The sequence below is a fragment of the Hypanus sabinus genome, unplaced genomic scaffold (genome assembly GCF_030144855.1).
Source record: "Hypanus sabinus isolate sHypSab1 unplaced genomic scaffold, sHypSab1.hap1 scaffold_1088, whole genome shotgun sequence".
NCBI lineage: Eukaryota > Metazoa > Chordata > Chondrichthyes > Myliobatiformes > Dasyatidae > Hypanus > Hypanus sabinus.
In genome coordinates, this window is record NW_026779145.1 from 2,381 (window position 1) to 146,559 (window position 144,179).

A 144,179-nucleotide genomic window follows, 5' to 3' on the forward strand; every position below is an offset into this window, starting at 1 on the left:
GGAAGTAAAAGAGGAACCAAAGGGATTCGATTCGCAGTGGAGAAGAGAGAAGTGAGGAGGCAGAATGGAGGAGACTGGCATGTGGGTTGATGAAAGAAAAGATGGAGGTAGTGGTTAAAGATACCGATGATCCTGCCATCAGGTTGTAAACTACCCGGATGTAATATGAGGTGTTGCTCCTCCAACCTGATAGTGCGCTCATCGTGTTAGTTAAACAATGAACCGGAAGAGAGAGTGGGTTACTAATTTTCCCCTGGGATTCCTATTAAATCAATTCCCTCTCACCTTAAGCTGGTACCCTCTGGTTGCTCTTACCACAAAGGTGGGGAAAAGGACTGCACACATTCCCCATTTCTGTACACTGATAGTTTGGAACACCTGCATAAGGTCACCTCAATCTCCTGCACTTCAAGGTGTGAAGTCCCAACCTGTCCAACCTCTCTCCAGAACTCAGTCCCTCGAGTGCCGGAACCATTCTCGTAAATCTCCCCTGCACTCATTCCAACTTGACGTCCTCTCTCCTATAGCAGACTGACCAAAACTGAATACAATAATCCAGGCGTGGATACCCTAACAATATGCGAACCCAAATGCAACTTCACTGGCCTCTTCTTCAGACCATGAGCCATGAGATATCAGACAGGGGCTGCTCAGCCAATCAAGTCTGCTCCGCCATTCCTTCGTGTCCAATTGATTATCTCTCAACCCCATTCTCCTGCCTTCTCCCCATAACCCTTGAACATCCATTTAAAATACACTCAGTGACCTGGTGTCTACTCCGACCGTGGCAATGAATTCTAAAGATTTACCACTCCCTGACTAAAGAAATTCCTCCTCATCTCTGCTCTCAGTGGGTGCTCTGTATATTGAGGCCGTGGCCTCTGGTCCCAGACTCACACAGTACAGGGTGCATCTTCTTCATGGCCACTCTGTCGAGGCCTTTCAATATTTAATAGGTTTCAATCAGATCCCCTCTCTTTCTTCCAGACCAGCGAGTACGGGGTCAAAGCTATCTATCGCTCCTCATTCGTTACTGGAATCATTCTCGCGAACCTTCTCCGGACCCCCCTCCAATACGAGCACATCTGTTTCTCAGATAGAAGGCCGGAAACTGTTCACAAAACACCAAGAGCGATCTGACCAATGCGTTTTAAAACAATAGTGTCACAACCTTGTTCTGATATGCTGACATTACAGTTGTCATCCTTCATCAACACAATCTGCAAGCGAAACTTTAGGGACTCCTGCTCAAGGATTCCCAAGCACCTATGCCTCTCCGATTTTTGAATTTACTCCCATTTAATTGTCTTACTACGCCCTTATTCCTTCTAACAAATGTACATGACCGTACACTCGCATACACTGTATTTCATCTGCTACTTCGTTGCCTGTTCTCCAAACCTACCGAAGACCTGCTGCAGACTCCTGCTTTGCTCTAAACTACCTGTCCCGTACCTATCCTTTTATCAACTGCAAAGTTCCTCACTAAGGGATCAATTCCGTCATCTCTATCATTCAGATTTAACATGAAAAGAAGCGGTCTCAATACCGACCCAGCGGAACGCCATTCGCCACCGGCAGCAAACAGAATCGGTTTGCATTGTTCTGGCCATCTCCTGCCAGTAAACCAATCTTCGACCGATGCTAGTATCTTTCCTGTAATACCATGAGGTGTGATCCTGTTCAGCAGCTTCATGTGGAAGACCTTGTCAAAGACCATCTGAAAATCCAAGCAAACAGCATCCACTGTATTTCTTTTGTCTATCCTGCCTGTTATTTCATCAAAGAACCTCTAATGAGACTCAAGTCCAACACCAAGACAGGAAGTTACAGTGGTTTATTGATTTCATCAAGACAAATGTGAATGAAACAATGTGTGAGCTGCTGACGTGCGGGAATAAATAAGCTGCTCCCGACTCACTCACAGTCACACACAATTAACTGACCGGCGACAACGAGTGACCGGTTGAATAATCAGTCCCGTTTCTCACCGTCACTCTGCATCGGGGAACCGATGATTATAAAATCACACTTCAGGACCGTGTCCGGGATCGCTGCAGATCCAGGGTCACTGCCGAGGGATTTGTCCATTTATCATCATTATATCGGCCAGGCTGCCGAATGCACCGTCCTCAGCACAGGGGGCAAAAGGATTCTCTCCCGGGACCATCCCCCCCACCCCGGGACACCGGTGTCCCAGACTGAGCCCCGGACCCCGGGCTCTTCCTGTCCGGGTAATTCCCCGGGGTGCCACGTGGGGAGTCTCCAACACGCACTTCCGGCGGAAGCTGTCCCGCCGGAAAACAGGCGGAAACACGTCACTGCGGGACCGCTGCGAGCGACGCACACAGCGCGAGGCCCGAGCCGGGTCCGTTAAAACCGTTGAAAGTTGAACCAGGCGCGCGGCCGTTAAAGGTAAGGGCGGGAGTTAAAGGGGAGGGCGGGGAGTCGGCCAAATGTCCCCATCTCGCGGGCGGGGATGTTCACACATTCAGATGTTCACAGATCCACTCTCAGTCCGGGTCTGGGTTCCTGTAGAGATCTCAGTTCCTTCATCCCGATCTCACTGAACCGATTCACCACATTCAGATGTTCACAGATCCACCATCAGTCCGGGTCTGGGTTCCTGTAGAGATCTCAGTTCCTTCATCCCGATCTCACTGAACCGATTCACCACATTCAGATGTTCACAGATCCACTCTCAGTCCGGGTCTGGGTTCCTGCAGAGATCTCAGTTCCTTCATCCCGGTCTCACTGAACCGATTCAGCACATTCAGATGTTCACAGATCCACTCTCAGTCCGGGTCTGGGTTCCTGTAGAGATCTCAGTTCCTTCATCCCGGTCTCACTGAACCGATTCACCACATTCAGATGTTCACAGATCCACCATCAGTCCGGGTCTGGGTTCCTGCAGAGATCTCAGTTCCTTCATCCCGGTCTCACTGAACCGATTCACCACATTCAGATGTTCACAGATCCACTCTCAGTCCGGGTCTGGGTTCCTGTAGAGATCTCAGTTCCTTCCTCCCGGTCTCAGTGAACCGATTGTACTCCAGCCTGAAACAGATGGGAGAATAAAGATGAAATAAACAGATCACACAACAGTGTCAGTAACGGGGGACCGGGGTTAATGTTTCAACAACACTCACAGACAAATATCACCAGAAAACCCGCGGATCCGCTGATATTTTATCACATTGAACATTAACACAAACACTCACCGGATCCGCTTCAGATTCGGGAGGGTCAATATGAGGCGGCGGAGAGTGGGGTGAGATCGGTCTGTCAGAGAGTTGTATCTCAGGTTCAGCCAAGTCAGTGATGGGTTTGTACTGACAGCGGAGACGAGATCCTCGGCACCAGAATCTGTGAGACCGACACTCCTCAGCCTGGAGATGAGAGAGAGTGAGAGTGAAGGACACAGAGAGACAGGAGACGGTACAAATCCCCAGTGTTTATCAGTAACACAATTACTGATCACATTAATGTTCAGTGTCAGACACCCAGTGACTAAACACAATCTCCCACAGTCTGGTACTTACACCAGTTTCTGTATTTTACACTTCGGTTTCCTCAGAGCCGCAGACACCAGTTTCACTCCTGAATCTCCCAGTTTATTATAACTCAGGTTCAGCTCCGTCAGAATTGGGTTTGTAATGAGAGCGGAGGCGAGATCCTCGGCACCACAATCTGTGATACCGACACTGTCCAGCCTGGAGATGAGAGAGAGTGAGGGTGAAGGACACAGAGAGACAGGAGACAGTACAAATCCCCAGTGTTTATCAGTAACACAATTGCTGATCACATTAATGTTCAGTGTCAGACACCCAGTGACTGTAACCACAATCTCCCACAGTCTGGTACTTACCCCAGTTTCTGTATTTTACACTCCGGGTTCCTCAGAGCCGCAGACACCAGTTTCACTCCTGAATCTCCCAGCTTATTATCACTCAGGTTCAGCTCTGTAAGTGTACGGTTTGCACTGAGAGTGGAGGCGAAATCCTCGGCACCAGAACCTGTGAGACCGACCTTCCTCAGCCTGGAGATGAGAGAGAGTGAGGGTGAAGGACACAGAGAGACAGGAGACGATACAAATCCCCAGTGTTTATCAGTAACACAATTACTGATCACATTAATGTTCTGTGTCAGACACCCAGTGACTGTAAACACAATCTCCCTCAGCCTGGAGATGAGAGAGAGTGAGGGTGAAGGACACAGAGAGACAGGAGACGGTACAAATCCCCAGTGTTTATCAGTAATACAATTACTGATGTTTTCTTCAGCACGACTGCGGAAGTCGGCCAGTGAGAACAGCGAGAAGAGTTTAAAAGGAAGACAGATTTACAGAGCGAGTGTCAGAGGAGCGGGAGATAGAGTAGGAAGGCTTTGGCTCAACGGGGCTTCGGCGATAAAGGGTCGAGATGAGGTAGGTTATCTGTTTACAATACAGACAGAGAGTATGTGTGTGAGGCTGGGTTTCTGTGCTCAGTGTCAGATGTGGGAGATCCTGGATACTCTCAGCCTCCCGGACGGCAACATCTGCACCCGGTGTGTCGAGCTGCAGCTCCTTACAGACCAAGTTAGGGAACTGGAGATACAGCTCGATGACCTTTGTCTGGTCAGGGAGAGCGAGGAGGTGATAGAGAGGCGTTACAGGCAGGTGGTCACATGCAGTTGATAGAGAAGGGAGGCACTCAGTCCGATGGTTTGAGATGTGTCTATTTTAATGCAAGGAGTATGATGAATAAAACGGATGAGCTTCGAGTGTGGATCAGCTCTTGGAGCTATGATCTGGTGGCCATTACAGAGACTTGGATGGCTCAGGTGCTGGAACGGCTACTTCAAGTGTCAGGATTTAATTGTTTCAGAAAGGACAGGGAAGGAGGGAGGGAAAAGAGGTGGGGACGTGGCACTGTTGATCAGAGATAGTGTCACGGCTACAGAAAAGGAGGACATTATGGAGGGGCTGTCTACGGCGTCTCTGTGGGTGGAAGTTAGGAACAGGAAGGGGTCAATAACTCTACTGGGTGTTTTGTATAGGGTACCCAACAGTAACAGGGACATCGAGGAGCAGATAGAGAGACCGATTCTGGAAAGGAGTTTTAATAACAGAGTTGTTGAGGTGTGAGATTCTAACTTCCCAAACATTGATTGACAGCTGTCTAGAGTGAGGGGTTTAGATGGGGTGGGGTTTGTTAGGTGTTTTCAGGAAGGTTCCTTGACGCAATATGTAGATAAGCCTACAAGAGGAGAGGCTGTACTTGATCTGCTATTGAGAAATGAACCTGGCCTGGTGTCAGGTCTCTCAGTGGGAGAGCATTTTGAAGATGGTGATCACAATTCTATCTCTTTTACCATTGGCTTAGAGAGGGATAGGAACAGGCAAGCTAGGGAAACCTTTAATTAGAGTAAGGGGAACTCTGAGGCAATCATACCGGAACTTGTAATCATAAATTGGAATCTGATATTCTCAGGGAAGCATACCGAAGAAATGTAGAAAATGTTCAGGGGATATTTGCGTGGGGTTCTGAGTAGGTACGTTCCAATGAGACATGGAAATGATGATAGGGTACAAGATCCGTGGTGCTCAAAGGCTGTTGTAAATCTAGTCAAGAAGAAAAGAACTTATGAAAGGTTCAAAAAATGATTATAATGCTAGCAGGAAGGAGCTTAAGAATGAAATCAGGAGAGCTAGAAGGGGTCATGAGAAGGCCTTGGCGGACAGGGTTAAGGAAAACCCCAAAGCATTCTGCAAGTATGTGAAGAGCAAGAGGATAAGATGTGAGAGAATAGGACCAAACTGGTGTGACAATGGAAAAGAGCTTATTGAACCGGAGGAAATAGCGGAGGTATTTAATAAACCATTTGCTTTGGCATTCATGATGGAAAAGGATCTTGGCAATTGTAGGGATGACTTGCGGTGGACTGAAAAGCTTGAGAATGTAGATATGAAGAAAGAGGATGTGTTGGAGCTTTTGGAAAGCATTAAGTTGGATAAGTCACCGGGACCGGAAGGTAGAGCAATGGATGTAGTGTATATGGCTTTCAGCAGGGCATTTGATAAGGTACCCCATGCAAGGCTTATTGTGAAAGTGTGGAGGCATGGGATCCAAGGGGACATTGCTTTATGGATCCAGAACTGGCTTGCCCACAGAGGACAAAGGGTGGTTGTAGACGGGTCATATTCTGCATGGAGGCTGGTGACCAGTGGTGTGCCTCAGGGATCTGTTCTGGGACCCTTACTCTTTGTGATTTTTATAAATGACCTGGATGAGGAAGTGGAGGGTAGTGTTAGTCAGTTTGCTGATGACACAAAGGTTGGAGGTGTTGTGGATAGTGTGGAGGTCTGGCTGAGGTCACAGCGGGACACCGAAAGGATGCAAAATTGGGCTGAGAAGTTGCAAATGGAGTTCAACTCAGATAAGTGTGAAGTGGTTCATTTTGGTAGGTCAAACAGGCTGGTGGAATATGGTGTTAATGGTAAGAGATTTGACAGTGCGGAGGATCAGAGGGATCTTGGGGTCCGAGTACATAAGACACTCAAAGTTTCTGTGCAGGTTGACTCTGTAGTTAAATAGGCGTATGGTGTATTGGCCTTCATCAGTCGTGGGATTGAGTTTAAGAGTCGAGAGGTAATGTTTAAGAGTTGAGAAATTATGAGGGGGATAGATCAAGTTGACATGGATAGGCTTTTCCCAATAAGAATAGTGGAGATTCAAACAAGAGGTCATGATTTGAGAGTTCGGAGGCAAAAGTTTAAGGGTAACACGAGGGGGAATTTCTTTACTCCGAGAGTAGTGGCTATGTGGAATGAGCTTCCAATAGAAGTGGTAGAGGGAGGTTCGGTATTGTCATTTAAAGTAAAATTGCATAGGAATATGGAAAGGAAAGGAATAGGGGGTTATGGGCTGAGTGCAGGCTGGTGGGACTAGGTGAGAGTAAGTGTTTGGCATGGACTACAAGGGCCAAGATGGCCTGTTTCTGTGCTGTTATGGTTATATCGTTATATGTTGCAGCTATATAGGACCCTGATCAGACCACACTTGGAGTACAGTGCTCAATTCTGGTCTTTTCACTATAGGAAGGACATGGAAACCATAGAAAGGGTGTCGAGGAGATTTACAAGGATGTTGCCTGGATTGGGGAGCATGCCTAATGAAAATAGGTTGAGAGAACTCGGCCTTTTCTCTTGGAGAGACAGTGGATGAGAGGTGGTTTGACAGAGCTGTACAAGATAATGAGAGGCATTGATCATGTGGATAGTCAGAGGCTTTTCCCCAGGGCTGAAATGGCTAGCACATTGAAAGGGCATAGTTTTAAGGTGCTTGGAAGTAGGTACAGAGGAGAGGTCAGGGGTAAGTTTTTTTACACAGAGAGTGGTGAGTGTGCTGAAAGGGCTGCTGGCGGCGGTGGTGGAGGCGGAAACGATCGGATCTTTAAACTCCAGGAAGGCAACATGGAGCTCAGAAATATAGAGGGCTATGGGTAAAACCGAGGAAATTCTAAGGTAGTGACATGTTCAGCACAGCGTTGTGGGCCGAAGGGCCTGTATTGTCCTGTATGTTTTCTATGTGTCCACTGATCACATTCATTCTCAGTGTCAGACACCCAGTGACTGTAAACACAATCTCCCACAGTCTGGTACTTACCACAGTTTCTGTATTTTACACTCCGGGTTCCTCAGAGCCGCAGACACCAGCTTCACTCCTGAATCTCCCAGTTCATTCTGCCCAAGTCTAAAAACAAACAGACAGATTCATGAACAAGGTGATTCAAACCGTGGGTCTGAGGGAATTTCTCTCACTCGGATATTCCAGGAAACATTAAACCCATCAGTAAATCACTGATTGGAGTTCCCATCACTGTCAATGTCCCTCACAGCCCAGATCCAGGGTATTCACCAAATGTCAATAATTTAGTCTGTCGGTGTGACCCTCTAAACCCCACATATTCTGTCCCATTCCCCGATGGAGAGAAAAGTGTTCCTGACCGAAATGCCGAAATGTCAATTGGACACAGTGAAATAGACCCACCTGAGCTAAAGGGATGGGGAAGAGAGATCCCACAAGAAGAGTGGGGGATGGGAACAGAGGCCCCACACGAGAAAGGGTGATGGTGAATAGAGATCTCACAGGAGGAGGGGGGATGGGGAACAGAGATCCCACAGGAGGAAGGGGGATGGGGAAGAGAGATCCCTCGGGAGGAAGGGGGATGGGGAGGAGAGATACCACAGGAGGAAGGGGGACGGGGAGGAGAGATCCCATAGGAGGAAGGGGGATGGGGAAGAGAGATCCCACAGGAGGAAGGGGGATGGGGGAGAGAGATCCCACAGGAGGAAGGGGGATGGGGAAAAGAGATCCCACAGGAGGAAGGGGGAAGGGGAAGAGAAATCATACAGGAGGATGGGTGATGAGTCGGAGAGATAACTCAGGAGGAATAGGTTTGGGAAAGAGAGATTCCACGGGTTGAGGGGGCATGAGAACAGAGGACCACAGGAGGAAGGGGGATGAGGAAGGGAAATCCCACAGGAGGATGGGAATGGGGAAGAGCGATCCCACAGGAAGTATGGGGATGGGAACAGAGGCCACACAGGAGAAAGTGGGATAGTGAATCACGTTCCCTTTCCTGGTTTTAGATCATTCGTCCATCTGAACTCCTCTTCTGGGCTCTCTCTTCACGGTCCCCCTTCCTGCTGTTGGGCCTCTGTTCCCATTCCCCTCTTCCTGTGGCATCAGTCTTTCTCATCTTCCTTCCTCCTTATTGATCTCTCTTCCCCATCCCACTTCCTCCTCAGGGATCACTTCCCCCTCCCCCATACTCCTCTGGGATCACTCTTCCCCATCCCCCTTCCTCCTCTGGGATCTCTCTTCCACATCCCCCTTCCTACTCTGGGATCTCTCTTCCACATCCCCCATCCTCCTCTGGGATCTCTCTTCCCCATCCCCCTTCCTCCTCTGGGAGCTCTCTTCCCCATCCCCCTTCCTCCTTTGGGATCTCCTGCCCCATCCTTCCTGCTGTTGGATCTCCCTTTCCCTTCCCCCTTCCTTCTGAAGAGAGACCCCACAGCATCTGGGTGTATCCGACAGGAAGTGGCGGGTATTCGAACAGAGGCCCTACAGGAGTAAGTGGATGGGAAAGAGAGATCCCGCAGGAAGAGGTGGGATGGGAAAGAGAGATCATACAGGAGGATGGGTGATGGGTCGGAGAGACACCTCAGGAGGAATGGGTTTGGGAAAGAGAGGTCACACAGCTTGAGGGGGCATGAGAACCGAGGACCCACAGGAGGAAGGGGTATGGAGAAGAGAGGCCCCACATGAGAAAGAGTGATGGTGAATAGAGATCCCACAGGAGGAAGGGGGTTGCTATGGACAGATCCAATAGTTGGAAGGAAGGGGGAGTGGGAACAGAGAGCCCAGAGGATGAAAGGGGGATGGGAAAGCGAGATCTCACAGTTGGATTGCTACCTGTGCCACGTGCTAGTGAGGCTAGAAATAGGAAGGTAATGCAGCTAAATACGTGGCTGAGGGGATGGTGCATGAGGGAGGAGTTCACGTTTCTGGACAATTGGGCTTTCTTCCAGGGGAGGTGTGACCAGTTCGAATTGGACAGTTTGCACCTGAACTGGAGGGGACTAACAGCCTTGTCGGTAGGTTAGCAAGTTCTGCTCCGGTGGTTTTAAACTAGATTGCAGGCGAAGGGGGCAGAGTGTTAGAACAGATAGTGAAGTGGAGGAGGATAAAGGACATGTCAGGACTGCTTTTATAAACAGATATCAATGGTTTGTACGTGGTGGAAATGTTCTCAGGTGCATCTATTTCAAGGAGCATTGTAGGTAAGGCAGATGAGTTTAGATCGTGGATTGGCACATGATGATATCGACATTATTGCTATTAATAAGACGGTTGCAGGAGGGGCAGGACTAATAACTATATAACCATATAACAATTACAGCACGGAAACAGGCCATCTCGGCCCTTCTAGTCCGTGCAGAACGCTTACTCTCACCTAGTCCCACTGACCCGTACTCAGCCCATAACCCTCCAATCCTATCCTGTCCATATACCTATCCAATTTTACTTCAAATGACAATACCGAACCAGCCTCTAACACTTCAACTGGAAGCTCATTCCACACAGCTACCACTATCTGTAAAGAAATTACCCCTCATATTACAATTAAACGTTTGCCCCCTAACTCTCAAATCATGTCCTCTTGTTTGAATCTATACTCAATGGAAAAAAGTATATCCGCGTCAACTCTATCTATCCCCCTCATAAGTTTAAATTTCTCTAACGTCCCCCCTCAAACGTCTATGCTTCAAAGAATAAAGACCTAACTTGTTCAATCTTTCTCTATAACTTCTGTGCTGAAACCCAGGTAACATTCCAGTAAATATCCTGTGTACTCTCTCAATTTTGTTGACACCTTTCCTATAATTTGGTGACCAGAAATGTACACAATACTCCAAATTTGGCCTCACCGATGCCTTGTACAATTTTAACATTACATCCCATCTCCTATTCTCAATGCTCTGATTTATAAAGGCCAACATACCAAAAGCTTTCTTAACCACACTATCCACATGAGATTCCACCTTCAGGGAACTATGCACCATTATTCCTCGATCACTCTATTCTACTGCATTCTTCAATTCCCTACAATTTACCATGTATGTCCTATTTGGATTATTCCTACTAAAATGTAGTACCTCACAGTTATCAGCATTAAACTCCTTCTGCCATCTTTCAGCCCACTCCTCTAACTGGTCTAAATCTCTCTGCAAACTTTTAAAACCAACTTCATTATCCACAACACCACCTACCTTAGTATCATCTGCATACTTACTAATCCAATTTACCACCCCATCATCCAGATCATTAATGTATATGACAAACAACATTGACCCAGTACAGATCCCTGAGGCACACCACTAGTCACCGGCCTCCAACCTGACAAACAGTTATCCACCACTACTCTCTGGCATCTCCCATCCAGCCACTGTTGAATCCATTTTACTACTTCAGTATTAATACCTAACGATTCAATCTTCCTAACTAACCTTCTGTACGGAACCTTGTCAAGGGCCTTAATGAAGTCCATACAGACAACATCTACTGCTTTACCCTCGTCAACTTTCCTCGTAACTTTTTCAAAAAAACTATAAGATTTGTCAAACATGTCCTTCCACGCACAAATCCAAGATGACTGTTCTTAATCAGACCCTGTCTATCCAGATAATTATATATACCATCTCTAAGAATACCCTCCATTAATTTACCCACCACTGACATCAAACTGACAGGCCGATAATTGCTAGGTTTACTCTTAGAACCTTTTTAAAATAATGGAACCACATGAGCAATACGCCAATCCTTAGGCACCATCCCCATTTCTAATGACATTTGAAATATTTCTGTCAGAGCCCCTGCTATATCTACACTAACCTCCCTCATGGTCCTACGGAATATCCTGTCAGGCTCCGGAGATTTATCCACTTTTATATTCCTTAAAACCTTCAGCTTCATATTTCGGGTTTCCGTTGATTCAGACATGAAAGAGGTGAAGGATGAAAGGGGGAGGAGTGGCATTACCATTCAGGGAGAATATTACAGCTGTGCGTAGACAGGACAGCCCAGAGGGTTTGTCTACAGAGGCCATTTGGGTGGAGCTGAGGAACGGGGAAGGGTAGTATTATAGACCGCCCAATAGGCAGAGAGAATTGGAGGAGCAAATCTGCAGAGAGGTAGCAGGCCGATGTCAGAAATAGAAAGTTGTAATCGTAGAGGATTTTAAATTTCCACATATTGACGGGGACGCCCACTCTGAGAAAGGGTTAGATGGTGTGGAGTTTGTCAAATGTGTTCAGGAAAGTTTTCTAAATCAATATATTGAGGTATCAACGAGAGAGGGTGCAGTACCTGATCTCCTATTAAGTAACCAGACAGGTCAGGTGACAGAAGTATGTGTAAGCAAACATTTTGGGTCCAGTGACCATAATGTCATTAGTTTCAAGTTAATTATGGATAAGGATAGGACTGGTCCGCCAGTTAAGGTTCTGAATTGGAGAAGGGCCAATTTTGTGGAAATGAGAGAGGATCTGGGAAGAGTGGATTGGGATAAGTTGTTTTCTGGCAAGGATGTGTTCAGTAAGTGGAACGCCTTCAAGGGTGAAATTTTGAGAGTGCAGAGTTTGCATGTTCCTGCCAGGATTAAAGGCAAAGTTAACAGGCAGAGGGAACCTTGGTTTTCAAGGGATATTGGCGATCTGCTTAAGTAGGTGTTTAGCAGCTATAGGAAACAAGGAACAAATGAGGTACTTGAAGAGTATAGAAAATGTAAGCAAATACTAAAGAAAGAAATCAGGAAGGCAAAAAGAAGACATGAGGATGCTTTGGCAGATAATGTGAAGGTAAACCCGAAGGGTTTCTACAAGTATATTAAGAGTAAAAGGATAGTAAAGGACAAAATTGGTCCCCTAGAAGTTCAGAGTGGTCGTCTCTGTGTGGAGCCTCACGAGATGGGGGAGATCTTAAACAGTTTTTTTGCGTCAGTGTTTACTCAGGAAACTGGCATAGCGGATATGGAATTAAGGGAAACAAACAGTAATGTCATGGAACATATAGAGTTTAAAGAGGAGAAGCTGCTTGCTGCCTTACAGCGAATAAAGGTAGATTAATCCCCCGGGCCTGACATGATATTCCCTCGGACCTTGTGAGAGACTTGTGTAGAAATTGCAGGGGCCTTGGCAGAAATATTTAAAATGTCCTCAGCCAGGGGTGCGGTGCCGGAGGATTGGAGAGTAGCTCATGTTGTTCTGTTGTTTGAAAAAGGCTCCAAAAGTACACCAGGTAATTACAAGCCAGTGAGCCTGACATCAGCAGTAGGTAAATTATTGGAAGGTGTTCTGAGAGATCGGATATACAAGGATTTGGACAGCCAAGGGCTGATAAAAGATAGTCAGCATGGCTTTGTCTGTGGTAGACCATGTTTAATGAATCCTGTAGTGTTTTTCGAGGAGGTTACCAAGAATACATATGAAGGAAAGGCTGTGGATGTTGTCTACATTAACTTTTGTAAGGCCTTTGACAAGGTCCCACATGAGAGGTTAGTTCTAAAGGTCCAGACACCAGGTATCCATGGAGAGGTTGTAAACTGGATTCGAATTGGCTGTGTGGGAGAAGACAGAGAGTGGTAGTGGATGATTGCTTCTCAGACTGGAGGCCTGTGACTAGTGCTGTGTCTCAGGGATCTGTGCTGGGACCATCGTTGTTTGTAGTCTGTATCAATTATCTAGATGATAATGTGATAAATTGGATCAGCAGGTTTGCGAATGACACTAAGATAGAGGTGTTGTGGACAGCGAGGAAGGCTTTCAAAGCTTGCAGAGGGATCTGGACCAACTGGAAGAATGGGCCAGAAAATGGCAGATGGAATTTAATGCAGACAAGTGTGAGGTGTTCCATTTTGGAAGGACAAATCAAGGTATGACATACACGATAAACGGTAGGGCACTGAAGAGTGCGGAGGAACAGAGGGATCTGGGGGTTCAGATGCACAACTCTCTGAAAGTGGCATCACAGGGAGACAGGGTTGTAAAGAAGGCTTTTGCCACCCTGGCATTCATAAATAAAAGTACTGAGTATAGGAGTTGGAATATTATGGTGAGGTTGTATAAGACATTGGTGAGGCCAAATTTGGAGTATTGTGTGCGGTTCTGATCACCTAACTATATCAGTACTATATACGATATCAGTAAGTTTGAAAAAGTGCAGAGAAGATTTACTAGGATGTTGCCCGGTCTTCAGGAGTTGAGTTACAGGGAAAGATTGAACAGGTTACGACTTTATTCCTTGGAGTGCAGAAGAATGAGGGGAGATTTGATAGAGGTTTACAATATTATGAGGGTATAGACGGGGTAAATGCGAATAGGCTCTTTCCACATAGATTAGGAGAGATAAATATGAGAAGACATGGCTTCATCGTGAAAGGGGAAAGGTTTAGGGGGAGCATTAGGAGGAACTTCACTCAGAGGGTGGTGAGAGTGTGGAACGAGCTGCCGTCTGATGAGGAAAATATGGACTCACTGTTAAGCTTTAAGAATAAATTGGATAGATACATGGATGGGAGAGGACCGGAGGGTTATGGACTGTGTGCAGGTCAATGGAACTAGCGGAATAAGGTTTTGGTACAGACTAGAAGGACTGAATGGCTTGTTTTCTGTGCTGTAGTGTTCTATGATTTTATGATTCTATGGGGAGGAGAGTTCCCACAAGCAAAAGGGGAATGGGGATGGGGAAGCGAGATCTCACAGGAGGTCGGGGGATGGGGAAGCGAGATCCCACAGGAGGAAGGGGGATGGGGAAGAGAGATCCCACAGGACGAAGGGGGATATAGACAGAAAATAAACAGGATGAAGGGGGAAGGGGTTAAGAAATCGGCCAGGAGGAAGAGGGATGTGGAACAGAGTTCCCACAGGAGGAAGTGGGATTGGGAAGAGAAATTCCACAGGACAATGGGGCATGCCAAAGAGAGATCCGACAGGAAGAAGTCGATGGGGGAGAGAGATCCCACAGGAGGAAAGGGTATGGGGAAGAGAGTTCCAACAGCAGGAAGGGATAGGGAAGAGAAATCCACAGGAGCAAGGGGGATGGGGAAGAGAGATCCCACAGGAGGAAGAGGGATGGGGAGGAGAGATCCCACAAAAGGAAGGGGGATAGGGAAGAGAGATCTCACAGGAAGGGTGGTGGGGTGTGTGGACAAGACATCCCACAGGAGGATGAGGAAAGAGTAATAGAGAGTCCACGGGAGGAATGGGGATGGGGGCGAGATTCCAAAGAATGGAAGGGAGATTGGGATGAGAAGTCCCACAGGAGGATTTCAAGGGTAAACGATAATCCTACAAGACGAGACGACGCAGACATTTTTTGTACGTGTGTGTTGGGTCTGAACAGAGACCCAGAGGAGATGCGCCCTCGCTCTTTGCGTATCTGGAAGTGAGCAAAGTCACACACAGGGAAGGGCAGTGGGACGACAATCTCACAATGGTATTTCTTTCCTTTCTCACTGGGACAGTCTGCTGACGGTCTCTTGTCCCTCACCGGGAAGGGGGTGTGAATCTCTGACCCACCTGCTACAGTCAGTGTCGGTCTGGGTGTCAGTCACAGTGAGAAGGAACATTGTTAATGGACGTGTCACAGGCAGCGAGAAACACGGCCATTCCTGTGATTTACTACCATTAAACCAATGGTCATTGTTCACTGATCTGATGAAGTCTCGAACATCCCTTCACAAGGAACCACAGAACCCTCCCGTCCTTGGGGAATTACTGACTGATCCCCTGGGCATTTGTCACAATTCTTCACAATCTGATTTACTACAAATTTAGCAAAATTCCTTTCCATTGAAACAACACAATGGAACAGTCTCAGAGATCAGAGTGAGAGATAAATCAAGTTACCTCAACTCCTGGCACTTGTGCAGCCCGGGTCCCAGCCGCTGGATTCCTTCACACTGAATGTGGCAGTTCCCCAGGTCGAGGTGTTTTATTGTATCACAGAGTCCGATGGCATGAGACAGGACTGCGCAGTCAATCGGGGTCAGTGTCATTCCACTGAATGAAAGTGTTTCCACAGATCCCAGTGCGGCCTGAGCCAGTCCACGATTCTGAGACTCAAACAGGTAGTGCAATGTGTTCAGGAGGCTCCTTTTACCAGCTTCAATCCCTGTGTTTCCACTCTGACGTTTAACCTCCTCCTTCACCCAGTCAATCACCCGGCAGGTTGTTTGATGAGGAAATGGACCCAGAAACTCCTCCAGGCCCCGAGCTGCCATTGGGTTGGAGAGACCAGCAACAAAACGAAGAAATACCTCAAACCGCCCATCTGTTGTGCTGTGGACTTCAGTGAGGAATTTCAGGATATTCCTGGAATGTGGATTCAGGAATTGTGCGACTGCAGCTACAAACTCTTGGATGGTGAGGTGTGGGAATGTGTACACCACGCTTCGGGCAGAATCCTCTCTCTCCAAAAGCTCCATCAGGAACCCGGACAGGAACTGGGAAGGCTGCAGATTGTACTTGATCAAATCATCATCTGTAAACACAATCTTCTTCTCGGACACTCCTCTGAAGGCCATCTGACCAACCCTGAGTAACACATCACGAGGGATCTCAATCTCACGGCCGTGGTTTTTCAGGATGTTGTAAATATAGTAGGAGTACAGTTGGGTGATGGTCTTGGGAACTCGCTGCGGGTCCCTGACTCTTTGTGTGAAGAAGGGGCCCAGTGCCAGGGCGAGGATCCAGCAGTAGGAGGGGTTGTAGCTCATAGTGTACAGGATCTCGTTCTCCTTCACGTGTTTGAAAACAGCTGCCGCCACCGTCTGATCTTCAAAATGTCTGATGAAATATTCCTTCCGTTCCTCACCTGAAAATCCCAGGATTTCAGCTTCGGTACCGATCTCAGCCTTTTCCAATAAATGTAACGCAGTGGGACGGGTGGTCACCAGCACTGAACACCCTGGGAGCAGCTTGTGCTGGATTAAACTGTACACAATGTCAGACACCTTGCACTTGTATTCAGGATCTGTGCATGTGGACCGAGTTTCCGTGTCTCTCCGACCGTCAGAAAAATTAATTTGGTCATTGAATTCATCCAAACCATCAAATATAAACAGCGATCCCTCTGGGTTCTTCCAGACTTCTCTCAGGATATTCCCAAAGTAAGGATACTGATCCAGGATCAGTTCCTTCAGATTTATTCTGCATTTATTATTTAAATCGCGGAATTTGAAACTGAAGACAAACTGGAATTGTTGGTATATTTTCCCCGTGGCCCAGTCATGAACAATCTTTTGTACCATTGTTGTTTTCCCGATCCCCGGGACTCCGGCCACTGCTGCCGAACTCCCAGATTTGGATAAACTCTGGGAAAAGCTGCTCTGGAACAACTGATCAGTCCGGATTTTTTCCAGCTTTCCACGGAGATGTTTCTCTCTCCACTCCTCGTGGTCTCTGCCTCTTGCCAGCAGCTCATGTTCCACCATTAGCCGGTCTCGAACAGTAGAAATGACCGTGAGCTCAGCGTATCGATCAACCAGCTGGAAAACCTTCACCTTCTCCCTCATCAGGATCGTGTTCACTCTCAGTGTTTCAGTTTGTGCCCGCAGAGTCTCCTTGTGTTTCTGTTGAACATCTTCCATGGGAACAGACAGTGGACAAACTGTCAGATGCCTCAGCTCAGAACTCAGTATTTAAGCACACCAGAGTTAGCTCAGAGCTGTTGCATTAATTGGATTTGTCAATGGTTGTTCGTACAGTAAAGTAAATTTGATTAACAGACCTCTGACTGGACAGAGAGGCCTGTTCCAGATAAACACCAGATCATCACATTTTCACATTAACTGTGCTGTGAAGGTGAGTATTTCCCTGGTAGTTTACTGACCCCCAACTGTTCCGTACTGGACAACATCTCACTACTGCCACAGATATCATTGCTCCTAAGGAAGTATCTTTTAATCCCTTGTGTTGATGTGGCGTATGGAGATAGAGTAGAAGGTGGTGGGCATTCTGTCAAAGGAACAGGTCGGGGAATCACAGCTCACCCTCCCCTCCCACCATCACTGAATCAAAATACAAAGCAGCAGATTTGCTGATCAGAACATGAACTGTGGGTGGGTGGGTGGGGTGCGTGGGATCTCAAAGTGTGTTCGAAACCTGTCGGGGTGTGTGGGGTTATGCACTGTGTCCGGCCTCTGCCAGGGATGTATGGGGAGAGCACAGTGTGTCAGGAACATGTCAGGTGTGTGTGGTGTCTCACAGTGTGTCAGGACCCTGTCAGGTGTGTGGGGTCTCACAGTGTGTCAGGACCCTGTCAGGGGTGTGTGGGGTCTCACAGTATGTCAGGACCCTGTCAGGGGTGTGTGGGTTCTCACAGTGTGTCAGGACCCTGTCCGGGGCATATGGGGTCCCACAGTGTATCAGGACACTGTCAAGGGCGTGTGGGATCGTAAAGGTTGTCAGCGCCCTAACCGGCATGTGTGGTGTTTCACAGTGTCAGGACCCTGTCAGAAATATGTGGAGTCTCGTAGTGTGTCAACCTGTTTAGGGGTGTGAGGGGTCTCAGCATGTGTCAGTATCGGGTTAGGAGTGTGTGGTCTCACATCCTGTCAGGACAGTGCCAGCGGTGTGTGGGGTCTCAGTGTTTCAGGACCCTGTCAGGCATGTGTGGTGTCTCACAGTTTGTCAGGATCCTGCCAGGAGTGTGGGGTCTCAGGGTTTGTCAATTGATAATAGACAATAGGTGCAGGTGCAGGCAATTCAGCCTTTTGAGCCAGCACCGCCATTCAATGTGATCATGGCTGATCAGCCACAATCAGTACTCCGTTCCTGCCTTCTCCCCATATCCCTTGACTCCGCAATCTTTAAGAGCTCTATCTAACTCTTTCTTGAAAGCATCCAGAAAATTGGCCTCCACTGCCTTCTGAGGCAGAGCATTCCATAGATCCATAACTCTCTGGGTGAAAAGTTTTTCCTGAATTCCGTTCTACATGAACTAACCCTTATTGTTAGCTGTGGCCTCTTGTTCTGGACTCCCCCAACATCAGGACCATGTTTCCTGCCTCTAGTGTGTACAATCCCTTAAAAATCTTATATATTTCAAACAGATCCCCTCACATCCTTCTAACTTCCAGAGTATCAGGACCCTATCTGGCATGTGTGGCATCTCATGGTGTATCACGAACCTGTCAAGGGAGTGTCGCTTCTGACAGTGTGCCAGGAACCTGTCAGGGGTGTGTGGGGTCTCACAGTGCGTCAGGACAATGTCAGGGGTGTGTGGGGTCTCACAATGCGTCAGGACCCTGTCAGGGGTGTGTGGGGTCTCACAGAGCGTCAGGAACCTGTCAGGCGTGTGTGGGGTCTCACAGTCTGTCAGGACCCTGTCAGGGGTGTGTGGGGTCTGACAGTGTGTCAGGATCCAGTCAGTGGTGTGTGGGTTCTCACAGTGTGTCAGGACCCTGTCAGAGAAGTGTGGGATCTCACAGTGTGTCAGGATCCTGTCAGGTGTGTATGGGGTCTCACAGTGTGTCAGGATCCTGTCAGAGGTGTGTGGGGTCTCACAGTGTGTCAGGATCCTGTCAGGGGTGTGTGGGGTCTCACAGTGTGTCAGGATTCTGTCAGGTGTGTATGGAGTCTCACAGTCTGCCAGGACCCTGTCAGGGGTGTGTGGTGTCTCACAGTGTGGCAGGACCCTGTCAGGTGTGTGTGGGGTCTCACAGTGTGCCAGGACCCTGTCAGGGGTGTGTGAGGTCTCACAGTGTGTCAGGATCCTGTCAGTGGTGCGTGAGGTCTCACAGTGTGTCAGGACCCTGTCAGGGGTGTGTGAGGTCTCACAGTGTGTCAGGATCCTGTCAGTGGTGTGTGAGGTCTCACAGTGGGTCCGGACCCTGTCAAGAGTGTGTGGGGTCTCAAAGTGTGACAGGGCCCTGTCAGTGTAGTGTTTGGTCTCACAGTGGGTCAGGACCCTGTCAGGGGTGTGTGGGGTCTCACAGTGTGTCCGGACCCTGTCAGGGGTGGGTGGGGTCTCACAGTGTGTCAGGACCCTGTCAGTGGTGTGTGAGGTCTCACAGTGTGTCAGGACCCTGTCAGGCGTGTGTGTGGTCTCACAGTGTGTCAGGACCCTGTCAGGGTTGTGTGGAGTCTCAGTGTGTGTCAGGAACCTAAAACAGGTGTGGTTGCTCACTTGTTTAGGAGTGTGAGGGGTCTTGGTGGGTGTCAGTATCCGGTTTGGAGTATGGGGTCTCACATCCTGTCAGGATCCTGCCAGGAGTGTGTGGTGTCTCACGGTTTGTCAATTGATAATAGACAGTAGGTGCAGGTGTAGGCAATTCATGGCTGATCATCCACAATCATTACCCCGCTCCTGACTTCTCCCCATATCCCTTGACTCCGCAATCTTTAACAACTCTATCTAACTCTTTCTTGAAACCATCCGGAGAATTGGTCTCCACTGCCTTCTGAAGCAGAGCATTCCATAGATCCATAACTCTCTGGGTGAAAAGTTTTTCCAGAATTCCGTTCTAAATGAACTACCCCTTATTGTTAGCTGTGGCCTCTTGTTTTGGACTCGGGAACATGTTTCCTGATCTAGCGAGTCCAATCCCTTAAAAATCTTATATATTTCAATCGGAACCGGTAGCATCCTTCTAAATCCTAGTGTATTAGGACCCTATCAGGTGGGTGTGGGATCTCGTGGTGTATCAAGAACCGATCAGGGGTGTGTGGTGTCTAACAGTGTGTCAGAATCCTGTCAGGGGTGTGTGTGGTCTCACAGTGTGTCAGGATCCTGTCAGGGGTGTGTGGGGTCTCACAATGTGTCAGGACCCTGTCAGGGGTGTGTGGGGTCTCACAGTGTGTCAGGACCCTGTCAGTGGTGTGTGAGGTCTCACAGTGTTTCAGGACCCTGTCAGGGGTGTGTGTGGTCTCACAGTGTGTCAGGACCCTGTCAGGGGTGTGTGGGGTCTCACAGAGTGTCAGGACCCTGTCAGGGGTGTGTGGGGTCTCACAGTGTGACAGGGCCCTGTCAGTGGTGTGTGTGGTCTCACTGTGGGTCAGGACCCAGTCAGAGGTGTGTGGGGTCTCACAGTGTGTCAGGACCCTGTCAGGGGTGTGTGGGGTCTCACAGTGTGAAAGGACCCTGTCAGTGGTGTGTGAGGTCTCACAGTGTTTCAGGACCCTGTCAGGGGTGTGTGGAGTCTCACAGTGTATCAGGACCCTGTCAGTGGTGTGTGGTGTCTCACACTGTGTCAGGATCCTGTCAGGGATGTGTGGGTCTCACAGTGTGTCAGGACCCTGTCAGGGATGTGTGAGGTCTCACAGTGTGTCAGGATCCTGTCAGTCGTGTGTGGGGTCTCACAGAGTGTCAGGACCCTGTCAGGGGTGTGTGGGGTCTCACAGTGTGACAGGACCCTGTCAGGGAGTGTGTGGGGTCTCACAGTGTGTCAGGACCCTGTCAGTGGTGTGTGTGGTCTCACAGTGGGTCAGGACCCTGTCAGGGGTGTGTGAGGTCTCACAGTGTGTCAGGACCCTGTCAGGGGTGTGTGGGATCTCGTGGTGTATCAAGAACCGATCAGGGGTGTGTGGTGTCTAACAGTGTGTCAGAATCCTGTCAGGGGTGTGTGGGGTCTCACAGTGTGTCAGGATCCTGTCAGGGGTGTGTGGGGTCTCACAATGTGTCAGGACCCTGTCAGGGGTGTGTGGGGTCTCACAGTGTGTCAGGACCCTGTCAGTGGTGTGTGAGGTCTCACAGTGTTTCAGGACCCTGTCAGGGGTGTGTGTGGTCTCACAGTGTGTCAGGACCCTGTCAGGGGTGTGTGGGGTCTCACAGAGTGTCAGGACCCTGTCAGGGGTGTGTGGGGTCTCACAGTGTGACAGGGCCCTGTCAGTGGTGTGTGTGGTCTCACTGTGGGTCAGGACCCAGTCAGAGGTGTGTGGGGTCTCACAGTGTGTCAGGACCCTGTCAGGGGTGTGTGGGGTCTCACAGTGTGAAAGGACCCTGTCAGTGGTGTGTGAGGTCTCACAGTGTTTCAGGACCCTGTCAGGGGTGTGTGAGGTCTCACAGTGTGTCAGGACCCTGTCAGGGGTGTGTGGAGTCTCACAGTGTATCAGGACCCTGTCAGTGGTGTGTGGTGTCTCACACTGTGTCAGGATCCTGTCAGGGATGTGTGGGTCTCACAGTGTGTCAGGACCCTGTCAGGGATGTGTGAGGTCTCACAGTGTGTCAGGATCCTGTCAGTCGTGTGTGGGGTCTCACAGAGTGTCAGGACCCTGTCAGGGGTGTGTGGGGTCTCACAGTGTGACAGGACCCTGTCAGGGAGTGTGTGGGGTCTGACAGTGTGTCAGGACCCTGTCAGTGGTGTGTGTGGTCTCACAGTAGGTCAGGACCCTGTCAGGGGTGTGTGAGGTCTCACAGTGTGTCAGGACTCTGTCAGGGGTGTGTGGGGTCTCACAGTGTGTCAGGACCCTGTCAGTGGTGTGTGTGGTCTCTCAGTGGGTCAGGAACCTGTCAGGGGTGTGTGGGGTCTCATAGTGTGACAGGGCCCTGTCAGTCGTGTGTGGGGTCTCACAGAGTGTCAGGACCCTGTCAGGGGTGTGTGGGGTCTCACAGTGTGACAGGACCCTGTCAGGGAGTGTGTGGGGTCTCACAGTGTGTCAGGACCCTGTCAGTGGTGTGTGGGGTCTCATAGTGTGACAGGGCCCTGTCAGTGGTGTGTGTGGTCTCACTGTGGGTCAGGACCCAGTCAGACGTGTGTGGGGTCTCACAGTGTGTCAGGACCCTGTCAGGAGTGTGTGGGGTCTCACAGTGTGTCAGGACCCTGTCAGTGGTGTGTGTGGTCTCACAGTGGGTCAGGACCCTTTCAGGGGTGTGTGAGGTCTCACAGTGTGTCAGGACCCTGTCAGGGCTGTGTGGGGTCTCACAGTGTGTCAGGATCCTGTCAGGGTTGTGTGGAGTCTCAGTGTGTGTCAGGAACCTAAAACAGGAGTGGCTTCTCACTTGTTTAGGAGTGTGAGGGGTCTTAGTGGGTGTCAGTATCCGGTTAGGGGTATGGGGTCTCACATCCTGTCAGGATCCTGCCAGGAGTGTGTGGTGAGTCAGGGTTTGTCAATTGATAATAGACAATAGGTGCAGGTGCAGGCAATTCATGGCTGATCAGCCACAATCATTACCCCGTTCCTGCCTTCTCCCCATATCCCTTGACTCCGCAATCTTTAACAACTCTATCTTACTCTTTCCTGAAACCATCCGGAGAATTGGTCTCCACTGCCTTCTGAAGCAGAGCATTCCATAGATCCATAACTCTGTTGGTGAAAAGTTTTTCCTGAATTCCGTTCTAAATGAACTACCCCTTATTGTTAGCTGTGGCCTCTTGTTTTGGACTCGAGAACATGTTTCCTGATCTAGCGTGTCCAATCCCTTAAAAATCTTAAATATTTCAATCAGATCCGGTCGCTTCGTTCTAAATTCTAGTGTATTAGGACCCTATCAGGTGGGTGTGGGATCTCGTGGTGTATCAAGAACCGGTCAGGGGTGTGTGGTGTCTCACAGTGTGTCAGGACCCTGTCAGGGGTGTGTGGGATCTCACAGTGTGTCAGGATCCTGTCAGGGGTGTGTGGTGTCTCACAGTTTGTCAGGACCCTGTCAGGGTTGTGTGGCATCTCACTGTGTGTCAGGACCCTGTTAGGGGACTGTGGCATCTTACAGTGTATCGTAAACCTGCCACGGGTGTGTGGCATCTCGAAGACCCTGTGAGGACCATGTGGTCTCACAGTGTGTCAGGACCCTGACAGGGGTGTGTGTGGCATCTCACAGTGTGTCAGGACCCTGTTAGGGGTGTGTGGCGTCTCACAGTCGGTCGGGACCCTGTCAGGGGCGTGTGGGGTCTCACAGTCGGTCGGGACACTGTCAGGAATGTGTGGGTTCTCACAGTATGTCAGGACCGTGTCAGTGGTGTGTGGGGTCTCACTGTGTGTCAGGAACCTAAAATGAGTTTGTGGGGCATCACAGTGTGTCAGGACCCTGTCAGGGGTGTGTGGGGTCTCACAGTGTGTCAGGACCCTGTCAGGGGAGTGTGGGGTCTCACAGTGTGTCAGGACCCTGTCAGGGGTGTGTGGGGCATCACAGTGTGTCAGGACCCTGTCAGGGGAGTGTGGGGTCTCACAGTGTGTCAGGACCCTGTCGGGTTGTGTGGTGCCCCACAGTATCTCAGGACCCTGTCAGGGGAGTGTGGAGTCTCACAGTGTGTCAGGACCCTGTCAGAGACGTAAGGGATCTCACAGTGTGTAAGTACCCTGTCAGAGACGTGTGGGATCTCACAATGTGTCAGGCTCCTGACAAGGGTGTGTGGCGTCTCACAGTGTGTCAGGAACCTAAAATGAGTTTTGGGGCATCACAGTGTGTCAGGACCCTGTCAGGGGTGTGTGGGGTCTCACAGTGCGTCAGGACCCTGTCAGGTGTGTGTGGGGTCTCACAGACGGTCGGGAACCTGTCAGCAATGTGTGGGGTCTCACAGTGTGTCAGGACCATGGCAGGTGTGTGTGGCTTCTCACTGTGTGTCAGGACCCTGTCAGGGGTGTGGGGTCTCACACTGTGTCAGGACCCTGTCAGGGGTGTGTGGGGTCTCACAGTGTGTCAGGACACTGCCAGGGCTGAATGGGATCTCACCGTGTGTCAGGACCCTGTCAAGAGTGTGTGGGGTCTCACAGTGTGTCAGGGCCCTGTCAGTGGTGTGTGGGGTCACACAGTATGTCAGGACCCTGTCAGGGGTGTGTGGGAGGTCTGACAGTGTGTCAGGACCCTGTCAGGTGTGTGTGGGAGGTCTGACAGTGTGTCAGGACCCTGTCAGCTGTGTGGGGTCTCAGAATGTGACTGTATCCTGTCTGGTGTGTCTGGGGTCTCACAGTGTATCAGGACCCTTCAGAGTTATCTGCTGTCTCACAGTGTGTCAGGACACTGTCAGGATTGTGTGGGGTCTCACAGTGTGTCAGGACCCTGTCAGGTCTGTCTGGGATCTCACAGTGTGTCAGGACCCTGTCAGTGGTGTGGGATCTCACAATGTGACTATGTCCAGTGAGGTGTGTGTGGGGTCTCACAGTGTGTCAGGACCGTGTCAGGGGTGTGTGGTGTCTCACTGTGTGTCAGGACCCTGTTAGGGGACTGTGGCATCTTACAGTGTATCGTAAACCTATCACGGGTGTGTGGCATCTCTAAGTGTGTCAGGACCCTGTCAGGTGTGTGGGGTCTCAGAATGTGACTGTATCCTGTCAGGTGAGTGTGGGGTCTCACAGTGTGTCAGGACTCTGTCAGGGGTGTGTGGTGTCTCACAGTGCATCAGGACCCTGTCAGGGATTTGTGGCATCTCAAAGTGTGTCAGGACCCTGTGAGCTGTGTGTGGTCTTACAATGTGACAGGACCCTGTCAGGATTGTGTGGGGTCTCACAGTGTGTCAGGACCCTGTCAGTGGTGTGTGAGGTCTCACAGTGTTTCAGGACCCTGTCAGGGGTGTGTGAGGTCTCACAGTGTGTCAGGACCCTGTCAGGGGTGTGTGGAGTCTCACAGTGTATCAGGACCCTGTCAGTGGTGTGTGGTGTCTCACACTGTGTCAGGATCCTGTCAGGGATGTGTGGGTCTCACAGTGTGTCAGGACCCTGTCAGGGATGTGTGAGGTCTCACAGTGTGTCAGGATCCTGTCAGTCGTGTGTGGGGTCTCACAGAGTGTCAGGACCCTGTCAGGGGTGTGTGGGGTCTCACAGTGTGACAGGACCCTGTCAGGGAGTGTGTGGGGTCTCACAGTGTGTCAGGACCCTGTCAGTGGTGTGTGTGGTCTCACAGTGGGTCAGGACCCTGTCAGGGGTGTGTGGGGTCTCACAGTGTGACAGGACCCTGTCAGGGAGTGTGTGGGGTCTCACAGTGTGTCAGGACCCTGTCTGTGGTGTGTGTGGTCTCACAGTGGGTCAGGACCCTGTCAGGGGTGTGTGAGGTCTCACAGTGTGTCAGGACCCTTCAGAGTTATCTGCTGTCTCACAGTGTGTCAGGACACTGTCAGGATTGTGTGGGGTCTTACAGTGTGTCAGGACCATGTCAGGGGTGTGTGGTGTCTCATAGTGTGTCCGGACCCTGGCAGATGTGTGTGGCTTCTCACTGTGTGTCAGGAACCTAAGATGAGTTTGTGGGGTCTCACAGTATGTCAGGACCCTGTCAGTGACGTGTGGGATCTCACAGTGTGTCACGCTCCTGATATGGGTGTGTGGGGTCTCACAGTGGGACTTGACCCTGTCAGGGGTGTGTGGGGTCTCACAGTGTGTCAGGACCCTGTCAGGGGTGTGTGGGGTCTCACAGTGTGACAGGACCCTGTCAGGGAGTGTGTGGGGTCTCACAGTGTGTCAGGACCCTGTCAGTGGTGTGTGTGGTCTCACAGTGGGTCAGGACCCTGTCAGGGGTGTGTGGGGTCTCACAGTGTGACAGGACCCTGTCAGGGAGTGTGTGGGGTCTCACAGTGTGTCAGGACCCTGTCAGTGGTGTGTGTGGTCTCACAGTGGGTCAGGACCCTGTCAGGGGTGTGTGAGGTCTCACAGTGTGTCAGGACCCTGTCTGGGGTGTGTGGGGTCTCACAGTGTGTCAGGACCCTGTCAGGGGTGTGTGGTGTCTCACAGTGCATCAGGACCCTGTCAGGGATGTGTGGCATCTCAAAGTGTGTCAGGACCCTTCAGAGTTATCTGCTGTCTCACAGTGTGTCAGGACACTGTCAGGATTGTGTGGGGTCTTACAGTGTGTCAGGACCATGTCAGGGGTGTGTGGTGTCTCATAGTGTGTCCGGACCCTGGCAGATGTGTGTGGCTTCTCACTGTGTGTCAGGAACCTAAGATGAGTTTGTGGGGTCTCACAGTATGTCAGGACCCTGTCAGTGACGTGTGGGATCTCACAGTGTGTCACGCTCCTGATATGGGTGTGTGGGGTCTCACAGTGGGACTTGACCCTGTCAGGGGTGTGTGGGGTCTCACAGTGTGTCTGGACCGTGTCAGGGGTGTGTGGTGTCTCTTGGTGTGTCAGGACCATGTAAGGGTTGTGGGGTCTCACAATCGGTCGGGACCCTGTCAGGAATGTGTGGGGTTTGACAGTGTGGCAGGAGCCTGTCAGGGGTGTGTGGGGTCTCACAGTGTGTCAGGAGCCTGTCAGGGGTGTGTGGGGTCTCACAGTGTGTCAGGACCCTTTCAAGAGTGTGTGGTGTCTCTCGGTGTGTTAGGACCATGTAAAGGGTGTGGGGTCTCACAGTCGTTCTGGACCCTGTCATTGATGTGTGGGGTCTCACAGTGTGTCAGGACCCTGTCAGGTATGTGTAGGGTCTCACAGTGCTTCTGGACCGTGTCAGGGGTGTGTGGGGTCTCACAGTGTGTCAGGACCCTGTCAGGGGTGTGTGGTGTCTCATAGTGTGTCAGGATCCTGTCAGTGATGTGTGGGGTCTCACAGTGTGTCTGGACCCTGTCAGGGGAGTGTGGGTGGTCTGACTGTTTCTGAGTATCGTCTTAGGAGGCTGTGGTGTCTCTTGGTGTGTTAGGACCCTGTCAGGTGTGTGTGGTTGCACAATGTGACAGGACCCTGACAGGGGTGTGTGGGCTCTCACAGTGAGTCAGGACCATGGTAGAGATGGGTGTTGTCCCACTGTGTGTCAGGACCCTTTCAGGTATGTGGGGTCTCAGAATGTGACTGTATTCTGTCAGGTGTGTTTGGGGTCTCACAGTGTATCAGGACCCTTCAGTGTTATGTGCTGTCTCACAGTGTGTCAGGACCCTGTCAGGGGTGTGTGGGGTCTCACAGTGCGTCAGGACCCTGTCAGGGGTGTGTTGGGTCTCACAGTGTGACAGGACCCTGTCAGGGATGTGTGAGGTCTCACAGTGTGTTAGGACCCTGTCAGGGGTGTGTGGTGTCTCAAAGTGTTTCAGGAGCCTCTCAGAGTTGTGTGTGGTCTCATGGTGTGTCAGGACACTGCCAGGCATGTCTGGGGTCTCACAGTGTATCAGGACCCTTCAGTGTTATGTGCTGTCTCACAGTGTGTCAGGACCCTGTCAGGGGTGTGTTGGGTCTCACAGTGTGTCAGGACACTGCCAGGCATGTCTGGGGTCTCACATTGTGTCAGGACACTGCCAGTGTTTTATGGTGTCTCACTGTGTGTCAGGACCCTGCCAGAGTTGTGTGGTTTCTCACGGTGCGACAGGACCCTGTCAGGAGTGTGTGGGGTGACTATTCAAAGTGTTGGGCCGTGATAGGGAGTGTAGGAAAACACTAATCCTGGATATATTCACTTTTGAGAATGTGACAGTGGCAGAAATGATGTTCTTCAATAATCAGGGACTGTATCAGTTTCATATTCAGAAATGGGTTTGGAAATTTCTCTGTCTTGTCTGTTCCCTCTGCAAACAGGATGAAGGACAATGATGATCAAGCTTGTAGCGATTTACTAAACCCGTGTTCAGGGGCACTGAGGGGTTTCATTGACCTGGTGTGGACTGGAGCAATATTTACAGAAGTCCCAGAAACGTGAGTAGTTTGTAAACTTCCTGATTCGTCTATCTCTGCTCCCATATTTAAATTATCATCTTTGGGATTTGTTGTTGTAAATGAGACAGACTGAACCCGGGTTCTGGCCAAGATTCCTTGTATTTCTGGTAAGAGCTGCTGTGTGGTTGAACAGACCAGTTGGGATGTTACCTGCTTTTCTAATTAAAGTGATGTTATTATTTCTATTCTGTGACTGGAACTTCAGTGACGCCCAACTCTAAGAAAAGATCATCTGCGGGAACTGGGGGAGTTTGGAAAATGGTTCAGGGTGAGGCTGTTCAGGAAGGGGCAGTGGTTGGCAACAGAAGGTTTTGACTTTTTGGTGTGAAGAAATATAAGATTATTTTTCCATTCTCCAGATCGCCCCTTCTCCACTCAGACTCCGGTGGGGATCTGTAGTTGCCGGACCCAGAGTGGTGTGACCACTTTCCTCAAACTCGCCAGCTCTCTGCCTCTTTCCTCCAAATGTCGTGTGAAAACTCTCCCGCTAGCAAACACGTTTCCCTGCATCTCACTGTGTTCTCTGTCACAGTGCCAACATTTACCTGGTCAGATCCTGTTGGCTCAACAACTGAACCGCCGGACGCAAATTACAACCGTTGGTGGAAACAGAGTTCAAGTTTCAACTTAATGAAATTTGCTTCAGCCTCATCTGGACCACTGCGTACCGTTCCGATCACCCCACTACCGGAGGGATGTTGAAGCTTTAGAGAGGGAGCAGAAGAGATTTACCGGGATGCTGCCTGGTTTAGAAGGCATGAGCTATCATGAGAGGCTGGATGAAATTAGGTTGTTTGCTCTGGTTCATTAGAGGCTGAGAGGAGCTCTGACACAGGTTCACAAGATTATGAAAGGCTTAGAATCAGTTTCCCGCGGTTGAAATGTCTATTACCAGAGGGAATATATTGAGGGTGAGAGGGTGTAGAATGAAGGGGGTTGTGAGGGATAGCTTATTTTTTAAATCAGAGCGTCGTGGCTGCCTGGAATGCACTGCCTGGTAAGGTGGTCGAGGCAAATTATTAGAAGCTTTTAAAGGACTTTTGGACAGGCACATGGATGTAAGGAAGATGGAAGCATGTGGACACAGTGAAGGAAGGAGAGATTAGACCAGGTTTGTTTGATTTATTTCTTAGCTGTTTTGGCACAATATTATTTGCCTAATGGCCTGTTCCTGTGTTATACTCTTCAATGTTCAATGCACGTTCACTTACCTTTCAGCTCACTGAGAACCTTTAGTAAAAGTTGAGCGGAAATTGGTTGATGGGAAGGATCACAATCTGTTTAAATATCAACAAATTGAGGGAAATCATTTTTGTAACATTTTAAAGTGTGCTGTATTCAATCCAAATTTGAATTAATCGCTGATATTATCTCACCATGTTCCTGTATTTCTTTCAGTATTTTGTCCATCTCTGGAACACCAATCCGCATTTTCACAAAGGTTTCCCACATCACCCTTCGGGCGCGGGAGCCTTTCTCCATCACCAGGCTCAGGAGGAGTTTAGAACTGTCCGCCCGCTCTCCCTTATCAGCGAGATCAGAGATTTTCTGTGAAGAGTAACGGTGAACATATTGGGGACTGACAGATTCACACAGAGAATGAGAAGTAAATGATGTGTTCTGTAACGGGATCACCCAGACGGGTGCTGATCCTGTCTGGACATGGACTGTACATTCTGAGTGCAGAGCACACGGAGGGACATTCACCGTGAACCTGGTCCACCAGTCAATGAGATCCTGGCTGGTCTGTGACCGCTTCGTTAACGTGGCTCCAAATCCAGAAATAATTCCTCATCAGATTTGACCGTGTAAAACAAAATCAGAAAATGACGATGACAGATGAGGAAAGAAGTCAGGAGGGTTTTTATAACAGAGTGAGCAGTCACAGGAGAAGTTGCAGAGAAGATGATGTGATTCATCTCCTCAGTCCGCCAGTGCCCAACATGACAGCGGATTACCGGCTGACACCTGATGCCTTTCCTTTGCCTTTTCCAGTGGAGGTTTATTTAGAGATTCCACATTACAACATGGCAGTATTCCCCGATCCACACTGTTTGCAATTACAGATTGTCACAGAATGATCTCCACCCAGAACAGAACACACTCGAGCTCCTGTGGCATCCAGTCGTAATGCCCCGGTTCTCCCTGAATCCTGCCGTCACACTGTACACTCTTCTCGGAATAAAAATTTCTACCGTATTTCCATTTAAGCTTGTTTATTGCAACATCATAGAACTGTTGCCTACTCGCCTCGCTCTGAACATTGAGCCACCAGCAGGGGTATTTACAACTTTTTCAATCATCGCTTGAGATTCACATTTTTAGGAATTATATATATTTATTTCTGATTTGTTTTTATGCTTTATTATCCAATGAGTGAGAGTTCCGACACCCATCAGTCCTGTGATGTGTGAAAATTCAAACCCATTCTCTCTCCCACTCACCCGATGTTCCTCTCCACTGAACTGATTCTCGGCCGTTAAAGCCAGGCTCACTCCGTGCACCCCTCCTTCCATCGCCTGCTCCAGCCTGTCTCGGTAGATATCCGTCAACTGCAGCAGCTGGGAATCGTCCCAGCTTGACAGGAGCTCGGTGATCACTGAGCTCGGACCTGTGGGGAAAATGGGGAGCATTAAAGAAATTTCAACACCATACTGGGTGGTAACTTTCTCTCTGGAACATAAAGACATAAAGATCACAACAAAACACAGTCCGGGGGAGGGGGGAACACGTGATGACGTAGGATCGAGACGCGGGAAACCAGCTCTCCCGTAAAAAATCAGTAAATTAATGTTTACGTGAAGAAAAGTTTGTAAATACTTTCTAAAAGTTACTTATAAACTACTTCGGATTGTTTCAAACTGTGTCTCACAAACAGAAGATGAAGAAAACTACTACCGTGAAGACAACGCAAGTTGGAACAGAATCAAGGCCCGCTGCTGCCAGAGAATCGCGGACTCAGGTACATTTTACCTGCGGTGAAACAGAACAGGAAGCTGCGGCAACATCGCCCATTTCCAAAGAAAAAGACCAACAAGAACTGGGCAAACGTGAAGGAAGGAGCATGCGCAAACGCGAGCAATTGAATTACAAATCCCAGTTACGATTGAAACCGGAAGTGAAAGTGAATCTGCGGCAGATTCAGATTCTCTGGATAAATCAGACGAAGATGGAGGTAAAAGTTTTTCTGGAAATATAGAAAAAACTTTAATGCAAGTAATGCGTAAATTAGAAAAAATAAACGCATTAAAAAAATCAAAAAAAGGTAAATATGGAGATTATGTTTGATAAAATGATAAAAAGACAGGAAAATGGAAAGAGAATTACAGACTTGGAAGCCACAACCGAAGACGTGGTTGAAAGAATGAACAAAACGGAAGATAATATCTCTGCCTGGACATCAGAAAGAAAACCATTGTTGGAAAAAGTGGATAAGCTAGAAAATTTTAGTAGACGAAACAATATTAAGATTGTTGGATTTAAAGAAGGTATAGAAGGAGATGATCCAATAGTTTTTTTTCAAAAATGGACCCCTGAAAACTTGGAAATGGAAGAAAGTCTAAATGAAATTGAAAGGACATAGAGCCTTAAGATCAAGACCTCAAGCTGATCAAAATCCGCAATCAAATTTGATAAAATGCTTAAGATACCAAGATAAAAAAAAGATCCTGAAGGCTGCCCACTGTGCCAGAAAGAGTAAAGAGACATTGATGATAGAAGGGAAAGCAGTTCTTTTCTATCCTGATATAAGTTATAACCTTTTGAAGAGAAAAAAGGAATTTAACCCAGTGAATTTTTTTTTCTTCTTAAGTATATACTTTTCTATGTCGCGGGGGAGCTGGAGGAGCTTTGGATCGATTGCTACGGGATTCACGTGTGTAATCATGGAGATTGCCACGACCCGTACAACAGATAGGGGTAATGTTGTGTTCTTTTTTATCCACAACATTTGTCGGGGGGAATTTTGTTTTTTTCTTTATATTCTATTTTTCTTCTATCTTTTTTTGCCTGGATGTTTGGTGGGGACACACATAGCAGCATGGAGAATTTTAAAAAGATTCCCCAAGGTTCCACGAAAGTTGAAAGATTAGGTATTATTATAGATTGGAGTAACCCAATTAAAAATACTGACTAATTTACAATATTTTTAATGTTTTAATGTTAATGGGCTTAATGGACCGGTGAAAAGAAAAATAATCTTAACACATTAAAAAAATGAAAATATATATAGCTTTTTTACAAGAAGCACACTTAATAGAGAAAGAACATCAGAAATTAAAAAGAGATTGGGTTGGAAATGTTATTGCAGCTTCATTTAACTCAAAGGCGAGAGGAGTTGCAATTTTGGTTAATAAAAAATTACCAATTAAAATACAAAATGTATTAATTGATTTGACGAGGAGATATGTAATTATACATTGCCAATTTTTTTTCAGAAATATGGACTCTTATGAATATTTATGCACCAAATGAAAATGATGTAAAATTTATACGAGGTCTTTTTGAATTTGGCTAACGCACATGACAAAATATTAATAGATGGAGATTTTAACTTTTGTCTAGATCCAGTTTTCGATAGATCAACAAAGGTTGTCACAAAATCAAAAGTAGCAAAATTAACTTTATCATTGATAAAAGATTGAAATATGGAGAAGTATTAGTCCAAAAGTAAGAGATTATTCATTTTATTAAAATAGACATAAAACTTATTCAAGGATAGATTTTTTCCTATTAACAACGAATAATCAAGACAGAGTGAAAAATATGGAATATAAAGCAAGAATATTGTCAGATCATTCTCCTTTGATAATGACATTGATAATGATAGATAAAGAGGAATCAATGAAGGCATATTGGAGAGATCAGATAATGTTACACTTCTAAAACTAAGAAGGAATATATGATAGAAATAGATCAATTGGAAAAAGAGATTACAAAATTAGAAAAAGAATCTCAAAGATATATGACAGAAGAAAAATGAAGACAACTTGTTAACAAGAAGTTACAATATAATACACTTCAGGCATATGGAACAGAAAACGCAATTATGAGAACTAAACAGAGATATTATGAACTAGGTGAAAGATCACATAAGTTTCTTGCTTGGCAGTTAAAAACAGACCAGACTTCTAAAATGATGAATGCAATTCGAACAAGAGTAAATGAAATTTCTTATAAACAGTTAGAAATTAATGAAACTTTTAAGAATTTTTATTTTGAGCTGTGTAAGTCAGAACCAAAACATGATAATGTCAAGATAGAAAGGTTTTTATCACAAATAACTCTTCCAAAATTGAGTTCAGAAAAACAGAAGCGATTTGATGTGCCTTTTGCATTAAAAGAGGTCGAAGAAGCTCTACGATCATTTCAAAATAATAAATCCCCAGGAAAAGATGGTTTTCCACCTCAATTTTATTAAAAATTTTAAGATTTATTAATTCCTGCTTTTATGGAGTTAATACACCAAGCGGAAAGAATGCATAAACTTCCAGAATCTTTTTCGACAGCTATTTTAATAGTACTGCCAAAAAAATATAGAGATCTTTGAAAGCCAACATCATATAGACCTATTTCTTTGTTAAACACTGACTATAAAATAATAGCAAAAATCTTAACTAACAGATTATCTAAATGCTTACCAAAATTAATACATATGGATCAAACAGGATTTGTTAAAAATAGACAATAGGCAGATAATGTAACTCAGTTATTTAGCATAATTCATTTGGCTCAAAAGAGGGAGGAAATGAGTGTGGCAGTTGCTTTAGATGCAGAGAAAGCATTTGATAGATTGGAATGGGATTTTTTATTTAAGGTATTGGAAAAATATGGATTAGGAATGTCCTTTTATAAAATGGATTAAAACCTTCAATACTAATCCCAAAGCTAAAGTAGTGACAAATGGTCAATTTTCAACACCATTTCAGTTAACAAGGTCAACGAGGCAAGGTTGTCCATTATCACCTGCTTTATTTGTGTTAGCGATAGGACCATTAGCTGAATTAATTAGAATGGGCCCAGATATTAAGGGTTTCCGAGTTAACCAGGAGGAATACAAGATTAATTTATTTGCTGATGATGTTCTGTTTTATTTAACAAACCCATTGTACTCGTTGCGTAAATTATCCTCCAGATTAGAAGAATATGGGAAAGTTTACCGACTCCGTGTCGTTATTGTAGTGCTGCGTGTAGCACACCGCTACAAGGCTACAAAATAAATTGGGATAAAAGTGAAATTTTACCTCTTACTAAAGGAAATTATAGACAATGTCGATTAATAAATCAATTTAGATGGCCGATAAATGGTATAAAATATTTAGGTGTAAGAGTTGATAATGATATAAAGAACTTATATAAATTAAATTATTTACCATTATTGATAAAAATTCAAGAAATCTTGATAAATGGATGACATTACTAATAACATTAGTAGGTAGAGTAAATACCTTAAAAATGAATATATTCCCTAGATTACAGTACTTATTCCAATCACTACCAATACAATTACCCCAGAAGTTTTTTCAAGAGTTAAATAAATATGTGAGGAGGTTCCTTTGGAAAGGTAAGATGTCAAGAATATCTTTGGAAAAATTGACATGGAAATGCGATCTAGGAGGGTTACAACTTCCAAATTTTAAGAATTATTATAAAGCAAATCAACTTAGATTTATTGCATCTTTTTTTGAGAAAGATAGACCGGCATGGATTAGAATAGAACTAGCTAAAATAGGAGCAAATACACCAGAAGATATTATATATAAATGGGAATCTAAATGGATACGGGAAAAGAAAGAATCTCCTATATGAAAACATTTGATTGATTTCTGGAATAAGATAAATGTTGATGATGAGATAAAGAAATCTTTATTAGCAAAGAGATCTTTAATTCAAAATAGACTTATTCCTTTTACAATGGATAATCAACTTTTATATAATTGTTTTCAGAAAGGGATTAGATAAATAGGAGATTGTTTGGAAGGAGGTATATTAATGTCATTTGATCAATTAAAGAATAGATATAAAATATCAAACAACACTCTTTTTTGTTACTTCCAATTAAGGGCATTTTTAAGAGAAAAATTGGGTCAGACAACGTTATTGCCGAAATCTAATGAAATAGAAACTTTAGTTCAAAAAGGAAAAACTAAAAAAAATATTTTTCGTATGTATAGTTTAATTCAAAAACAGGCAATTAAACAAGGAATCCATAAGTCAAGACAAAAATGGGAATGTGACTTGAATATTAAAATTGAAGAAACAAATTGGTCAAGACTATGTTTTGATAGAATGACAAATACAATAAATGTCTGGTTAAGATTAGTGCAATGTAATTTTTACATCAATTATATATTACACCACAAAAAAATAAATAAATTAAACCCAAATTTATCAGCTCAGTGTTTCCGATGTAACCAAGAAATTGGTACTTTTTTACATTCTACCTGGTCTTGTTCTAAAATTCAACTTTTTGGACAAATTTAAGAGTTTTACTGGAAAAAAAAAATATTGGAACACAACTTCCACATAACCCTATATTATTTTTATTCGGCGATATTGACGGGTTAAAACCAAAACCCAAATTGAATAAATATCAAGAATTCATAAAAATTGCACTGTCAGTAGCCAAAAAGGCTATTGTAGTTACTTGGAAATCGGATTCATACTTAAGTATATATCGTCGGAAGAATGAAATTTCCAGCTGTATTCCACTTGAAAAAATTACTTATAATTTAAGAGATAAATATGAAACATTTTTGAACATTTGGCGCCCTTATTTACAAAAGACAGGATTAAATATATAGGTGCTCCGAAGATAAAAAACATTGTTTATTTGGGGAAATAAATAAATATATATACTAAAGTTATTATGAACTCTGTGGAGCATGTGGGGATCTTCCGATATCCAGGCATTCTTTCTTTCTTTTTTTTCTTTTTTCTTCTTTTTCTTTTCTTTTCTTCTATAGGGATGTTAGGGGGGAGGGATTAAGGGGAGGGGGGAAAGGGTAGATTTTTTTTTCTTTCTGTAATCATTTGAAAACTCAATATTTTTTTAAAAAAAAAACAAAACACAGTCCGAGATATATATATGGGAGAGAACAGGTTTGGGCCGGAGGGTAGGGGTCGACGGGGGTGTAGGAGGTGGTATAGTTCCATCTGTTGAAGTCTGCTCTTTCGTGACCCCAGGAATATACCTCCCTGTTTTGAAAGGACTCTGCTTATTGCTGAGAATATAGTAACCCATCACCATCACTCTGCTGGTACTGCCCATCACCACCGCTTTGCTCTGGGTTACTGTCTGCCTGCCTGGTCAACCCCTTCCTCAGCAAATCTCTGGGATTTCTCACAAAATGCTGCAGGTACTCAGCAGGTCAGGCAGCGTCTATGGAGGAGAATAAACAATTAATGTTTCGGGCCAAGGCCCTTCATCGGATTGGAAATGAGGAGACAGAAATTCTAGATATTGTCACATTACTTTCTATTCCTTGTGGTCCTGATCTGAAATGTTGACCGTTTATTCCTGTCCATGGATGCTACCTAACCTGTGAATTCTGCCAATATTTTGTGTGTCTTTTTGTTGCCCAAAACTTTCAGCATCTGCAGAATGTCTTGTTTTCTGGAGTAACTCGCTATTTTAATGTGCATCACAATCTGTCAGAGGAGCAGGAGCAGACGGTAACTGTACGCCTTCCACGTGTGACTGCTTCCTCCAGAGATGTCAACTCTCTTTTTCTCTCTCTAATCCCCCTGCTCAGTTTTCACAAATATTTTGTGAATTGCCTATAATGCATTAAACTCAGACACAGCATCAGCAGAGTATTTATAAATTTAAATAATTCGCCAACATACCCGTGTCCTTTCCCGTTGTTGACGTCACTGGAGCTCCTCCACTGCTGGAACCTTGATGCATTTTGGGGACAGGTGTTATCAATTTTTACTGTTCTGTAACAAAACAAAACAACAACAGGAGGGTCAGACATTAATTAAAGGAGAACACAGTTTTGTTTTTAAACGGAGGCAAACACTTCCAAACATCTTGGGCCGATCTACTGAAGCTTTGTCATGGCCTGATCCACCTGCGCCCATTCACCCACAGTCACACAATGTCCATTTCCGATCTCTCCATGCATTGTACATTAGACCAGGATTCTCCAGGGTATCTACTCTCTGCATTGCAGGCAATTCCCTTTTTGGAACCAATCTTGTGTCCCGGACCAGGACTGTTGCTTCTACGGAATGGCAAGGCAGATTGAGCAGACAGCGCCCATTGCATTGGTCCTCCTACCACTGGTGGCGCTGTGGTGAGTAATGGACAAGTGTTACAGCAGTGTGAGCTGAAACATTTCTGCTGATGAGACGATGCTGACGATTCCTCTCGTCACTGGATTATACAGATTTCTCAGTCACTCCTGATTCTCACCGTCTCCTTTCAGTTTAACATCGCCTGGCATTGACACCTACGGCAATATAGGATTTGAGTCTATAGAGAGACACTCTGACACCCTGAACAATGCAATATCACCTATAGCATCGTGACATCTTGTCCTGAACCACTATAGTTTTTTTTTCCGGCAGGACTTTTAAGGCCATTATTAGTACCAAAACTCGGTTAATATTTCTTTGAGCATATCACCTGGCTATTCTCAGATAGTTAGTTAAACACCTTGGTAAACACAATGTCAATATGCCATACATCCAGAACAACAAGTTGGGAAAAATCATTAAAATAAGTAAAATAAGATGCTGGAGTTATTCAACAAGACAGAGAGTATGTTAATATTTCAGGTGGAAGACCCTGTATCAGAGCTGAGCCTGTGTGTAGGAGCCATGTATCTGTTCTCTATCAGCATTGCATCCTGCGTTGTGTATTTATGATGTTTTTATGGTAACTAGTTGCATCAGTAGGGGTGTAGTACACGCAAAGGGAGTCAGTTATATATTTGTGCTTTGTTCCATGCAGTACACAGCCATAATGCCCTTCCTTTGGACAACATCGGTGGCGTGGAGAGGAGAGATTTACAGCTTGGGCAACTGCCGGTCTTCCATAAGAAAAATACCTTGCCCAGGCTTGCGCCCTGGAAACTTCCCAAGGTGCAAATCCATGTCTATGGAGACTAACGGGGGCCGTCTACACTACCCAGCTGGGGACTGACGGATGTCATATATTTTGTTATTATCCACTCAAATACGCTGAACTTAAACTTGGGTTCAGATCAGTTTCATCGCTTCAAGATTGTATGTTTACTGATTTCTAATAAAGGATCGAATACTTATCACTGACATTTGTAACAATCATTATTGGATTTGAGGGCACGTCATGTAAGTAGAACAAACCTGTGGGGGGGGGGGGTCGCCAGCAATGGCAAATTAGCTTGGTTACATTTCACCGCTACATTCTCAACAGATGTTTCTCAACCTGCCGATCATTTGATTATTCTGAGATGCTGAGTATGTTGCTTCAGTTTTCACCAGTGAAAAGGACCCTGGCAATTGTGGGGATGACTTACAGCAGACTGAAACACATGAGTGTATGGACTTTAAGAACGAGCATGCACTGGATCCTTTGAGATGTTTTAAGTTAGATAAGTCGCTGGGACTGAACAAGATAATCCCATGCTACTGTATGAATCGAGGGAGGAGATTGCTAATCCCCTGACGACGATCTTCACATCATCAATGAGGTGGGGAGGTGTGCCAGAGGATTGGAAGTTTGCAAATGTTGTTCGCTTGTTTAAGAAAGGGAGTAGATAACTGAGAAAATTATAGACCAGTAAGCATTTGGAGAGACATAATCTGATTAGGGGTAGTCAGCACGGCTTTGTCGAAGGCAGGTCACACCTTATGATCCTGATTGAATTTTTTGAAATGTACCAAAACACACTGATGAAGGTAGAGCAGTGGAAGTACTGTCTATGCATTTCAGTAAGAGTTTAGCTAAGGTTCCCCATGGAAAGCTCATTTAGAAAATAATGAGGGATGGGATCCAAGGAGACCTTGCTTTGTGGATCCAGAATTGGCATGCCGACAGAAGACAAAGGGCGGTTGTAGATATTTTGTATTCTGCGTGGATGATGATGACCGATAGTGTTCCGTTGGGTCTGTTCTGTGACCCCTTCTCTTTGTGATTTTTACAACTGACCCGGATGAGGAAGTTGAAGGATGGGTTAGTAAGTTTGCTGAAGACACAAAAGTTGGGAGTGTTGTGGATCGTCTGCAGGGTTGTCAGATGTTACAGGTCAACATCGATAGGATACAGAACTGGGCAGAGAAGTGGCAGAAGAATTTCAATACAGATAAGCGTGAAGTGGTTCTTTTCGGTCAAATTTCAAGATAATATAATATTAATGGTAATACTCCTGTCAATTTGGAGGATCAGTGAGATCTTGGGGTGCGTGTCGATTGAACACTCAAAGCTGCTGCACACGTTGACAGTGTTGATAAGAAAGCATATTGTGTTGACATTTATCAACCATGGAATTGAGTTATCAACCATGGAATTGAGGTAATGTTACAGAAATATAAGACCTTGATTAGACCCCACTTGGGAGTACTGTGTTCAGTTCTGGTCACCTCACCACAGGAAACGATAGAGGGAGCACAGAGGAAATTTACAAGGACTTGCTTTGGATCCAGAATAACAATTATTTTGTTCTCCTTTACATTTGTAAACAATCTTGAATCCTGAACCTTGGGGATAATAACACGACTAACCATATTATCTATGCCACTTGATTTCATCAACTTCTACAATGTCACCCTCATTCTCCTCTGGAATAAAGATCCAACTCGGCCAACCTCTTCCTATGACTCGGCCCTCTAGTCCAGGCAGCATCTTCAGCAATCTCGTCTGCACCCGATCCAACTTGATAGTATCTTTCCTGCAGCAGGGTCAACACAACTGTACAGAATACTCTGTGTCGCCACACCAACAATATAATGCCCATAATCCGGAATTCAATGCCCTAACTGATGAAGGCCAGCATGACTAAATCCTTCTTTTCCACCCTCTATACTTGCACGTCCAGTTTCAGTGACTGTACTCTTGTACTCCCAGGTTGCTCTGTTCCACAACACTTGTTGTGTTCCCATTCACTACACCAGTCTCACCTAGTTTGACTGTCCAAAATGCACCATCGCTCACTTGTCCAAGTTGAAAACCATTTGGCATTGCTCAGCCCATCTCCATAACTGACCAAGATGTCTTTGAAATTCATTGTCACCTGTTGCCTGATAAGCCGGTCTCCCGAATTTAGTCTCCCTGTCTGCACATGACTGTGTCGCCACCCACAGCTCTCATCTGCTAATTAAGTTTGTCGACGACACCGCATAGATTGGCCTCCTCTCAAGCAATAACGAGGTGGCCTACAGGGAAGAGGTCATCTCTCTGACACAGTGGTGGCAAAGTAACAACCTTCCTCTCAATGTCGCAAAAACAAAGGAGCTGGTTGTGAATTACAGGAGGAATGGAGACAGACTAACCCCTATTGACATCAATGGATCTGGGGTTGAGAGGGTGAACAGTTTTAAGTTCCTCGGCATCCACATCACCGAGGATCTCACGTGGTCTGTTCACATCAGCTGTGCGGTGAAAAAGGCACAAGAACACGTCTTTCACCTCAGACGGTTGAGGAAGTTCGGTATCGGCCCCCAAATCCTAAGAACATTCTACAGGGGCATAACTGAGAGCATCCTGACTGGCTTCATCACTATCTGGTATGGGAACTTCACTTCACTCAATTGCAGGACTCTGCAGAGAGTGGTGCGGAGAGCCCGGCGTATCTGCAGTTGTGAACTTCCCATGATTCAGGACCTTTAAAAGGACAGGTGTGTAAAAAGGGCCCGACGGATCACTGCGGACCAGAGTCACCCCAACCACAATCTATTCCAGCTGCTACCATCCGGGAAACGGGACCGCAGCATAAAAGCCAGGACCAAAAGGCTCCTGAACAGCTTCTTCCACCAGGCCATCAGACTAGTTAACTCACGCTCAATTGAGTGTACTCTGTATTATATGGACTGTTCAATATATTATAAATTACTTTCATTGCACATTTTGATCGAGACGTAACGTAAAGATTTCTACTCCACATGTATGTGAAGGATTTAGGAAATCAATTCATTTTAATTCAATTCAAACCTGCTCACCGTGCCATGTACGTTCATATATAAATCAATGTCATGAATTAATTACAGAGGTCTCGACACTGACACACACATCCCACCGGTCACATGCCTCCATTCGATAAAACCATTTTCAATCATCTCCCTCTGCTTCTTGTTCTCGAGCTCGGTGTGAATCCACCTCGCCAGCTCCCCGTGACTCCCACGTGACCGAACCTTCCCGATCAGCTGCCATGCGGAATCTTGTTACAGACTTTAACAAAGTTCAGATGAACAAAGTCACTGCCCAACTTCACCTAACTCCCTAGTTAACTCTTAAATAATCTCCAAATTACTTGACTGATGATGTCCTAGTGGGCAATTTAGACGGTGATCTTCCGTTAGCCAATGTCCAACATCCCGGGATTTCAGCTTCACTGCAGACAGAAAATTCCGATCCCAGCTGTTGAAATACCAACCTGGACTGAAGCCTGTATACTGCCAGTTCCATATCCTCAGAGTCACCAGCCCAATATCATCACCCATACAAAGACGCTTTGGTGCCGGTGATTTGCCGTGGAGTTCCTGCCATTTCCGATTCACAAACTGAGTTGGAATTGGAACCTAATGCTGCTGGGGCCGGTGCTCAGGCTGGTTCCCCGGTCTGTATAGAGGATGCGGATACACTTCAGCCTGATCCCAGCAGCTAAACCGAGCACATTTGATCACAATCTTCCTGCTGTGTGGGATCTTGCCCAGCACAGCTGGCTGCCACGTTTCCTGCAGTGTAGCAGGAACAAAATGTAAAATTATACAGTAGAAAATGCTGAGAACTCAGTACATCAGAATACATCTCTGAAAGGAAAAATGGTGGAAGACCCAGTTCCAGAACTGAGACTGTCCGAGATGCTGCCGATCTGCTGAGCGTTTCCAGTATTTTCTCCTCCTTACTTTAAATTTCCTGCAACTGTAGTATTTTCTCCCTCTTCATTTTAATGCACAGATAGTAACTGATTGCCATCCTAAACTGTAAATACCATCCCACCCCAACCACTCTGTTAGTTCTGAGTTCATTCTGACCCTGGTGTAACACATTTCGTACGGTCAATGATCACAGCATCCTTTTCTCCCACTATCAATCACTCTGTTACATTTGCTCCTGAGGTCACTGTCTCTGCGCTGAGAGGCGGTGACCACAGAGCGATAAAAAGTCCAACACTTGCTGCAGCTCTGAGGGGCCGTTACCCTGGAAACGGAGGAACTGGTTCACTGAAAATAAACAAAAAATGAAATAACAAACACAACTTCAGATGCTATGGGTTACATTATGGCAAAGGTTAACACTGTAGCCATTTTGTAAAGGTGAAACTAAAATAGAAATGACTGCTTTTTACCCTGCCACGTGCTGTGTTCAGTTAAACCACTGGTAGTCCTAACTGTCAAAAAAAAAAACAATTCTGGAAAAGATGGAAAGCAAAACTTGATTGTGAAGACAAAGTTTAAAAGAGAGTTTGTAGAAATATATCATTGTAGCAATAGGAACAGTCTGGGCAGAGGTTAAACAAGATGGTTGATATATATTATTGAGGTGATGGCATACAGACTGGACAGACGTTGAACAAGATGGTTGATATTTATCATTGAGGTGGTGGGATACAGGCTGGGCAGAGGATTAACAAGATGGTTGATATATATCACTGAGGTGATGGGATACAGGTTGGACAGAGGTTGAACAAGATGTTTGATATATATCATTGAGGTGGTGGGATACAGACTGGGCAGAGGTTGAACAAGATGGCTGATATATAACACTGACTTGGTGGGACAGAGGCTGGACAGAGGTTGAACCAGATCGGCAGGTGATGAGCAGATGGAGCCAGATGGGAGAATGGGATCAAGGGCGGTCTCTGATGTTCCTCCCGCAATACACAGATAATAGATAATAATAGTACACACTGGTAGATAACAGATTCCAATATAACAAAGCCAGAACAAACAATAAGAATTTTGGTATATGTCATTTTCTACTCGACACACTTTATCAATTCACCGCAGAAAGTATCCCATTCGATACTTCACATCTTCATATGGATACTGCTCTTCCTTTAATTGAATGAAATAGCGGAGAACAGTGATTGAGCTGAGTACGTAATAGAAACCAACCCTCCCTCCATGGACTCTGTCTATACTTCCCACTGCCTCAGTAAAACAGACAACATAATGAAAGATCCCCACAACCCTGAACATTCTCACTTCTCACCCTCCCATCGGGGCGAAGATAAAATAACACAGAAACATGCCACTGGGCTCAAGGACGGTGTCCATTCTGCTGTTAGAAGCGAACAGCGTGACGAGTGGACTCCTGACCTCACAGTCTAAATCGATGTGACCTTGCACCACATAACTACCAGCACTGCACTTTCTCTGTAACCAGAATGATTTGTTTTACCTCAATGTACTGCTGCAATGTATTGATTTCTGTGGATGATACCAAAGACATGATTTTTATTCCACCTCGGTACATGGAAAACATTCCACATTTCAATCGTGTGGAAATATTAGACAGCCTGGGTTGCTCCTTTGGAAATTTTGGAGGGAGTGGACACTTTTCCGAGAAACCCAGATAAATGAACAAGACTTAATTCTCTCATTAATAGGGCCAGATATCGGGAAACACTGTCAGCATTTCGGCAAGTTGTGGTAATGGAAAGAAGATGGAAGTAAACTTCCCAGTCCCCCGAGAGGACGTGAGAGATCTGGATTTCTCTGTCCTGTCTGAACTGGGAAAGATGAAACTACTCATACACGTGGAGGAGTGTCCCGAGGGTGCGATTACTCTGGTTAACCCTCGCGGTCTGCAAGAACACAATAGGCCGAACGGCCGCTTCCAGTGTGCTGCAAATATGTAAAACAATTATCGACCCCAGGCATCCATACAAGTGAAGTTTGGATCCAGTACCGGCCCGGGTGATGGAGGTAAAGTTCACCAGGTACATCTTAATGGATGGGTTCAGTCTCGGCATCACCACCTCATCCCGCTCCCGGGACGCAGAACACCAGGAGCTGAACGGCAGCTCATCTCAGGCGGTTCGGTGTAAAGGTCCCATAACCTGGACCGACCACGACAGGTTGTGTCCTGGAAGCGGGACGAGACCACCGGTTCGAGGATGTTAACGGGACTCCCTGCCCATCATCAGGTACCCAACTTCCCCCGGGATCGACTTCCGTACTCACCGATGGGAAAATGTAGGTCACGTTTACCCGTAGTGACCGGTTATCAATACCCACCGATGAGAACTTGATCAATTGTTCCCGCAGAAAGCGATCGGTCCTCCGGCTCCCAGACGACGATCCGCTTCAACAGAGAACGGAACGAAAACCCCCGCCCATCCGGAGACTGTGAGAGTGGGGGCGGGGCTTCGGAAGCGAAACCCTCAGATGCTGCAGATCTGCGTTTGAAATGGGAGTGAGAACCTGGATCACGTGACGGGTGGAGGGTTTCCCGTCTGAACCGGTGACTCTGCTCCTCGCCCCTCACACACTGCCCGATCTACAGGCCGCATTTTACATATTATTTCATATTTAGCCCAGCTACATTTTTAATATCTCCCTCTGCATCTTCGCCGTCCCCATCGCTCCACCACCCGGTTCTCAGAGTTACTGGATCAATTCTCATCCCGGTCCGACACTGAATTCCCACCCGAAGAAGAATTGTGCAGGTTTCATTGAAATCACTTTTCCGTTTATAAACACTAATTTCTATTCACATTCCCCCGGAGCCTCACTGGACAGTAACACTGAAACATCAAGTGAGAAACAGGAGGAGGTGGCCATTCAGCCCATCAAACCATCAACAAGAGGGCGGCTGCTCTCCCATCTCAGCAAAATGTTTATACCCTATCCTCATTTCCTCGATCCCTTCGGTCTCCACACAACTGCCGGCCTCTGTTTTATGTGAAGACGATCACTGAGACTTCAACGTCCTCCAGGAATCAATCTGGTGAATCTCTAAAACAAACTCTCTCTTACTTGTTAGATAATCTTCCACAGAATTTGATTCCATTTCTGCAGCCCCGTGTTGTCCCAATCACTCACCTCCCACGCCTATCACTATTTCCACCTTCCCACCTCCCCCCTCACCTGGATACACCTCTCACTCCCCAGCTCTTGCCCCATCCCCACCCCTCACCTCTTTTCTCTGACTATTTCCGTCCACTCTCAGTCCAGTGGGAGGGGCTCGGCCCGAAATGCTGACGGACCATTTCCCTCCACAGATGCTGCCCAACCCACTGAGTTCCTCCGGCAGTTTGTTCTGTTGTCTGTATAACCCATGTTAGTATGGTGAGCGGGATTTTACATCATATTCCAGGTACAATCTTAACAAAGCCCAAATAATTCTTACGGTCATTGCCACACTTAAACACGAGAAAGCTTGCAAACGCTGGAAATCCAGAGTAACACAGACAAAATTCTGGAGAAATTCACCACAGCAGACAGTGGCTATGGAAAAGAGTAAACTGTCCACAGTTTGGACCACGAGCCTTTTTCATTCCTGAGCAGGAGGGGGAAGTGATCTGAATACAAAGGTCGGGGGGGGGGGTGTGGGGATAAAGTGGGGAGCTGGAAGGTGATAGGTGAAGTCAAGTGATGGTCAGTTCAAGGGCTGGAGAGGAAAGAATCAGAGCGTTGTCAATAGGAGAAAGGGAATGAGGGGACCCAGGGAGAAATGAAAGTTCAGAATGGGGGGGGGGGGGAGGGGGGGCTTTGTTTACTGGAAGGAGAATTCATTATTCATACAATCAGGTTGGAGGGGACCCAGATGGATTATAAGATGTTGATCCGCCACCCTGAGGGCGGTCTCATCTTGGCACAAGAAGAGGCCATTGACCGGGACGTCGGAATGGGGATCAGAATTAAAATGTTTGGCCGCTGCAAAGTCTCCCTTGTGCCAGATGATACAGGGATGCTCGGCAAAATGGTCTCCCAATTTATGGCTGTTCTCACCAATGTAAACGAGGCCGCATCGGGGGCACTCGATAAAATAGATGACACCAGCAGATTCGCAGGTGAAGTGTCGCTTCAGCTGGAAGGACTTGTTTTGTGTCTGAATGGAGGGGAGGGAGGAGGTGTACGGGTAGTTGTAGCACTTAGGCCACTTGTAGGGATAAGTGGATGGAGGGAGATTAGTGAGGAGGGATGAATGAACAAGGGAATTATGGAGGGAGTGATCCCTGTTGAAAGAAGAGGTTGGGGTGGGCGAGGAAGTTGAAAATATGTTTAGCTGTAAGATCTCTTTGGAGATGGTGGAAGTTGCAGAGGCTGAAGGGGCGGTAGGTAAGGACAAGAGCAACTCTATCACTGTTACGGTGGTAGGAAGATGGGGTGAGCACGGAAGTACGGTAAATGTGACTGAGGCCTGCATCAATAGTGGGGGGAGGACTGCCGGATCCTGTGAACAGATGCCGGGGGAGCAATGAAACTGAGAAAATTTACAGGTGATAGGCTGGGAAGAGTTATCGTTGAGATTATCACGGGAATCAGTAAGTTTATAAAAGATGTTGGTTAACAACCTGTCTCTGGAGATGGAGAGATCAGGAAAGCGCACGGATGCGTCAGAGATGGACCAGCTTACTCTAAATAGCTCTTGGCAGGCAAGTGTAGAGACGGCAGGAGGCCTGGCAGTCACGGATGTTGTTAGTATTTAAGGAGCTGAGTCACAGGGGTAGATTGAACAAGTTAGAAATCTGTGAAGCACAAGAGATTGTGATGAAACTTGTTTTATGCCACAGACCCCTACCATTAACCGTGGTGCCCGTGGCTCCCAGACTGCGAACCCCTGCCAGAGGTTTACAAAGGATACCCCTGCTTGAGGTATACAAACTATGATGGTATAGATAGCGTGAACTCATGTAGTTTTTTGCCCCTCAGGTTTGGTGAGGTCATGGATTTAGGGCAAAAAGTGGAATATTAAGGGGGAATCTGAGGAGGAACTATTTCGATCAGAATTCACGAATGCAAATTCAGGTTAAATTGCAAAATTTAAGAGAATTTTCTATGGGTACATGGATAAGGGAGGTATTGAGGGCTGTGGTCTGGGTGCACGTATATGGGCCTAGGCGGAGAATGACACTGACTAGATTGTCTGAAAGCCCTGTTTCTGTAAGGGAATGATTACGTTGTGTGTCCTATACAATTCCATTTCCCAGGAGACGTAAATCATTCCAATGTAATGTTCTAAAAATAAATGAAAATGCGAGAAACAGTCAATAGATAAGGAATATCTGTGAAGTGAAACAAAGTTAATGTTTCAGCTCCAACTCGCTGTGTCGGAATGGCTTCAAACATTTTCTGATTTGATTTCAGGTCTCCTACAACTTGAGTCACAGACAGCTGAAAATGAGTGGGAATTTCCAAACATGGTGAGAAAGCTGAACCAGAGGCAGAGAACCAACGATGCAAACACTGCGCAGATCGTTCCAGATACTCACACGCACTGTGTTTTGAGATGGCCTCTCAGGTGTCTCTGGTCTCTCCGCTCCATTGTATCTGTGGCCTTTGGCTTCGGACTCCCCAACCCTGGGGAAGAATCCTTGGTATATTTGACTGGGCATCAACGGCATTACAGACTACGTTGGGAAAAATGGCGCTGACTGCATGAGTCACGTTCCCCTCCCGTGCGCTCTAAACAATGCTTCGAGGCTCGAAACTCGAGCAAGTCACGAAAGCTGCACTCTCCGAGGAGAACAGCCACACAATGTAACAACAGCAGATGAGAGGACTGTTCAGAGATTCAACCCCTGTGAGGCAGCCGGGCCAGAAAACATCCCAGTCCATGTACTCCGTCAGTGTGGACACCAGCTCACTGATGACTTCACGGCCATCGTCAACACTTCACTCATGTGTCTTCAAATCTATACCTTCAGAAGCAAATGACTACTGGTTAGCCTCTTCTTCAACGTCAACGAGACAAAGGAGATGGTTGTCCATTTCAGGAGAACTTGCACCACTCACACACGTCTTTACATCAGCAGCTGTGGAAACCCGAAGCAGTTTCAAACTCCTGGGCGTGCACATCTCACACAACCCCTCATGGTCCCAGAACACATTCCACAATGCTCGCTCCCCAACATCTCTACTTTCTAAAAAGGCTGCAAAGAATGGACTATGTGCAGTGCATGCGGGAAAGAGGCCGGCAACAGTCCCACCCGGTCTTGAACATGGACTCTTTGACCCACTCCCAACAGGAAAGGCTACGTGGCATCACCTCCAGGTCCAGTAGACTCAAAAATAGTTATTTTCTCAAACAGTGAAGGAAATCAACACCTCCACCCACTAACTCACCGCTCCACACCCCCATCACCACTATTTTAAAATTTCCTGTCAGTCACCATATGTCCAGACACTCCTCTTCCTATTATCATTTCATGGACATACGTTCAATGTTTAAAGCTATCATATGTAGTGTGTGTTTTTATAATTGTGCTCTTTATCTTCCTGTGTTTGTTCTATTGTTCCTGCGTCAGATCCAGAGTATGTTATTCTCCTTTTCACTTGTGTACTGGAATGACATTAAATAACTTGGATCTTGAATCCGAGAGAATATACCACGACCAACCAAATTATCTATGTCCCTTCCTGATTTTATAAACTTCTACAATACCACCTCATTCTCCTGTGCTCAGCGGAATAAAGATCCAGCTTGGCCAAACCTCTGGCTATGAATAGGCCTGTAATAGCCTCACCAGTAATTTATGTAACCACAATATAATGCCCATAACCCAAAGCTCAATGCCACAACTGATGAAGGCCAGCATGGTTAAAGCCTTCTTTGCTGAACTTTCAGGAAAACGTACAATTGTACTCCCCGGTTTCTCTGTTCCACACACTCGGTGTCCCACCATTCACTATTTCAGTCCCACCATGGACTGACTGTCCATCATGCACCATCAGTCACTCGTCCAATTTGAAAAACAGTTGCCATTCCACATCCCAACTCTATAACTGATCAAGATCTCTTTAAATTCATTGTATCCTGTTGTAATATCAAGCATACTTCCGAATTTCATATCAAACTTGCTGACGATGCCATGCACATTCACATTCAAGTAAATGTCCTGATTAATGAATTATAGAGGCCTCAGTGCTATCACTTGCATGCCACTCGTCACAAACCTCCATTCAATAAATCAATCTTCAGTCTTCACTCTCTGCTTCCTGTCATCGAGTCGGCTTGACAGATAAAACGTGTTGTAGTCGGTGATATCCGTACAACCAATGTCCAATCTCGCGGATCCTCGGCTTCACTGCAGACTGAGAAGTTCCCAATAAACACCTGTATAATTACCAAGTGGACTGAAGCCCCAAACAGCCCATTCCATTTTCTCAGAGACTTCGTCCCAATATAATAACACACAACTCTGCGATGTTTGGTGCCAGCGATTTGCCGTGGTGTTCCTGGACATTTCCAATTCACAAACTATCGTGAATTGGAACCTAATGACCCTCTGCCGGTGCCGGTGCTCAGGCTGGTTCCCCGGTCGGTACAGAGGATGAGGATGTCCTTCAGCCTGTCCACAGCAGCTAAACCGAGCACATTTGATCCCTGTGTCATCGCTGTGTGGGATCTAACCCTGCACTGTTAGCTGCCATTTTTTCCACAGTGTGGCAGGAACAAAATGTTCATAATGTAAAATTATGCAATAGAAAATGCTGGGATCTCAGCTACATCTGTGAAAGTAGAAATAGTGGAAGACCCGGTTTCATAAATGGGGCTGCTCAAGGTGCTGTCGACCTGCTGGGCGTATCCTGCATTTTCTTCTTCTTGCTTTAAGTTCCCTGCAACAGTAGTATTTCCTCTCTATTGAACACACAGATACAATCTGATTGTAGAAATGTTTGTGTCACCCCAAACTGTTCGGCCGTGTGATGAAAATGCCATCGCCACAACCATTAATATGTTAGTTCTCAGTCCACTCTGACCCTGGTGTAATACATTCCACACAGTCAATGCCCACAGCCTCCTTTCCTCCCACTGTCACTCTGTTGCATTTGCTCCAGAGGCCACTGACAGGATGCTGAGAGGCAGTGACCAAAGAGCGATAAAATTGTGCAACTCCTGTTGCAGTTCTGGCCAGTTGTTACCGTGGAAACGGAGGAAGTAACTCGCCAAAAGATAATTGAGAGAGGAAATAACAAAATCCACATCATCCGCTATGAGTTACATTGTGACAAAGATTAACAAAGCAGCCATTTTGTAACAGAAACACTGAAATTTTAATGGCTCTATTTACCCCGCGTGTTGATTCAGTTAAACCTCTGGTAGTTTTAGCCAACAAAAAGCAATTCCTGGAAAACTCAATGAGGTACAAGGCGGAAGAAAATACTTCACAATGAAGACAACTGTTGGAAGAAACGTTGTTGATATAAGTATAGCACTGAGCTGATGAGATACCTGCTGGACTGAAGACAGCAGAGAACTGTGACACAGCTGAGCAGATCAGAGAAACAAGTCTCCCCTTCATGAACCCTCTCTGTCCTACCCGCAGCCTCAGTAAAGCAGGCAACATAATCAAAGATCCGCACATACCTGGACATTCTCACTTCTCACCTCCCATCGGGTCGAAGATAAAATAGAACAGAAACATAGGACCGTGTCCATTCTGCTGTTATAAGCGAACTGAATGTTCCCAGTGTGACGAGATGGATTCCTGACCCCACAATGTACCTCGATGTGAGTTTGCACCACATATATACCTGCACCGCACTTACTCTCTAACCACAATAATTTGTTACGCTGTTATTGATTTACCCGATTTCACCTCAATATACTGTATTGACCTGCCTGGATTTTACCGATTACAAGACTTCCACTGAACCTCGGTACATGACAAAAATAATAAACTGTTTCCGCATTTTAATTGTGCGGAATTATAAGACAGCTGGAGTCTTCCTTTGGAAATTCAGGAGGGAAACTTCATTTTCTGATAAATGCATTTAAATGAATCTGCGGCAGCACCAGAATGCAATACATAACAATATCGGACACAATGAAATGCAATAAGTATATAATTAAATAAGTAGTGCAAAAATACAACAGAAAACTAATAAACCGATAGCCCGTTTTAATCGTGTGGAAATGGTATTCGGCCTAGATTGCTATTTCTGAACTTCTAGAGGGAGGCTTAACAGAAGTTTAAAAATTTTTGAGAAGCCCAGATGATTGGAAAAAGCTTAATTCTCTCAGAAATACGATCAAACATCGGGAAACATTGGCTACGCTTAGCAGGTCATAATAGTGGAGTGGAGTCAAGAAAAAAAAAAGCCTTCAATGAGTGAACGTGACAGATCGGGATCTCACTGCCTTGTCTGAACGGACGGAAAATGAATCTACACATACACGGGGGGGAGGGGGGGTGATCCGCAGATGCTGCAGATCTGTGGTAAAATGGGAGCGGGAAACGGGATCAGGTGACTTGTGGGGGTTCTCCTTACTGAACCGGTGACTCCGCTGATCGCCCATCACATACCGCCCGACCCACATGCTGCATTTTCCACAGTATTTCATATTGACAGCAGATACATTTCAACGCTTTGCTCTGTACACTTCCCCTTTCCGCTTTCCCTGGTCATAGAGTCAAGAGCTCATCCCCATGCCGGGCTCACATAGAATTTATACACAGAACGGAACTGTGCAGGTTTGATCTAAATCAGTCTATGTTTATAAACACTAATTTCTATTCACAATCCTCTGGCCTTAATGTACAGGAACACTGAAACATCAAGTCAGAAACACCAGCAGGGGCCATTCAGCCCGTCTAACCATCAACAAATGGAGGCTTTTCTTCCATCTCAGCCACATGTTTCTGCCCGATCTTCATTTCCTCGATCCCTTCGGCTCCACACATCTGCCGGCCACTGTTTTATGTAAAGAAGGTCATTGAGTCTTCACCGCCCTCTGTGCTGGGGACTTGCAAACATTTACCACCCTCCAAGTGGAGACATTTCCTCATCTCAGTCTCGAACAGTCGTCACCTGTCTCAGAGACTCGGATCCTCAGTTCACTCTTTAAAGATGTTTGGTATTTCAGTGTGTTCACTTGTCAGTCCTCAATTCCCCAAATGGAAGAGTTTTCGAATTTGATCGCTCTTCATTTAAGAATTCCAACAGCCTCGGAATTAGTCTGCTGAATTTTTATCGCACTCTCTGTAGCAAATACTCCCTAACCTCTTTGTCAATACTCTATGAAAATAATTTCCTCAAAATGCAGCAGGCAGGCATCAGGTCAGATAGCATTCATAGAAATGTGCAAACAGTGGACATTCCGGGCCAAGACCCTCGTTTTGGACTGAAGATAAGTAAGAGGGGTTCCACAAAGAAGTAGTGGGCAGGTGAAAAGCAGTAAAAGGTCAGACTGGCGAATAGGGTAAGTGTGGAAATTGGAAATGTTGATCACCAAATTGAGAAATCGATATTCATACCACGAGGTGAGGGAACCCAGCCGGAAGTTAACGAGCTGACCGTCCACCGCGAGGGTGGCCTCATCTTGGCACCATCATTTGCAGCTCTGTACTGACCCCACCACTCAGTTCCCAACCACTGTCGCCACTTCTACCCCACGGCCTCCCCCACACCATGATCAACCTCTCCCTCCCCAGCCCACCCTTATACCCACCCCTCACCTCTTTTCTCTGACTATTTCCCGTCCACTCTCAGTCCAGAGGGAGGGTCTCGGCCCGAAATGTTGACTGTTCATTTCCCTCCACAGATGCTGCACGACCTTCTGAGTTCCTCCCGCAGTTTGTTCTTTGGTCTGTATAACCCGTGTTTTTATGAGGAACAGGATATTACACCATATTCCAGGTAAAATCTCATCAAATCCCAAATAATTTTCACTTTGCCGATACCCACCACTCCAGGGATCAGTCCGGAGAATCTTCATCGCACTCTCTATAACAAATACTCTCTAACCACTTTGTTAATCCTCTATGGAATTAAATTCCATCTTCTGCAGCCTCGTGTTGCCCCAACCACTCACACCCCCACCCTTGTCACTATTTCCACTTTCCCACCTCCCCCCTCACCTGGATCCACCTCTAACTCCCCGGCTCTTGCCCCATCCCCACCCCTCACCTCTTTTCTCTGACTATTTCCCGTCCACTCTCAGTCCAGAGGGAGGATCTCGGCCGGAATGTTGACGGTCTATTTCCCTCCACAGATGCTGCCCGACCCACTGAGTTCCTGCGGCAGTTTGTTCTTTGGTCTGGATAACCAGTGTTAGTATGGGGAGCGGGATTTTACACCTTAATACAGGTACAATCTAAACAAAGCACAAAGAAGTGAAGTCATGTCACTCCCTTACACAATAACATTTACAATAAGCACAATGTACCTTCGACCTAACCCCTACCCACTGCCGGGAATGTGGAATAATCCTTGTTCCAAGCCTGCACCAGTATCGCTTTCCTACTCCTCTGACACAACACTTCAGAATGCATTGCTGCTTCTTCCTGCTCCTGCTGTCAAGTTTACTTAGTCCATTTACTGACTCGTCGAACCCTTTTCTCGAACTATCTTTCTTCATCTCAGGAGGTCGTATATCCACTGACATCTTGTATAAACTCATTGATTCTCTCAGCTACCTGCACTATACCTATTCCATCCCTTCTCTCAGTTCCTCTGTCCCCGCCGCATCTGCTCTCAGGATGAGGCTTTTCATTCCAGAACTAATGAGATGTCCTCCTTCTTCCTTTCTTCCCCAGCAATCCTGCCCTAATCCGCATTTATTCCGCCCATTTTGCGTCTGCCCTCAGCCCATCCACCCGCGGCCCCACAAGGGAGATGTTTCCTCTGGTCCTCATCCACCACACCACCAGGTTCTGCGTCCAGCGCCCAATTCTCCGTAGCTTTCGCCATCTCAAACGGGATAGTAGCAACAAACATATCTTTCCCTTACCCCCCAACCCCACACTTCCGCACCCTACGCGACTCCCTCGTCCATTCTTCCTTTCCCGCTGATCGCCCTCCTTGAGGTTTTCCTTGCGAGCGTCACATGTGCCAGACCTGCCCCCAGGAAGCACAAGTTCCTCTTTATATTAGATACTGTCTAATCTTGTTGTTAACATTGGGTTTGTTACAGGGCCTCAGAGTCTGCAAACAGGTGGTTGTTAGGAAGCAGAAGCTGACGGTGAGAAGCTGTTTCTTGGACTTGAGTTCCGCGCTTAGTGATGTTCCCGGGGTGACACCTATTCTTATCTGTCGTGTAGATCGATAATTTGGTTCAGAAGGTACAGGATATGGTTAGTGAGTCGGCACAAATTAAGTTCAAGCAATTACATTTCTGAAAGACAGTAAGTATAAACAAACACCTCTTATTCCCGCTTCCCACTCAGAACTGACCAAAATCTACTTCAAAACATGCAAAAGCTTGAAATGAGCAAACACTGAGGGAATGTGAGTGGCTTTAAAGAGCTGGGCTGCTGACAACACATTACCAGACTTGGAGTGATTGCAGCTCGGTCTGACATAGGCATACCTGGCACATTCAGTCCCATTCCAATTGTTTCCTACCTTCCTTTGTATTGATATGCAATGTCGAAAGGACCAGTGTTTGACTAAATGAGACTCACCAGACTTTCTGCTGACCGAATCAATGGAAACTCTGAGTCAGGAGGGTTCTGTCCAGTCGGTGCTCTCAGTCTTCGGGCTGGTTCACTTGTTGCTGTTCCCTCGTCTTCAGTCGTGGTTTCCTTTCAGTTGCGGTTTTTCTTCCAATAAATCGCTCATCGCAGGTCTAACTTTAACTAGACAGATAATAAAACACATTAGCAATACAAATGAGAAAAAAAAATATTTCTGTTTATCGAAGTTTAAATGTTGAAGACAAATATAACGATCTCAAAGAACAAATCTGAAATTGCCCCTCGCACTTCCCAATGCCTGATATGGGATACGAAGGAGTTATCGTTCAGTTATGGCCCGACACAAGATGTAGGAGGAGAATTCGATGATTCTGTCCATCGAGTCTGCTCCACCATTCAAACATGATTTTTATTCTAACACCATATTCCTGCCATCACCCTGCAACCCTGAAGCTGCTGAGCAAACATGAACATATTAAAATCTGCCATAAATATGCGCAAAGGGCAGCCTCCACCACCGTCTGCGCCAACAGTTTCCACACAGCAGCCATCCTTTGGCTGAAGAGATTTTTCTCAGGCAAGGCTGCAAGCCCGGGTGTTGTCAGCCCCGGGGTGCTCAAAGCCTGTGCCCCCCCCCCTCCAGCTATGAGGAGTACTTCACCATGTCTTCAACCTGAGCCTGAGTCTCCAGAGGATTCCTGTGCTGTGGAAGACGTCCTGCCTCGTTCCTGTACCGACGAGACCGCGCCCCAGTGGCTCCAATGACTACAGACCGGTGGAAATGACCTCACACATCATGAAGACGCTGGAGAGACTTGTTCTAAAGCAGCTCCGGCCTTTGGTTAGGCCACACTTAGACCCCCTCCAGTTCGCCTACCAGCCCCGACTAGGATTTGAGGATGACATTGTCTACCTGCTGAACCGTGTCTATGCCCACCTGGACAGCCGGCAAACACTGTGAGGGTCATGTTTTTTGACTTCTCCAGTACATTCAACACCATCCGCCCTGCTCTGCTGGGTGAGAAGCTGACAGTGATCCAGGTGGTTGCTTCCCTGGTGTCATGGATTATTGATTACCTGACTGGCAGACCACAGTACATGCGCTTGCAACACTGTGTGTCAGACAGAGTGGTAAGCAGCTTTGGGGCTATACAGGTCCTTTCTTCCTTATTTTCACTATCTACACCTCGGACATCAAATACTGCACAGAGCCTTGCCATCTTCAAAGGTTTTCTGATCACTCTGCCATAGTTGGATTTGTCAGCAAGGGAGATGAGGCTGAGTAGAGGGCTACGGTGGGAAACTTTGTCACCTGGTGTAAGCAGAATCATCTGCAGCTTAATGTGAAAAAATTTAAGGAGCTGGTGGTGGACCTGAGAATGGCCAAAACACCGGTGAGCCCTGATTCCATCCAAAGGGTCAGTGTGGACATGGTGGAGGATTACAAGTACCCGAGGATTCGAATTGACAATCAACTGGACTGGTCAAAGAACACTGAGGCTGTCTACAAGAAGGGTCAGAGCCGTCTCTACTTCCTGAGGAGACTGAGGTCTTTTAACATCTGCCAGACGATGCTGTGAATGTTCTACGAGTCTGTGGTGACCAGTGCTATCATGTTTGCTGTTGTGTGCTGGGGCAGCAGGTTGAGGGTAGCAGACACCAACAGAATCAACAAACTCATTCGTAAGGCCAGTGATGTTGTGGGGTTGGAACTGGACTCTCTGACGGTGGTGTCTGAAAAGAGCATGCTGTCCAAGTTGCATGCCATCTTGGACAATGACTCCCATCCACTCCATAATGTACTGGTTAGGCACAGAAGTACATTCAGCCAAAGACTCATTCCACCGAGATGCAACACTGAGCGTCATAGGAAGTCATTCCTGCCTGTGGCCATCAAACTTCTCAAATCTTCCCTCAGAGTGTCAGACACCCTCAGCCAATAGGCTGGTCATGGACTTATTTCCACTTGGCATAATTTACTTATTATTATTTAATTATTTCTGATTTTATTTTGCTATATTTCAACTCTATTCTTGTTTGGTGTGGCTGTAACAAAACCCAGTTTCCCTCGGGATCAATAAAGTATGTCTGTCTGTCTGTCATCACAATTTTAAAAGTAGGCGTCTTTATTCTAAGATGGTGCTCTCAGAGCACAAACTCTGTCTAATGGAAACATCCTCTCCATGTCCAATGTATTCAGGCTTTTCAGAATTCAGTAGGTTTATTAACCATACATTCCCCCACCACCCCCACCGTCCCTCTGAACTCCATCCAGCACAGGTCCAGAACCATGAAATGCTCCTCAAACATAACACCGATCATTCCTGAGATTATTCATGTGAACCTTGTTAGCAACAACTGCACTGAACAGATTCCCAGGAACAACAGGCAAATTGATACCAGAACAATTTACTGCGAAAAGTTGTGCTTGCTTTAATGTTCTACTATCACACAACGAGCTATTTCGATTTCCAGGTTAAATCAGGTCCATTTCAGGAAATATAAACCGGTCCAGGGTGAAAGTAATAAAAGGAAACTGGAATTACCAGGAACACTCAGCAGATAAGGAACAGCTGTGGGGAGAAGAACAAATTTGACGATTCAGGTTTACACATTTCGTCACAATTACTTCAAACATTTTCAGTTTTTACTGCAGATCTCCAGTATCTTGAGTTTCTGCTAGATTTCCACTGCCTGGCAGGCGTGTGACAGTGAAGGGGGATTTACAAACACGGTCTTAACAGTGAACACACAGACCAGAAATACTCGCTCAACACCTCATAAACCTGGGCAGGTTGATCCCCGGGTCCATTTTACTTGAAGCTAAAACTATGATATCCCATGACCTAACCTCACAGGGTCACAAGGCTGAACCTGTCACTTACAGACGCCAGAAACTTCGCACATCGTCCCCACATCTCACAGCAAGTGGTGTATTCAGGGATATACCCACAGCCAATGTCCAGATGCCCGAGACTTCGGATTCATTTGGAAGGAGGAGCATCATGTCCCATCTGTATAAGTACTAAGGATTAGAGCCCAGACCTCAACACTAGGACTCCTTGTTACCGGTATAATGTTGCAGTGCTTCCGCCAATCAGAGTTCAGAAACTAACACTCCATCAACCTATGGCCGAACGGGAACCTGATGGTCATCTGAATGGACCAATGATCGGGCGCGATAACCTGGGCGAGAGTCACAAGACACTGGGGATATGATTCGCATTGTGCCCTGCAGCTAAACTGAACTCAATTTATCATTTTCTTATTGTTAAATGAGGGCTTACCCAGCACAATTGGTCATCACATTTCCTGTAGGCTAACAGGGATAAAATGTTTTTAATATAAAATTGAATTAATAGTGATGGAAACTCTTTTCACCAGATTAGATTTGTGGAAAGAGAAACTGCGGAAGAGCCAGTATCAGGACTGGGACTGTCCAAGTTGCTGCCTGATCTGCTGAATGTGTCCAATGTTCTCTCTTTTTACTTTAAATTATGCACAGCTATTGACTGATTACAAGACATTTGTGATGGCCTGAACAAAGTTGTACAAATGTAATGCCCATATTCATTAGTTTTGTCTTCATTCCAATACAGGGATAATACAGTCAATACAGTCAATGCTTACAACATCCTCCCCACCCCACTATGTTACATCTGCTCCCGAGGCCGCTGTCTCTCACTGAGGGACCGTGACCAGAGAGCGATAACAATGTGCACCACTCCCTGCAGGTCACATGGGCTGTTACCCTGGCAACAGAGAAAGTGGCTCTCCAAAAATGACAAAAAATTAAAGTACCCGACTCAAATTTAAATGCTGTCAAGATTAACATTTCGCCATTTTGCAACGTTGCAACTAAGATTGTAATTATTGATTACAGACTGGCCAGAAATTGACAAGAATTTTGAGATATATCATTGAGGTGCTGAAATACAGAATGGACAGGGGTTGAACAAGGTGGTTGATACATATTATTGAGCTGGTGGGATACAGACTGCACAGAGTTTAAACAAGTTGCGCGGGGAATGAGCAGATGGAACCAGATGGGACAAGGGATCATCATTAGTTTTCCCTGCATTCCAACACAGGAATTATTCAGTACACACAGTCAATGCTCACAAATCCTCCCCACCCCTTTATCAGTCCGTTACATGTGGTCATGGTCCACTAACTCTCACTGAGCAACGGTGAATAGAGAGCGATATAAATGTTTACCACTCCCTACTGGTCACATGCGCTGTTATTCTGACATGCAGAAAGAGGCCCTCCAAAAATGACCGAAAAAGTAAGAATTTTAAACGCGTTCAATTTTAAACGCTCTGAGTCTCGTTATGACAAGATTAACATGATTCAATTTTACATGTACTTGTTCAAAATAAGTCTGTGAACCTTGGTTTTCAATAATTGGTGCGACCACACCCCACCCCCACACCCTGTACAGCAATAACCTCAACCAAGTGCTTCTGGTAAATGTTGATCTTAAAGCACATCGACTTGGAGGAATTTTAGGCCATTCCGCGTTACGAAACTGCTTCAACTCTGGGATGTTCGTGGGATTCCTTGCCTGAACTGTTGCTTCAGCTATACAACAACATCCCTATGGGATTAACAATAGGATTTTGACGCGGACATTCCAAAAACGAATTTTTCTTTTGAAATCACTCTCCTATCGATTTACTCTTGTCTTTCGGATCATTGTACTGTTGCATTATCCAACTTGAATTAAAACAGTTGTCAGACTGCTACCCTGACAGCCTCTTGTAAAGTGTCTTAATATAACATTAAAACAATGGCTATTTTATAACGTTGAAACTAAAATTGTAATGTTTGTCTTTACCTTACCTTATCCTGCATTAAACAAATCCACTGCTATTTCTAGGTAACAAACACCGTTCGTGCGGCAAAATACTTGAGAATGAGAACACGGTAGTAGTTTCCAAAGATTACAGCCTGAACAGCAACTCTCCCAGGACCCCTTGCTCCGGTAATATGATGCAGTGTTTCGGCCAATCAGAGTTCAAAAACTAACACGCCATCAACCCACGGAAGAACAGGAGCCTCATGATAATCTGGCTGGACCAATGATCGGGCTGTAAAACCAGGGCGTGAGTCAACAGACACCGGGGATACGTTTTACATTGTCTCCAGCAGCTAAACTAAACTCAATTTATCATTATCTTATTGTTAAATGAGGTCTTGCCCAGCACTATTGGCTATCACATTTCCTGTAGGCCAACAGGAATAAAACGCTTTTAATATAAAATTGAAATAATAGTGCTGGACTCTTGTTTCATCAGATTAGATTTGTGGAAAGAGACCCTGTATCAGAATAAGACTGTCCAAGTTGCTCTCCGATCTGATGAACACAACATCCTTCCTGCCCCACTATCAGTCAGTTACATCTGCTCCCAAGGCCACTAACTCTCAGTGAGGGGCAGGGACCAGAGAGAGAAAAATGTGCACCACTCCCTGCAGATCCTGTGGCTGTTCCTGGCAACAGGGGAATTGCCTCTCCAAACGTCACCAAAACAGACTCAACTGTAAATACTGGGAGTTCCGTCTGGCAAAGAACAACTCAGCAGCCATTTGGTAACATTGAAACTAAAATTGTAGTGGCTGTCTTTACCCTAGCTCATGCTGTATTCAATAAATCCTCAGGTACTTCCAGGTAACAAACACCGATTTCAGAAATAAATAAATGAGATAAAATACGTCACAATGAAGACTGGACAGAGGTTGAACAAGATGGTTGATATATATCATTGAGGTGGTGGGATACAGAATGGGCAGAGGTTGAACAAGATGGTTGATATATATCATTGAGGTGGTGGGATACAGACTGGACAGAGGTTGAACAAGATGGTTGATATATATCATTGAGGTGGTGGGATACAGACTGGACAGAGGTTGAACAAGATGGTTGATATATATCATTGAGGTGGTGGGATACAGACTGGACAGAGTTTGAACAAGATGGTTGATATATATCATTGAGGTGGTGGGATACAGAATGGGCAGAGGTTGAACAAGATGGTTTATATATATCATTGAGGTGGTGGGATACAGACTGGACAGAGGTTGAACAAGATGGTTGATATATATCATTGAGGTGGTGGGATACAGACTGGACAGAGGTTGAACAAGATGGTTGATATATATCATTGAGGTGGTGGGATACAGACTGGACAGAGTTTGAACAAAATGGTTGATATATATCATTGAGGTGGTGGGATACAGGCTGGACAGAGATTGAACAAGATGGTTGATATATATCATTGAGGTGGTGGGATACAGGCTGGACAGAGGTTGAACAAGATGGTTGATATATATCATTGAGGTGGGGGATACAGGCTGGACAGAGGTTGAACAAGATAGTTCATATATATCATTGAGGTTGTGGGATACAGAATGGACAGAGGTTGAACAACACGGTTCATATATATCATTGAAGTGGTGGGATACAGACTGGACAGACATTAAACTAGAAACCTGTGGAAAATGTAAATCATGCCAGCAGGAAGCAGTTGGAACACAAAAGGCACCAGAGCCAGAATTGCTTAAAAAATATCTCCCTGATCACTGATCCAATGCACAGACAACTGGTTGTCTGAAAATAAAGATCCGAAATAAATATCAGAAGCGGAATTATTCTCACCTTAATTCCGCAAGTATACTGTGTGTCGTTTCTTCCAAATAGCCCCGCCCCCCGCCCCACAGGGATCTCTCGAAACCATGGCAACACAGGGTGCTGGAGGAACTCTGCAGGTCAGGCAGCATCTATGGATGGGTGTAAACAGTCGGCGGTTGGGTCGAGACCCTTCATCAGGACTGGAGTGGAAAGGGGAAGAGGGCAGATGATTGACTGATTTGGAAGGTGTGGCTTGTTGTTCTGTGAGACTCGGTGCTCAGGGTCTGCGAGCAAGCGGCTGCCTGTCCGGTCACATTCCACAGAACAGGGAGCGGACGTTCCACTGAATTCAAATCCAAACCGGTTCGACAAAACACTGTCATTCAAATGTGAAGAAAGTTTAACCGTTTCTGCTACAGGGAAGAGCGATAGAATCAATGTCGCGATGTAAAGTACATTAGCCGGTGTCTCGAACGTCGACTCTACTCGTTTCCATAGACGCTGCCTGGCCTGCAGAGTTCCTCCAGCATTTTGTGTCTGTTTCTCGGATTTCCAGCATTTACTGAATTTCTCTTGTTTGAGAGAGATCGGTGACGGGTAACTGCCCGTGGGATATTTCCTATGTTGCTATCAGAGTGAGAGATGCTTTCTGCTCGCACTCAGTCGGGGCTGGTGTTGTTATTCTGTGAGACTCACAGCGCGATTTTCTGTGTGCAAGCTGCTGCCTGTCCGCAGGGCGGATTCTCTGCTGAAACCACACAGAGCAGTTCGACTCTCCACTTCAACTGCACCAAGTGCAATTAATATTGTATTTAATCACTTCTGTTACAGAAAATACAGCAATAAACACCCGATAGTAGGGAAAAGAAAGTTCCCCAGTGTCTGAAATCTGAATGACTACCTGTTACAATTGCTACCAGAGTTTGTGAGATTCCAGCATTTAATTTTACCCTAAACTCCCATCATTTGTAGTTTTAATATCATATTTTGCGCTTTAATTACATAAATTGCTCTGTGGCATTCTAAATTGCGACGTCCCGAACAGTAAAACAGTAAACTCTCACGGTCGCTCTGTTATTCTGAGTGGTGACTTTTTATTTTGTGTGTGTGTGTGTGTGTGTGTGTGTGTGTGTGAGAGAGAGAGAGAGAGAGAGAGAGAGAGAGAGAGAGAGAGAGAGAGAGAGAGAGAGAGAGAGAGAGAGAGAGAGAGAGAGAGAGAGAGAGAGAGAGAGAGAGAGAAATCGGAGAAGGGACCCGGCCCTGCCCTGTGAGACATTTTGGATATCATTATCCGTGAGCAAGGTTCCTCTGCACCGACTCAGTACAAACCGCCCTAGAAAATGTGTATGACTGAAGGTGACGACGTCGTTTCTTTTAATCCATTTGGTCAACAACTAGTTCATTGAACTTGTCAGAACTCCCTTCTCCCCTTGTTTTCCCTCACACTCCGAACAACAGCCGAGCCCCGCTCTAAGCGCTCACTGATCTGCAGAATCGGAGACAACATTTACCTTTGATGTTGGTACCGGCCGGGGTTTATCGCGGTCCTGGATAGCCGATCATGCACCGAGAACTCAGGCGGTGCTGCTGCTCCCGGGGCGATTCGGTTAGAATGCGTTAGTCGCTCGTTACAGATAGGCAGGTCCGGATGATCCGGGGTAAATGAAGCCGTCTGCAGTTCTGATCCCACACCTCCTCACCAGCCTAGTACAGGTCGGTCAGCGGGAGGAGAGGGGACTAGGACAAATGCAGCAAAAACAGACAGAATTACAGAGCCTGTCTGAACCCTCCCTCACGGTCGCAAGAATTTTCTGTCTGGATTTCCGTGTCGATCGCACTTTTCCAACTCGCTGAGCGGAGATTCTCCGGTTTATTCAGCCAATCCCAGGCTGCGAATTTGATCCAGCCAGGTTCAGGCTCCACCCTCTTTGTCAACGCGGCTGTCCGCTGCAGGCCGAATTTCCGCTCAAACACTCCACACCCAGCTCAGCTATTTCGAGATCAAATTAATTAAGGCGTTTCAGTGCGGGGAGGATTAATGAAGAGGGGTGGCGTTACCAGTCAGAGAAAATGTCACGGCAGTGCTCCGTCAGGACAAATTGCCGAACCCGACTAATGACGCATTCCGTGTGGAAATGAGAAATAAATAAGGTATGGCCACGGTAATGGGGCCATATTAAAGACAACCCGACAGTCCCAGGGATATAGAGGAACACATTTGTAAGATCGTATATTGCAGCAAAAAACTTAAAGTTGTTACACTTGGTGATTTTAACTTTTCACATAATGACTGGGAATCTCAAACTGTAAATGGACCAGGTGGGATAGAGTTTGTCAAGTGTGTCGAAGAACTTTTCCTTCATCAGTACGCAGAAGTCCCAACAGTAAGCTTGCAATACTGAATCTGCTATGAAGGAATGAGGCAGGGCAGGGGGCAGAAATTTGTGCATAGCAACACTTTGCATCCGGTGACCACGATGCCAATAATATGCACCTAAATATACAGAAGGTTCGGCCTGACCCGTGGGTTGGGATTCTGAATTGGAGAAAGTACAATGTTGATGGTGTCAGAGTGGATCTGGCAAGTGTGGATTTGGACAGGCTGCTGCTTTTTGGCGAAAGTGTACTTTTGAAGGTGTGATGCATTCAAAAACGAAATTTTGAGACTACCAGCTTGCAAGTGCCTGGCAGAATGAAAGGTAAGGATAACATGCGTAGGAACCTTGATATGCAAGAATTATTGAGGCGCCGGTTAAAAGAAGAAAGGAGGTGCATGGCAGAGAATGGCAAGTTGGATCAAATATACTCCTTATGGAGTATATTATACTCCTTATGGAGTATAATAAGTGCAAGGGAAAGAAATCCGGGCGTCTAAAAGAAGGCATGAAGTTCCTCTGATAGACAAGGTGAAGAGAGTTATTGAGAATTCCACAAACATGATCCTAGCAAAAGGATTGCAAGGGATAAAACTGTATCACTGGAAGATCAGAATGATAATCTAATGTAGTCTGATGTAGCAGTATTTCAGCGTTATGAGAAACTAGCTGGCCAATGTAAATTTGAAAGAGCTGTTGGCAGGGATGTCAGCAGGGCAGCAATGGCGTGAGTTTCTGGAAGAAACGAGGAAGCTGCAGGACACGTGTATTCCAAGAAAGAAGAAATGCACCTGTGCCAAAATAGTACAACCGGGGCTGAGAATGCAAGTCAAAGTTATTGTAAAAACAAAAGAAAGGGCATACAACAAAGCAAAAATTAGCAGGAAGATAGAGGATTGTGAGGTTTTAAAAACTTACAGAGAGGAACGAATCAAATCTGTAGAAGTGAAAAAAATATGACAGGAAAGTTACTGACATAGAGCATTGACTGATTGATAGTGGGAATAAAAGGGTCCTTTTCTGGTTGGCTGTCAGTGACCAGTAGTGTTCCGCAGGCGTTGGTGTTGGGAGCACTTCTTTCTCTGCTGTGCATTAATGATTTAGATGGTAGAATAGATGGTTTGTCGCCAAGTTTGCAGATGATACGAAGATTGGTGGAGAGGAAGGTAGAGTTCAGGAAACCGGTCAGATGCAGAAGGACTTAGGCAGATTAGGAGAATGGGCATGAAAGCGGCAAATATTCGAAAATGCATGTTCATTTACTTTAGTAGTAGAAATAAAAGTGCGTACTGCTTTTGTATAACGGGGAGAAATTCCAGAAAACTTTAATGCAAGTAGACTTGGGAGTCCTTGTGCAGAAGTTTAACTTGCAGGTTGAGTCAGTGGTGTTGAAGACAAATGCCATAGTTGCATTCATTTCAAGAGGTCTAGAATACAAGAACAACGATGTGATGCTGAGGCTTGACAAAACACTGATGAGGCCTCCCCTTGAGAATGGTGAACAGTTGGGTCCCTCAGCTTAGAAAAGATGTGTTGGTATTGGAGTGGGTCCAGAGGAAGTTCGTATGGACGATTCCAGGAATGAAACGGTTATCACCCAAGGAGTGTTTGACGATACTGGACGGAGTAGATGTGGAAAGGTGGGAAAGTCTAGGACAAGAGGATGCTCCCTCAGGATAGAGGGTCAGCCTTTCAACACAGATATGCGGAGACATTTCTTTAGCCAAACGGTGAATATGTAGCTGCTACATGCAGCTGTGGAGGTAAATTCGTTGGGTGTATTTAAGCCAGAGACTGATAGATTCTTGACTGGACATGGCATCAAAAGTTACGGGGTGACAGCCGTGAAATGGGGTTGAGAAGGAAAAAGAAAAGGATAGTCAGTATGCCTTCTTATAGACTTTTTCGAGGAAGTTACCAGGAAAGTGGATGACGGTGATATACTGGATGTTGCCTACAAGGCCCCACATGGGAGGCTGGTCAAGAAGGTTCAGTCGCTCGGCATTTGGGAAGCATTCAGGATTCGGCTTTATAGTGGTGTGCCACAGGGATCGGTGCTTTGGCGTTTGTTGTTTATCATTTATATCGATGATCTTGAGGCTAATGTGGTTCACTGTTGAGCAGATTCGCGGATAGCACCAAGTTTGGGGCTGTAGTGGACAGTGAGGACGGCATCAAGGCTTGCAGAGGAGCTGCATCAACAGTAAAGATGGGCTGGAAAATGGCCGATGGAAATCAACGCAGAAAAGTGCAAGGTTTCGCACTTCTGTCGGACCAGCCAGGATATATCTTACAAAGTCAATGGTAGGGCACTGAGGACTGTGATTAAACAAAGAGACCTGGGGACACAGGTCCATAATCCCTTAAAAGTTGTGCCACAGGTAGATAAGGTCGTAAGGCAAGCTATTGCCACGTTGCCATTCATACATCGATGTACTGAGCACAGGACATGGGATCTTATGTTGAAGTTGTATAATACGGTGGAGAAGGCCAATTAGGAGAACTGTGTACGGGTTTGGTCTCATACCTACAGGAAAGGTCGAAACAAGGTTGAAAAAGTACGTAAGAAGTACCCCTTGACGATAAGTACTCATGTTTGAGTACTGTTGGGGGGGGGGGGGAACAGCCTACCTGGTGGAAGTGACAGTGGCCGGGTCTCCGGCACAGCCGACGGCCCTGTAGCTCAGAAGGGTAGGGATAGAAGAAAGAGGACCATAATAACAGGGGACTCGATAGTCAGGGGTTCAGACAGGCGGTTCTGTGGAGGTGATTGGGAGTCCCGGATGGTAATTTGCCTCCCTGGTGCCAGGGTTCTGGACGTTTTGTGATCGCGTCCAAGATATCCTGAAGTGGGAGGGAGAACAGCCAGAGGTCGTGGTACATGTAGGTACCAATGACGTAGGTAGGAAAGGGGAAGAGGTCCTGAAACAAGAGTATAGGGAGTTAGGAAGGCAGTTAAGAAGAAGGACCGCAAAGGTAGTAATCTCGGGATTACTGACTGTGCCACGCGACAGTGAGAGTAGGAATAGAATTAGGTGGAGGATGAATGCGTGGCTGTGGGATTGGAGCAGGGGGCAGGAATTCAAGTTTCTGGATCATTGGGACCTCTTTCGGGGCAGGCGTGACCTGTTCAAGAAGTACGGGTTACACTTGAATCCTGGGGGGACCAATATCCTAGCGGGGAGGTTTGCTAGGGCTACAGGGCAGACCTTAAACTAGTAAGATGGGGAGGCGGGAATCAATTTGAGGAAACTATGGGAGAGGAGTAGAGTTCACCAGTAGAGCAAGTAAATAGACAGTGTGTGAGGGAGGAAAGGCAGGTGATGGAGAAGGGATGCGCTCAGCCCGAAGATGTAGGGGAGAAGAAAGAAAAGGATAATAAATTTGAATGCATTGTTAGGGATGAAAAGAGAGGAGGAGGTGGAGAGTATCTTAAATGTATCTATTTTAATGCTAGGAGCATTCTAAGATAGGTGGATGAGCTTAAAGCGTGGATTGATATCTGGAATTATGATGTTGTAGCTATTAGTGAAACATGGTTGCAGGAAGGGTGTGATTGGCAACTAAATATTGCTGGATTTAGTTGCTTCTGGTGTGATAGAGTAGGAGGGGCCAGAGGAGGAGGTGTTGCATTGCTTGTCCGAGAAAATCTTATGGCGGTGCTTTGGAAAGATAGATTAGAGAGCTCCTCTAGGGAGGCAATTTGGGTGGAATTGAGGAATGGAAAAGGTGTAGTAACACTGATAGGAGTGTATTATAGGCCACCTAATGGGGAGCGTGAGTTGGAGGAGCAAATGTGTAAGGAGATAGCAGATATTTGTAGTAAACACAAGGTGGTGATTGTGGGAGATTTTAATTTTCCACACGTAGAATGGGAAGCTCATTCTGTAAAGGGGCTGGATGGTTTAGAGTTTGTGAAATGCGTGCAGGATAGTTTTTTGCAACAATACATAGAAGTACCGACTAGAGATGGGGCAGTGTTGGGTCTCCTGTTAGGGAATGCGATAGGTCAGCTAACAGATGTATGTGTTGGGGAGCACTTTGGGTCCAGTGATCACAATAGCATTAGCATCAATATAATTATGGAGAAGGACAGGACAGGACCTAGAGTTGAGATTTTTGATTGGAGAAAGGTTGACTTTGAGGAGATGCGAAGGGACTTAAAGAGAGTGGATTGTGTCAAGTTGTTTTATGGGAAGGATGTAATAGAGAAATGGAGGTCATTTAAGGGTGAAATTATGAGGGTACAGAATTTTTATGTTCCTGTCAGGGTGAAAGGAAATGTTAAAGGTTTGAAAGCACCATAGTTTTCAAGGGATATTAGAAAATTGGTTCGGTAAAAGGGGGGTGTCTACAATAGATATAGTCAGCATGGAGTAAAGGAATTGCTCGAGGAATATAAAGAATGTAAAAGGAATCTGAAGAAAGAGATTAGAAAAGCTAAAAGAAGATACGAGGTTGGTTTGGCAAATTAGGTGAAAGTAAATCCGAAAGGTTTCTACAGTTATATTAAAAGCAAGAGGATAGTGAGGGATAAAATTGGCCCCTTAGAGAATCAGAGTGGTCAGCTATGTGTGGAGCCGAGGGAGATGGGAGAGATTTTGAACGATATCTTCTCTTCGGTATTCACTAAGGAGAAGGATATTGAATTGTGTAAGCTGTGGGAAACAAGTAAGGAAGTTATGGAACCTATGACAATTAAAGAGGTGGAAGTACTGGCCCTTTTAGGAAATTTAAAAGTGGATAAATCTCCGGGTCCTGACAGGATATTCCCCAGGACCTTGAGGGAAGTTTATGTAGAAATATCAGGAGCTCTAACGGAGATCTTTAAGATGTCATTAGAAACGGGGATTGTGCCGGAGGATTGGCTTATTGCTCATGTGGTTCCATTGTTTAAAAAGGGTTCTAGAAGTAAGTCTAGCAATTATAGACCTGTCAGTTTGACATCAGTGGTGGGTAAATTAATGGAAAGTATTCTTAGAGATAGTATTAATAATTATCTGGATAGACAGGATCTGATTAGGAGTAGCCAGCATGGATTTGTGCGTGGAAGGTCATGTTTGAGAAACCTTATTGAATTTTTTGAAGAAGTTACGAGGAATGTTGACGAGGGTAAGGCAGTGGATGTAGTCTATGTGGACATCAGCAAAGCCTTTGACAAAGTTCCAGATGGAAGGTTAGTTAAGAAGGTTCCGTCGTTAGGTATTAATGCTGGAGTAATAAAATGGATTCAACAGTGGCTGGATGGGAGATGCCAGAGAGTAGTGGTGGATAATTGTTTATCGAGATGGCGGCCGGTGACTAGCCGGGTGCCTCAGGGATCTGTTTTGGGCCCAATGTTGTTTGTAATGTACATAAATGATCTGGATGATGGGTTGGTAAATTGGATTAGTAAGTATGCTGATGATACTAAGGTAGGAGGTGTTGTGGATAATGAGGTGGGTTTTCAAAGCTTGCAGGGAGATTTATGCCGGTTAGAAGAATGGACTGAACGTTGGCAGATGGAGTTTAATGCTGAGAAGTGTGAGGTTCTACATTTTGGCAGGAATAATCCAAATAGAACATACAGGGTAAATGGTAGGGAATTGAGGAATGCAGAGGAACAGGGAGATCTAGGAATAGCAGTGCATAGTTCCCTGAAGGTGGAGTCTAATGTAGATAGGGTGGTGAAGAAGGCTTTTGGAACGCTGACCTTTATAAATCAAAGCGTTGAGTACAGAAGTTGGGATGTAATGTTAAATTTGTACAAGGCATTGGTAAGGGCAAATTTGGAATATTATGTACAGTTCTGGTCACCGAATTATAGGAAAGATATCAATAAATTAGAGGGAGTGCAGGCGACGATTTACTGGGATGTTACCTGGGTTTCAGCACTTAAGTTACAGAGAAAGGTTGAACAAGTTAGGTCTCTATTCATTTGAGCGTAGAAAGTTGAGGGGGGATTTGATCGAGGTATTTAAAATTTTCAGAGGGATAGATAGAGTTGACGTGAATAGGCTGTTTCCATTGAGAGTAGGGGAGATTCAAACGAGAGGACATGATTTGAGAGTTAGGGGGCAGAAGTTTAAGGGAAACACGAGGGGGTATTTCTTTACTTAGAGAGTGATAGATGTGTGTAATGAGTTTCCTGTAGAAGTAGTGGAGGCCAGTTCAGTTGTGTCATTGAAGGTAAAATTGGATAGGTATATGGACAGGAAAGGAATGGAGGGTTATGGGCTGAGTGCGGGTAGGTGGGACTAGGTGAGATTAAGAGTTCGGCACGGACTAGGAGGGCCGAGATGGCCTGTTTCCATGCTGTGATTGTTATATGGTTATATGGTAAAAATACCAGGATGTTGCCGGGTCTGTGGGACCTCAGTTATAAGGAAAGATTGAGCAGGGTAAGACTGGATTCCTCTGAGAGTGGAAGATTCAGAGGGGATTTGATAGAGGTACATGCCATTACAAGGCACACAGATGGAGTCAGTGCGAGCAGGCTTTTTCTATTGAGGTTGTTTGGAGCGACAATCGGGGTGAGATTTCAGAACTTTATTGGGGAACGTAAGGGGAAACATAGAAACATAGATAACCTACTGCACAATGCAGGCACTGCGGACCACAATGCTGTACCGAACAAGTACTTACTTTCGAAATTACTTAGGTTTACCTCTCGATAATACACTTCACTCAAAGGACCGTGACAGTATGGAATGAGTCTGCAGAACAAGTGGTGCGGGCGAGCTTGATTTCAATGTTCAGTCGAAGTTTGTATCGATACATGGGTAGTAGTGATATGGAGGGTTGCGATCCCGGTGTAGGTCGGTGGGTGTAGGCAGTTTAACTGGTTTCGGTATTGACTAGATGGGCTGAACGGCCTGTTTCTGCGCTATTGTTTTATATGACTCTATGTTCCGGGACACGTAATTTCATCCTTTCTTCTGGAAACAAACAAAAACCGGTTCGCCCATGTACGATTCAGGGCTGTTTATGAATATTCATTTATTGCCACCAGCATTAACTGATTATTGTATTTCCATCCGGGCAATTCTTGCCACAAGAAACACCTTCGCCTCGGGTAACCAGCGGGTTGTTGAGTCTCACTGCGCCTGAAACTTTCGAGGGGCCGAATGGTCTACTTCAGCACCTATTGTCTATTGTTTTGTGAAGTTTTTCTTTTTTAACAGACGCCAATTCTAAATGGCCAGAAATTGTGCCCATGTAGGGAGTTCGAGGTTGTTTGGAAATGAGTACTATTGAGGGAGTCACGCACAAATTTGAGATTGGCGTCCTCTCTGTTATTGGAATGGCCGTCGGGGAGGGAGAGACAGAGAAGCTGACTTTCTTCACTGCAGTTAACCCGGCGGTCAGGGAGGGAATGACTGATCTATTGAAAATTAGAACAAGCCAGGGAGTTGTATGGCAGGAAATTTGAAATCAGGAAGAGAATCATTTCCAATTTTAAAACATTTATGGGAGTGCACACAAAAGCGTTGATGACATTTGCAAACTGACAGGCTATGGACTACGGCAGAGAGAGTGAGTGGAGAAGACAGAGACTGTGGTGAATGGAGAGAGTGGGGGAGGGACAGAGAAAGGGAGGAGAGAGAGTGGGGGAGGGACAGAGAAAGGGAGGGGAGAGAGAGAGTGAGAGAGAGAGAGAGAGAGAGACGGGGGAGAAGGGGGAGAGGGAGTGGGAGAGAGAGAGGAGAGAGAGAGAGATGAGAGAGACGGGGAGAAGGGGAGAGAGGGAGAGAGAGGGAGTGAGAGATTGGAAAACAGTTAGCTTCAAGGAAAGAGTTCGCAGCGTAGGATAGGGAGACCTATACTGGGCGAAGGAAACCCCCATTGTGGCGTAAGGAACAGTGCAGAGGTACACACAATTCTGAAGGGTATAGATCGGCTTAATTCCGGCAGACTTTATCCACTTAGGTTGGGTGTGACTGGACCTGGAAGTCATGGGTTAATTGTGACGTGGAAGGTGAAGTATCTAATATGAACATAAGGGGAAACTCCTTCGTTCAGAGGGCGGACAGAGTGGGATCTAATGGAAGTTGGATGTAGGTTTGATTTCCAATAACGAGACACAGATTAACAGAGTCATAGAAAAGTACAACACAGAAACAGTCTGTTCGGCCCATCAGTTCTGTGAAAAAAATCTACCTATTCGCATCGACCTGCCCTGGACCACAGCCGTCCTTGCCTCTGTCATCCAGGTACCGATCCAACCTTCTCTGAAACATTGAAAACGGGCTCGCATGCAACAACTGCAGAAGCAGCTCGTTCCACACTCTCACCATCCAGTGAGTGAAAAAGTTTCCCCTCATTTTCCTCTTCAGCTTTTCAACTTCCATCCGTCGCCCATGACTTCTGACTGTAGTCTCGCCCAACCTCGGTAGAGAAAAGAAACACGAGAAAATCTGCAGATGCTGGAAGTCAAAGCAACACGCACACAATGCCTCTGGGACTCAACAGGCCAGGCCGCATCTATCGAAAAGAGTAAACGTTTCATGCTCAGTCCTGATGAAGGGTCTCGGCCCGAAACGTTGACAGTTTACACTTGTCTATAGATGCTGCCTGGCCTGCGGAGTTCCTCCAGCAATGTGTCGGTGTGTTGTTCAGTGGAAAAATCCTGCTCGCATTTACCCTATATGTACCCCTTATTATTTATTATGCCTCTGTCAAATCCCCCTCTATCTTCTACGCTTCAAGAATTAAAGTGCGAACCTATCTACATTTTTCCTTAAAATTCAGGTCTTCCCGATCCGATAAGATCCTTGTAAATTTCTTCTGGACTGCTTCAACTTGATTTATAGCTTTCTTGTTAGTAGATGATCAAACCTGCGCACAATACTCCCAGTCAGGCCTCAATGGCGTCTTCTACAACTTCAACATTACATTCTGTCTCCTGTAATCAGCACTTATATTTATGAAACTTGGGATTACAAATGCTGTCACTCCAACCCCTATATACCTCTGTCGTCACTTAAATGAATTATGGACCCGTACTGCCAGATCCTTTTGTTCCACCGCACACCCCATGTGCCGTTCACTGTGTAAATCTACCCTGGGTGATCCGACTGAAATGCAGCACCTCGCACTTATCTGCAGTAAAATCTATCCACCAGTTGTACAGCAGGTCCAGATCCGGCCGGAATCTAAAAGGCTTCTTCCTTGTCCACTGCTCCCCTTGTATTGGAATTATCCGCAAATGTGCGGATCCAGTTCGCCACATTATCATCTGGATCAATTATATAGATGTCAAACAACTGCGGACGCGACACCGCTCTCTTTGGCACTCCGCTAGTCACAGGCCTCCTGTCAGAGAGGCAATCACTCTCTCGCTTCTCCCGCAAAACTAATACTGAATAAAATTTACTACCCCTTATTCAATGCCAAGACTCTGAACTTTATTGACCAGCATCCCATGTGGGTCCTTGTCAAATACCTTCATAAAGTCCACGCAGACAACATCCACATCCTTGCCTTCGTCAACGTCCCGTGTAAATTTCCCTTAAAAAGCTATCAGATACATTAGACAGGACCTACAGGGCTCAGGACTGTCCTGACTATACGTAATCAGCTTCTATCTGTCCAAAAACACATAAACCTGACATCTTAGAATACCGTCCAATATCTTTCCCACTACTAATGTCGAGCTCACATCAGGAGAGAGTCTTTCATAAACAGTGGGGCAACATTACACATTACCCATCGACACGATGGGGCAAGTGACCGAATTCTGATCATTTATAGAATGGACGTGTTCTTGAATCAGAGAGGGTAATTAAACCGGCCAGAATGAAATGGTGGTGCCGACTCGATGGGTCAAATTCCCCAAATCTGCCCCTATATCGTACCACCTGATTCACTGTTCTCAAATTTCCCGTTGTCTCACCGATCGCTAATGGTGATTCAAACATTTCTCCTGGAGCCCGAGCAGTTTCTGCATTTGCCAACCACAAGTTCGGAAGGAACACCTTGGCAGGACCTGAGAGTTTGTCAACCGAATTTGCCTCCAGGCAGCAACATGTCCGCCTCTGTAATAAGTATATGGTCAATGAGCTGCTTCGCCTCGCTTCTATATATTCTGTGCAGATTCTGCCTCTGTCTGCCGAGTAAAACTGATAACACCCACAGCCCGTATAACTATCGGTTTCATGCACTGATGATCATTCTGGATTCCAATTCTGTCCCTCGCAATTCTTCTGCTCTTTCCTTTTCTGTAGAATCCTCTTTGGATTCTAGATCACATTGTCTCCTTGGGCAACCCCCTGTCTTCTTTAACCTTTCTGATCATTTCTAAAGTGCTGTCTTGCATCTCCCATACCCCAGAAGTACCTCACTTGTCCCTACCTGCCGATACCTGCTAAGCAGCTCCATTTATTTCTCCAATGTCTGCCTCAATATCTCTTGAAAAGCAAAGTTCTCTAAACCTGTTATATTTACCTTTGATTCTGACAGGCACGTTCAAGCTTGGTACTCTCGAAATGTCGCTTTTGAGGGGCTCCCGTTCGCCAAGTCACCATTGCCTGATAACAGCGTGTCCCAAAGCACAATACTCAAAGCCTTCTTAGAGACCATCAAAATTGGCATTTCTCCAATTTATGATCTCAACCCGCAGGCCAGACCGTTCCTTATCTATATTTACATTTAAAATAATGGCATTGTGATCGCTAGATGTAAATATTTGGCCTACACAATCCTCTGTCACTAGCCGTGTCTCAGTATCTAATCTGAAATCAAATCTTGCACACTCTCTCGATGGGACTTCCACGTAATGATGAAAGAAACTTTTCTGAACACATTTAACAAACAGGATCCAGACTAGGAATTTTGAGCATGGGAGACCCAGTCAATGTGTCGAAAGTTAAACTCACCGACTTTCACAAACTTCTGTTTCTTTGAACAGTCTGTGATCTCTCTACAGATGTGTTCCTCGAAATGCCTCGGACTACTGGGTGGTCTGTAACATAGCCCCAGTAATGTGATCCTACAGGTCTTATTACTCAGTTGTACCCATAACGCCTCACTAGAGGAATTCTGCAGTCTGTCCTGATGGAACACTACCACGATATTTTCCCTGACTGGCAACGCGACCACTTCCCCTTTAACCCCTCCCGCTCTGTGGTGTCGAAAACAACGGAACCCCGGAATATAGATTTGTCAGTCCTGCCCCTGTCATAGCCAAGTCTCACTAATGACTACAATATTGTAAATCATGTCGATTCATGTCCTGATCTCATATGCCTTTTCTTCAATATTTCTTGCATTGAAGTATACGCAGAGCAGGACATTAGTCTCAACATGCTTTACCTTTTGATTCCTGACTTTGCCTGAGGGCTCAACATCCGTTTGGGAGACTTGGGTAAGTACGTAGATGGGAGGGGTATGGAGAGCAGGTCAGTGGGAATCGGCAGATTAATAACTTGTCACGGAGACGGGGAGCAATGAACAATAACCCCCCGGTGTGGAATACGGAGACTGAGAATTGTGTGCGGTAAAACTCCCCACTGTCGGATATGGCGACCAGAACCATACGCCGTTAAACTCCCGGTGTGGAACTGTAATCCCACTGTGGATTTGTTCGATGACTTCTGAACATACATGATTAATGACCCTGCAACTGGGGACTGAATGAATAGTTGGTCTAACAATTCTAATCAGACACACCATCTCCCCGCCTTTCTACTTCACTCCTGTCTACTTATCCCGTCTCCCTCAGTCCCTCTTCCTCATAGGGCCCTTTACTCCAGCCTTCCCTTCTTGCTCACTGTCTCCTCACCGTCTCACCTCTCCCTCACCTCTTCCTTATCATCCTCCATCTCAATCATCCTTGCTTCCCTACCGCCTCTCTCCCTTCCTCTTCCCTATCCCTCTCAGTTACACCCCTACTTGACCAGTTTCCCACTTTTTTCACCCCTTTCCTCGTTATTTCCTTCTCTTTCACCTCTCTCTCTACTGCTCTATCAACAACAGGTCAACGGAGAACGGCATCTCCACGGCACTTCATTCTGCCCTGACCCACCTGGACAACCCCAGCTCTTGCATCAGAGTGCTGTTCATTGGCTTTAATTCGGCATTCAATACTGTGTTCCCCGCCAAGCTGATCGCCAAACTTCGCCAACTTGGTATCAGCTCATCCATCTGCAATTGGACCTTGGACTTTCTGACTAACAGACCCCAATCAGTTAAGTTAGACAACCTCTCCTCCCCTACACTCACCCTGAACACGGGCGTGCCTCAAGGCTGTGTGCTGCGCCCTCCTCTGCACTCCCCTTTCACCTATGACTGTGTTCCTCTACATGGTTCGAACTCCATAATCAGGTTCGCAGACGACACCACGGTGGTAGGCCTGATCCGAGGGGATGCCGAGACGGCCTACCGGGACGAGGTCCAGTGCCTGGCCGCGTGGTGTGCCGACAACAACCTGGCCCTTAACACCCAGAAGACCAAGGAGATGATTATGGACTTCAAGCAAGCTAGGAGCCACACTCACGTCCCCATCTACAGCAACGGAGCTGTAGTAAAGCGTGTATCAAGCTTCAGATTCTTTGGTATCCACATTTCCGAGGATCTTACCTGGTCCCTGAACTCGTCCAACCTGATCAAGAAGGCACAAGAGCGCCTTTAATTCCTGCTGAGCATCAAGAAAGATCACCTCTGTCCCAGGATACTGACGGACCTTCACCGCTGTACCACTGAGTGCAGACTCACCGACTGCATCTCAGCGTGCTCCGTTACGTGCCCCGTAACGGGTTAAAAAGAGCCAGCAGAAATGGACACACCTGGAGTCTGTGTCTTCCGTTATAAACTCTATTTTATTAGTCACTACGTGAATAAAGTGATATAAAACGAGATAAAGTAAACAGGTTAGCAGAGTTTATGGGCATATATATGTGAGTAAATAAGCTTCCCCAGCTCAGGTGATTGGGTGATACAGTCTCACGGTGGGATGGTAAGTAATCAGTTCAGTTCTGGTATTTGGTTTGAGTAGAGTTGAAGAGAGAGAGTTAGAGTGTTGGTTTGTCTTCCAATGCCGGTGCCGATCCCCACGTCCTCCTCCTGCTCCCGAAACTTACAGTCACCGACTGTGGCCACAAAAAGGAGATGCCGTCTTCTGTGGTGGAGTTATCAAACCCAGACCAGGGTTAAACACACCGATAGCTTTCCACTGGTCACCCCTCTGTCCACACTGTGAACAAAGACCCCACCCTTGTCGTGGGATCAGAGAGCTCACCAGCGTCCCCCTTGTCCCTGGAGTCGTGTGTCTCCTGTGGTGTTTCTGATTAAAAAGTCGACTAACCTTGCATATATCTCTGTAGTGCGAAACACGATCTGTCTATCATATAGCTCGGCCTTTCAGTTCCCAAGGCAACTCACAGACTTTCTGTCTCACCTGCTGCTGAAACAGTACACAAGCTGTTCGCTCACTCTCTCTCTCTCTCTCTCTCTCTCTCTCTCTCTCTCTCTCTCTCTCTCTCTCTCTCTCTCTCTCTCTCTCTCTCTCTCTCTCTCTCTCTCTCTCGATTAAAGGAACAGTGCACTTTAGAATAAACCTTCAGATCTCGTCACAGGTATGGCAATTGTCCCGTATCGGACCGCAAAGCACTCCAGCGTGTGGTGAAAACAGTCCAGCGGATTATCGGCACCCAATTGCCCACCATTGAGGACATCTACCATAAACGCTGCCTGGGCAGGGCGAAACGCATTATCAAGGATGCATCTCACCCTGATCATGGACTTTTGACTCTCTTCCATTCTGAAGGAGCCTCCACTCCTTCACCAGCAGGCTCAGGGGAGCTTCATCCCTGAGGCTGTGACCCTGCCGAACCTCACATCACAGCGCTAAGCAATATTGCACCCATATTGTCCTGTCTCAGTACTGTTATAATTGTGTGCTGACACACGTAATACTATGTTCGCAGTTATTTTGTAAACAACAGTATTCTTTGCATTTCTGATTAGATGTTAACTGCATTTCACTGTCTTTGTACTGGGTACAAAGATGAATCTAATCCAATCTAACCTAAAAACAAACGGTACTCCTCTCTCCTGCATCTCTTCATCTCCTCACTCTCTCATGCCTCGCTCTTCATTTTTCTCATACTCTCTTTCCCCTTCTCCCTTTCTATTCCGTCTGTTTCTCTTAAGTCCCATTCTCTTTCTCATCCCACAATCCCTGTCCCTACCCCTATCACCCGCCATCTCGCTCTCAATCTCAGTCACCGTCTGTCTTCCCCTCTCCTTCTCCACCTCCTCCCACTTACTGCTCTCTCACTCCCTCATCTGCCCCTCTGTAACCTCCTCCATCTCCAGCTCTCTCCCTCTCTGTCTCTCTCCCCATGTCCCACCATCTCCTCCTCGCTCTGCCAAACACTCTCACTGCTGGAACCCGTATCCCACATTCCCCTCTCTCTCACCCTCTAAATGTACCGCTCACACCACGCGTTCTCCCTCTTTACGCGTGCTCTCTCCTACTCTCTCTCACCCTCCCTTCCGTCACAGCCTGTGCTCTCCACCTCATCCCAACATATATCAACATTATGTTGATGACAAGCGGCATTTGTAATTGGGATCGTTGTAGGTTCCAGACTCTCGGCAATGGTCTCGATATATGAGGAGCAGAGGGTTCTTGGGGTCAGAGCCCACAGGGCACTCAAACCTATTACGCAGGTTGACTCTGTGGTTAAGAAGGCATACGGTGCATCTGTTAATCATGGGATTGAGTTTAAGAGCGGAGAGGTAATGTTGTAGTTATATAGGACCCTGGTCAGACGCCACATGAAGTATTGTGCTCAGTTGTGGTCTCCTCACTACAGGAAGAATGTGGAAAGCATTGAAAGGATGCAGAGGAGGTTTACAACGATGTTGCCTGGATTGGGGAGCATGCCTTATGGCAATGGATTGAGTGAGCTCGGCCTTTTCTCCTTGGAGCGAAGGAGAATGAGAGGTGACCTGATAGAGGTGTACCAGATAATGAGAGGCATTGATCGTGTGGATAGTCAGAGGCTGTTCCCCAGGGCTAAAATGGCTAGCAAACACTACCCAATCTGGGCATTTTGAGCATGGGAGACCCAGACGATGTGTGGAAAGTTAAAATCACCTACTTGGACACACTTATGTTTCTTTGAACAGTCTGTGATCCCTCTACAAGTGTGTTCCTCGAAGTGCCTCGGACTGCTGGATGGTCTGTACTATAGCCTCGGTAACCAGGTCCGATCTTTTCTCATTACTCAGCTTCACCCATAACGGCTCACTAGAGGAATTCTCCAGTCTGTCCTGACGGAGCACCACCACGATATTTTCACTGGATGGTAACGCGACCACTTCTCCTTTAACCCCTCCCGCTCCGTGGCGTCTAAAACAATGGAACCCTGGAATATATATCTACTACTCTTGTCCCTGTTATAGCCAAGCCTCACGGATGACGACAATATTGTAAATCGTGTCGATTCATGTCCTGGTCTCATCGGCCCTTTCTTCAATGCTTCTTGCAATGAAATATACGCAGAGCAAAACATTAGTCTCAACATGCTTTACCCTTTGATTCCTGACTTTGCCTGAGGGCTTAGCATCTGTTTAAGAAACTTGAATAAGTACGTGGATGGGAGGGCTATGGAGAGCAGGTGAGTGGGAATCGGCAGATTAATAATTTGGTACTCTTTTGGGGAGCAGTGCACAATAACCGGTGTGGAATACGGAGACTGAGAATCGTATGCGGTAACACTCCCCACTGTTAGATATGGAGACCAGTACCGCAGGCGGTAAAACTCCCGGCGTAGAAACGTAATCTCACGGTGGATTTGTTCGGTGACTTGTGAACATACATGATTAACGATCCCGCAAGTGGGGACTGAATAAAAAGATAGTCAAACAATTCTAATCAGGCACACCATCTGTTCGCCTTTCCCCCTCACTCCAGGCTACATACACTGGCTCCCTCATCACTCCCTCCACCCAGTCCCTCTTCATTTTCCGGCCCTCTACTCCAGCCTTCCCTTCTTGCTCCCTGACTCCCTCATCGTTTCGCCTCTCCCTCACCCATTCCTTATCATCGCCCATCTATATTATCCTTCACCGCCTGTCTCCCTCTCCCTTCCCTCTGCTCTATCCTTCAAAGTTACAACCCTACGACCAGTCTTCCAGTCTCTTTCACTCCTTTCCTCCCTCTTTCCTTCTCTTTCACCACTCTCTCTACTCCTCTAATAACAAATCGTACTCCATCTCTTCACGCTGTCATGCCTCTCTTCATTTCTCTCACACTCTCTCCACTCTGTCCATCTGTTTCTTTTACTCTTCCATTCTCTCTCCCATCCCACAATCCCAGTCCCTACCCCTATCACCCGCCATCCCACTCTCAATCTCGGTAACCCTCTGCCTTCCCCTCTCCATGTTCCCCTCTCAAGCACCCTCTCACCTCACTCAAACTGTCTCTCTCACTCACTCACTCACTCACTCACTCACTCATATGCCTCTCTGTAACCTCCCCCATTTCCAACTCTCTCCCTGTCCCACACTCTACCCTCGCTCTTCCAAACACTCTCCCTGCTGGTTCCCGTATCCCACACTGTCTTCCGCTCTCTCTCACCCTCCAAATGCACCACTCGTCCAAACCGTTCTCCCTCTTCGCTCCCTCTCTTACTCTCTCAACCGTCTCTCCCTCTCGCAATCTATCTCTCTCTGTTCTCTCTTTGTCTGCTCTCTCTCTCTCTCTCTCTCTCTCTCTTCCTCCCTCCTGTCACAGCCTGCTCTCTCACCTCGTCTCATACACACATCAACAATATTTAAATGCCAAGTGGCATTTATAACAAGGATCCTTGGAGGTTCCAGATCTTCGGTAATGGTCTTTATATATGAGGACTTGGATTCCAAGTCCATAGGACACACAAAGTTGCTACTCAGGTTGACACTGTGGTTAAGAAGACATCCGGTGCAATGGACGTTATCAATCATGGGTTTGAGTTTAAGAGCCGAGAGGTAATGTTGCAGCTAAATAGGAACCTGGTCAGACCACAATTGAGGTAATGTTTTCAATTCTGGTCATCCTCAGGGAGGACGTGGGAACGATAAAAAGGGTGCAGGGGTGATTTACAAGGATGTTGCCTGGATGGGAGAGCATGCCTTATGAGAACTCGTTTAGTAAACTCAGCCTTTTCTCCTTGGAGTGACGGAGGATGAGAGGTTACCGGATAGAGGTGTACAAGATAATGAGAGGCATTGGTTGTGTGGAAAGTCAGAGGCTTTTCCCCAGAGCTGAATTGACTAGCAAGAGAGGGCAATGTTTTAAGGTGCCTGGAAGTAGGTACAGAGAAGATGTCAGGTGCACAATCCCCACACCAGGCGAGATTTGGAAGAGAGGTGATCACATATTGATCACTGATCCAAACGCAGACAACGGGTTGTTTGCAAATGAAGATACAAAATACATTATCAGAAAACGAATTATTCCCATCTTAATTCCATCTTCTCATCTTAATTCCCCAGGAATATTCTGAGAGGAGGGGTGTTTTGAAGTTGTTTTTTTCAGCTAGCCCCGCCCGCTGCCTCCACGCGCTCCCTCTCGCGGATCATTCGTAACCAGGGCAACAATCAAAATGCTGGAGAAACGCTGCAGGCTAGGCAGCATCTATGGATGGGAATGATGGGCCGACGGTTCGCCGCAAGTCCCTTCAGCAGGACTGGAAAGGAAGGAGAAGAGGCCAGGTCATTGAGCGATTTGGAAGTTACGAGTTGTTGTTCTGTGCAAGCAGCTGCCTGTCTGGTCCCATTCCTGAGAACAGGGAGCGGCCTTTGGGCTGAAATCCAATCGAACCGGTTCCACAAATCACTCATTATGTGCAAAGTTGCGTTAATATTATATTTAACCCTTTCTGCAGCAGGGAAGATCGATAGAATCGATATCTATCCGATCCTTCTTTTTCAATTTTTTTAACTGAGAGTACAATTTTCTCCAGTTGTTTTAAAAATACTTTTCAGGATTCATTTAAATAAATGAGTTATCGTTATTCCCAACTGTAGCATACCTTAATATAGAAACATAGAAACCCTAAAGCACAATATAGGCCCTTCGGCCCACAAAGCCGTGGCGTACCTGTCCCTACCTTAGAACTACCCACGCTTAGTCATAGCACTCTATTGTTTCTAAGCTCCACGTAGCCATCCAGGGGTCTCTTAAAAGACCCTATTGTTTCCGCCTCCAGCACCGCCGTAGGCAGCCCAAACCACGCACACCACTCTCTGCATAACAAAAAAACTTAACCCTGACATCTGCTCTGTATCTACTTCCAATACTTTAAACCTGTGCCCTCTCGTGCTAGCCATTTCAGGCCTGGGAAAAAAAGCCTCTGAATATCCACACGATCATTACCTTGTAGCCTTCTATCAGGTCACTTCTCATCCTCCGTCACTCCAAGAGAAAAGGCCGATTTCACTCAACCAATTCTTAACCAATTGCCTGCACTCCAATCCAGGCAACATCCTTGTAAATCTCCTCTGCACCCTTTCTATGGTTTCCACATCCTCCCTGCAGTGAGGCGACCAGAATTGAAAACAGTACTTGAATTGGGGTCTGACCAGGGTCCTATTTAGCTGCAACATTACCTCTCGGCTCTTAAGCTCAAACACATGATTGATAAGGTCCATTGCAAAAAGATGTCTTCTTAACCACAGTGTCAACCTGCGTAGCAACTTTGTGTGTCCTATGGATCCAAGATCCCCCTGATCCTCATATATAAAGACCATTACCGAAGATCTGGAACCTCCAAAGATCCTTGTTATAAATGCCACTTGGCATTTAAATATTGTTGATGTGTGTATGGGATGAGGTGAGAGAGCAGGCTGTGACAGGAGGGAGGAAGAGAGAGAGAGAGCAGTCAGAGAGAGAACAGAGAGAGATAGATTGCGAGAGGGAGATGCCGTTGAGAGAGTAAGAGAGGGAGAGAAGAGGGAGAACGGGTGGTGTGAGCGGTGCATTCAGAGGGTGAGAGAGAGGGGAAGACAGCGTGGGATACGGGAGCCAGCAGGGAGAGTATTTGGGAGTGCGAGGGGTAGAGTGTGGTACAGGGAGAGAGATAGAGAGGGAGAGCTGGAGATGGAGGAGGTTTACAGAGAGGGATATGACTGAGTGAGTGAGAGACGACTGTGAGTGAGGTGAGAGGGTACTTAAGAGGGGAAGATGGAAAGCGGAAGGCAGAGGGTGACTGAGACTGAGGATGAGTTGGCGTGTGATAGGGCTTGAACAGGGATTGTGGGATGGGAGAGAGAATGGAAGAGTAAGATAAACAAATGGATAGAGGGGAGAGAGTGAGAGAGGAAGAGGCATGAGAGAGTGAAGAGATGAAGAGAGACACGACAGAGGAGTACGATTTGTTAACAGAGTAGAGAGAGTGGTGAAAGAGAAGGAAAGAGCGAGGAAAGGGGTGAAAGAGATTGGAATACTGGTCGTAGGTGTGTAATTTTGAAGGATAGAGAAGAGGGAAAGGAGAGGGAGAGAGGTGGTGAAGAAGTAATGATGATTGAGATGGGCGATGGTAAGGAAGGGTTGAGGGAGTGGCGAAACGATGAAGGAGTCAGGGATAATGAGGGCCGGATAATGACGAGGGACGGAGGTGGAAGTGATGAGGGACACGGGGTAAGTAGCCAGGAGTGAGGGTGAAATGCGAGGAGATGGTGTGTCTGATTAGAATTGTTAGACTAACTATTCATTCAGTCCCCAGCTGCAGGGTCGTTAGTCATGTATGTTCACAATCACCGAACAAATCCACCGAGGGAATACGACGGAATTTTAAACGCATACGCCAGTGGTCTCCATATCCGATAGCGGATTTTACCGCACACGATTCTCGGACTCCATATTTTACAGCGTCTCTGTGCCAAATTATTATTCTGCTGATTCACACTGACCTGCTCTCCATAGCCCTCCCATCACGTACTTATTCAATTTTCTTAAACAGATGCTAAGCCCTCAGGCAAAGTCAGGAATCAAAGGTTAACGCATGTTGAGACTAATGTCCTGCTCTGCGTATGTTTCAATGCAAGAACTATTGAAGAAAGGCAAATGAGATGAAGACACGAATCGATACGATTTACAATATTGTAGTCATTGGTGAGGCTTGGCTATGACAGGGGCGTGAGTGACAAATATATATTCAAGGGTCCCGTTGTTTTAGAAGCCACGGAGTGAGAGGAGTTAATGTAGAAGTGGTCACGTTACCAGCCAGGGAAAATATCGTGGTACTGCTCCATCAGAACAGACTGGAGAATTCCTCTAGTGAGGCGTTGTGGGTACAACTGAGTAATACGAACTGTAGGATCACGTTACTGGGGCTATATCACAGACCACCCAGCAGCCTGGGGCATTTCGAGGAACACATTTGTACAGAGATCACAGACTGTTCAAAGAAACATAAGTCTGTGAAAGTAGGTGATTTTAACTTTCCACACATCGTCTGGGTCTCCCATGCTCAAAATGCCCAGATTGGGTAGTGTTTGTTAAATGTGTTCAGAAAAGTTTCCTTCATCAGTACATGGAAGTCCCATCGAGAGAGTGTGCAAGATTTGATTTCCGATTAGGTACTGAGACACGGCGAGTGACAGAAGATTGTGTACGCTAAATATTTACATCCAGTGATCACAATGCCATTATTTTAAACAGAAATATCGATAAGGAACGGTCTGGCCTGCGGGCTGAGATCATAAATTGGAGAAATGCCAGTTTTGATGGTATCTAAAAAGGCTTTGAGAATTGTGCTTTGGGACACGCTGTTATCAGGCAATGGTGACTTGGCGAACGGGAGGCCCTCAAAAGTGACATTTTGAGAGTACCAAGCTTATTCGCGCCTGTCAGAATAAAAGGTAAATATAACAGGTTTAGAGAACTTTGGTTTTCAAGAGATATTCAGGCAGACATTGGAGAAATAAATGTAGCTGCTTAGCAGGTATCGGCAGATAGCCACAAATGGGGTACGTCTGAGGTATGGGAGATGCAAGAGAACACTTAACAGAAGAACAGGAAGGTTAAAGAAGACAGGAGGTTGCCAAGGAGACAATGTGATCTAGAATCCAAAGAGGATTCTACGGAAAAGGAAAGAGCAGAAGAATTACAAGGGACAGAATTGTAATCCAGAATGGTCATCAGTGCATGAAACCGATAGTTATAGGGACTGTGGGTGTTATCAGTTTTACTCGGGAGACGGAGGCAGAATCTGCACAGAATATATAGAAGTGAGGCGAAGCAGCTCATTGACCATATACTTATTACAGAGGCGGACATGTTGCTGCCTGGAGGCAAATTCGGTTGACAAACTCTCAGGTCCTGCCAAGGTGTTCCTTCCGAACTTGTGGTTGGCAAATGCAGAAACTGCTCGGGCTCCAGGAGAAATGTTTGAATCACCATTAGTGACGGCAGAGAAAACGGGAAATTCGAGAACAGAGAATAAGGCGAGAAGATATAGGGCAGGGTTGGGGAATTTGGCCCATCGAGACCGCACTGCCATTTCATCCTGGCCGAATAAATTACTCTCTCTGACTCAAAAACACGACCATACTATAAATCATCAGAATTAGGACACTTGCACCATCGTGTCGATGGGTAATGTGTAATGCTGTTCCAATGTTTAAGAAAGCCTCTCTCCTGATGGGAGCTTGACATCAGCAGTGGGAAAGATATTGGGCAGTATTCTGAATGGTCAGGTTTATGAGTTTTTGAATGGACAGGGGCTGATTAGTGTCTTGGCATTCAATGAGAGGTAGTAAATTGTATTCAGTATTAGCTTTGCGGGAGAAGTGAGAGTGATTGCCTCTCTGACTGGAGGCCTGTGACTAGCGGATCGGTGCCGGGCCGATACCGATCACATCTATGTGATAGGTGCCGGTTTCACATCTATGTCACTGATAGGAGCTGATTAAGGATATTCAGGACAGTCTTGAGCCCTGTAGGTCCTGTATAATGTCTATAATAGCGTTTTAAGGAGAATTTACCAGGAACGTTGATGAAGGCAATGAGATGGATGTTGTCTGCATGAACTGTATCAAGATATTTGACAAGGTCCCGCATAGGATGCTGGTCAATAAAGTTCAGTGGCTTGGCATTCAATAAGGGGTAGTAAATTGTATTCAGTATTAGCTTTGCGGGAAAAGCGAGACAGTGATTACCTCTCTGACTCGAGGCCTGTGACTAGCGGAGTGCCAAAGAGAGCGGTGCCGAGTCCGCTGTTGTTTGACATCTCTATAATTGATCTAGATGATAATGTGGCGAACTGGTTCCGCACATTTGCGGATGACTCCAAAATTTGGGGAGCAGTGGACAACAAGGAAGACTGTTGGAATCCAGCGGGATCTGGACCAGCCGTACAACTGGTGGATGGATTTTACCGCAGATAAGTGCGAGGTGCTGCATTTCAGTAGGACTACCCAGGGTAACACTTCCACAGTGAACGGTTCACTGGGGTGTGCGGTGGAACAAAGGGATCTGGCAATACCAGTCTGTAATTCATTTCACTGCCGACAGAGGTATATAGGGGTCGAAATGAAAACGTTTGGCGCTGGTTTTCATAAATCAAAGTGCTGATTACAAGAGACAGGATGTAATGTTGAAGTTGTAGAAGACGCCATTGAGGCCTAACTGGGAGTATTGTGTGCAGGTTTGATCATCTACTGACAAGAAAGCTATAAATCAAGTTGAAGCAGTCCGGAAGAAATTTACAAAGAACTTGTCGGATCTGGAAGACCTGAGTTTTAAGGAAAGAAGGATAGGATGGCATTTTAATTCTTGCAGCGTAGAGGGTATTTGACAGAAGCATAATAAATACTGACGGATACATATCGGGTTAATGCAAACAGGATATTTCCACTGAACAACACACCGACACATTGCTGGAGGAACTCCGCAGGCCAGGCAGCATCTATACACAAGTGTAAACTATCGACGTTTCGGGCCGAGACCGTTCATCAGGACTGAGCATGAAACGTTTACTCTTTTGGATAGATGCGGCCTGGCCTGTTGAGTTCCAGCGGCATTGTGTGCGTGTTGCTTTGACTTCCAACATCTGTAGATTTTCTCGTGTTTCTTTTTTCTACCGAGGTTGGGCCAGACGACAGTCAGTGGTCATGGGCGACGGATGGAAGTTGATAAGCTGAAGAGGAAAGTGAGGGGAAACGTTTTCACTCACTGGATGGTGAGAGTGTGGAACGAGCTGCTACCGCAGTTGTTTCATGCGAGCCCGTTTCAAAGTTTCAGAGAAGGTTGGATCGGTACCTGGATGGCAGGGGCATGGACGGCTGTGGTCCGGGGCAGGTCGATGCGAATAGGCAAATTTTGCACAGAATAGATGGGCCGAACAGACTGTTTCTGTGTTGTACTTTTCTATGACTCTGTTAATCTGTGTCTCGTTATTGGAAATCAAACCCACATCCAACTTCCATTAGATCCCACTCTGTCCGCCCACTGAGCGAAGGAGTTTCCCCTTATTTTCATATTAAATATTTCACCTTCCACCTCAAGCTTACCCATGTCCTCTAGAGCCAGTCACACCCAACCTGTGGATAAAGCCTGCTTGCATTAACCCGATCTGTACCGTTCAGAATTGTATGTACCTCTGCTCTGCCCTGCTCCTTACGCCACAAGGGGGTTTCCTACGCCCATGTCCGTATCCTGCGCTGCCAACACTTTCCTCTCTGTCTCTCTCTCTCTTTCTCCCTCCCTCTCTCCCTCCCTCCCTCTCTCCCTCTCTCCATCTCTCCCTCTCTCCCTCCCTCCCTCTCTCCCTCCCTCCCTCTCCTTCTCACCCTCTCTCCCATTTACCACAGTCTCTGTATTCTACACTCACTGTCTTTGCCGTAGACCATAGCCTGTCAGTCTGAAAATGTCATCAGCGCTTTCCTCTGCACTCGCTTAAATATTTTTAAATTGGAAATCATTCCCTTCCTGACTCCCATTTTCCCTACCACACAACTCCCTGGCTGGTTCTAACCTACGTGGAAGTCCCATCGAGAGAGTGTGCAAGATTTGATTTCAGATTAGATACTGAGACACGGCTAGTGACAGAGGATTGTGTAGGCCAAATATTTACATCTAGCGATCACAATGCCATTATTTTAAATGTAAATATAGATAAGGAACGGTCTGGCCTGCGGGTTGAGATCATAAATTGGAGAAATGCCAATTTTGATGGTCTCTAAGAAGGCTTTGCGTACTGTGCTTTGGGACACGCTGTTATCAGGCAATGGTGACTTGGCGAACGGGAGCCCCTCAAAAGCGATATTTCGAGAGTACCAAGCTTGAACGTGCCTGTCAGAATCAAAGGTAAATATAACAGGTTTAGGGAACTTTGCTTTTCAAGAGATATTGCGGCAGACATTGGAGAAATAAATGGAGCTGCTTAGCAGGTATCGGCAGGTAGGGACAAGTGAGGTACTTCTGGGGTATGGGAGATGCAAGACAGCACTTTAGAAATGATCAGAAAGGTTAAAGAAGACAGGGGTTGCCGAAGGAGACAATGTGATCTAGAATCCAAAGAGGATTCTACAGAAAAGGAAAGAGCAGAAGAATTGCGAGGGACAGAATTGGAATCCAGAATGGTCATCAGTGCATGAAACCGACAGTTATACGGGCTGTGGGTGTTATCAGTTTTACTCGGCAGACAGAGGCAGAATCTGCACAGAATATATAGAAGCGAGGCGAAGCAGCTCATTGACCATGTACTTATTACAGAAGCGGACATGTTGCTGCCTGGAGGCAAATTCGGTTGACAAACTCTCAGGTCCTGCCAAGGTGTTCCTTCCGAACTTGTGGTTGGCAAATGCAGAAACTGCTCGGGCTCCAGGAGAAATGTTTGAATCACCATTAGCGATCGGTGAGACAACGGGAAATTTGAGAACAGTGAATCAGGTGGTACGATATAGGGGCAGATTTGGGGAAGTTGACCCATCGAGTCGGCACCACCATTTCATTCTGGCCGATTTAATTACCCTCTCTGATTCAAGAACACGTCCATTCTATAAATGATCAGAATTCGGTCACTTGCCCCATCGTGTCGATGGGTAATGTGTAATGTTGCCCCACTGTTTATGAAAGACTGTCTCCTGATGTGAGCTCGACATTAGTAGTGGGAAAGATATTGGACGGTATTCTAAGATGTCAGGTTTATGAGTTTTTGGACAGATAGAAGCTGATTACGTATAGTCAGGACAGTCCTGAGCCCTGTAGGTCCTGTCTAATGTATCTGATAGCTTTTTAAGGGAAATTTACACGGGACGTTGACGAAGGCAAGGATGTGGATGTTGTCTGCGTGGACTTTATGAAGGTATTTGACAAGGTCCCACATGGGATGCTGGTCAATAAAGTTCAGAGTCTTGGCATTGAGTAAGGGGTAGTAAATTGTATTCAGTATAAGCTTTGCGGGAAAAGCGAGAGAGTGATTGCCTCTCTGACTCGAGGCCTGTGACTAGCGGAGTGCCAAAGAGAGCGGTGTCGCGTCCGCTGTTGTTTGACATCTCTATAATTGATCCAGATGATAATGTGGCGAACTGGATCCGCACATTTGCGGATGACTCCAAAATTTGGGGAGCAGTGGACAACAAGGAAGACTGTTGGAATCCAGCGGGATCTGGACCAGCCGTACAACTGGTGGATGGATTTTACCGCAGATAAGTGCGAGGTGCTGCATTTCAGTAGGACTACCCAGGGTAACACTTCCACAGTGAACGGTTCACTGGGGTGTGCTGTGGAACAAAGGGATCTGGCAATACCAGTCCGTAATTCATTTCACTGCCGACAGAGGTATATAGGGGTCGAAATGAAAACGTTTGGCGCTGGTTTTCATAAATCAAAGTGCTGATTACAAGAGACAGGATGTAATGTTGAAGTTGTAGAAGACGCCATTGAGGCCTAACTGGGAGTATTGTGTGCAGGATTGATCATCTACTGACAAGAAAGCTATAAATCAAGTTGAAGCAGTCCGGAAGAAATTTACAAAGAACTTGTCGGATCTGGAAGACCTGAGTTTTAAGGAAAGAAGGATAGGATGGCATTTTAATTCTTGCAGCGTAGAGGGTATTTGACAGAAGCATAATAAATACTGACGGATACATATCGGGTTAATGCAAACAGGATATTTCCACTGAGCAACACACCGACACAATGCTGGAGGAACTCCGCAGGCCAGGCAGCATCTGTACACAAGTGTAAACTGTCGACGTTTCGGGCCGAGACCGTTCATCAGGACTGAGCGTGAAACGTTTACTCTTTTGGATAGATGCGGCCTGGCCTGTTGAGTTCCAGCGGCATTGTGTACGTGTTGCTTTGACTTCCAACATCTGTAGATATTCTCGTGTTTCTTTTTTCTACCGAGGTTGGGCCAGACGACAGTCAGTGGTCATGGGCGACGGATGGAAGTTGATAAGCTGAAGAGGAAAGTGAGGGGAAACGTTTTCACTCACTGGATGGTGAGAGTGTGGAACGAGCTGCTACCGCAGTTGTTTCATGCGAGCCCGTTTCAAAGTTTCAGAGAAGGTTGGATCGGTAACTGGATGGCAGGGGCATGGACGGCTGTGGTCCGGGGCAGGTCGATGCGAATAGGCAAATTTTGCACAGAATAGATGGGCCGAACAGACTGTTTCTGTGTTGTACTTTTCTATGACTCTGTTAATCTGTGTCTCGTTATTGGAAATCAAACCCACATCCAACTTCCATTAGATCCCACTCTGTCCGCCCACTGAGCGAAGGAGTTTCCCCTTATTTTCATATTAAATATTTCACCTTCCACCTCACGCTTAACCCATGTCCTCTAGAGCCAGTCACACCCAACCTGTGGATAAAGCCTGCTTGCATTAACCCGATCTGTACCGTTCATAATTGTATGTACCTCTACTCTGCCCTGCTCCTTACGCCACAAGGGGGTTTCCTACGCCCATGTCCGTATCCTGCGCTGCCAACACTTTCCTCTCTGTCTCTCTCTCTCTTTCTCCCTCCCTCTCTCCCTCTCCCCCCTCTCTGCCCCACTCTATCCCCACTCTCTCCCTCACTCACTCCCTCCCTCCCTCTCTCCCTCTCTCCATCTCTCCCTCTCTCCCTCCCTCCCTCTCTCCCTCCCTCCCTCTCCCTCTCTCCCTCTCTCCCATTTACCACAGTCTCTGTATTCTCCACTCACTGTCTTTGCCGTAGACCATAGCCTGTCAGTCTGAAAATGTCATCAGCGCTTTCCTCTGCACTCGCTTAAATATTTTTAAATTGGAAATCATTACCTTCCTGACTCCCATTTTCCCTACCACACAACTCCCTGGCTGGTTCTAACCTACGTGGAAGTCCCATCGAGAGAGTGTGCAAGATTTGATTTCAGATTAGATACTGAGACACGGCTAGTGACGGAGGATTGTGTAGGCCAAATATTTACATCTAGCGATCACAATGCCATTATTTTAAATGTAAATATAGATAAGGAACGGTCTGGCCTGCGGGTTGAGATCATAAATTGGAGAAATGCCAATTTTGATGGTCTCTAAGAAGGCTTTGCGTATTGTGCTTTGGGACACGCTGTTATCAGGCAATGGCGACTTGGCGAACGGGAGCCCCTCAAAAGCGACATTTCGAGAGTACCAAGCTTGAACGTGCCTGTCAGAATCAAAGGTAAATATAACAGGTTTAGAGAACTTTGCTTTTCAAGAGCTATTGAGGCAGACATTGGAGAAATAAATGGAGCTGCTTAGCAGGTATCGGCAGGTAGGGACAAGTGAGGTACTGCTGGGGCATGGGAGATGCAAGACAGCACTTTAGAAATGATCAGAAAGGTTAAAGAAGACAGGGGGTTGCCCAAGGAGACAATGTGATCTAGAATCCAAAGAGGATTCTACAGAAAAGGAAAGAGAAGAATTGCGAGGGACAGAATTGTAATCCAGAATGGTCATCAGTGCATGAAGCCGATAGTTATAGGGGCTGTGGGTGTTATCAGTTTTACTCGGGAGACGGAGGCAGAATCTGCACAGAATATATAGAAGTGAGGCGAAGCAGCTCATTGACCATATACTTATTACAGAGGCGGACATGTTGCTGCCTGGAGGCAAATTCGGTTGACAAACTCTCAGGTCCTGCCAAGGTGTTCCTTCCGAACTTGTGGTTGGCAAATGCAGAAACTGCTCGGGCTCCAGGAGAAATGTTTGAATCACCATTAGCGATCGGTGAGACAACGGGAAATTTGAGAACAGTGAATCAGGTGGTACGATATAGGGGCAGATTTGGGGAATTTGACCCATCGAGTCGGCACCACCATTTCATTCTGGACGATTTAATTACCCTCTCTGACTCAACAACATGACCATACTATAAATGATCAGAATTCGGTCACTTGCCCCGTCGTGTCGATGGGTAATGTGTAATGTTGCCCCACTGTTTATGAAAGACTGTCTCCTGATGTGAGCTCGACATTAGTAGTGGGAAAGATATTGGACGGTATTCTAAGATGTCAGGTTTATGAGTTTTTGGACAGATAGAAGCTGATTACGTATAGTCAGGACAGTCCTGAGCCCTGTAGGTCCTGTCTAATGTATCTGATAGCTTTTAAATTTACACGGGACGTTGACGAAGGCAAGGATGTGGATGTTGTCTGCGTGGACTTTATGAAGGTATTTGACAAGGTCCCACATGGGATGCTGGTCAATAAAGTTCAGAGTCTTGGCATTGAGTAAGGGGTAGTAAATTGTATTCAGTATTAGCTTTGCGGGAAAAGCGAGAGAGTGATTGCCTCTCTGACTCGAGGCCTGTGACTAGCGGAGTGCCAAATAGAGCGGTGTCGCGTCCGCTGTTGTTTGACATCTCTATAATTGATCCAGATGATAATGTGGCGAACTGGATCCGCACATTTGCGGATGACTCCAAAATTTGGGGAGCAGTGGACAACAAGGAAGACTGTTGGAATCCAGCGGGATCTGGACCAGCCGTACAACTGGTGGATGGATTTTACCGCAGATAAGTGCGAGGTGCTGCATTTCAGTAGGACTACCCAGGGTAACACTTCCACAGTGAACGGTTCACTGGGGTGTGCGGTGGAACAAAGGGATCTGGCAATACCAGTCCGTAATTCATTTCACTGCCGACAGAGGTATATAGGGGTCGAAATGAAAACGTTTGGCGCTGGTTTTCATAAATCAAAGTGCTGATTACAAGAGACAGGATGTAATGTTGAAGTTGTAGAAGACGCCATTGAGGCCTGACTGGGAGTATTGTGTGCAGGTTTGATCATCTACTGACAAGAAAGCTATAAATCAAGTTGAAGCAGTCCGGAAGAAATTTACAAAGTACTTGTCGGATCTGGAAGACCTGAGTTTTAAGGAAAGAAGGATAGGATGGCATTTTAATTCTTGCAGCGTAGAGGGTATTTGACAGAAGCATAATAAATACTGACGGATACATATCGGGTTAATGCAAACAGGATATTTCCACTGAGCAACACACCAAAAACTTTGCTGGAGGAACTCCGCAGGCCAGGCAGCATCTGTACACAAGTGTAAACTGTCGACGTTTCGGGCCGAGACCGTTCATCAGGACTGAGCGTGAAACGTTTACTCTTTTGGATAGATTCGGCCTGGCCTGTTGAGTTCCAGGGGCATTGTGTGCGTGTTGCTTTGACTTCCAACATCTGTAGATTTTCTCGTGTTTCTTTTTTCTACCGAGGTTGGGCCAGACGACAGTCAGTGGTCATGGGCGACGGATGGAAGTTGATAAGCTGAAGAGGAAAGTGAGGGGAAACGTTTTCACTCACTGGATGGTGAGAGTGTGGAACGAGCTGCTACCGCAGTTGTTTCATGCGAGCCCGTTTTCAACGTTTCAGAGAAGGTTGGATCGGTACCTGGATGGCAGGGGCATGGATGGCCGTGGTCCGTGGCAGGTCGATGCGAACAGGCAGTTTTTTTCACAGAATAGATGGGCCGAACAGACTGTTTCTGTGTTGTACTTTTCTATGACTCTGTTAATCTGTGTCTCGTTATTGGAAATCAAACCCACATCCAACTTCCATTAGATCCCACTCTGTCCGCCCACTGAGCGAAGGCGTTTCCCTTATTTTCATATTAAATATTTCACCTTCCACCTCACACATAACCCATGTCCTCTAGAGCCAGTCACACCCAACCTGTGGATAAAGCCTGCTTGCATTAACCCGATCTGTACCGTTCATAATTGTATGTACCTCTACTCTGCCCTGCTCCTTACGCCACAAGGGGGTTTCCTACGCCCATGTCCGTATCCTGCGCTGCCAACACTTTCCCCTCTGTCTCTCTCTCTCTTTCTCCCTCCCTCTCTCCCTCTTCCCCTCTCTCTGCCCCTCTCTATCCCCACTCTATCTCCCTCCCTCTCTCCCTCTCTCCCTCTCTCCATCTCTCCCTCTCTCCCTCCCTCCCTCTCTCCCTCCCTCCCTCTCTCCCTCCCTCCCTCTCCCTCTCTCCCTCTCTCCCATTTACCACAGTCTCTGTATTCTACACTCACTGTCTTTGCCGTAGACCATAGCCTGTCAGTCTGAAAATGTCATCAGCGCTTTCCTCTGCACTCGCTTAAATATTTTTAAATTGGAAATCATTACATTCCTGACTCCCATTTTCCCTACCACACAACTCCCTGGCTGGTTCTAACCTACGTGGAAGTCCCATCGAGAGAGTGTGCAAGATTTGATTTCAGATTAGATACTGAGACACGGCTAGTGACGGAGGATTGTGTAGGCCAAATATTTACATCTAGCGATCACAATGCCATTATTTTAAATGTAAATATAGATAAGGAACGGTCTGGCCTGCGGGTTGAGATCATAAATTGGAGAAATGCCAATTTTGATGGTCTCTAAGAAGGCTTTGCGTATTGTGCTTTGGGACACGCTGTTATCAGGCAATGGTGACTTGGCGAACGGGAGCCCCTCAAAAGCGACATTTCGAGAGTACCAAGCTTGAACGTGCCTGTCAGAATCAAAGGTAAATATAACAGGTTTAGAGAACTTTGCTTTTCAAGAGATATTGAGGCAGACATTGGAGAAATAAATGGAGCTGCTTAGCAGGTATCGGCAGGTAGGGACAAGTGAGGTACTTCTGGGGTATGGGAGATGCAAGACAGCACTTTAGAAATGATCAGAAAGGTTAAAGAAGACAGGGGGTTGCCCAAGGAGACAATGTGATCTAGAATCCAAAGAGGATTCTACAGAAAAGGAAAGAGCAGAAGAATTGCGAGGGACAGAATTGGAATCCAGAATGATCATCAGTGCATGAAACCGATAGTTATAGGGGCTGTGGGTGTTATCAGTTTTACTCGGCAGACAGAGGCAGAATCTGCACAGAATATATAGAAGCGAGGCGAAGCAGCTCATTGACCATATACTTATTACAGAGGCGGACATGTTGCTGCCTGGAGGCAAATTCGGTTGACAAACTCCCAGGTCCTGCCAAGGTGTTCCTTCCGAACTTGTGGTTGGCAAATGCAGAAACTGCTCGGGCTCCAGGAGAAATGTTTGAATCACCATTAGCGATCGGTGAGACAACGGGAAATTTGAGAAAAGTGAATCAGGTGGTACGATATAGGGGCAGATTTGGGGAATTTGACCCATCGAGTCGGCACCACCATTTCATTCTGGCCGATTTAATTACCCTCTCTGATTCAAGAACACGTCCATTCTATAAATGATCAGAATTCGGTCACTTGCCCCATCGTGTCGATGGGTAATGTGTAATGTTGCCCCACTGTTTATGAAAGACTGTCTCCTGATGTGAGCTCGACATTAGTAGTGGGAAAGATATTGGACGGTATTCTAAGATGTCAGGTTTATGAGTTTTTGGACAGATAGAAGCTGATTACGTATAGTCAGGACAGTCCTGAGCCCTGTAGGTCCTGTCTAATGTATCTGATAGCTTTTTAAGGGAAATTTACACGGGACGTTGACGAAGGCAAGGATGTGGATGTTGTCTGCGTGGATTTTATGAAGGTATTTGACAAGGTCCCACATGGGATGCTGGTCAATAAAGTTCAGAGTCTTGGCATTGAGTAAGGGGTAGTAAATTGTATTCAGTATTAGCTTTGCGGGAAAAGCGAGAGAGTGATTGCCTCTCTGACTCGAGGCCTGTGACTAGCGGAGTGCCAAATAGAGCGGTGTCGCGTCCGCTGTTGTTTGACATCTCTATAATTGATCCAGATGATAATGTGGCGAACTGGATCCGCACATTTGCGGATGACTCCAAAATTTGGGGAGCAGTGGACAACAAGGAAGACTGTTGGAATCCAGCGGGATCTGGACCAGCCGTACAACTGGTGGATGGATTTTACCGCAGATAAGTGCGAGGTGCTGCATTTCAGTAGGACTACCCAGGGTAACACTTCCACAGTGAACGGTTCACTGGGGTGTGCGGTGGAACAAAGGGATCTGGCAATACCAGTCCGTAATTCATTTCACTGCCGACAGAGGTATATAGGGGTCGAAATGAAAACGTTTGGCGCTGGTTTTCATAAATCAAAGTGCTGATTACAAGAGACAGGATGTAATGTTGAAGTTGTAGAAGACGCCATTGAGGCCTAACTGGGAGTATTGTGTGCAGGTTTGATCATCTACTGACAAGAAAGCTATAAATCAAGTTGAAGCAGTCCGGAAGAAATTTACAAAGTACTTGTCGGATCTGGAAGACCTGAGTTTTAAGGAAAGAAGGATAGGATGGCATTTTAATTCTTGCAGCGTAGAGGGTATTTGACAGAAGCATAATAAATACTGACGGATACATATCGGGTTAATGCAAACAGGATATTTCCACTGAGCAACACACCAAAAACTTTGCTGGAGGAACTCCGCAGGCCAGGCAGCATCTGTACACAAGTGTAAACTGTCGACGTTTCGGGCCGAGACCGTTCATCAGGACTGAGCGTGAAACGTTTACTCTTTTGGATAGATTCGGCCTGGCCTGTTGAGTTCCAGGGGCATTGTGTGCGTGTTGCTTTGACTTCCAACATCTGTAGATTTTCTCGTGTTTCTTTTTTCTACCGAGGTTGGGCCAGACGACAGTCAGTGGTCATGGGCGACGGATGGAAGTTGATAAGCTGAAGAGGAAAGTGAGGGGAAACGTTTTCACTCACTGGATGGTGAGAGTGTGGAACGAGCTGCTACCGCAGTTGTTTCATGCGAGCCCGTTTTCAACGTTTCAGAGAAGGTTGGATCGGTACCTGGATGGCAGGGGCATGGATGGCCGTGGTCCGTGGCAGGTCGATGCGAACAGGCAGTTTTTTTCACAGAATAGATGTGCCGAACAGACTGTTTCTGTGTTGTACTTTTCTATGACTCTGTTAATCTGTGTCTCGTTATTGGAAATCAAACCCACATCCAACTTCCATTAGATCCCACTCTGTCCGCCCACTGAGCGAAGGCGTTTCCGTTATTTTCATATTAAATATTTCACCTTCCACCTCACACATAACCCATGTCCTCTAGAGCCAGTCACACCCAACCTGTGGATAAAGCCTGCTTGCATTAACCCGATCTGTACCGTTCATAATTGTATGTACCTCTACTCTGCCCTGCTCCTTACGCCACAAGGGGGTTTCCTACGCCCATGTCCGTATCCTGCGCTGCCAACACTTTCCCCTCTGTCTCTCTCTCTCTTTCTCCCTCCCTCTCTCCCTCTTCCCCTCTCTCTGCCCCTCTCTATCCCCACTCTATCTCCCTCCCTCTCCCTCTCTCCCTCTCTCCATCTCTCCCTCTCTCCCTCCCTCCCTCTCTCCCTCCCTCCCTCTCTCCCTCCCTCCCTCTCCCTCTCTCCCTCTCTCCCATTTACCACAGTCTCTGTATTCTACACTCACTGTCTTTGCCGTAGACCATAGCCTGTCAGTCTGAAAATGTCATCAGCGCTTTCCTCTGCACTCGCTTAAATATTTTTAAATTGGAAATCATTACATTCCTGACTCCCATTTTCCCTACCACACAACTCCCTGGCTGGTTCTAACCTACGTGGAAGTCCCATCGAGAGAGTGTGCAAGATTTGATTTCAGATTAGATACTGAGACACGGCTAGTGACGGAGGATTGTGTAGGCCAAATATTTACATCTAGCGATCACAATGCCATTATTTTAAATGTAAATATAGATAAGGAACGGTCTGGCCTGCGGGTTGAGATCATAAATTGGAGAAATGCCAATTTTGATGGTCTCTAAGAAGGCTTTGCGTATTGTGCTTTGGGACACGCTGTTATCAGGCAATGGTGACTTGGCGAACGGGAGCCCCTCAAAAGCGACATTTCGAGAGTACCAAGCTTGAACGTGCCTGTCAGAATCAAAGGTAAATATAACAGGTTTAGAGAACTTTGCTTTTCAAGAGATATTGAGGCAGACATTGGAGAAATAAATGGAGCTGCTTAGCAGGTATCGGCAGGTAGGGACAAGTGAGGTACTTCTGGGGTATGGGAGATGCAAGACAGCACTTTAGAAATGATCAGAAAGGTTAAAGAAGACAGGGGGTTGCCCAAGGAGACAATGTGATCTAGAATCCAAAGAGGATTCTACAGAAAAGGAAAGAGCAGAAGAATTGCGAGGGACAGAATTGGAATCCAGAATGATCATCAGTGCATGAAACCGATAGTTATACGGGCTGTGGGTGTTATCAGTTTTACTCGGCAGTCAGAGGCAGAATCTGCACAGAATATATAGAAGCGAGGCGAAGCAGCTCATTGACCATGTACTTATTACAGAGGCGGACATGTTGCTGCCTGGAGGCAAATTCGGTTGACAAACTCTCAGGTCCTGCCAAGGTGTTCCTTCCGATCTTGTGGTTGGCAAATGCAGAAACTGCTCGGGCTCCAGGAGAAATGTTTGAATCACCATTAGCGATCGGTGAGACAACGGGAAATTTGAGAAAAGTGAATCAGGTGGTACGATATAGGGGCAGATTTGGGGAATTTGACCCATCGAGTCGGCACCACCATTTCATTCTGGCCGATTTAATTACCCTCTCTGATTCAAGAACACGTCCATTCTATAAATGATCAGAATTCGGTCACTTGCCCCATCGTGTCGATGGGTAATGTGTAATGTTGCCCCACTGTTTATGAAAGACTGTCTCCTGATGTGAGCTCGACATTAGTAGTGGGAAAGATATTGGACGGTATTCTAAGATGTCAGGTTTATGAGTTTTTGGACAGATAGAAGCTGATTACGTATAGTCAGGACAGTCCTGAGCCCTGTAGGTCCTGTCTAATGTATCTGATAGCTTTTTAAGGGAAATTTACACGGGACGTTGACGAAGGCAAGGATGTGGATGTTGTCTGCGTGGATTTTATGAAGGTATTTGACAAGGTCCCACATGGGATGCTGGTCAATAAAGTTCAGAGTCTTGGCATTGAGTAAGGGGTAGTAAATTGTATTCAGTATTAGCTTTGCGGGAAAAGCGAGAGAGTGATTGCCTCTCTGACTCGAGGCCTGTGACTAGCGGAGTGCCAAAGAGAGCGGTGTCGCGTCCGCTGTTGTTTGACATCTCTATAATTGATCCAGATGATAATGTGGCGAACTGGATCCGCACATTTGCGGATGACTCCAAAATTTGGGGAGCAGTGGACAACAAGGAAGACTGTTGGAATCCAGCGGGATCTGGACCAGCCGTACAACTGGTGGATGGATTTTACCGCAGATAAGTGCGAGGTGCTGCATTTCAGTAGGACTACCCAGGGTAACACTTCCACAGTGAACGGTTCACTGGGGTGTGCGGTGGAACAAAGGGATCTGGCAATACCAGTCCGTAATTCATTTCACTGCCGACAGAGGTATATAGGGTTCGAAATGAAAACGTTTGGCGCTGGTTTTCATAAATCAAAGTGCTGATTACAAGAGACAGGATGTAATGTTGAAGTTGTAGAAGACGCCATTGAGGCCTGACTGGGAGTATTGTGCGCAGGTTTGATCATCTACTGACAAGAAAGCTATAAATCAAGTTGAAGCAGTCCGGAAGAAATTTACAAAGAACTTGTCGGATCTGGAAGACCTGAGTTTTAAGGAAAGAAGGATAGGATGGCATTTTAATTCTTGCAGCGTAGAGGGTATTTGACAGAAGCATAATAAATACTGACGGATACATATCGGGTTAATGCAAACAGGATATTTCCACTGAGCAACACACCGACACATTGCTGGAGGAACTCCGCAGGCCAGGCAGCATCTATACACAAGTGTAAACTGTCGACGTTTCGGGCCGAGACCGTTAATCAGGACTGAGCGTGAAACGTTTACTCTTTTGGATAGATGCGGCCTGGCCTGTTGAGTTCCAGCGGCATTGTGTGCGTGTTGCTTTGACTTCCAACATCTGTAGATTTTCTCGTGTTTCTTTTTTCTACCGAGGTTGGGCCAGACGACAGTCAGTGGTCATGGGCGACGGATGGAAGTTGATAAGCTGAAGAGGAAAGTGAGGGGAAACGTTTTCACTCACTGGATGGTGAGAGTGTGGAACGAGCTGCTACCGCAGTTGTTTCATGCGAGCCCGTTTTCAACGTTTCAGAGAAGGTTGGATCGGTACCTGGATGGCAGGGGCATGGACGGCTGTGGTCCGGGGCAGGTCGATGCGAATAGGCAAATTTTGCACAGAATAGATGGGCCGAACAGACTGTTTCTGTGTTGTACTTTTCTATGACTCTGTTAATCTGTGTCTCGTTATTGGAAATCAAACCCACATCCAACTTCCATTAGATCCCACTCTGTCCGCCCTCTGAGCGAAGGAGTTTCCCCTTATTTTCATATTAAATATTTCACCTTCCACCTCACGCTTATCCCATGTCCTCTAGAGCCAGTCACACCCAACCTGTGGATAAAGCCTGCTTGCATTAACCCGATCTGTACCGTTCAGAATTGTATGTACCTCTGCTCTGCACTGCTCCTTACGCCACAGGGGGGTGGGGGAGGTTTCCTACGCCCATCTCCGTATCCTACGCTGCCAACACTTTCCTCTCTGTCTCTCTCTCTCTTTCTCCCTCCCTCTCTCCCTCTCCCCCCTCTCTGCCCCTCTCTATCCCCACTCTATCTCCCTCCCTCCCTCCCTCTCTCCCTCCATCTCTCCCTCTCTCCCTCTCTCCCTCCCTCCATCTCTCTCTCTCCCTCTCCTTCCATTCACCACAGTCTCTGTATTCTCCACTCACTAACTTTGCCGTAGACAATAGCCTATCAGTCTGAAAATGTCATCAGCGCTTTTCTCTGCACTCGCTTAAATATTTTTAAATTGGAAATCATTCCCTTCCTGACTCCCATTTTCCCTACCACACAAATCCCTGGCTGGTTCTAATTTTCAATCAATCCGTCATCCCCTCCCTGACCGCCGGGTTAACTGCGGTGAAGATTGTCAGGTTCTCCGTCTCTCCCTCCCCGACGGCCATTCCAATAACAGCTAGGACGCCCATCGCAAGTTCGTGCGTCACTCCCTCAATAGCGCCCATTTCCAAACAACCATTCACTCCCTACATGGGCACAATTTCTGGCCAGTTTGAATGGGCGTCTGTTAAGAAAGACAAACTTCACAAAAGTTTCAGGCGCAGTGAGAATCAACAACCCGCTGGTTAACCGAGGGCGAAGGTGTTTCTTGTGGCAAGTAGTGCCCGGATGGAAATACAATAATCAGTTAATGCTGGTGGCAATGAATGAATATTCATAAACAGCCCTGAATCGTACATGGGCGAACCGGTTTTTGTTTGTTTCTAGAAGAAAGGATGAAATTACGTGTCCCGGAACGTAGAGTTATGTAAAACGACAGCACAGAAACAGCCCCTTCAGCCCATCTAGTCAATACCGAAACCATTTGAACTGCCTACCCACACCGGGATCATAACCCTCCATATCCCTACTATCCATGCATCGGTACAAACTTCGATTGAAGTCAAGCTCGCCCGCACTACTTTTGCTGCAGACTCATTCAACATGGAGTCTCGACTCGCTGAGTGAAGACGAATTACCTAGAGTAATTACCTAAAGTAAGTATATGTTCGGCACAGCATTGTGGGCCAAAGAAGGGCCTGTATTGTGCTGTAGGTTTTCTATGTTTCTATATTTCCCTCCACGGTCCCCATAAACTTTTCACATTTTACCTCGATTGTAGCCCTACCCAACCCAAACAGAAAAAGCCTGCTTGCATTTACCCCATCTATGCCCCTTGTAATTGTGTATACCTTTATCAAATCCTTCTCAATCTTCCACTTTCTAAGGAAACCAGTCTTACCCTGCTCAATCTTTCCTTATAACTGAGGTCCCACAGACCCGGCAACATCCTTGCATTTTGTCTGTAATTCTTCAACCTTGTTTACACCTTTCCTGTTGGTAGGTGACCAAAACTGTACACAATACTCCAAATTAGACTTCACCGCCGTATTATACAACTTCAACATCATATCCCATCTCCTTCACTCAATACGTGGATGCATGAATGGCAACGGGCCAAAGGCTTTCTTTACGACCATATCTACCTATCGCACAACTTTTAAGGGATTATGGATCACAGACCTCAGTGCCCTACCATTGACTGTGCAAGATATATCCTGGTTCGTCCGACAGAAGTACGAAACCTTGCACTTTACTGCATTTATTTCCATCGGCCATTTTTCAGCCCATCTTTACTGTTGATGCAGATCCTCTGCAAGCGATGATGCCGTCCGCACTGTCCACTACAGCCCCAAACTTGGTGCTATCCGCGAATCTGCTCAACAGTGAACCACATTCGGCTCCAGATCGTCGATATAGATGACAAACAACAAACGACAAAGCACCGATCCCTGTGGCACACCACTATAAAGCCGAATCCTGAATGCATCCCAACTGCCGAGCGACTGAACCTTCTTGATCAGCCTCCCATGCGGGGCCTTGTAGGCAACATCGTCATCCACTTTCCTGGTAACTTCCTCGAAAAAGTCTATAAGAAGGCATACTGACTATCCTTTTATTTTTCCTACTCAACCCCATTTCACGGCCGTCACCCCGTAACTTTTGATGCCATGTCCAATCAATTACCTCAGTCTCTGGTTTAACTACACCCAAGGAATTGACCTCCACAGCTGCATGTAGCAGCTACATATTCATCACGTCTGGCAAAAGAAATGTCTCCGCGTATCTGTGTTGAAAGGCTGACCCTCTATCCTGAGGGAGCATCCTCTCGTCCTAGACTTTCTCGTCCTTTCCACATCTACTCCGTCCAGGCCTTTCAACATTCGAAAGGATTCAATGAGATTCCACCCCCCCCCCCCACCCTCCGCCACGTCCTTCTGAATTCCAGCGAGTGCTGACTCAGAATCGTCAAACATCCCTCGTGTGATAACCGTTTCATTCCTGGAATCGTCCATGCGAACTTCCTCTGGACCCTCTCCAATACCAACACATCATGTCTAAGCTGAGGGACCCAACTGTTCACCATTCTCAAGGGGAGGCCTCATCAGTGTTTTGTCAAGCCTCAGCATCACATCGTTGTTCTTGTATTCTAGACCTCTTGAAATGAATGCGAATATGGCATTTGTCTTCATCACCACTGACTCAACCTGCAAGTTAAACTTCCAGGTGTTCTGCACAAGGAATCCCAAGTCTACTTGCATTTAAGATTCCTGGATTTTCTCCCCGTTATACAAAAATAGTACGCACTTTTATTTCTGCTACTAAAGTGCATGACCATGCATTTTCGAATATTTGCCACTTTCTTGCCCATTCTCCTAATCTGCCTAGGTCCTTCTGCATCTCACCTGTTTATTGAACTCTACCTGCCTCTCTACCAATCTTTGTATCATCTGCAAACCTGGCGACAAATCATCAATTCTACCATCGAAATCATTAATGCGCAGCAGAAAAAGAAATGCTCCCAACACTGACCTCTGCGGAGCACCACTGGTCACTGACAGCCAAACAGAAAAGGACCCTTTATTCCCACTCTCTGCCTCCTACCAATCAGTCAATGCTCTAACTATGTCAGTAACTTCCCTGTCATATTTTTTCAGTTCTACAGATTTTATTCGTTGCTCTCTGTAAGATTTTAAAAACCTCCCAATCCTCTATCTTCCTGCTAATTTTTTGCTTTGTTTTATGCCCTTTCTTTTGTTTTTACAATAGCTTTGACTTCCCTTCTTAGCCCCGGTTGTACTATTTTGTCGCAGGTGCATTTCTTCATTTTTGGAATACACATGTCCTGCAGCTTCCTCGTTTCTTCCAGAAACTCACGCCATTGCTACTCTGCTGACATCCCTGCCAGCAGCTCTTTCAAATTTACATTGGCCAGCTCCTTTCTCATAACACTGAAATATCCCTCACTCCGCTGAAATACGCTACATCAGACTACATCAGATTATCATTCCGATCTTCCAGTGATACGGTTTTATCCCTTGCAATCCTTTTGCTCGGATCATGTTTGTGGAATTCTCAATAACTCTCTTCAGCTTGTCTATCAGAGGAACTTCATGCCTTCTTTTAGCCGCCCGTATTTCTTTTCTTGCACTTACTACTCCATAAGAATCTCATTTGTTTCAACTTGCCATTCTCTGCCATGCACCTCATTTCTTCTTTTAACCGGCGCCTCAATAATTCTTGCATATCAACGTCCCTACGCATGTTATCCTTACCTTTCATTCTGCCAGGCACTTGCAAGCTGGTTGTTGCAAAATTTCGCTTTTGAAGTCCTCACACCTTCCAAGTACACTTTTGCCACAAAGCAGCCTGTCTCAATCCACACTTGCCAGATCCACTCTGACACCATCAAAATTGTACTTTCTCCAATTCAGAATCCCAACCCACGGGTCAGGCCGAACCTTTTGTATATTTAGTTGCATATTATTGGCATCGTGTTCAACGGCTGCAAAGTGTTGCTATGCACAAATTTCAGTCCCCTGCCCTGCCTCATTCCTTCATAGCAGATTCCGTATTGCAAGCTTACTGTTGGGACTTCTGCGTACTGATGAAGGAAAAGTTATTCGACACACTTGACAAACTCTATCCCACCTGGTCCATTTACAGTATGAGATTCCCAGTCATTATGTGGAAATTTAAAATCACCAAGTGTAACAACCTTAAGTTTCTTGCAACAATATACGATCTTCCAAATGTGTTCCTCTAAATCCCTGGGACTGTCGGGTTGTCTTTAATATCGCCCCATTACCGTGGCCATAACTTACTTATCCCTCATTTCCACACAGAATGCCTCATTAGTCGGGTTCGACAATTTGTCCTGACGGAGCACTGCCGTGACATTTTCTCTGACTGGTAACGCCACCCCTCCTTCATTAATCCTCCCCGCTCTGAAACGCCTTAACTAATTTGATCTTGAAATAGCTGTGCTGGGTGTGGAGTGTTTGAGCTGAAATTCGCCCTGCAGCGGACAGCAACGTTGACAAAGAGGGTGGAGCCTGAACCTGGCTGGATCAAATCACAGCCTGGTATTGGCTGAATAAACCGTAGAATCTCTGCCCAACGAGTTGGAAAAGTGCGATCGACACGGAAATCCAGACAGAAACTTCTTGCGACCGTGAGGGAGGGTTCAGACAGGCTCTGTAATTCTGTCTGTTTTTGCTGCATTTGTCCTAGTCCCCTCTCCTCCCGCTGACCGACCTGTACTGGGCTGGTGAGGAGGTGTGGGATCAAAACTGCGGAGGGCTTCATTTACCCCGGATCATCCGGACCTGCCTATCTGTAACGAGCGACTAACGCATTCTAACCGAATCGCCCCGGGAGCAGCAGCACCGCCTGAGTTCTCGGTGCATGATCGGCTATCCAGGACCGCGATAAACCCCGGCCGGTACCAACATCAGAGGTAAATGTTGTCTCCGATTCTGCAGATCAGTGTGCGCTTACAGCGGGGCTCGGCTGTTGTTCGGAGTGTGAGGGAAAACAAGGGGAGAAGGGAGTTCTGACACGTTCAATGAACTAGTTGTTGACCAAATGCATTAAAAGAAACGACGTCGTCACCTTCACTCAGACACATTTTCTAGGGCGGTTTGTACTGAGTCGGTGCGGAGGAACCTTGCTCACGGATAATGACATCCAAAATGTCTCTCAGGGCAGGGCCGGGTCCCTTCTCCGATCTCTCTCTCTCTCTCTCTCTCTCTCTCTCTCTCTCTCTCTCTCTCTCTTTCGCTCTCTCTCTCTCTCTCTCTCTCTCTCTCTCTCTCTCTCTCTCTCTCTCTCTCTCTCTCTCTCTCTCTCTCACACACACACACACACAGAGTCTGGGGTGAAGTTCGTTTTGTATTTTCTTTACTTTTAATTGCCATCGTGCACTCTGTCTCTCTCTCTCTCTCTCTCTCACACACACACACACAAAATAAAAAGTCACCACTCAGAATAACAGAGCGACCGTGAGAGTTTCTTGTTTTACTGTCCGGGACGTCGCAGTGGAGAATGCCACAGAGCAATTTATTTAATTAACTCGCAAAATATGATATTAAAATTTCAAAAGATGGGAGTTTGGTGTAAAATTAAATGCTGGAATCTCACAACATCTGGTAGCAATTGTAACAAGTAGTCATTCAGAATGCAGACACTGTGGGACCTCTTCTTTTCTCTACCATCTGGTGTTTGTTGCTTTATTTTCTGTAACAGAAGTAATTAAATACAATATTAAGCCAACCTGGTGCAGATTAAGAGGAGTGTCAAACTGGTCTGTTTGGTTTCAGCAGAGAATCCGCCCTGCGGACAGGCAGCCGCTTGACACAGTGAGTCTCACAAACAGCAACCCGGCCCCTCCCCCGCAGCTACTAACTGAGCTCCGCCTGATTCTCTGATACGAAATTGGAAGAAAACGACTTGAAAATATATCCACACGGAGACTGAACATTCTTGGTGAATTAGGTGAGAATAATTCAGCCTCCGATATTTATTTCGATCTTTATTTCAAATCATTCTGTGCTTTGGATTAGTGATCAATAGCTCATTCGCTCCATTTTAACCCCCTTCTGTCCGCGATTGTATTTGTGATCCTGCAATTTCCTGTCAGCGCCATTGAGATTTTCCACAGTTTATGTCAGGATTAAAAACAGATCTCTAACCAGGGTTTACGTTTTCAAAGTAAGCATGTGAAAAACCTATTCGGACAACACGATTTCCATTTCCAATACTTGTCACTTCAGATGTTTGAGACAGTGTTTGCTGTGGGTGTTTCGAAATGATCACGCTGACATCCTGTAGCAGCAAAGATTTTGATTCCTTTCAAGGCCACGGGAGACAGTAAGCAGCGGGTGTGGGCCGGTGGTGGGAAAAGGTGGTGTGACCGGTTACAGAAAGAGGCAGGCGGCAGGCGGGATTGCGGAGCGAAAACCATGACTTCATTGCACGGGATAGAAGGCTGGATGGGATGAGTGGCCGATTTCTGCGTGGTATATTTACAGTAAAGGTCTGACTCCAGAGTTATTGGAAAACAATTTAAAAAGTACGGACTATCTCTCATGCAAAATACCTGTCTCTGAACCAAAAACAAACATTGCAGTAATTAAATCAACCAGAGTGCTAACAGAGCTTATAAGCAACAATGGACCCATCACCGATCCCCGAGGAACCCAGTCAATGGTCTCCAGTCAGAGGACCAAAATATTTTCTACCGCTTACTGGCTTCTCCCAGGAAGCCGATGCCGAAGCTATGTTACCATCGCTTCCTTAACGTTAAGCCACTGAACCTTCTTGACTATCCTCCGATGTGGGAATCTGCCGAATGCCCTGGTAATTTTTTCTAAATTATTCAATTGTTTTTCATTCGGTGAATTACCTCTTCCTTTACCCCCGGAGCAGGAAGTGTCACGTTGTTCCAGTCTGATAATTCATGAATAACATTTTTGATTATTCGCTCACAGTTGCACTCAGACTCCACCCTCTGCCTTACAGTGTGTTTACAGAATTCACGTTTATATACCCTACTACTGCACCCCTTTCGCCACGAGATTTATCATGATCTGGCTCTGTTTTCCCCGCCCTCCCTCCATTCACACAGTTTTCTGAACTTGCCAACCGTGTTTCTCAAAATCAAAACCCTACTTTTTATTTTGTTCTTCTTAGTGTCAGCTGTATGTTATGCAAAACTGTATCTAAACTCTTCTGTGTGTTGATATGGAGGCCTCGATAGAATTTTTTTACTATTCCGAAACCGTCATATTTGAGTCGGGCCTGTTTGCGAATACGGAGATACGGCTGTAAGATGCCCGGGTCTGGGTGCTCATTATTACAGATCACACGAATGTTGTGAAGGAACAGCAGCCCAAAAGCAAAGATGCGACGTCGACATTAAGTGAGGGAGGGTTCCGAGTGTTTTCAATTTTGATATAAATTTGATGCAATGTGGGTGTGATTGTAAATCAATGTCAGCAGGGAAATGATGCTGCGAAAGGAGTGAACACCAGAGAGTCTGCAAGAGATGTTTGAGATTTGGAACAGTTCTCTAACCGGGTGTTACAATTGCAAAGCAAGCGTGCGAAGAGCTGTTCAGACAACATGAGTTCACTTTTATCAGAACTTGCCGTTTCCGATAAATGTTCGTTGTTCTCTCTTTGAGAGTGTGTTTATTGTGGGTGTTTCGAGCTGATCTTCTGAAAGTCCTGTAGAAGCAAAGACGCTGATTCTGTTCAAAGGCTCGACAAATAGCAAACAGTTGGGGGGGGGGGTGGGGGAGGAGTGTGACCAGTTACAGAAAGCAGCCGGCGGCATTGCGGAACGAAAGCCATGAGTTCACTGCTTGGGGCAAGAAGGCTCGGTGGGGTAGTGGCCAATTTACTCCTGCTATGTTTACAAGAAATGTTCTGACTACAGACTGATTGTAAACCAATTTAATGAGGTCGACCAAGCCTCAATAGTTTTCTTCACTATTCAAAAAGGGAAAAATAACTGTTTCGAGGATGATTGTACAGGCGTGGATGTTATGTAGCCTTTTCCCTGATGGACTGATGTGAGTGGGACAAACAGTCCCGGACTAGGGTGTGTGGGACCTTTAATGATATCATGGTACTTTTCCACCACCTTTCTGTGAATACGTGCTTGATGGCAGGTCGGTCTTGCTCGGGAGTCTGGATTTGCAATCGTGTGAGCAGAGTGGACAGCAATGGTCTGAGCACAAGGCTGAGGGTCACAGAGGTTGACGATGATGGGAAGGGAGGACCAGTTGTGCACTCTGACTGTCTGTCGTCTGTTGGTTAGCAAGTCCACCACCCAGTTGCACAGAGGTGACTTTAGACGGAGGCGTGGGAATTTGTTCACCAAGGTTTGTGGGACAACAACGATGAATGCCGAAATGAAATCCAGAAACAACATTTTGACCTAATTGTCTTTTTTTAAGGCATATCAGGCCAAGGAGAATGAGAGATGCAATGCCATCTGCCACTTAGCGATTCAGTCGGTAAGCATACTGGTGAGTGACCAGTGAACAAGAGTGACCAGTGACTTTTTGATGTGCGCCACTATCAGCCGTTCAAAGCACTTTATGCTGATTGGCGACAACTCCACAGGGCAGTAGGTCACTTTGTTCCGAATATGTAGAGTTCCTTGGTACAAGGATAATGGTGGTTGATTTGAAGCACATGGGAACAGCAGCCTGGATGAGTGAAGTGTTGACGATAGCTGTGAAGACATCAATGTGCACATGTACACTCTTTCTGGCCAGAGTCCTCATTAAATTTGCTGTTACCGACATTGGATGCTCAGCTGTCGGGGTAGTGGCTTTCCTGGCTGGCTTGTGTTGTGTGCTTCGAGGCATTGTTTGGAGTGCCAGGGAGGGGGTGTCAAGCCTTGTGTAGTCTGTAAACCCTTGATGCCCAGCCACGTACACCAGTGTTCGTTTCCCAGGGTGAGTGAGTCCAGCCTTGTGTAGTCTGTGTAGTCTGCCCAGCCTTGTGTAGTCTGTAAACCCTTGATGCCCAGCCACGTACACCAGTGTTCGTTTCCCGGGGTTAGTGAGTCAAGCCTTGTGTAGTCTGTAAACCCTTGATGCCCAGCCACGTACACCAGTGTTCGTTTCCCAGGGTTAGTGCCAGGGAGGGGGTGTCATTGGTACAGTCAAGCCTTGTGTAGTCTGTAAACCCTTGATGCCCAGCCACATACACCAGTGTTCGTTTCCCAGGGTGAGTGAGTCCAGCCTTGTGTAGTCTGTAAACCCTTGATGCCCAGCCACATACACCAGTGTTCGTTTCCCAGGGTTAGTGAGTCCAGCCTTGTGTAGTCTATAAACCCTTGATGCCCAGCCACATACACCAGTGTTCGTTTCCCAGGGTTAGTGAGTCAAGCCTTGTGTAGTCTGTAAACCCTTGATGCCCCGCCACATACACCAGTGTTCGTTTCCCAGGGTGAGTGAGTCCAGCCTTGTGTAGTCTGTAAACCCTCGATGCCCAGCCACATACACCAGTGTTCGTTTCCCAGGGTGAGTGAGTCAAGCCTTGTGTAGTCTGTAAACCCTTGATGCCCAGCCACATACACCAGTGTTCGTTTCCCGGGGTTAGTGAGTCCAGCCTTGTGTAGTCTGTAAACCCTTGATGCCCAGCCACATACACCAGTGTTCGTTTCCCAGGGTTAGTGAGTCCAGCCTTGTGTAGTCTGTAAACCCTTGATGCCCAGCCACATACACCAGTGTTCGTTTCCCAGGGTTAGTGAGTCCAGCCTTGTGTAGTCTGTAAACCCTTGATGCCCAGCCACATACACCAGTGTTCGTTTCCCAGGGTGAGTGAGTCAAGCCTTGTGTAGTCTGTAAACCCTTGATGCCCAGCCACATACACCAGTGTTCGTTTCCCAGGGTGAGTGAGTCCAGCCTTGTGTAGTCTGTAAACCCTTGATGCCCAGCCACATACACCAGTGTTCGTTTCCCAGGGTGAGTGAGTCCAGCCTTGTGTAGTCTGTAAACCCTTGATGCCCAGCCACATACACCAGTGTTCGTTTCCCAGGGTGAGTGAGTCCAGCCTTGTGTAGTGTGTAAACCCTTGATGCCCAGCCACATACACCAGTGTTCGTTTCCCGGGGTTAGTGAGTCCAGCCTTGTGTAGTCTGTAAACCCTTGATGCCCAGCCACATACACCAGTGTTCGTTTCCCGGGGTTAGTGAGTCCAGCCTTGTGTAGTCTGTAAACCCTTGATGCCCAGCCACATACACCAGTGTTCGTTTCCCGGGGTTAGTGAGTCCAGCCTTGTGTAGTCTGTAAACCCTTGATGCCCAGCCACATACACCAGTGTTCGTTTCCCGGGGTTAGTGAGTCCAGCCTTGTGTAGTCTGTAAACCCTTGATGCCCAGCCACATACACCAGTGTTCGTTTCCCGGGGTTAGTGAGTCCAGCCTTGTGTAGTCTGTAAACCCTTGATGCCCAGCCACATACACCAGTGTTCGTTTCCCGGGGTTAGTGAGTCCAGCCTTGTGTAGTCTGTAAACCCTTGATGCCCAGCCACATACACCAGTGTTCGTTTCCCAGGGTGAGTGAGTCCAGCCTTGTGTAGTCTGTAAACCCTTGATGCCCAGCCACATACACCAGTGTTCGTTTCCCAGGGTGAGTGAGTCCAGCCTTGTGTAGTCTGTAAAACCTTGATGCCCAGCCACATACACCAGTGTTCGTTTCCCGGGGTTAGTGAGTCCAGCCTTGTGTAGTCTGTAAACCCTTGATGCCCAGCCACATACACCAGTGTTCGTTTCCCGGGGTGAGTGAGTCCAGCCTTGTGTAGTCTGTAAACCCTTGATGCCCAGCCACATACACCAGTGTTCGTTTCCCGGGGTTAGTGAGTCCAGCCTTGTGTAGTCTGTAAACCCTTGATGCCCAGCCACATACACCAGTGTTCGTTTCCCGGGGTTAGAGAGTCCAGCCTTGTGTAGTCTGTAAACCCTTGATGCCCAGCCACATACACCAGTGTTCGTTTCCCAGGGTGAGTGAGTCCAGCCTTGTGTAGTCTGTAAACCCTTGATGCCCAGCCACATACACCAGTGTTCGTTTCCCGGGGTTAGTGAGTCCAGCCTTGTGTAGTCTGTAAACCCTTGATGCCCAGCCACATACACCAGTGTTCGTTTCCCGGGGTTAGTGAGTCCAGCCTTGTGTAGTCTGTAAACCCTTGATGCCCAGCCACATACACCAGTGTTCGTTTCCCGGGGTTAGTGAGCCCAGCCTTGTGTAGTCTGTAAACCCTTGATGCCCAGCCACATACACCAGTGTTCGTTTCCCGGGGTGAGTGAGTCTGAACCGAAGGGCACAGAAACAATACAGCAGACAGATCGAATAGACCTGTGAGTTAACCTCAATACACAGAGGCGGTGAGTACCTGGAGTGAGCTGTTCAGTGTTTGCATCACTGGTTATCTACCTCGGGTTCAGTATCCTCAACGTGTTTGGAAATTCACACTCACTGTCGCCTGTCTGTGAATATCATGTATATAAAAAAATAAGATGCTGGAGACCTGAAATCAAATCAAAAAAATGTTCAAAGCCATTTCGATACAGGGTGTTGGACCTGAAAAATCATCTTTCCACAGATGATCTTTATCTGCTGAATGTTCATTTCGTTTTCAGCTTTTTAGTACATTGCTTTGGAAGGGGTTAAGTCTCTTGGGAAGGGCAGTTGTGTGGAACTGGGAAATTTGGTTGAAAACTATCAGGTTGAATCTGTGTTGATGCCGCCCAATGTGGAAAATGGGGAAGATGTGCAAAACTCTCAGTGTGGGCTGTGACCCAGTGAGGTTGGATCCCGGGATAGATAACACTAATTTTTTAACCAGATAAAATTAATTCGGGGATCAAGCTTCCCGGGTTTATGAAATGATCAGTTCGTAGTTCTGTTCTGTGCTCAGATATTTGATTCTATAGTTCCTTTGGAAGAAAAGTAGGGAATTGAATTTCCAATTCTGTCCCTCACAGGGTGAGCCTGTGATTAAACATGTAGTTTTGTGTTTGCACCAGTAGAAATAGACCGGGGTTTCAGAATTCAATTCACATTTGGAAATCCCCCCTCACTCTCACCTATCTATCTGCCAGTGGGAGTCAAAGAGAAACTCAAGATGCTGGAGATAGAACAGAACATGGAACAGTGCATCACAGGAACAGGCGCTTCAGCCACAGTGGTGTGCTAAACCAGCTAAAAAAGAAATCAAGCCCCCACCAAAAAAAAACTAATCCGTCTGTCTTAAACAATATCCATATCCTCTCGATCTTCCTCACACACATGTGCCTATCTAACCGTGTCTTCAAAGACTCCGATGTATTGTCTTCCACCACTATAACTGACAGCTCATTGCAGGTATTCACCACTCCCTCCCTGAGTAAAACAACTTACCCTCACATTTCCTTTGCAACTATTCCCTCACACGTTCATTGCATGTCCTCTGGTATTGGACATTTCTAACCAGTGAAACAATACTCCCTGACTACTCTGTCAATGTATTTCATAATCTTACAAACCTCTGACAGTTTTCCCCTCAGTCTCCGCCGCCCCAAGGTAAACAACACAGGATTTCCAGTAAAAACTGGGTAATATTTGAATCCATTCTGACGAAAGGTTAGGAAACCGAATTGTTAACTTGGTCCTCTCCCCACGGCTGTTCCTTACCTGCTGAGCATTTCTAGTGATTCCAGTTTCTCTTTATTACACTCACTCTGGAACATGTTAAATTTCCTGTGAATGGAGCAGTGCAGCTGCGCTCGTTTTGTAATTGTAGGACAGTAAAGAAATCAAAGCTTTTCCCTGTAAATTATCCTGGTACCAGTTTTCTATCCTTTTAATCCCGGACATCTGTTCAGTACAATTGTTGAGAACAAGGTTCACAAAATAAGCCGGGGAATGATGAGCTTTATGCATGTGGGGCATGTTATAGCCCTGGGCCTGAGTTCAGTGGAGTTCAGAAGGATGCTGGTTGTGGGGGGGGGGGGGGGGAGTGATTATTTATACCTACTAAATAACAACAAGCCTGGATATATTGGGAATGGAGAGGATGTCTTGATTAGACGGAGTGTCTGGGATCTGTGTGCAGCCTCAGAATAAAGAAGCTTCACTTTAAAACTGAGACGAGACCACTTACTTTAGCCAAATGTTGGTTGATCTGTGTAATTTGATGCCACAGAGGGTGGCGGAGGCTATCGTTGGGTACATTCATGTTCTGAATTGCTAAATAGGTTGAGTATTATAGCAGGGAAGCAAGAATACGGGGTTGGAAAATTAATCCTCCATGACTGATTATGCAACAGACTAGAATGACCGAATCACCGAATTCTACTCCTATGTATCATGACTTGTATCTTGTACCTTGACTGAGCCCCTGTATATGTATCCCATCACAAACAAGAGAAAATCTTCAGATACTGCGAAGCAACACACACAAAATGCTGGAGGAACTCAGCAGACCAGGCAGCATCTATGGAGAGTCGAATTAACGTACAGATGCTGCCTGGCCTGATGAGTTCCACCAGCATTTTATGTGTATTCCTTTGTATCCCTTGTTAGGTTTTGTAAAGTGTGAGGGACAGTTCCAGATTTCTTCACTCGGATCATTATATATGCATTCAAGATTTAAATTTCAGTTTAATGCTTGGTGTTCCTTTCTGTTGTTAACATGCTTCATCGTCTCTCTGGTTAAAGTTAGACCTACAGTGAGAGATTTACTGGAAGAAAAGCTCACAACTGGAAAGAAATCACAACTAAAGATGAGGGAAGATCAACAAGTGAACCAGCCCGAGTACTGAGAGCATCAACTGGAGAGATCCCTTAGTTTCCATTGATTCAGTCAGGAGAAAGTTTGGTGAGTCTCATTTACTCAAACACCGGTCCTTCAGACATTACATATCTGTACCAAGGAAGGCAGGAAATAGATAAAGTGGGACTGAATACATGTAGAAGTGCCAGTTATGTCAGTAGCAATCACTCCAGATTTGCTAATTGCTCTCAGCATCCCAGCTCTGTGAAGCCACACACATTCCCTCACATTGCCTGCTCATTTCAAACTCTTATCGGTTCTGTTGTTTCTTTGCTTGGCTGTGTTAGGTGGCAATCATCTCAAAATGCGTTGAGAATTTTCTCCCTTTATGAGACCCGCAGCGCTTCCTGCTGTAGTTATTGCAGAAATGTGGAATTACCGTGAACTACAGCAACATGTCATTGACTCCTCTATCTATTGCAAGCTACAATGATACACTTGCCCTCAGGTATATCGTCGTGCAAGCCTCTGCTAAGAGCAAACCCTCTTGAAGCCAAATGTCCTAGCACCACATTTAATTCAGTCCTAACTAGCAAATGGCAACCAATAATTTACATTTACATAGCCTGGCGACATCAAGTAGTCTTCTTCCAATAAATTGCCAGAACCTATGAACCTGTGCTTAAACAGAACTAGGTTTTGCAATTTCCCTTTTGACCCGGTACCAAAGTCACAGGTAATACCTTTACTTGACATGAACGAATGCCCTTGCAACCGGAATTGCTTTAAATTCAGTCATTTTTTGATGGGAGGCAGCGTGTTGGGTCAGATGATGAAGGAGATGATATTAAGGTAGATGCAATGTTCAGAAAGACTGTGGAAGGGTTGACTGTGGAAAGGGCGTCGTGCAGTGAAAAGCAGCAACAGTTTCCACTCTCCACTCCCTCTTTCAACCTCCCTTTTTTTTGCTGTAGTTAATCGGGAGAGTTAGGAACTCGTTCTCCTCACTGACCAGTGAAAGAAAAGCCTTTGTTTCCATTCGAAGCCCAGCTTCTTCATAAAAAGTGGGATTGAAGTTTTATCGAGATGAACATGGGGCAATGCGTAACGAAAGTTTAAATCAGATCAGCAGCAGTTTCGAAGGACCGAATGGTCCACTTATGCATTTTGTGTGTTGATTAGACAAGTTCTGACAGTTTAATTAGTGTAACACAATATAACATCAGCAAATTAATTATATTGTGGAACTGACAAGAACCATTACATTTATTAAGTATATACATGGGGATTGGTGTATTAACCCCAGCGGGTTGCGGATTGACCATGACTCATTTGGTGAGCTGGCCAGGACGGTACGGGACCAAGGGACGTGCTCCCCGTTCCCTGTTACTGACTCTACAGTTTCCCCATCGACCGCGTGCACCAGCCCACTGCTCATGCGTCTCACGGAGCACCATCACGCTTGCGCTCCCGAGCTGACATTTTGACAATTTAAGCATGCTGCGCGTGCCCGGTATCTCGTGTGAAGTGATGTGAGATTTACTTATCCCTCACTGGTGACAGCAAATGCCAATTTAGCATACCAACCAACGGGAATATGGGTTTCGTCATTAAGGAGTTTCCTCCCTGGACCCCACCACGCGTTTCCTAACCTGACTCCCGGGAAAGATCCAACAAGCTCGTTTTTTTAATGCTGCTCTTCCTCTCCAAGGAGTTAGCGGAGCTGCAATGGCGACAGTGGGAGTACAGGGGGTTTATTTCCTCTGAAGTAGCGAGGATAAAGAAGGCTTCAGTATATTTGTAGCAGACACCGGTAAAGTGTTAACCTACAAGTGCGGTGTTGAGTGATTTTGTGAACAAGTCACGATCTTACTATCTGACACGGTGGGCTGGAGGGACCCAGCGGATGCCTTTTGTTTGAGGTGTCTGGGTTTAAACAACAGAGTAAACAGACCCACCTTGGGCCAGCAGGCTCACCAAGGGGGTGTTATGGGGACGGATGCTTGGTGCATGGTTGCTCCCTGTCTGCATTAGCGATTTATCTGAGGAATAAAATGCAACAATAAGTCTGTTATTGACTGAAAACATTTATATTTATTATTGCATTTAGTTTATGATAAAATCATTGTCCAATTTATGTTCAAACTCAATAGTCAGTCAACCATACATGAAAGCTGATGAATACAGTGAAATAAAACAACGTTACTGCACACCAAGCTGCCTTGTTGGAAACTGCCTATCCAAGATTTCACAAGGTCAGGCTCATTGTCTAGTAGTATTATGTAGCCATCATCATCTCTGGTGTCCTCCCCTTCCTTTACCTTCTGTTTTACCATCATGGAATACTGTTTTCTCTTGATGTGGCCAACCTATTAGAGTTTCTCATAGGGCACAGCGGATGTCCAGGTATCTCCATTTCCTTATGGATTTGCTGTAGTTTATTATGGTCCACACTGTTGAGGGCTTTAGAGTGGTCAATAAAACACAGATAAATACTTTTCTGGAAGTCTCTCAATTTCTCCATTATCCAGCGTAGGTTAGCAATATGCTCTCTGGTGCCTCTGCCTCTTCTAAAACCAGCTTGTACATCTGGCAGTTCAGGTTCCATATATTGCTGGAGCATTGCTTGCACAATCTTTAGAATTATCTTTCTAGCTTGTGAAAATGTTCAGTAATTTGAACAATCCTTTATAGTTCCCTTCTTGGGTATGGGGATAAAAACACATCTTAATCCAGCATAAAGGTCATTGTTGTTTCTAATTTTTTCCCAGATCTTCTGGGAAATTGTATGCAACACATTTACAGCATCATCTTTTAGAGTTTTAAACAATTCAACCGGAGTCCTGTCACATCCTGCAGCCTTATTATTGGCAATGATTTCTATGGCCCATTCGACTTCACTTTCCAGAATGCCTGGCTCTAGATCGATAAGGGAGTCATTGCAGGTGTCTTCGCTGTTGGATCTTTCTGCAATTCTTCTGTGTGTTCCTGCCAACTCCCTTTGATGTCCTTTGCTTCTGTAAGGTCCTTCCCTTCTTTGTCTTTTCCTATGCTCATTTTACATGAAATGTTCCTTTGATCTCCCTAACATTTAGCAAAAGTTCTCTTGTGTTTCTTTTTCCAATTCTGTTGGCTTCTTCAGCTTCAGTGCATCGCTCCTTTAAGAAAGTTTCCTTATATTTCCTTGCTATCATCTTGAACTCTGTGTTCAGTTGGAGGTCTTTGTTTCAATCTCCATTTGCTCCCTGAAATGTAGGACAGTGAGCAGTGACCTTACAAACATTGTTTAAATTATGAAGGGCGGAGTAACTGACTCACTCCTTTATTTGTGTAATTCAGGTCACTGCCAGCAGGTGGAGCTTTCTGCCACCCAGACGGCAGACAAGAAGACGACAATCAACCAACGTCAGTCAGAGTCAGAATGGACACAAGTATGTTCACTGAGCTCATTCTCATTAAAACTCTGTCCTTATGGTACACGTGTAGTCAAATTATCAATAGTTCAGAGGGATAAACTTGGGCAATAACTGGGCAAAAGAGTGCCATCAAACGGGGTCATTTTTCCACCTGGTAAAGCGACTTTGAGCACTGGAACAATTCACCAGCTCCAGCGCAGGGACCTAACGAGGGGAATGATCGAATCGCTCCGCTCACCCCACAAATCTTCACCTGAGTGAAAGGAGAAGGAGCCCCTGAATAAGGTGGCTGTGGGTAACACTCAGACAGGAAGACAACAGCGGGCAATGTAACAGTAGAGGGAACAGACAGAATTTCCGTCAGCATTTGGTAAGGCCTGATGTGGGAAATGCCTCCGACAGCCAGCGAGAGAAATAGATGTTGTTTTCTGTTTGGAAGGGCAATGGTGAATTCTCCCCAGATAAACGGGTTGTTGCACAATGGAGGTGAGGGGAGTTCCCGGTGTTTGTTTTCTGTGGCCGAGTTAAAGAAGGTTATATTGAGGGAGGACGGGCTGGGTGCAGGAGACAGTGAACAAGAGAAATTGTACACAGGGAATCTGGGGCGGGGGTGGGGGGGGCTACTGAAGCAATGAAATGCTCTTGGCGAATAGGATGAAAGTAAAACAAAATAATAAGTGGAGAGGGCATTGTACAAAATGCTGGAGGAACTCAGCAGGTCAGGAAGCACCTATAGTGAAAAAAATAACCTTCAACGTTTCGTGCTGAGGATCTGTAAATTGATTTCAAAGTCGTCTTGGGTACATAAAATGGAGTCAGCACCAGAGGAGCGTTGTTCTGGCTGAAGGTCTGTGACCAGTAGTGTTCGCAAGGATCGATGTTTCGCCATGTGTCGTGTGTGTGAATCAAATAGGTTAATCAGATTATATACTAGGTGGACTTATTCGTTGATTTACAGAGTTGGAGGAGTTGAATAAATTTGGGACTGTTGTCAAAGTGTTCGGCATCCAGTTAGAAATAGGAACACAGTGTCACCAAGTACAGATAATTCAGGCAAATGTGAGAAGTTGCATTTTGAGAGGTCAAATTCGCGCGCAATGTGCACGGTGAATGTTGGGACTGATAATAAGATTGATGTACTGTCGGGTCTTGTGATGGATGTGCCCAGCTCCCTGAAGGTGGCAACACAATTAGTAGTGTGCTAACGATGAGTTGAGGTATTTGTTAAGGTTAGACTGTAACTGGATACGCGTTGGTTAAGAGACAATTTCAGTATTGTGCACAAATCGAGAATGATGTGGAGGGTCTGTAGAGGGTGCAGACGAGTTTCACCACAAAAACCTGAGGTAACAGGTCTGTTTAGATGGTAAAGTTTAAAGGGGATTTACGATGCAGGTTTTCCACAGAGAGTGATCGGTGTCTGGAATGAGCTGCCGAGGGAGGGACTGGAAACAGATACTCAGCAGCGTCTGAGAGGCATTTGAACTCATGAGTAGGCCGGGAACGGGGGACATTGACCGTGTTCCTGAAAATGGGATTGGTTTAAAATGGCATCGTGTCCGCATACGCATGGTACATCTATTATTTTATGTTCTATGAACGACTACAGATCTGAACTCCGCCATCTCCGCCTTCCTGTCAAATTGTGACGATCACCAACTGTTTTGGTTGACGAGATTCTACATGGAGCGCCTGGAGCAGGCGATTGAGGAGGGCGTGGAGGGAGTCAGCTTCATGTTAATGGGCGAGGATCACTTCACCGGGCAGGAGTATCACGTAAGTGGAAGGGACATACACTGAGTGTATATTCTACTGAATCTATCACAAACCGGTGACAGAACCGGTGTAACGACACCTCTGGGCTGTAAAAATCCTGTAATGCTTGTGGTCAACATCAAGAAAAGAGTTTTCATCTGCGAAAAACCCTGAACTTTTATTAACCAACACAATCCTCTCTCCAGTTTTCTGATCACATTCATTTATAGACAGATTAGGATACAGGCAATGATTCACTTCACCGGGCAGGAGTATCACGTAAGTGGAAGGGACATACACTGAGTGTATATTCTACTGAATCTATCACAAACCGGTGACAGAACCGGTGTAACGACACCTCTGGGCTGTAAAAATCCTGTAATGCTTGTGGTCAACATCAAGAAAAGAGTTTTCATCTGCGAAAAACCCTGAACTTTTATTAACCAACACAATCCTCTCTCCAGTTTTCTGATCACATTCATTTATAGACAGATTAGGATACAGGCAATGATTGACTGGTGAATTTAGTGATGTGACACTTGACGGACATTGCAAGTGGACAGATAACCACTCTACACCACTCAGTCTGACATCACATCATGTTCCCAATGTTCGACCTTAATGGCCACTCACCAGTCTGCGTTCTCCTGATGACCCACGGGTTTCCCACAAATCAAATATATAGTGACTTATTTCTCAGCTCATTCTCGGTCGACCTTCAACCCCATCGTCAGTTCAACACTGACTGTCATCTCTCATTTGAACTGCTGACCCTTTTTTTGATCAATATCCCAACATGCCTCATGGTTCTGTTACTTCTGTTCCTTGTGACTTCCAATTTGAGTTTGTAATTACCATAGCATATACTGTTAACATGGGAAGTGCAACATTAGTGCCACTGAAAATATTCCAAACATCTACAGCTAACATAGAATTACAAGGAAACAGCTTTCCAATGGTCCACGTGCTACTGGACTGCGTTCACCTATTACCACCTAGAATGAATATTAGTGAAGAGCCAGACACCATACTGAGCATTGCATTCCACATGAGGCAGCTGAGAATTTCAGTCCAAACTTCTTACTCAACATTACCACCGGTCGGCTTTGGTCTGTGACACATACACAATAGTCCTGAGTTTGCTGGCTGCTCCTCACTGCCAGTTCCCAGCTGTTGGCTGGCACTGGACCCCTCATGGATCCTGGCAGTGAAGGGTGAAGCTGCTGCGGTTCACCAGGGATTACCCTGGCAAAACTCAACAGTGGCCCGGCCATAGTTTCACCTAGTCATAGTCATCAAACCTTACAGTACAGCAACAGGCTCTTCTGCCCACCTAGTCCACACCGACGTATTATCTGCTTAGTCCCATTGATCTGAACTCGGACTGGAGACGTCCAAAACTCCCCCATTGAATGAACTTATCCAAACTGATCTTAAATAATCAACTCGAATGTACATCGACTAATTAAGATGGCAGCACGTTCCGCGCTCTTCAGCAACCTCTGAGTGAACAGGTTCCCCTTCACTTTGCCTTTCACCTGTCATCATTACCCTATGATCTCTAATTCCAGTCTCACTCAACCTCAGTAATAAATGCATTTTCGCAATAACTCTCTGTATACCTTTTATAAACTTGTATATCTCTTTCACATCTCTCATGGTCCTCCGACACTCTATGGATTAATGTCCTAGCCTATTCACACTTCCTCTATATCTCAGATCCTCAACTCCTGGTAACAATCTGTATTTTATTCTGCATTTGTTCAATCTTATTGATATCCTTTCAGGAGGTAGATGTACACATTTCTTCAATTTAGCCTCTGAAACATCAACTTCGACATAATATCCCAACTTCTGTATTCAATATTTTGATTTACGAAGCCCCATGTCCAAAAAGCTTTACAACGCCATCTACCTTCGATAACACTTTCAAGAAATTTTGGATCTGTATCGTTTTGCAGTATCTCATCACACTTCCTACTCTTGTCATTGGTACCAACGTGGACCAAGACCTGCTCATCCTGCCCTTAAGGAAGTTTCAGAGTCGATACGAGATATCACTGACCTTGGTAACACACCATCCAAAAATCCTGTTCTCGTAAATAGAATCTCCAGTCTATTCTCCTGATCATTGTATTCCCCGTCAGTGCATCTCAGCACTTCTCATCCCTTCCGAGTCACAAAGCCAAACTCAGAGCCAGAGGCATAATCACCGTGGCTTTCCTCTGCGAGGCCATACCCCGAAACAGAAAGCCGTATCCCTGTTACAAAGAGTTTCCTGTAGTGGCTGCCTGTTCCCTTCCCCCTCCTGACAGTCACCCAGTTCCCTGTGTTCCGGGCCTTGTGCACAGCTCCCTCCCTGTATAGCCTGAGTCAATCTCTCAGCCTCCGGAATGATCCTGAGTTCACCCAGCTCCAGCTCCGATTCCTCAGCACAGTCTGTATTAAGCTGCAGCTGGATGAAATTCCTGAAGGTGTAGTTATCGGGGACACTGAACGTCTCCCTGTCTTGCCGCACCCTGTAGGAAGAGCATCCCATTATCCTGCCTGGCTTTCCCACTGTCCTAACCATGAAAAAGAGAAGGGAAATATTACCCAAGATCAACCCAAGCCTCCGCCTCTCCTCAATGAACCCTCTCTGACACAAAGCATCAATAACCTACTCTATCTCTGGCTCACTCACACTATGACTGCTTTGCTTAAACATTGCCAAGTGGATAAGTACCCCGCAATCTGTGGCGTTCAGAAAGTCATCATTGGCCATGCTAACTTCTTTTAAATTCTTTTTCCTGCTACGAGCAATTGCTGTCAGTGATTTGCGACGAGCAGAATGTGCTGGGTCTGTCCATGTTCAGGGTAGATTTGAACCCATCCCTCCGTTCCTCAATATATTTCCCATTGTTCATTACAGAGCGTGACTGAGCTCGCGGAGAAGGGAAACCGACCGGGCGCTTCCAAACTCCTCCTGGATCTGGTGATGGAGAAGGGCTCCGGGGCCCGGAAGGTGATGTGGGAATCCTTTGTGAAACTACATCACCATTTACCGAAGCTGAGCAGAATATTGAATGAAATACGGGAGCGAGGTACGGTGTACAATACACTGTGTGTTACAGATGTAAATGCTGATGAGTTTACAGTATTACACAGAACAGACTTCATGCAGGTTAATCTGTTTGAACAGGTGACGGCCAGTTCGCCTACATGGACACTGAGCGGGATTTCTCTGAAGTGCCCAAACATCTGAAAGGTAAGTGATGGAACGGAAATCTGAAAGTCTGTATTTCACACTGAGAGTCTGAATACGTCTCTGTAGAGGCCTGTTTAGAGACTATCAGTCTGGGAGACAGGTTTTTGTTGTTATTTCACACTGAGAGTCTGAATACGTCTCTTTAGAGGCCTGTTTAGAGACTGTCAGTCTGGGAGACAGGTTTTTGTTGTTATTTCACTCTGAGAGTCTGAATACATCTCTTTAGAGGCCTGTTTAGTGACTGTTAGCGTCTGAGAGACAGGTTTTGTTGCTGTGGCTGGAGGACACGAAGCAATTTGCATTTGTCACAACACCTTTTCTGTGGGGCCGAGTATCTGGAGATTTGACAAAACTGAAGCCAAACCATTCCAATTAGAACATCCAACTCCAGCAAGGGAAATCTCGCACCTCTGATCCAAAGTGGAGCCGAGATTTGTTGTTATTCCTCCATACGAACATGACATGGGAGCAGAATTCGGCCATTCAGCCCATCAGTCTGCTCCGCCATTCCATCATGGCTGATCCCCGATTCCACGCAACACCATACACCTGCCTTCTCGCCATATCCTTTGATGCCCTGACCGATCAGGAACTTCTGCCTTCATTATATCCATGGACTCGGCCTCCACTGCAGTCTGAGGCAGAGCCTTACAGACAGTCATTATTCTCTGGCTCAAAGAGTCCTCCTTACCTGTTGTAAAGGATCGCCCCTCAATTTTGAGGCCCTGGCCCCTAGTTCTGGATGCACCTGCCACAGGAAACATCCTTTCCACATCCACCCTATCTGGTCCTTTCAACATTCTGCAGGTTTAAAAGAGATTCCCTTGCATTCCTTAAAATTCCAGTGAGTACAGGCCCAAAGTTGCCAAAACACACCCCATATGTTAACTCCTTCATTCCCGGAATCATCCTCCTGAATGTCCTCGGGACTCTCTCTAATGACCACACATCTTTTCAGAGGTACTGAAAAGCTGTTGACAACACACCTACAGTGCAGCCTGACTATACAGTCTTGTAAAGGCTCAGCATTTATATTCGATTCCCTTTTTTGCCACCTTTACCACAGACTCGACCTTTAAACTAATCTTCTGTGAGTTTTGCTCGAGGCTCCGATGTCCCTTTGAAGTCGCTCTGCACCTCTGATTCTTGGAACTTCTTCCTATTTAGTTAATAGTCCGCTCCTTTCACCAAAATGCATTATCATACATTTCCAACAATGAATTCCATCTGCCACCTCTTTGCCCATTTTTTCCAATTTGCCTCAGTCCTGTTGCAATCGCACTACCGACCCCTCCACCTATCTCTGTATCATCCGCAAACTTTGCCACAAATACATACATTCAATCATCTAAATCATTGACAAACAATCTGAAAGTCAGCGGTCCCAATACTGATCCCTGCGGAACACCACCGGACACTGGCAGCCAACCAGAAAAGGCCCCTTTTATTCCCACTCGCTGCCTGCTGCCTGTCAGCAATTCCGCTCCACGTGCCAGTATCTTTCCTGTGACGCCATAGATTTTTATCTGGTTAAGCAGACTCGTGTGCGGCAGCTTATCAAATGCCTTCTGAAAATCCAAGTAAATGGGATCCACTGACTCCTTTGTCCACCCTGCTTCTTACTTCCAGGATGAATTCCAACAGAAACCATGCTAACTTATATTGTCATTAGTCTCCAAGTACCTCGAAACCTCAAACTTAATAAGAGACTCCAACTCTTTCCCAGTCGCTGAGGTTTGGCTAACTGGCCGATAATTTTCCTTCTTTTGCCTTCCTCCCTTCTTAAAGACCAGAGTGACAGTTGCAATCTTCCAGTCCTCCGGGACCATGCCCGAATCAAGTGATTCTTCCAAGATCATGACCAATCCATCCGTCATCTCTTCAGCAACCTCTCTCAGATATCTGGGATGCAGTCCATCTGTCCCAGGTGACTTTGCACCTTAAGAGCTTTCAGTATGCCGAGATGTTTTTCCTTTGTGATAGCAATGGCAGTCACTCCTACTGCCTGTCACTCGCAGACTGCTAGCGTCTGGAACAGTGAAGATATATGCAGAGTGCACATTCTCCAGTGTTCCAGCATGGACTCTCACCTCCCTTTTAATCTTTATATAACTGAAAGAAAGTGTTTATTATCCTGCTTTATATTATTGGCTTTGCTGTCCTCATATTTAATCTTTTCCCTACTTATAGTTTTTTTAGATGACTATTGTTATCTTGTACGCCCTTTCCTCGGCTTTTATGCAATCCTTAACTTCCATTGTCACCCATGGTTGCCTACACGTGCCACTTTAGAACTTCTTCCTCCGTTGGCCGTATCCATCCTGCAACTTGAGACCTATTCCCAGAAGCTTCAGCCATCTCCACTAGTATCCTTCTCCAATCTACCTGGGAAAGCTTCTCTCTTGTGCCTCTGTAATTCGCTTTATTCCATTGCGATACTGATACTGTAAGTTATGCTTCTCCCTCTCAAATGGTATTATGAATTCACTCATATTATGATCACTATCTCTTAATGGTTCTTTTACATTAAGCTCCCTCATAAGATCAGGGTTATTACACAACACCCAATCAAAGACAGCCTTTCACTGAGTTGTCTCAAGCACAAGCTGCTCTGAAACGCAATCTCGTGGGAATTCAATAAATTCCCTCTCTTGCGATCTGATTCCTGACGTTCGTTTGATTTTCTTATTCCCCGTGCACATTGAAGTCCTTCATTACAACTGCGTCATTGGCTTTAACACACGCCTTTTCCAACTCCCTTTGCAATCTCAACCCCACACATTCGCTATTTTCAGGCCAATATAGGGTCCCTATAAAGCTTTTTTTTTAACTCTTACAGTTTCCTATCTCCACCCACAAAGCTTCAACATTCTCTAACCCTATGTCACCTCTTTCTACAGATGTGATTCCACCTTGAACCAGCACAGCCACATCACCAACGCCTATGCCTTCCTGCCAGTCCTCTCGATAAGACGTAAATCTTTAAACGTTAAGCTCCCAGCTATGGTCTTCTTTCAGCCATGACTCAGTGATGCCCACGACATCATAATGACCAATCTCTAATTGCGCCAAAAGTTCGTCCACCTTATTCTGAATGTTCCGTGCATTTAAACACAAGGCGTTCAGTCCTGCATCTGCGCCTTTTTGAATGCTGTCTATGCAGTACAATTTAACAGTTTGCTCTCTCTGTATTTGAAAACATTCATTGGCTTGTCCACCCTAACATTCATCTTAAACCCATCATCTACTTGTGAAACTGCTGGTTCATCCACAGCTCTATTGTCCTAGTTCCGGTCCCCCGGCCATTTTAGGGTAAAACACTCCCAACAGCTCCAGTAAATCTGCCCATAAGAGTATTGGTCCTCATCGGATTCACATGCAACCCGTGCCTTTTGTACAGCTCCTACCTGCCCCGGAAGTGGTAACAATTATCCAGAAATCTGAATTCCTGCTCCCTGCTCCAAATGCTCTGCCACACATTTTTCTGCCACCTCATTCTATTCCTATTGCCACTGTCGGGTGGTACAGGCAGCAATCCTGAGATCACTACTTTTGAGTTCCTGTTCCTCAGCTTTTTTCCTAACCCCCTGTGTTCTGTTTTCCAGACCTCCTCCCTTTTCTCTTCCCTACGTTGTTGTTACCAATGTTTGTCACAACTTCTGACTGCTCAACCTCCCTTCTCAGGATATTGTGAACGTGTCCAGAAACATTTCGGACAATGGCACCTGACAGGCAAAGTGCCATCGGTGTCCACAGAATCGCCGACCTGTCCTCCTGACTTTAGAGTTCCCCATTTCCACTGCCATCCTCTTCAGCTTCCTGCTCTTCCACACATCATCGGGGAATTGCCTGGGTTCATGTACCAGCTCCTCGGAGAATAAGAGACTGTAGACCAGTGCGGGGTGTGTCACATCGTGACTGGCTCAGCCTGGAAAAGGAAACAGAAATTATGTTCCTTTTCTGAGGCGCAGTACAGACAGCTTAATCCTAAAGGAGTGTCAAGAACATGGGGTCCATTGTGAGAGAAGTAAAAGTCAGTAGAGCAAGTAAATGCCCCCCTCCCCCCCGTTACCCTCTGTAGGGTTGCACAGTTCAGCAGAAACTGAGCAGTGAAAGCAGTGAAACCACCCGCTCCACACAACACTCTCCTCTCCAGAATCACGTGTGCACTTGGTGCTCGCTGGAACACCGGGGAATCTGCAAACTACCAACAGAGGGGAGAGTGGAGCCTTTAACAGCGGATCTGAGTCAGATCAGAAATGTTTCTGGGCCGTCGTTCATCTTCAGACACTCTAGTCTCTGATCTCCGAATTTCACCCAAACAATGTCTTTCACAAGATTTTTGTTTATTTAAAGAAAATATGTTGTATGCTCCATGTACATCAGATCAGGCATTGACAACCTATTTCTGTCCGTCCTAAGATGTTCGAAGGAAACACATGGAGACTCTGCGGGCACAAACTGAAACACTGAGAGTGAACACGATCCTGATGAGGGAAAAGGTGAAGGTTTTCCAGCTGGTTGATCGATACGCTGAGCTCACGGTCATTTCTACTGTTCGAGATCGGACACTGGTGGAACATGAGCTGCTGGCAAGAGGCAGAGACCACGAGGAGTGGAGAGAAAAAGATCTCCGTGGTAAGCTGGAAAAAATCCGGACTGATCAGTTATTCAAGAAGAGCTTTGTTCAAAAATTGAAAAGATCTATCTTTAGAAACAAATCAGGGATGTCCGCAGCAGTGGCCGGAGTCCCAGGGATCGGGAAAACAACAATGGTACAAAAGATTGTTTACGACTGGGCCGAGAGGAAGATATACCAACAATTCCAGTTTGTCTTCAGTTTCAAATTCCGGGATTTAAACACCATTAACTGCAGAATAAACCTGAAGGAACTGATTCTGCTTCATTATCCCTACTTTGGGAATATCCTGAGAGAGGTCTGCAAACACACAGAGGGACTGCTGTTCATATTCGACGGATTGGATGAATTCAAGGACAAAATCAACTTTGTTGATGGTCGGACAGACACAGAATCACAGTGCACAGATCCTGAATTCAAGTGCAAGGTGTCTGACGTTGTGTACAGTTTAATCCAGGGCAATCTGCTCCCAGGGTGTTCAGTGCTGGTGACCACCCGTCCCACTGCGTTACATTTATTGGAAAAGGCGGATATCAGTGTCTGGGCTGAAATCCTGGGATTTGTTGGTGAGGAACGGAAGGAATATTTCATCAGGTATTTTGAAGATCAGACGGTGGCAGAAGCAGTTTTCAAACACGTGGAGGAGAATGAGATCCTGTACACCATGAGCTACAACCCCTCCTACTGCTGGATCCTCGCTCTGGCACTGGGCCCCTTCTTCACACAAAGAGTCAGGGACCCGCAGCGAGTTCCCAAGACCATCACCCAACTGTACTCCTACTATATTTACAACATCCTGAAAAACCACGGCCGTGAGATTGAGAACCCCCGTGATGTGTTACTCAGGGTTGGTCAGATGGCCTTCAGAGGAGTGTCTGAGAAGAAGATTGTGTTTACAAGTGGAGATTTGATCAACTACAACCTGCAGCCTTCCCAGTTCCTGTCCGGTTTCCTGATGGAGCTTTTGGAGAGAGAGGATTCTGCCCGGAGAGTGGTGTACACATTCCCACACCTCACCATCCAAGAGTTTGTAGCTGCAGTCGCACAATTCCTGAATCCAAATTCCGGGAATATCCTGAAATTCCTTACAAAAGTCCACAACACAACAGATGGGCGATTTGAGGTATTTCTCCGTTTTGTTGCTGGTCTCTCCTCCCCAATGACAGCTCGGGGCCTGGAGGAGTTTCTGGGTCCATTTCCTCATCAAACAACCTGCCGGGTGATTGACTGGGTGAAGGAGGAGGTTAAACGCCAGAGTAGAAACACGAGGAGTGATGCTGGTAAAAGGAGCCTCCTGAACACATTGCACTACCTGTTTGAGTCTCAGAATCGTGGACTGGCTCAGGCCGCACTGGGATCTGTGGAAACACTTTCATTCAGGGGAATGATACTGACCCCGATTGACTGCGCTGTCCTGTCTCATGTCATCGGACTCTGCGACACAGTAAAAAACCTCGACCTGGGGAACTGCCACATTCAGTGTGAAGGAATCCAGCGGCTGGGACCCGGGCTGCACAAGTGCCAGGAGTTGAGGTCACTTGATTTATCTCTCACTCTGAACTGTGAAACTGTTCCATTCTGTTGTTTCAATGTAAAGGAATTCTGGTAAATCTGTAGTAAACCAGATAGTGAAGAGTTGTGACAAATGCCCAGGGGATCGGTCAGTAATTCCCCAAGGACGGGAGGGTTCTGTGGTTCCTTGTGAAGGGATGTTGGAGACTTCATCAGATCAGTGAACATCGGCCATTGGTTTAATGGTAGTAAATCACAGGAATGGCCGTGTTTCTCACTGCCTGTGACACGTCCATTAACAATGTTCCTTCTCACTGTGACTGACACCCAGACCGACACTGACTGCAGAAGGTGGGTCAGAGATTCACACCCCCTTCCGGGTGAGGGACAAGAGACCGTCAGCAGACTGTCCCAGTGAGAGGGAGAGAAATACCATTGTGAGATTGTCCTCCCACTGCCCTTCCCCGTGTGTGACTTTGCTCACTTCCAGATATGCAAAGAGCGAGGCAGCATTTCCTCTGGGACTCTGTTCAGACCCAACACACACATACAAAAAATTTCTGCTTCCTCTCGTCTTGTAGGATTATCGTTTACCCTTAGAATCCTCACACCCATCCCCATTCCTCCTGTGGGCTCTCTATTACTCTTTCCTCATCCTCCTGTGGGATGTCTTTTCCACACACTCACCCCCTTCCTGTGAGATCTCTCTTCCCCATCCTCTTCCTCCTGTGGGATCTCTCTTCCCCATCCCCCTTCCTCCTGTGGGATCTCTCTTCCCCATCCTCTTCCTCCTTTGGGATCGCTCTTCCCCATCCCCATTCCCCTTTCGCCTGTGGGAACTCTCTTCCCCATAGAATCATAAAATCATAGAACACTACAGCACAGAAAACAAGCCATTCGGTCCTTCGAGTCTGTACCAAAACCTTATTCCGCTAGTCCCATTGACCTGCACCCAGTCCATAACCCTCCAGTCCTCTCCCATCCATGTATCTATCCAATTTATTCTTAAAGCTTAAGAGTGAGTCCATATTTTCCTCATCAGACGGCAGCTCGTTCCACACTCTCACCACCCTCTGAGTGAAGAAGTTCCTCCTAATGCTTCCCCTAAACCTTTCCCCTTTCACGCTGAAGCCATGTCTTCTCATATTTATCTCTCCTAATCTATGTGGAAAGAGCCTATTCGCATTGACCCCGTCTATACCCTCATAATATTGTAAACCTCTATCAAATCTCCCCTCATTCTTCTGTGATCCAAGGAATAAAGTCCTAACCTGCTCAATCTTTCCTTGTAACTCAACTCCTGAAGACCTGGCAACATCCTAGTAAATCTTCTCTGCACTCTTTCAAACTTACTGATATCCTTCCTATAGTTAGGTGATCAGAACCGCACAAAATACTCCAAATTTGGCCTCACCAATGTCTTAGACAACCTCACCATAATATTCCAACTTCTATACCCATTACTTTGATTTATGAATGCCAGGGTGGCAAAAGCCTTTTTTACAACACTGTCCACCTGTGAAGCCACTTTCAGGGAATTATGTATCTGAACCCCCGGATCCCTCTGTTCCTCCGCTCTCTTCAGTGCCCTACTGTTTATCGTGTATGTCGTACCTTGATTTGTCCTTCCAAAATGGAACACCTCACACTTGTCTGCATTAAATTCCATCTGCCATTTTCTGGCCCATTCTTCCAGTTGGTCCAGATCCCTCTGCAAGCTTTGAAAGCCTTCCTCGCTGTCCACAACGCCCCTAACTTAGTGTCATCCGCAAACCTGCTGATCCAATTTATCACATTATCATCTAGATCATTGATACAGACTACAAACAACGATGGTCCCAGCACAGATCCCTGAGACACACCACTAGTCACAGGCCTCCAGTCTGAGAAGCAATCATCCACTACCACTCTCTGTCTTCTCCCACACAGCCAATTCGAATCCAGTTTACAATCTCTCCATGGATACCTAGTGTCTGGACCTTTAGAACTAACCTCTTATGTGGGACCTTGTCAACGGCCTTACAAAAGTCAATGGAGACAACATCCACAGCCTTTCCTTCATATGCATTCTTGGTAACCTCCTCGAAAAACACTACAGGATTCATTAAACATGATCTACCACACACAAATTCATGCTGACTATCTTTAATCAGCCCTTGGCTGTCCGAATCCTTGTATATCCGATCTCTCAGAACAACTTCTGATAATATACCTATTACTGATGTCAGGCTCACTGGGCTGTCCCGTCTACGCACAGCTGTGATATTCCCCTGACAGGTAATGTCACTTCTCATCCTTTCATCCTTCCCCCCTATCACGTCTGAAACAATGGAAACCCGGAGCATGAAGCTGCCAGTCTTGCCCCTCCTGCAAACCAAGTCTTACTAATAGCAATAATGTCGAAATCATCATGTGCCAATCCATAACCTAAACTCATCTGCCTTCCACACAATACTCCTTGCATTGAAATAGATGCAACTGAGAACATTTCTATCACGTACAAACCATTGATATCTGTCCATACAAGCAGTCCTCGCATGACCCTTATCCTCCTCCACCTCACTATCTTCTCTAAAACTCTGCTCCCTCCCCCTGCAATCTAGTTTAAAACCCCCGGAGCAGAACTTGCTAACCTACTGGCAAGGATGTTAGTCCCCTCCAGTTCAGGTTCAAACTGTCCAATTCGAACTGGTCGCACCTCCCCTGGAAGAAATCCCAATTGTCCAGAAACATGAACCCTTCCCTCATGCACCATCCCCTCAGCCACGTATTTAGCTGCACTATCTTCCTGTTTATAGCCTCACTAGCAGGTGGCATGGGTAGCAATCCACCTGTGAGATCTCACTTTCCCATCCCCCTTTCATCCTCTGGGATTTCTGTTCCCACTCCCCCTTCCTTCCAACTGTTGGATCTCCCCTCAGAATCCACCTTCCTCCTGTGGATCCCTCATCCCCATCCCCCTTCCTCCTGTGGGATCTCTCTTCCACATCCCTCATCCTGCTGTAGGATATCTCTTCCAAATCCCCATTCCTCCTGTGGGATTTAAACTCTCCACCCTTTTATTCCAGTGTGATCTCTCATTCCCATCCCATTTCCTATTGTGGGATCTCTCTTTCCCATCCCCCTTCCTCCAGTGTGATCTCTCATCCCCATCCCATTTCCTATTGTGGGATCTCTCTTTCCCATCGCCCTTCCTCCTGTGGGATCTCTCTTTCCCATCCCCCTTCCTCCTGTGGGATCTCTCTTTCCCATCCCACTTCCTCCTGTGGTATCTCTCTACCCCATTCCTTCCTCCTGTGGGAACACTCATCCCCATCCCTCTTCCTGCTGTGGGATCTCTCTTCCCCATCTGCTTTCCTGCTGCTGGATCTCTCTTCTCCATCCCCCTTCCTCCTGTGGACTCTGTTCCCTATACACCTTCCTCTTGTGGGATCCCTCATCACCAGTTCCCTTACTCCTGATGAATCGCTCTTCCCCATCCCCATTCCTACAGTGGAATCTCTCTTCTCCACCCCCCATGCTCCTGTGGGATCTCCCTTCCGCATCCCCTTTCACCCTCTGGGGCCTCTGTTCCCATTCCACTTCCTCCTGTGGGATTTAAGCTTCCCATCCCTTTCTTCCTGTGGGATCTCTCTTCCCTATCCCCTACGTCGGGTGGGATCACACTTATCCATCCCACTTCCTCCCGTGGCATCTATTTTCCCCATCCCTCTTCCTCCTATGAGATCTCTCCTACTCATCCCCCAATCTCCTGTATGATCTCACTTCCCCACCTGTCTCATCTCTCGTCGCCATGCCCGATCATCCTATGGGATCTGTATTCCCCATTCCATTTCCTTCTGTGGGATTTCTCTTCCCCATCCACTTTCATCCTGTGGGATCTCTCATCACCATCCCCCTTCCTCCTATGGGTCATCATAATGCCCCCTCTTCCTGTGGGATCTGTCTTGTCCCTGCACACGTATCTCTCTTCCCCATCCCACATCCTCTTGTCGGATCTCCCTTCCCCATTCTCCTTCCAACTGTGGGATATCTCCTCCCCACCATTTTTCTTCCTAGGGATATATCTTCCCCAACCCTCTTACTTCTGTGGGATCTCTATTCCCCATCCCCTTCCTCCTGTGCACTCTCTCCTCCCCATCAACTTCCTGCTGTGGGATCTCTCTTCCCCATCCCCCTTCCTCCTGTGGGATCTCTCTTTCCCATCTCTTCCTCCTGTGGGATCTCTCTTTCCCATCCCCATTACTCATGAGGTATCTCTCCTACTCATCCCACATTCTCCTACGGGATCTCTCTTGCCCATTACCTTCCCGTTATTGGATATCTCTTCTCATCCACTTTCCTGCCCTGGCATCACTTTACCCGATCGCACTTCCTCCTGTGGAATCTCACTTCCCCATCCCCTTCTTCCTATGTAATATCTCTTCCCCACACCCTACCTTCTGTGAGATTTATCTTCCCCACCAGATTTCTCCCTATGGGATCTCTCTATCCCATCCACTTCCTTCTGTTGGACCTCTCTTCTACATTCCACTTCCTCCTCTGGGCTCTCTTTCCCAACCCCCTTCCTCCCGTGGAATCTGTCTTCCCCATCCCACTTCCTCTGGTGGGATCGCACTTCTCCATCCCCCTTCTCCTGTGGGATCTGTCTTCCCCATCACCCTTCCTCCTGTGGGATCTCTCCTCCCCATCCCCCTTCTCCTGTGGGATCCCTCTTCTGCACTCCTCCTACTCCTGTGGTTCCTGTGTTCCATGTCCCCACTTCCTGTGGGATCTCTCTTTCCCATCCCCGTTCCTCCTGAGGTATTTCTCCTACTCATCCCCCTTCCTCCTGTATGATCTCTCTTCCACGTCCCTCCCTTCCTATCAGATCTCTCTTTCCCATGCTCCTTCCTCCTGTCGGATTTATCTTCCCCACCAGCTTTATTCCTCTGGGTTCTTTCTTTCCCATCCTATTACTTCTGTTGGACATCTATTCCACATTCCACTTCCTGCTCTGGTCTCTCCCCCAACAACTTCCTGCTGTTGAATCTCCCTTCCCCATCACCATCCTCCAGTGGGATCACCCTTCTCCATCCACCTTACTCCTGTGGGATCTCTCTTCCCCATCCCCCTTGCTCCTGTGGGATCTCTCTTCCCCATCCCGCTTCCTCCTGTGGGATCTGTCTTCCCAATCCCACATCCTTCTGCGGGATCTCATCTGCCTTCCACACAATACTCCTTGCATTGAAATAGATGCAACTGAGAACATTTCTATCACGTACAAACCATTGATAACTGTCTATACAAGCAGTCCTCGCATGACCCTTATCCTCCTCCACCTCACTATCTTCTCTATCACTCTGCTCCCTCCCCCTGCAATCTAGTTTAAAACCCCCGGAGCAGAACTTGCTAACCTACTGGCAAGGATGTTAGTCCCCTCCAGTTCAGGTGCGAACTGTCCAATTCGAACTGGTCGCACCTCCCCTGGAAGAAATCCCAATTGTCCAGAAACATGAACCCCTCCCTCATGCACCATCCCCTCAGCCACGTATTTAGCTGCATTATCTTCCTGTTTCTAGCCTCACTAGCACGTGGCATGGGTAGCAATCCACCTGTGAGATCTCACTTTCCCATCCCCCTTTCATCCTCTGGGATTTCTGTTCCCACTACCCCATCCTTCCAACTGTTGGATCTCCCCTCAGCATCCACCTTCCTCCTGTGGATCCCTCATCCCCATCCCCCTTCCTCCTGTGGGATCTCTCTTCCACATCCCTCATCCTGCTGTAGGATATCTCTTCCAAATCCCCATTCCTCCTGTGGGATTTAAACTCTCCACCCTTTTATTCCTATGTGATCTCTCATCCCCATCCCATTTTCTATTGTGGGATCCCTCTTTCCCATCTCTCTTCCACGTCCTCCTTCCTCCTGTGGGATCTCTCTTTCCCGTCCCCCTTACTCCTGTGGGATCTCCCCTCCCCGTCCCCCTTCCTCCTGTGAGATCTCTCTTCCACATCCTCCTTCCTCCTGGCCGATCTCTCAAGCCCTTCCCCCTTTATCCTGTTTAATGCCTCTCTCTCCGCTCCCCTTCCTCCCATGGGATATCCCTTCCCCATCCCCCTTCCCCCTGCGAGTTCTCTCTACCCCTTCCCACATCCCCCTGTGGGTTATCACTTCCGCATCTCCCTCCTGTGAGGTCTCTCTTCCCCATCCCCCTTCCTCCTGTGAGGTCTCTCTTCCCCATCCCCCTTCCTCCTGTGACGTCTCTCTTCCCCATCCCCTTTCCTCCTGTGGGATATCCCTTCCCCATCTCCCTTCCTCCTGTGTGATCTCTGCTCCCCATCCCCCTTCCTCCTGTGAGGTCTCTCTTCCCCATCCCCCTTCCTCCTGTGACGTCTCTCTTCCCCATCCCCTTTCCTCCTGTGGGATATCCCTTCCCCATCTCCCTTCCTCCTGTGGGAGCTCTCTTCCCATTCGTCCTTCTGCCTGAGTGAACTCTCCTCCCCACACCCTTTCATAGAATCATAAAATCATAAAACACCAGCGCACAGAAAACAAGCCATTCGGCCCTTCTGCTTTGTGCCGAATCTCTATTCCGCTTGTCCCATTGACCTGTACCCAGTCCATAACCTTGCAGTCCTCTCCCATCCATACATCTATCCAATTTATTTTTAACACTTAAGAGTGATTCCGCATTTTCTACATCAGATGGCAGCTTGTTCCACACTCTCACTACTCTCTCAGTGAAGAATTTCCCCCTAAACCTTTCCCCTTTCACTCTGAACCAAGTCCTCCTGTAATTTATCTCTCCTAATCTATGTGAAAGAGACTATTTGCATTTACCCTGACTATACCCCTCAGAGTTTTGTAAACCTCTTTGAAATCTCCCCGCATTCTTCTATGCTCCAAGGAATAAAGTCCTAACCTGTTCAATCTTTCCCTGTAACTCAACTCCTGAAGACCCGGCAACATCCTAGTAAATCTTCTCTGCACTTGTTCAACCTTACTGATATCCTTCCTATAGTTCAGTGACCAGAACTGCACAGAATACTCCATATTTGGCCTTACCAATGTCCTGTACAACCTCACCATAACATCCCAACTCCTATACTCAACTTTGATTTATGAATGCCAGGATGCCAAAAGCCTTCTTTACAACCCTGTCTACCTGTGACGCCACTTTCTGGGAATTATGTATCTGAACACACAGGTCCCTTTGTTCCTCCACACTCCTCAGTGCCCTACCATTTACTGTGTATGTCCTACCTTGATTTGTCCTTCCAAAATGCAACACCTCACACTTGTCTGCATTAAAGTGGTGAATAGTGGTGTGCCTCAGGGATCTGTACTGGGTCCAATCTTATTAATGATCTGGATGATGGGGTGGTAAATTGGATTAGTAAGTATGCAGAGCTTTTCAAAGCTTGTTGTTCAGAGATTTAGGCCAGTTAGAAGAGCAGGCTAAAAGATGGCAGATGGAGTTTAATGCTGATATGTGTGAGGTGATACATTTTGGTAGGAGTAATCCAAAAATGACATATATGGTAAATGGTAGGGCACTGAGGAATGCAGCAGAACAGAGTGATCAAGGGATAATGGTGCATAGTTCCCTGAAGGTGGAATCTAATGTGGATAGGGTGGTGAAGAAAGCTTTTGGTATACTGGCCTTTATAAATCAGAGCATTGAGTATAGGAGTTGGGATGTAATGTTAAAATTGTACAAGGCCTTGGTGAGCCCAAATTTGGAGTATTGTGTACTGTTCTGGTCACTGAATTATAGGAAAGATGTCAACAAAATAGAGAGAGTACAGAGTAAATTCACTAGAATGTTACCTGGGTTTCAGCACCTAATGAACAAGCTAGGTCTTTATTCTTTGGAGCATAGAAGGTTGAGGGGGGACTTGATAGAGGTATTTACAATTATGAGGGGGATAGATAGAGTTGACGTGGATAGTCTTTTTCCATTGAGAATAGGGAAGATTCGAACAAGAGGGAATGAGTTGAGAGTGAAAGGGCAAAAGTTTAGGGGTAACACAAAGGAGAACTTCTTTACTCAGAGAGTGGTAGCTGTGTGGAACGAGCTTCCAGTAGAAGTGGTAAAGGCGGGTTTGATTTTGTCATTTAAAAAAAATTGGATAGGTATATGGACAGGAAAGGAATGAAATGGGGGGTTATGGGCTGAGTGCAGGTAGGTGGGACTAGGTGAGAATAAGCATTCGGCACAGACCAGAAAGGCCGAGATGGCCTGCTTCCCTGCTGTAATCGTTATCTGGTTATATGTCATATGTTATAAATTCCATCTGCCATTTTCTGGCCCATTTTTCCAGTTGGTCCAGATCCCTCTGCAAGCTTTGAAAGCCTTCCTCGCTGTCCACAACGCCTCTATCTTAGTGTCATCAGCAAACCTGCTGATCCAATTTATCACATTATCATCCAGATCATTGATTTCGACAACAAACAACAATGGTCCCAGCACAGATCCCTGAGACACACCACTAGTCACAGGCCTCCAGTCTGAGAAGCAATCATCCACTACCACTCTCTGTCTTCTCCCACACAGCCAATTCGAATCCAGTTTACAACCTCTCCATGGATACCTCGTGTCTGAACCTTCTGAACTAACCTTTTATGTGGGACCTTGTCAAAGGCCTTACTAAAGTCCATGAAGACAACATCCACAGCCTTTCCTTCATATGTATTCTTGGTAACAACCTCAACAAACACTACAAGATTCATTAAACATGATCTAACATGAAAGCCATGTTGACTATCTTTTATCAGCCCTTGGCTGTCCAAATCCTTGCATATCCAAACTCTCAGAACACCTTCTGATAAATTACCTGTTATGGATGTCAGGTTCACTGGCCTGTAATTACCTGGTGTACTTTTGGAGCCTTTTTCAAACAACGGAACAACATGAGCTACCCTCCAATCCTCCGGCACCGCACCCCTGGCTGAGGACATTTTAAATATTTCTGCCAGGGCCCCTGCAATTTCTACACCAGTCTCTCTCAAGGTCCGAGGGAATACCATGGCAGTTCCGGGGGATTAATCTACCTTTATTCACTGTAAGGCAGCAAGCAGCTTCTCCTCTTTAATCTCTATATGTTCCATGACACTACTGGTTGTTTCCCTTAATTCCATATCCGCTATGCCAGTTTCCTGAGTAAACACTGACGCAAAAAAACTGTTTAAGATCTCCCCCATCTCGTGAGGCTCCACACAGAGACGACCACTCTGATCTTCTAGGGGACCAATTTTGTCCTTTACTATCCTTTTACTCTTAATATACTTGTAGAAACCCTTCGGGTTTACCTTCACATTATCTGCCAAAGCAACCTCATGTCTTCTTTTTGCATTCCTGATTTCCTTCTTTAGTATTCCCTTACATTTTCTATACTCTTCAAGTACCTCATTTGTTCCTTGTTTCCTATAGCTGCTAAACACCTACTTAAGCAGATCGCCAATATCCCTTGAAAACCAAGGCTCCCTCTGCCTGTTAACTTTGCCTTTAATCCTGGCAGGAACATGCAAACTCTGCACTCTCAAAATTTCACCCTTGAAGGCGTTCCACTTACTGAACACATCCTTGCCAGAAAACAACTTATCCCAATCCACTCTTCCCAGATCCTCTCTCATTTCCACAAAATTGGCCCTTCTCCAATTCAGAACCTTAACTGGCGGACCAGTCCTATCCTTATCCATAATTATCTTGAAACTAATGACATTATGGTCACTGGACCCAAACTGTTCACCTACACATACTTATGTCACCTGACCTGTCTGGTTACTTAATAGGAGATCAGGTACTGCACCCTCTCTCGAAGATACCTCAATATATTGATTTAGAAAACTTTCCTGACACATTTGACAAACTCCACGCCATCTAACCCTTTCTCAGAATGGGAGTCCCCGTCAATATGTGGAAAGTTAAAATCCCCTACAATTACGACTTTCTGTTTCTTACATTGGTGTGCTATCTCTCTACAGATTTGCTCCTCGAATTCTCTCTGACTACTGGGCGGTCTATAATACAACCCTATTAGTGTGCTCACACCTTTCCCGTTCCTCAGCTCCACCCATATGGCCTCTGTAGATGAACCCTCCGGGCTGTCCCGTCTACATACAGCTGTGATATTCCCCTGACTGGTAATGCCACTCCGCCCCCTTTCATCCGTCCCCCCTATCACATCTGAAACAATGGAAACCCAGAACATGAAGCTGCCAGTCCTGACCCTCCTGCAAACCAAGTCTTACTAATAGCAATAATGTCGATATCATCGTGCCAATCCACGATCTAAACTCATCTGCCTTACCTGCAATACTCCTTGCATTGAAATAGATGCACCTGAGAACATTTCTATCACATACAAACCATTGATATCTGTCTATACAAGCAGTCCTCGCATGACCCTTATCCTCCACCACCTCACTATCTGCCCTAACACTCTGGTTCCCCTCCCCCTGCAACCTTGTTTAAAACCCCCAGAGCAGAACTTGCTAAGCTACCGACAAGGATGTTAGTCCCCTCCAGTTCAGGTGCAAACTGTCCAATTCGAACTGGTCCCACCTCCCCTGGAAGAAAGCCCAATTGTCCAGAAACGTGAACCCCTCCCTCATGCACCATCCCCTCAGCCACATATTTAGCTGCATTATCTTCCTATTTCTAGCCTCACTAGCACGTGGCACGGGTAGCAATCCTCCTGTGAGATCTCGCTTTCCCATCCCCCTTTCATCCTCTGGGCTCTCTGTTCCCACTCCCCCATCCTTCCAACTGTTGGATCTCTCCTCAGCATCCCCTTTCCTCCAATGGGATCTCTCCTACTCATCCCCCAACCTCCTGTTTGATCTCACTTCCCCACCCACTTCCTCCTGTCTCATCTCTCTTCCCCATGCCCCATCATCCTATGTGATCTCTCTTCCCCATTACCCTTCCTCCTGTGGGATCTCTCTTCCCTATCCCCCTTCCTCCTGTGGGATCTCTCTTCCCCATCTCCCTTCCTCCTGTGGGATCTCTCTTCCCCATCTCACTTCCTCCTGTGGGATCTCTCTTCCCTATCCCCCTTCCTCCTGTGGGATCTCTCTTCCCTATCCCCCTTCCTCCTGTGGGATCTCTTCCCCATCTCCCTTCCTCCTGTGGGATCTCTCTTCCCCATCTCACTTCCTCCTGTGGGATCTCTCTTCCCTAACCCACTTCCTCCTGTGGGATCTCTCTTCCCAATCCCCCTTCCTCCTGTGGGATCTCTCTTCCCCATCCCCCTTCCTCCTGTGGGGTCTGTCTTCCCCAACCCCCTTCCTCCTGTGGGATCTCTCCTCCCCATCCCCCTTCCTCCTGTGGGATCTCTTCCCCCCGTCCCCCTTCCTCCTGTGGGATCTCTCTTCCCCATCCCCCTTCCTCCTCTGGGATCTCTTCCCCAACCCCCTACCTCCTGTGGGATCTCTCTTCCCCATCCCCCTTCCTTCTGTGGGGTCTGTCTTCCCCAACCCCCTTCCTCCTGTGGGATCTCTCCTCCCCATCCCCCTTCCTCCTGTGGGATCTCTTCCCCCCGTCCCCCTTCCTCCTGTGGGATCTCTCTTCCCCATCCCCCTTCCTCCTCTGGGATCTCTTCCCCAACCCCCTACCTCCTGTGGGATCTCTCCTCCCCATCCCCCTTCCTCCTGTGGGATCTCTTCACCCCGTCCCCCTTCCTCCTGTGGGATCTCTCTTCCCCATCCCCCTTCCTCCTGTGGGGTCTGTCTTCCCCAACCCCTTTCCTCCTGTGGGATCTCTCCTCCCCATCCCCCTTCCTCCTGTGGGATCTCTTCCCCCCGTCCCCCTTCCTCCTGTGGGATCTCTCTTCCCCATCCCCCTTCCTCCTCTGGGATCTCTTCCCCAACCCCCTACCTCCTGTGGGATCTCTCTTCCGCATCGCTTTAGCTTAGGTGGGTCTATTTCGCTGTGTCCCATTGACATTTCTGCATTTCAGTCAGAAACACTTTTCTCTCCATCGGGGAATGGGACAGAATATGTGGGGTTTAGAGGGTTTAGAGGGACAGACGAAATTACCGACATTCGGTAAATACACTGGAGCTGGGCAGTGAGGGACATTGACAGTGATGGGAACTCCGATCAGTGATTTACTGGACAGTTTAATGTTTCCTGAGATATCCGAGTGAGAGAAATTCCCCCAGACCCACGGTTTGAATCACTTTGTTTATCAATCTGTCTGTTTGTGTTTAGACTTGGGCAAAATGAACTGGGAGATTCAGGAGTGAAACTGGTGTCTGCAGCTCTGAGGAACCCGGAGTGTAAAATACAGAAAGTGTGGTAAGTACCAGACTGTGGGAGATTGTGTTTACAGTCACTGGGTGTCTGACACTGAACATTAATGTGATCAGCAGAAACATAGAAAACATACAGAACAATACAGGCCCTTCGGCCCACAAAGCTGTGCTGAACATGTTTCTACCTTAGAATTACCTCGGTTTTACCCATAGCCCTCTATATTTCTAAGCTCCATGTAGCCATCCTGGAGTTTAAAGTTTTCGCCTCCAGCAGCCCATTCTTAAAACTATGCCCTCTCGTGCTAGCCATTTCAGCCCTGGGGAGAAGACTCTGACGAACCACACGATCAATGCCTCTCATTATCTTGTACACCTCTATCAAATCACCTCTCATCCTCCGTCACTCCAAGAGAAAAGGCCGAGTTCACTCAACCTGCTCCCCAATCCAGGCAACATCCCTGTAAATCTCCTCTGCACCCTGTCTGTGGTTTCCACATTTCACATCCTCCTCCTCGGAGATTGCTACCCATTCCTCTTCTACCTGTGGGATCTCTTTTCCACATCCCCCTTCCTCCTGTGGGATCTTTCTTCCACATCCCCCTTCCTCCTGTGGGATCTCTCTTCCCCATCCCCCTTCCTCCTGTGGGATCTCTCTTCCCCATCCCCCTTCCTCCTGTGGGGTCTCTCCTCCTCGTCCCCCTTCCTCCTGGGGGGGTCTCTCCTCCCCGTCCCCCTTCCTCCTGTGGGATATCTCCTCCCCACCCCATTCCTCCTGTGGGATCTCTCTTCCTCATCCCCCTTCCTCCTGTGGGATCGCTCCTCCCCGTCCCCCTTCCTTATGTGGGATCTCCACTTACCGTCCCCCTTCCTCCTGTGGGATCTCCCCTCCCCGGCCCCTTCCTCCTGTGGGATCTCCCCTCCCCGTCCCCCTTCCTCCTGTTGGATCTCCCCTCCCCGTCCCCCTTCCTCCAGTGGGATCTCCCCTACCCGTCCCCATTCCTCCTGTGGGATCTCCCCTCCCCGTCCCCCTTCCTCCAGTGGGATCTCCCCTACCCGTCCCCATTCCTCCTGTGGGATCTCCTCCCCGTCCCCCTTCCTCCTGTGGGATCTCCCCTCCCCGTCCCCTTCCCCCTGTGGGGTCTCTCGGCCCCCTCCCCCTTCCCCCTGTGGGATCTCTGGGCCCCGTCCCCCTTCCTCCTGTGGGATCTCTCGGCCCCGTCCCCATTCCTCCTGTGGGATCTCTCCTCCCCGTCCTCATTCCTCCTGTGGGATCTCTTTTCCCCGTCCCCCTTGTACGATCTCTCCTCCCCGTCCCCCTTCCTCCAGTGGAATCTCCTCCCCGTCCCCCTTCCTCCTGTGGGATCTCCTCCCCGTCCCCCTTCCTGCTGTGGGATCTCTCGGCCCCGTCCCCCTTCCTCCTGTGGGATCTCTCCCCCGTCCCCATTCCTCCTGTGGGATCTCTCCTCCCCGTCCTCATTCCTCCTGTGGGATCTCTTCTCCCCGTCCCCCTTCCTCTTGTACGATCTCTCCTCCCCGTCCTCATTCCTCCTGTGGGATCTCTTCTCCCCGTCCCCCTTGTACGATCTCTCCTCCCCGTCCCCCTTGTGCGATCTCTCCTCCCCGTCCCCCGTCCTCCAGTGGAATCTCCTCCCCGTCCCCCTTCCTCCTGTGGGATCTCCTCCCCGTCCCCCTTCCTGCTGTGGGATCTCTTGGCCCCGTCCCCCTTCCTCCTGTGGGATCTCTCCCCCGTCCCCATTCCTCCTGTGGGATCTCTCCTCCCCGTCCTCATTCCTCCTGTGGGATCTCTTCTCCCCGTCCCCCTTCCTCCTGTGGGATCTCCTCCCCGTCCCCCTTCCTCCTGTGGGATCTCCTCCCCGTCCCCCTTCCTCCTGTGGGATCTCCTCCCCGTCCCCCTTCCTGCTGTCGGATCTCTGCTCCCCGTCCCCCTTCCTCCTGTGGGATCTCTCCTCCCCGTCCCCCTTTCTCCTGTGGGATCTCCTCCCCGTCCCACTTCCTCCTGTGGGATCTCGGCCCCCGTCCCCCTTCCTCCTGTGGGGTCTCTCGTCCCCGTCCCCCTTTCTCCTGTGGGGTCTCTCGTCCCCGTGCCCCTTCCTCCTGTGGGGTCTCTCGTCCCCGTCCCCCATCCTCCTGTGGGATCTCTTCTCCCCCGTCCACTTTCCTCCTGTGGGATCGCTCTTCCCCGTCCCCCATCCTCCTGTGGGATCTCTTCTCCCCCGTCCACTTTCCTCCTGTGGGATCGCTCCTCCCCGTCCCCCTTCCTTCTGTGTGATCTCTCCTGCCCGTCCCCCTTCCTACTGTGGGATCACTGCTCCCCGTCCCCCTTCCTCCTGTGGGATCTCTCCTCCCCGTCCCCCTTTCTCCTGTGGGATCTCTCCTCCCCATCCCCCTTTCTCCTGTGGGATCTCTTCTCCCCCGTCCACTTTTCTCCTGTGGGATCGCTCTTCCCCATCCCACATCCTCCTCTGGGATCTCCCCTCCCCGTCCCATTTTCCTCCTGTTGGATCTCCCCCTCCACATCCCCCTTCCTCCAGTGGGATCTCCCCTTCCCGTCCCCCTTCCTCCAGTGGGATCTCCCCTTCCCATCCCCCTTTCTCCAGTGGGATCTCCACTCCCAGTCCACCTTCCTCCAGTGGGATCTCCCCTCCCCGTCCCCCTTCCTCCTGTGGGATCTCCTCCCCGTTCCCCTTCCTCCTGTGGGATCTCCCCTCCCCGTCTCCCTTCCCCCTGTGGGGTCTCTCGGCCCCTCCCCCTTCCCCCTGTGGGGTCTCCCGGCCCCTTCCCCCTTCTCACTGTGGGATCTCTTGGACCCCTCCCCCTTCTCACTGTGGGATCTCTCCCCCGTCCACATTCCGCCTGTGGGATCTCTCCTCCCCGTCCCCAATCCTCCTGTGGGATCTCTCCTCCCCGTCCCCCTTCTTCTTGTACGATCTCTCCTCCCCGTCCCGCTTCCTCCTGTG

At 46.7% G+C, this 144,179-nt stretch overlaps 2 protein-coding genes across 5 annotated transcripts; one reads left to right on the plus strand and one right to left on the minus strand.

Annotated features, from left to right (window-relative positions):
• Nucleotides 1-1,822: 1,822 nt before the first annotated feature.
• Nucleotides 1,823-59,711, minus strand: LOC132386279 (NACHT, LRR and PYD domains-containing protein 3-like). 4 transcript variants are annotated; one of them, XM_059958556.1, is made up of 13 exons: nucleotides 59,690-59,711; nucleotides 54,833-55,006; nucleotides 53,337-53,523; nucleotides 36,957-37,049; nucleotides 30,554-30,720; nucleotides 29,486-29,657; nucleotides 29,321-29,386; nucleotides 15,458-17,192; nucleotides 7,650-7,736; nucleotides 3,869-4,039; nucleotides 3,543-3,713; nucleotides 3,222-3,389; nucleotides 1,823-3,057 (listed from the first exon to the last, which is right to left on the minus strand). In XM_059958556.1, the coding sequence occupies exons 4-13, from the start codon at nucleotides 37,015-37,017 to the stop codon at nucleotides 2,970-2,972; spliced, it is 2,886 nt and encodes a 961-aa protein (XP_059814539.1). In that variant the 5' UTR covers nucleotides 37,018-37,049; nucleotides 53,337-53,523; nucleotides 54,833-55,006; nucleotides 59,690-59,711; the 3' UTR covers nucleotides 1,823-2,969. The 4 variants fall into 4 exon arrangements, with proteins under 4 accessions (XP_059814539.1, XP_059814541.1, XP_059814542.1 ...); XM_059958558.1 differs by lacking the exon at nucleotides 53,337-53,523; XM_059958559.1 differs by lacking the exons at nucleotides 53,337-53,523; nucleotides 54,833-55,006; nucleotides 59,690-59,711 and adding an exon at nucleotides 52,886-52,941.
• Nucleotides 59,712-108,907: 49,196 nt separating this feature from the next.
• LOC132386278 (uncharacterized) lies at nucleotides 108,908-141,842 on the plus strand. The gene is made up of 8 exons (XM_059958555.1): nucleotides 108,908-109,006; nucleotides 114,335-114,494; nucleotides 117,729-117,820; nucleotides 119,415-119,581; nucleotides 122,472-122,643; nucleotides 122,742-122,807; nucleotides 127,230-127,445; nucleotides 141,158-141,842. Exons 3-8 carry the CDS (start codon nucleotides 117,811-117,813, stop codon nucleotides 141,190-141,192), a joined length of 666 nt encoding a protein of 221 aa, XP_059814538.1. The 5' UTR covers nucleotides 108,908-109,006; nucleotides 114,335-114,494; nucleotides 117,729-117,810; the 3' UTR covers nucleotides 141,193-141,842.
• Nucleotides 141,843-144,179: the final 2,337 nt, after the last annotated feature.

What these genes read in the sequence shown, in the direction of transcription:
- LOC132386279 (XM_059958558.1), bottom strand. Translation starts at nt 37,017, where the DNA reads ATGCATCAAGGTTCCAGCAGTGGAGGAGCTCCAGTGACGTCAACAACG. An exon ending in GGTTCTCAGTGAGCTGAAAG is followed by an intron (nt 17,193 to 29,320) that starts GTAAGTGAACGT and finishes TTCCCATGGAAG; the next exon opens with ATGTTCAACAGAAACACAAG. An exon ending in CCGAATCTGAAGCGGATCCG is followed by an intron (nt 3,058 to 3,221) that starts GTGAGTGTTTGT and finishes CATCTGTTTCAG; the next exon opens with GCTGGAGTACAATCGGTTCA.
- LOC132386278 (XM_059958555.1), top strand. An exon ending in TCACCGGGCAGGAGTATCAC is followed by an intron (nt 119,582 to 122,471) that starts GTAAGTGGAAGG and finishes TGTTCATTACAG; the next exon opens with AGCGTGACTGAGCTCGCGGA. An exon ending in GAATGAAATACGGGAGCGAG is followed by an intron (nt 122,644 to 122,741) that starts GTACGGTGTACA and finishes CTGTTTGAACAG; the next exon opens with GTGACGGCCAGTTCGCCTAC.